The following is a 144,179-nucleotide window of genomic DNA, read 5'->3' as shown; positions in this document are numbered from 1 at the left end:
TGTGTTCCAGATAGTTTTTCTCAGTTTATGTGTGCTTGATGTGTTGTGTGCAGATGAGACAATATGCATTTTATCCTTGTTCACCTTGTTGTTCACCCGATATCTTTTCTAAACAGACTTACTATTATAATGAGCATTCCTAGAGATCTGATTTTCATAGCTGAATCGTTTAGGTGACCAACTTCGTGAATCATTTGAACTCGAGTGACTATATCCAATTCCATACCTCTTAGCCTTGTTCTTATTGTCAATCGTTTGTTCAACTGGTTTACTTGGCTCTAATTGTTTATGTACCATAAATGATTTTACAAAGGGATATACTTCTCTTTGCACATGTTCAGTTCTGGCTTGGTGCCACTGATTGAAGATTCATTTTGGCTATTAAAGCCTAAACCAGTTTTGTCAATAACTACTTTTTTTAAACCTTGCATTTCAGCAGTTTTGTCAATAACTGATTTTTTTAAACCTTGCATTTCAGCAGTTTTGTCAATAACTGATTTTTTTAAACCTTGCATTTCAGTCAATGCAACGGATGACTTATTCCAAGTTTGAATCATATCAGTTTGTCTTGAATTTTCAAGTTTCAGCTGCTGAAGCATAGATTGGTTTTCACTCATTCTAGTTTTAGCTCAGAAATCTCTCATTTTTAGACTCAACAGTTCAACTAATTCATCAGTTTCAATTTTATTATCTTGGGGATCATTTTGCTTTGCTTGACCTTCTCAAATGAGAGAAAAAGTTTCTGATACTCATTAACCATGTCATATAATGTGGAAATGAGTTTTTCTCGTGTAAAGTCGGTTGAACTGAAATCAAATATCTGATCCCTGCTTTATTCCAGTTCTGTATTATCAGCCATTAGGAACTTTACTTCTTCATCGCTGGAGATGCCCAAGCTTTAAGATTCTGATGCATCACTATCAGTTTCTGCCCACTTGGACTTGCTTTCTTCGGCTAATAGAGCTTCATGCTTCTTTTTGAATGATATCTTATCATCCTTAGCTCTTCTTTGTGGTTCAAATGATTTCTTTTCTTTTTTAGTTGAGCATCGACTGTTATTCTTTGGCTTAGAACATTCAGCAATAGAGTGTCCAGTCTTGCCACAGTTGTAACAAGCATTTGGTTCTTCTAAGGAGATATTTTTATGAGAGCATCTTTGGAAGGATCCCTGGTTCTTTCTCATAAATCTTCCAAATTTCTTGATGAAAAATGACATGGCATTAGTTCTCAGCTATTCTATAGATTTTTCAGCTGAACCATTTGGTTCAAGTTTTAAGGCGTTGAGTGCAGTTGTAACTGTTGGAGTTGATGTTCTCGTTCTCTCGTCTGTAGTTCAAACTCGTAAGCTTTAAGATCAGCAAATAAATCATGTAGTTATACTTTGTTAAGGTCTTTGGATTATCGCATTGCCAATGTCTTAACGTCCCATACTTTGGGAAGACCACGAACAACCTTCAAAGCAATTTCCTTATTTGTATACACTTTCTCCAGTGCATTCAATTCATTGATAATGCTGCTCACTTGTTCATCAAACTCATTCATTGATTCTTTATCTTGATATCATCAAACTTTTGTACTGCAACTGAGAGTTTGTTTTCCTGTGTTTGCTCGTTGACCTCACACAATTGAGTCAGATTTCCCGTGTTTGCTCGTTGACCTCGCACAATTGAGTCAGTTTTCCCCAAGTTTTTTTTGGCTATTTTGCACATCTTGATTTTGCTGAATGTAATTTTGTTCCGTGTTTCGTACATAAAATCTTTCGCTACATTGTCCAAATTTTATTTCCTCTTGTCTTCAGTTGTCCATTCTTCTCGTGGATTTTCAATACGGTGAGGTGCTCCATAACTTATATAGCAATAGCCGTGCTAGCTTTCATGATCTTCATAGGTCCATCAGTTACGACGTACCACATATCATCATCTTGTGCAGTTAAATGAGCATGCATTCTAATTTTCCAATCATCAAATTCCTCTCTTGAGAACATATGGATTTTGTTGAATGAAAACATGATGAATATGTGTGTGGACAGAATACATCAGAAGTATTCATAGACAAGATTGAAACATCTATGATACTTGTTAGGATCAGTTTGATGGGTCAAAGTGTTTAAGAGAGGAAGGGGGGGGGGGGGGGGGGGGGGGTTTGAATAAAAACTTATAGATTTTTGACTCTTTTCGAAATGATGAATCAGTTTAGTGATAAACTAAATTTAAGAATCTTCTTGTCGATATCAGTCAGTTAATTGGTAGTGCGGAAATAAACTAACTAATAGATTGAATACTTAAAGAATAAATAAAATGCTGAACACAAAATTTTTTATGGATGTTCAGAGACTTCAATCGCTCCTACGTCACCCCTTCTATCACAAGGATATGTGTAGCGCCCTTACCCGACCCACTACTAAACAGACTAATAAACATGCAACATTAAACTTAAGACCAACAATTAAACAGCGGAAATCAAATACTTAATCATCTTACAACCCAAACGAAAACAAAACAATAACAACAGTCTTAAACATTAATACAACCATAACAAATACATGATTCTGAAAGAGAAAACGATAAATCACAGAAAACCTCCACTGGATAACCACCGAAAACCAACTGCTCTAGCCACTGCCCTAGTCGCCCAAACCGTCCAACCTAAGACCTGCCCCGTTGAATGGGGTGTCCAAGATGAAAACAAGGACGTGAGAGACAATCCCCCAATACGAGAATGTACGAGTATACAAACTGATATGATGCATGCGAAATGCAATATGCTCGGATATCAAGGATCAAGTCAATAATCTCATGCTCAGTCTAGAGGCGCCTGAGTGTGTTGTCTCTGATATGCCCTAGGCATGTTTTGGCTCCCACACTCATCATCAAGACGTGGAACTGCAATGTCCAGGTCATCAGAGCCCGTGCGTCCCGTCGGACACTGTAGCTCTCGATGCCCCATCGTCCACAATACAGAATAGGGCTGATCGACCCCAACAAACGAGGTATATCTCAAAAGATATCAGGCTCAACATGATATGTCATGCATAATATGCCAAAGCAGTAAAACATGTATCATGCAACAGATAAATATGCAACATATAAGTGTGTATACTACGCTTGGATATCTCAGTCAGTAATCACGTACCTCACTAAAACAATCTGACAGAAAGCTCTGAACCTAGACAATACCAACATAATGAAATCACTAACAAACCAGATCAAACATGCTACGAGTTCTCCCTAATGATCCTTAAATCAATATCTAAGGATTTAGGATAATACCTGCGTCCGTCGTCAGCCCGCTGATGATGTCTCGATCTCAGTTCACCGACCCCTTCCCGAGTCGATACTAGCTCCGAAACTTCCCGACACCAAAGTGCCCTAGAAACTGGCTAGAAAACATAAGGTACAACTAGAACTCTCTCTGAAGAATGCGGTGAAGGAAACAAAAGAATCGGCTTCCATTTATAGGCTGCATCCGTACTATTTCAAAAAATCCGAACCAATCTTATCTGCCACGTGTCAGAATCTCATTGGTATAGCTGGATTTCTCGAGATAATGTAATCCGAAGTAGGTCGGGTTATCCATTTAAAATTCGGTGGATACCAACAGCTTAATCTCGAATTATCAATTCCTTAATAATACTTAATTAACAACTCATTAATTATGTCTTAATTAATACTTCATTCAAAACAAATATTCGGGTCATTACATCCTCCCCTCCTTACAAAGATTTCGTCCTCGAAATCAAAACTGAAGTACAATACAACTGAATAAAATACAACTCAAAACAAATGAGGATACTCTGAGCGCATACGACTCTCTAACTCCCAAGTCGCTTCTGCAGTACCTCGGCGTTGCCATTGCACTAGAACAAGTGGAATGGTCTTGTTTCTGAGCCTTTTCTCTTTCCTACCCAGGATTAAAAGCGGCTGTTTGACATAAGTCAAGTCTTCTTCAAGTTGAACATCTGTCGGACTAAGAACGTGCGATTCATCTGCTTCATACCGTCGTAGCAACGATACATGAAAGACATTATGAATGCTGGACAGATACGGCGGTAAAGCCAATCGATACGCCAAATTCCCAACACATTCCAAGATCTCAAAAGGTCCGATGAGTCTTGGGGCTAATTTTCCCTTGAGTCCAAATCTCATCACCCTGCGGAACGGTGAAACTTTAAGAAAAACTTTTTCCCCTGACTGAAACTGTAGAGGTCTACGCTTGGTATTCGCGTAACTCGATTGACGATCTTGTGCAGTTTTAATTCTCTTCTTAATCAATTCCACTACATCAATCGCTTGTTGCACTAATTCAGGTCCTTGCACTTGTCGTTCTCCTACTTCGTCCCAAAACAAAGGAGTACGACAACGTCTACCATACAATGCTTCGAACGAAGCCATACCAATGCTACTGTGGTAGCTATTGTTATATGCAAACTCCACAAGCAGCAGATGATCATGCCATGCTGGTCCAAAATCCAAAGCACAAGCACGCAACATGTCCTCAAGCGTCTGAATAGTTCTCTCAGACTGACCATCGGTCTCTGAAATGATAGGCAGTACTCAGACTCAATGTCGTTCCCAACGCTTTTTGAAAAATTCCCCAAAACCTTGAGGTAAAGCGTGGATCTCTATCACTGACTATACTTGTTGGCACACCATGATATTTAAGAATCTCTTGGATGTATAGTCTTGCCATGCGATCAAAACTATATTCCCGACTATACGGAATGAAATGTGCTGACTTAGTCAGTCGGTCCACAACAACCCAAATTGCATCACAATTCTTAGAAGACAGCGGCAAGTGGGTGACAAAATCCATCGTTACATGCTCCCACTTCCACTCAGGGATAGGAAGATTCGGAAGTAATCCTCCTGGTCGTCGATGTTCAGCTTTCACTTGCTGACAAACCAAACACTTGGCTACAAACTGGTAAACACTTCTCTTCATACCTTTCCACCAAAACCTGGTCTTCAAATCCTTATACACTTTCATGCTTCTAGGGTGGATACTCAACTTACTCCTATGAGCTTGAGATAAAATATCGTCCCTTAATTTAGAATCTTCTGGAACTACGATTCTTCCTGACAGACACAAGGTTCCATCTGTTTGGAACGCAAAGCCAGATGTGTTGTCTCCGTTAGCTAACCTTGCTAACTTTTTCACCTTCGGATCAAAAAACTGAGCTTCTCTGATTTTGGCATACAACATCGGTTCAGATAAAATGCTCGTTACTCGAATGTGTTACATTCCTTTCTTATGACAGAAGTGAAATCCCAGAGAACAACAATCTTGGATTACACTTGATATGAAACTTGTCTGAAGTGCAGATAATATCACCTTGCGACTAAGAGCATCAGCTGTAAGATTCGCTGATCTTGGATGATACTTGATTTCGCAATCATAATCCTTTAACAAATCCATCCATCTTCTTTGACGCATATTCAACTCTGCTTGAGTGAAGATATACTTCAAACTCTTGTGATCCGTAAAAATCTCAAATCTCTCTCCGTAGAGATAATGTCGCCAAATCTTCAAAGCAAACACAATCGCTGCCAATTCCAGATCATGAACTAGATAATTCTCTTCATGCTTCTTCAACTGTCTGGATGCATATGCAATCACATGACCATTCTGGGTTAAAACGCACCCAAGTCCTTGAAGTGATGCATCAGTGTACACAATGTACCCTCCTGATCCAGATGGCAGAGCTAAAACTGGTGCAGTTGTCAAACGTTGACGCAGTTCATTGAAACTATTTTCACAATCATGAGTCCATTCGAACTGCACATTCTTACAGGTCAGTTGAGTCAATGGTTTGGCAATCTGAGAAAATCTTGAGATGAGTCTCCGGTAATAACCTGCCAAACCTAGAAAACTTCTTATCTCTTGAGCTGATTCCGGTCGTGCCCAACTCAACACTGCTTCGATCTCCTGACATCTGAAAGGAAACTAAAATCAACTTCTAAATCCTCAAAACAGAATTACTAATGTCCCAAAAATCTTTGCATGCTCTGATACCACCAAATGTAGCGCCCTTACCCGAGCCACTACTAAACAGACTAATAAACATGCAACATTAAACTTAATACCAACAATTAAACAGCGGAAACCAAATACTTAATCATCTTACAACCCAAACGAAAACAAAACAATAACAACAATCTTAAACATTAATACAACCATAACAAATACATGATTCTGAACGAGAAAACGATAAACCACAGAAAACCTCCACTGGATCACCACCGAAAACCCAACTGCTCTAGCCACTGCCCTAGTCGCCCGAACCGTCCAACCTAAGACCTGCCCCGTGGAATGGGGTGTCCAAGATGAAAACAAGGACGTGAGCGACAATCGCCCAATACGAGAATGTACGAGTATACAAACTGATATGATGCATGCAAAATACAATATGCTCGGATATCAAGGATCAAGTCAAGAATCTCATGCTCAGTCTAGAGGCGCCTGAGTGTGTAGTCTCTGATCTGCCCTAGGCATGTTTTGGCTCCCACACTCATCATCAAGACGTGGACCTGCAATGTCCAGGTCATCAGAGCCCGCAGGTCTCGTCGGACACTGTAGCTCTCGATGCCCCATCGTCCACAATACAGAATAGGGCTGAGCGGCCCCAACAAACGAGGTATATCTCAAAAGATATCAGGCTCAACATGATATGTTATGCATAATATGCCAAAGCAGTAAAACATGTATCATGCAACAGATAAATATGCAACATATAAGTGTGTATACTACGCTTGGATATCTCAGTTAGTACATCACGTACCTCACTAAAACAATCTGACAGAAAGCTCTGAACCTAGACAATACCAACATAATGAAATCACTAACAAACCAGATCAAACATGCTACAAGTTCTCCCTAATGATCCTTAAATCAATATCTAAGGATTTAGGATTATACCTGCGTCCGTCGTCAGCCCGCTGATGATGTCTCGATCTCAATTCACCGACCCATTCTCGAGTCGATACTAGCTCCGAAACTTCCCGACACCAAAGTGCCCTAGAAACTGGTTAGAAAACATAAGGTACAACTAGAACTCTCTCTGAAGAATGCGGTGAAGGAAACAAAAGAATCGGCTTCCATTTATAGGCTGCATCCGTACTATTTCAAAAAATCCGAACCAATCTTATCTGCCACGTGTCAGAATCTCATTGGTCTAGTTGGATTTCTCGAGATAATGTAATCCAAAGTAGGTCGGGTTATCCATTTAAAATTCGGTGGATACCAACAGCTTAATCTCGAATTATAAATTCTTTAATAATACTTAATTAACAACTCATTAATTATGTTTTAATTAATACTTCATTCAAAATAAATATTCGGGTCATTACAATATGTTACCACCAAAAGACTTTGATTGTTTCAAAAGCTATAATAACCTACTTCAGTTTGGACTTAAACACTACCAAACTGAAACTCTTAGTTTCTTACAATTTATCAGTACCCAAACTGATTTTCTTTCATAGCACAACTGATCTCAAAAGATCAAATACAATAAATTAATGTGCTTGTATTTTAGCTCGAATGATAGCCTAAATGCTATGAATATATCTATGAAGTGTGACTTTTTCCGTATTATCGCAACTGATCATGTATAACTGAATCTTTCAAATTTCCTCAAATTTGGAAATCAACAAATTGTTTCTCACTGAAATTCTCATCTATTTATAGGCTTTTCTTCCAATGGTAACATTGAATAAATTAATTAATACTTCTCCGTTGATTTGTCCTTTCTGAATGTGTCAACATTCTTCTGACAATAGTACAATGTTGTGGTCTGCTAATGAGGAGCTCCTTCTGTTAGTTGCAGTCTGGTGCATACGATTTGTCGATTGATAGCTGAACTAACTGATGACGTGTCAAACAGATCAGCAGTTTGACTATTTGACTAATTAGTTGAACTGACTATATGACTGATCAGTTAAATTGACTTAGGGCATCTTCTTCAGTTCAAACTGAAAGTTCAGTTGACTTTGTTTAGTTCGATTGCATCCAATCATTAACTCAGTAATCTTCAGTTAGGATGACCTTAGTTTGAACAGCTTTAGTTCAGTTAGTTTCTGTCCAGTGGTTTTAGTGGAGCTAATCAGTTCTGCAAACTTCGATACTCTATTTGTCAAACTTTAAAACTTTTAATTCTAACACCCATTCATCTTTATCTATCTTGATTGATGAACTCATAGGGGTAAAAATTCAATTTTCCATTTCAAAATTCTTTAATAAATCCTTGGTTTATTTTTCCTGGTTGATGAAAACGCTTGTTTATAGCTACTTGAACTGCAAACCGAGAAAGAATGTGACTTCTCCCATAATGCTCATTTCAAACTTTTCCTGCACTAACTTTGATAATTTCTCACAAAGCTTTGGATTTGTGGAACAAAAAATTATGCCATCAACATAGATTTTCAAAAGTAAGGTATGATCATACTTAATAAATTTAAACAATGTTTTATTGACGGTTTTAATTACAAAGTTATACTCAAGCATAAACTTAGAAAATGTCTCATGTCATGTATGAGGATCTTGTTTTAAATTATATAATGCTTTATCAAATTTAGAAACATAAATAAGACGAATGTGACTGACAAAATCGGTAGGTTGTTTAACATACACTTGTTCATTAAGTAGACCATTAAGAAATGCTAACTTAACATTCATCTGATAAACTTTAAAGTCCTTGTATGCAACAACTGAAAAAAAAATATTATGATGACCTCAAGTCTAGCTACAAATGATTCATCAAAATCTATGTATTCGTCATATCTACATCTTTGAGCTAAAATTCTAGCTTTGTTTTTTTACTACTGATCCACATTCATACATTTTATTCCTACACCCCCATCTTATTCCAATAACATGATTAGATGGTCTGGGAACTAGGTGCCAAACATTACTTGTCTCAAAATGGTTGAGTTATTCATGTGTTGCATCTATCATGTTTGAATCTCCTAAGGTTTCATAAACTTTTTAGGTTAAAATTGAGGGAAAAATTGTAGTATGCATGAACTCATCTATCATTTGATTTCCAGTTTTAAGAGGAGCGGTTGAGTTACTGATTACCAGCTTGAGTGGATGATTTTATTCCAATGTAGACTTGGTCCAAATGGATTTGAATCTTGTTGTTGGATCTCTAGATCTTCATTTGTATCTACGACAACATTCTCTTGAGATATTTGTGGCTGATGGTCAATCATCGGCTCAACTTCTTCAACGACTTGATTTCGTGCGTTGAGAAAGGGCAGATGTATAGAACCTTTCAGTTTCATCATGGACAGCTGAACTTGATTCAGTAATGATTCCAATCGTTCTTCTTAAATCTATCTCATGATCATTACTAGAATCAAGGTTATTAGTATCTAGTCTATTCCTTAAATCATGTATATTACTGTTATTATTTTCATGAAAAAATGGACGATTCATCGAAGACAGTATACACAAATTCTTCAATAGTTAGAGTTCTATGATTGTAAACCACATATGCTTTATTAACAGAAAAATGGCCTAGAAAAATTCCATTATTAGACTTTGAAGAACCTAAAGGGGGGGTGAATAGGTTCTTTTAGGCCCTTTAGCGTTTTTAAAACGAGTTTGCAGAAATTGCAAGCGGAAGACTTGAGGGACAATCACAAATGAATGCGTAAAGTAAGTGCGTAAAATAAATGCGTAGTAAAGTAAATGCGTAAAGTAAAGAGGGATAGAGATGTTTATGGAAGTTCGACGAAGAATCGTCTACGTCTCCCCTTCTCGATGAGGATCGAGGTATCACTATATCGACTTGGCTTTAGGAGCTCCAAGCTAGCTTTTACAACCACGCCTCGATGCGTCTACTTGGCCTTGAGGGCTCCAAGGATAGCCACGAACTTTACAACCCACTCGAGAGTATTACTTTCACTCTTTTTCTACAACTCTTTTGATATTACAACTCTTTTAATCAACGCACACAAGAGATAGTAGAAAGCTTTGTAAGAGACAAGAGAGAGTGGAGTGGGATGATTGAAAATGCATCCTCAAAGGCCTATTTATACTAGTCTTGGACGCCAAGGTTCGGATCTTCTGTTTATGATTCGGAACGTCCGATGTGATTGAAATCAATTTGCGTAATTCTGGAATGACTTCGGATCGTCCGTTCTTGACTTCGTAGGGTCCGAACATATGCTTCGGAGGGACCGATCCAGCTTCGTTTCTTCCGAACGGTTCTTTCAGACAGTGTATGACCAGCTTCGGAAGGTCCGAACTCAAGTTCGTACCGTCCGAACATTCCCGCGTTTCCAGAGATTTGAAATCTTCAACACTTCGTAGCGTCCGATCATGTCCTTCGTAGCGTCCGAAATCTTACTCAATCAACAGTCAGATCAATTTGTCTCCGCATTCAAGTGATTTGATTGCTTGTGTTCGGAACGTCCGATCACGTCTTCGGACCGTCCGAACTGGCTCCTCGCAGCTTCCGAACAGCTTCCACTTTGCTTCTGATCGGCACCTTTTCGGAACGTCCGAACCAACTTCGGATCTTCCGAACTTAACTTTGTTCTTAGTTTCCTGCATGCCTCAATATAAAACATTAGTACATTTTTAAGCCAAGTTTTGGTATCATCAAAACAAAAACTTTGGGATATGTTACAGCATTAAAAACATTAATCTCATCCTCGAGATTTGTATGCGTTTAAGGCGTAACAATCTCCCCCTTTTTGATGATCACAAAACTTGGTTAAAAATTGAGAAACAATAATCAACATAATCTAAATTATTATTAAATAACTCCCCCTTAATCAAATAACAAGTCTAAGAGGTTGAATTAAGGCGAATTTATTTAATAACCATTTAATAGCAATTTTAACCAAATAAATTCTCCCCCTTTTTGTGATAAGCAAAAAGACATAAGCATAAAGAGAGACAAATAAACAGGTAAAATATCCTCTAATAAATGCAAGTCTTTTATACAATGATGCATAAAGATAAAATAAACAAAAATAACAAAAACATAATCTAAGAATCCGCATCCCGCGACTCTCTATGTCTCCTCATCTCAGCCTCGATGGAATCAAGACGCGAGGAAGTCTCAGTATGATGACGCTCTAAGGTAGACTCCAAAAGGGAGAAACGAGTGTCGAAACGAGTCTCCAATCGCTCGAGATACTCGAAAATCCGATCGTAGGGTCCAGAGGGAGCAGGCGGAGTGAAGCCATGAGGAAGGTCATCCATGGTCATCAAAGGAGTGCTAATAGGGTCGGGAACACGCTGATGGGATGTAGAGGGAATATCAACCGAAGGGGTAGGAGTGGTACCCGTAGTAGGGGGACCAGCGGGAAATCCTCTCGTCTGAACGTGAGGAGGAAGGAGACCGAAGGGAACATGAAAGTGTTCGGTCGGACGATAGGACGCAAAGATGCGATCCTTGTCGATGACCCAAGAGGATAAGACGGGATTCCAAGAGAGTCCCATCTTAACAACAGTATCATGGTCGATAGTCTCGCGGGGAGAAATAGATAAGGATTCTTCATCTGTAAAGTCAATGCCCAGATGGGCTAGAATCCGGTTAATGAACCGGCCAAATGGAAAAGAGACGCGAGTAGAAGAAGCCGCGTACTCCATGGCGTACATAAGAAAACGGGGAAGGTTAAAAGGACGCTGGGAGACTAAATAATAGAGAATGTACAGATCGAGATATTTGCAAGTGGAGAGGTCTCCACTGCGAGGAACAATAGAAGAAGTGATGAGCTTCAGAACAAGCTGAAGCTGAGGAGGAAGGTCCTTCGCATGAGGACGGTCATCGGCAGGAGTAGGCGGACGACCGAAGATGGTGGTCAAGGCAGTGACTCGATCAAAAGTAGGGTCATTCTCAGTCCAAGACTGAGAAAAGAACTCACTCGGTCCGTCTCGAGGAATATCGAACCAAGTGGAGAGGTCGGCGGTAGAAAAAGAAATGAACCGACCCTGAACAATGGTAACAACACGAGTGTCATCACCACCAAGAACTAGGGAAAAGTTCGCATAGAACTGATGTATGAGAGAGGGGTAGATGAGATCGGGTACGGAAGGTAGAAAGAAGTTTCCCCAACGTTGAGACTCAATAAGAGTAATCAACGTAAAGGAATTTGCACGGAGGTATTCGGTGTGAAGGGTACGACCAGGCAGAATGTTACGGGTTTCGAATTCAGGTGGGGTAGGACGAGGATTGGGTGGTTGGGTAAGATCATGATGAAAGGCACCGTGACGAGGGCGAACATTTCGGCCAGCTGCGTTACGGCGCGGAGGCATAGTGAGTAGTGAGTGTTTTGTGTGGGGAAAGAAAGAGGGGAGTGAATGAGCAAGTAAATCAGAGGATCCGAACGCCTATTTATAGGCCATGTTCGGACGGTCCGAACATGAGTTCGGAAGGTCCGGAATTTGAACGGAACGGTTATCTGGCAGTCAGTTCGGACGATCCGATTCGCAATCGGACAATCCGATCATAGAACGGAGGCTACGAAGCGTAAACGGAGGGTCCGAAGTCTGACAATCAGGCATGGGAAGGAGCGAACATTAATTGACATCGGAAGAAGGTTCGGACGATCCGATGTGTGTTCGGATGGTCCGAAGAGGGAATCGGAGGTTCTGGAACCTATGGTCAGGTTCGGACGATCCGAACACGTTCGGTGGATCCGAGGTGAAACGGAGCATCCGAATAGGAGCGGTGATTCCGAAGTAGCCAAGATGAGGAACACCTAAAATTTAAAATATTTAGCACATAAATGAATGTTGAGCCATAATTATGGATAAATACAATTAATTTGTATTATCCGACATTATAATGCTCACATTAATAATACTCCCCCTCAATTTAACAAATATGTACGAGAGTATTCGACTAGTGTTTACAACTCAATCATGCCAAGTTCACCACGCAAACGAGTAAAAGTAGATTCATCTAGTGGTTTTGTAAAAATATCAGCAATTTGATTCTTGGTGTCAACATAGTGAAGTTCAACATCATTTTGCTCAATGTGATCACGAATGAAATGATGTCGAATGTCAATATGTTTAGTACGAGAATGTTGAACTGGATTCTTTGTTAGACATATGGTGCTTGTATTATCACAAAAGATTGGAATTTTTGAAAAAGTAACACCATAGTCGAGTAATTGATACTTCATCCAAAGAATTTGTGCACAACAACTACCGGCAGCCATATACTCGGCCTCGGTCGTTGAAAGTGCAACACAGTTTTGCTTTTTAGAAAACCATGACACCAAGCAATTTCCCAAAAAGAAACAAGTTCCACTAGTGCTCTTTCTATCCACCTTATATCCTCCAAAGTCGGCATCACAGTAAGCTTTTAAATCGAAAAATGAGTTCTTAGAATACCATAATCCGAGATTTGGAGTATTTGAAAGATATTTGAAAATGCGTTTTAAGGCGAATAAGTGTGATTCCTTTGGACATGATTGAAATCGTGCACACAAGCAAACACTAAACATAATGTCAGGTCTACTAGCAGTCGCATAGAGTAGGGAGCCAATCATGCTACGAAATAACTTTTGGTCAACAGGTTTACCTCCCTCATCTTTGTCGAGTCTGACTGTCGTGCTCATAGGTGTGGATGAGGCTTTGGAAGACTCCATCCCAAACTTTTTTAGCATATCCTTGATGTACTTCCCTTGGTTGACAAAGAAACCATCCTTGCATTGCTTGATTTGGAGACCAAGGAAGTAGTTGAGTTCGCCCATCATGCTCATCTCAAAGTGATCCTGCATAAGCTTAGAAAAATCTCTACACAAGTGTTCATTAGTAGCACCAAAAATAATATCATCTACATATATTTGTACTATCAGCAAATCATTATTTTTAGTCAAGGTAAATAAGGTAATATCAACTTTACCCCTACAAAAACCACTAGACAACAAAAAAGTAGATAATTTCTCATACCAAGCTCTAGGAGCTTGTTTCAAACCATACAAAGCCTTATCAAGTTTATACACATAATCAGATAAGTGCACATCTTCAAAACCAACAGGTTGCTCAACATACACTTCTTCTTTCAAATCACCATTAAGAAAAGCACTTTTAACATCCATTTGAAACAATTTAAAGTCTCTAGAGCAAGCAAGTAGCATGCGAATGGATTCTAGTCTAGCAACAGGGGCATAAGTCTCATCATAATCAATTCCCTCTTCTTGACTATATCCTTTAGCTACTAGCCTAGCTTTATTTCTAGTGATTGTACCATGCTCATCTAACTTGTTCCTAAATACCCATTTAGTTCCTATGACAGGTCTATCAGTGGGTCTAGGTACAAGATTCCAAACTTTATTCCTTCTAAATTCATTTAGTTCATCTTGCATAGCAATAATCCAAGAGTCATCAAGTAAAGCTTCTTCTATGTTCTTAGGCTCTATGTGAGAAAGAAAAGCAAGATAATTGCACATATTAGAAGAGCGAGTAGATACTCCCTTCGATGGGCTACCAATGATGAGGTCCATGGGATGATCCTTGTGTGTAGTCCACTCCTTCGGAAGAGGTGCGTCCTCTTGATCTTTAGGAACATCATCTAGGCTTGTGGACTCCAACTTTTCGCCAAGGATATCTATATCATCATCATCAGAAACAACAGTTCTAGGCAAGCAAGGGTTAGTTTCATCAAATATGACATGAATAGATTCTTCAACTAGTAAAGTACGTTTATTAAAGACTCTATATGCTTTGCTAGAAGTAGAGTAACCAAGAAAGATACCTTTGTCCGATTTAGCATCGAACTTACCCAGGTTGTCCTTACCATTGTTGTGGATGAAGCATTTTGATCCAAAAGCGCGGAAGTAAGAAATGTTAGGCTTTCTCCCTCTCCATAGTTCGTATGGAGTTTTCTTGAGAATTGGCCTTATTGATACGCGATTGATGATGTAACAAGCAGAACTCATTGCTTCAGCCCAAAAATATTTTGGTAGAGAATGCTCACATAGCATGGTCCTTGCAATCTCTACTAGGGTCCTATTCTTTCTCTCAACGACACCGTTTTGTTGAGGAGTTCTAGGACAAGAAAAGTTGTGACCAATGCCTTTGCTTTGACAAAAAATTGAAAAATTTTCATTTTGAAATTCCGTTCCGTGGTCACTACGGATTTGTTTGATCAAAAGATTTTTCTCATTTTCAACCTTTTTGACAAAAATTTTGAAATGATCAAAGGCATCATTTTTGTGGGCTAAAAACAATGTCCAAGTAAAACGTGAAAAATCATCTACAATGACAAAAGCATAAGATTTTCCTCCTAGACTAGTTGTCCTCGAGGGACCACATAAATCTAGGTGAAGTAATTCAAGGGGCATAGAAGTGGATACAAAATTTTTATTTTTGAAAGATTCCTTTGTGTGTTTACCAAGTTGACAAGCATCACAAAAAGAATCTAATTTTAAATTCAGCTTTGGCATTCCGGAAACTAGGTCAAGTTTTAAAAGTTTTTCTATGGTGCTCATCCCAACATGACCAAGTCGTCTATGCCAAAGAATGTTGTCATCAACATTTAATGTTACAAGGCTTTTTATTTTTGAAAAAGATGAAATCTTTAAATCGACCTTGTAAACATTTTCACTTCTATAACCTTTGAAACTAATGGTTTTGTCAGTTGTGAGTGATACAGTGCAATCGTGTGGTGTGAATTTGACTTCATAACCCCTATCGCACAATTGACTAATGCTTAGGAGGTTATGTTTAAGCCCTTTCACAAGAAGTACATCATCAATAATAGTAGAGTTAGATATACCTATTGAGCCGATGCCTTCTATGATCCCTTTGCTGTTGTCTCCGAAGGTCACCGATCCCTTTTCTTTTGGTCGAATGGATTGTAGCAGCTTCTTTTCTCCCGTCATGTGTCGAGAGCATCCACTGTCAAGATACCAAGTGCTCGATGACTTGTCTCCCCTTTGTCCCTACAAGGTTGAGATACAGTTTGATAATTGGTACCCGTTTCTTTGGGTCCTTTGGGGTTAGTAGTAGTTGGGGATTTGGGGATCCATTTCCAATAACTATTCTTGTTGTGTTGGTGTCTAAGTTTCTTGCATTTAGGTCTTATGTGGCCTATCTTACAACAGTAAGTGCATGTTGGTGGTGTTCTTGGTTTTGCCTTTGCGATAAGACTAGCGAAGTTGACTGATTTCTTTTCATATCCTAGACCTCCTTTGTCGAAGTTACACCTTTGCATGCTCAAGAGGTTTTCTAGTTTACTGCTACTCACATTGAACTTGTTGAAGGCTTTCTCTAAGTCTCTTAGGTTTGTCTTGAGCTTAGTGTTGTCATGCATCCTAGCTTCTAGTTCAGTTTTAAGTTGCTTATTCTCATTTCTAAGTGACTTAGCCTTATTGTACATACTAGTGTAAGCGAAGAGTAATTCATCGTAAGAGGGTACCTCGTCGTCATCCGAGTCGGTCAGATGATCTTCCTTCGCCATGAAGCATAGGGTAGACTCCTCTTCGTTGTCGCTGTCGCTCCACGTGGCTAGAAGGGCCTTTTTCTTGTCTTTGCCGGCCTTCTTCTTGGAGGGACACTCGTTTGCATAGTGACCCTTTTGTTGACAGTTGTAGCAGGTCACTTCCTTCTCAAACTTTTTGTCTTTCTTGTTGAAGTTGGAACTCCGCATGAATCTTTTGAACTTTCTAGTGAGGAGTGCCATTTCTTCATCGTCGCTATCTTCAAGTTGACTGGTCAAGGCGATCCCTTTCGCCTTTACTTTATCGTCATCTTTCTTTGTCTCCTTCCGGGTAGATACTTCAAGTTCATGGGTCTTTAGGGTCCCATGAAGTTGATCAAGGTCGTAGGATGCCGCATCTCCCTTGTTGGATTCAATGATAGCCGTGCGCTTTGCATCCCATTCCGCCGGTAATGCTCGAAGGGCTCTCCTCCACACTTGTTTAGTTGGGTAGTTCTCACCAAGTTGGGCAAGCTCATTGATGATTTGGGTGAGCCGCCGGAACATGGTGTCGATATCCTCCTTGGGTTCCATCTCAAAGGTCTCGTACTTGAGTTGGAGAAGGTCTATCTTCGTTTCTTTGACTTGATTGGTTCCCTCGTGGCAAATCTCCAATTTGTCCCAAATCTCTTTGGCGGAGGTACAAGCCGAGATTCGGTTGTATTCATTCATATCTAGAGAACAATGAAGAATATTCATAGCTTTAGCATTTTGAGAGATAAGTTTCATATCGTCCTTGGTGAAGTCATCCATTCCCTTAGGAATTTCCTTATTATCCACCGTTTTCATGGGGATATAGGGACCTTTCACCGTTATTTTCCAAAGGTCGTAATCGACGGATTGGATGTATAGAGATATTCTATTTTTCCAATATCCGTAATTAGTACCATTGAAAAGAGGGGGACGATTTGTGGATTGTCCTTGGGCATACTCGCTTGCTAGATTGGCCATTTAAAAGATTTTGAAAAACCCGGCTCTGATACCACTTGAAGAACCTAAAGGGGGGGTGAATAGGTTCTTTTAGGCCCTTTAGCGTTTTTAAAACGAGTTTGCAGAAATTGCAAGCGGAAGACTTGAGGGACAATCACAAATGAATGCGTAAAGTAAGTGCGTAAAATAAATGCGTAGTAAAGTAAATGCGTAAAGTAAAGAGGGATAGAGATGTTTATGGAAGTTCGACGAAGAATCGTCTACGTCTCCCCTTCTCGATGAGGATCGAGGTATCACTATATCGACTTGGCTTTAGGAGCTCCAAGCTAGCTTTTACAACCACGCCTCGATGCGTCTACTTGGCCTTGAGGGCTCCAAGGATAGCCACGAACTTTACAACCCACTCAAGAGTATTACTTTCACTCTTTTTCTACAACTCTTTTGATATTACAACTCTTTTAATCAACGCACACAAGAGATAGTAGAAAGCTTTGTAAGAGACAAGAGAGAGTGGAGTGGGATGATTGAAAATGCATCCTCAAAGGCCTATTTATACTAGTCTTGGACGCCAAGGTTCGGATCTTCTGTTTATGATTCGGAACGTCCGATGTGATTGAAATCAATTTGCGTAATTCTGGAATGACTTCGGATCGTCCGTTCTTGACTTCGTAGGGTCCGAACATATGCTTCGGAGGGACCGATCCAGCTTCGTTTCTTCCGAACGGTTCTTTCAGACAGTGTATGACCAGCTTCGGAAGGTCCGAACTCAAGTTCGTACCGTCCGAACATTCCCGCGTTTCCAGAGATTTGAAATCTTCAACACTTCGTAGCGTCCGATCATGTCCTTCGTAGCGTCCGAAATCTTACTCAATCAACAGTCAGATCAATTTGTCTCCGCATTCAAGTGATTTGATTGCTTGTGTTCGGAACGTCCGATCACGTCTTCGGACCGTCCGAACTGGCTCCTCGCAGCTTCCGAACAGCTTCCACTTTGCTTCTGATCGGCACCTTTTCGGAACGTCCGAACCAACTTCGGATCTTCCGAACTTAACTTTGTTCTTAGTTTCCTGCATGCCTCAATATAAAACATTAGTACATTTTTAAGCCAAGTTTTGGTATCATCAAAACAAAAACTTTGGGATATGTTACAGCATTAAAAACATTAATCTCATCCTCGAGATTTGTATGCGTTTAAGGCGTAACAGACTTAGCATCGAAAACAGTTAAATGAGTTTTAACATTGTTGTGAACGAAACACTTACAACCAAATATGCATAAATATGAGATATCGTGTTGTTTTCCATTCCAGATATCGTATGGGGTCTTCCCATGATTCATGTTAATCACCGATTTGTTCGGTGTATAGCATGGAGTGTTCACGACTTTTGTCCAAAACTTTTGAGAGATTACAGATTCAACTGGCATGGTTCGAGCCTCTTCTTTGAGTGTTTTGTACCTTATCTCAGCAACTCCATTTTGCTGAGGTGATCTTACAAGTGAAAAATCATGTTTGACTCCATTATCATCCAGATAGGTTGATAGGACATTGTTGGTAAATTCAGTTCCTTTATCACTCCTTATCATATCTACCACTGAAATTATCTTATTTTGCAATTTTTTTTAAGATTCTTGATAAGTTGGTCAGCGATCTGATCTTTATAACTCAGAAAGATTATCCATGTAACGTTGAAAAATAATGAATAATCACCAATGTGTATTTATTTTGAAACGTCTACTAGTTTTAAAAGTGCGGAAATATTTTTTTTAAAAGCTCACATTTTCGAAATAACATTTAAAATAATCGTAATTATGTTACCGTAAAAATAGTGCAGTTTAAATTAACCAAACTTATCCAAAATAATATGTAAACATAAACGAGTAAAAGTCTTAAAATCATCAATGTATGAAAATATTCATCTCCTTTCAATCTCATAAATCGTAATGCGGAAAAAATGTGGTCCTCGGGTCGTGTCACCGCACTAGGTCTGCCTACTCAGAGTTCGGCACCTCCAGTCTCCTCATCATTAAGCTCACCTGCATCACACACGCCTAGTGAGTCTAAAGACTCGGCACATCTGTACCAGGAATAAAAAGTACATATATAGGCATACAACAGTGAAAAATATCATACTCAACATATCTTTCATGAACTTTAAAAAAATACTTAATGCCAACATACCTTTCATGAACTTTAAAACAAGAACATAAACGTGTCGTATAAAATCATGTCGTGTCAAATAATGTCATCTCATATCATCATATACGTGTCAAAACATGTCATCTCATTTTATCATATACGTAAAAGTGTCGTGTAAAATCATATCGTATTAAAGCATGTCATGTCATCATATACGTATACATTTTTTTTAATTGAATTCAGTTAATTAGTTGTGACTTTCGTATCAGCTCTATTGTATCATCTCTATCGATGGATCCATCTACGTATAACCACAGTACTGAGCGGCGGGGATACCAGCGACACTCTCACCCGTCAACTGGGCCTTGGCCTATCATATCATCATATCATGTAAATGGAAATACGATCGGTGGGCTCCCTCTGGGGCCTTCTCCCGTAAACGGACTCCCTCTGGAGCCTTTTCGCTCACGATATCTCCAATCATATCATCTTGTCATTGTGTTAGTCACAACTAAATCACTTCCTTCAAAACGTGTCATCATATTCATTACTTAATAAAATCATTCATATACATAAATTTTTTCCTTTAAACCAAGCATGCACCGTATTTATCATAATTGCGTAAAAATCGTAAACATGATGCATAAACATTTAAAACATGATAAAATGTGCTCAGGGTGCTGACAGGACCAAAATCTGACCTGGGTGCAAAATGACCGTTTTGCTCCTGGAAACCCAAAATTATCGTTTTGCCCCTATAAACCCAAATTTCACGTTTTTGACATTTTCTTAATTCTATTGATTCCAAATAATTCTTTAAGCCTACATGAATTTTGCCATATTTTTGTTTGGCTTAAATCTATGACTTTTAAATTAATCTTTAAATATAATGATGTGATCCTGGCAGAATGGGTGAGCTGGGTCAGGTGCTCCACCGGATCAAATCAATAATGTTGTTCAGGAAAATGAGCATAGTAGATGGATCTGTGAGCTATAGCTTCCACTATAACCTGCAGACAAGGAGAGGAACTCGTGAATGGGCGTCAGAGGAGTGTCCGGCGTGGCCACTCCGATGCTTAAGTCAGCAGGTGAAGATGATAACCAGTGTAGCATAAATAAAAGTAAAGGTTACTGGTGTAAATATGTGTGTTAACATGTGTTGGAGAATGAATCTTTCTCCAGAACTAGAGAAGAAGAGGAAGCCAAAGTCCCTCAAATGAATTACATACCTGCTATTTATAGGAAAGAAAATCAAGGATTACCTCGATTTGCGCGTACACCTACCACTCATAGCCTTTGATGTTGACTTCCTATCAAGCCACCCTATTTTCCCATCGTGTCACATCAATAGGATTCTGTCAGGCACGTTTCTCGAGACAATATCTTATCTTTTGAACCACTCGAGTGCGGCACTGTTATCGAGGTGCCCGGGTAGAATGCCTGTCGGGAGATTTATACAAGAGCCCGGGCCTATGACTGCCCGGAGAGTAGAGCATGGGCTTTCACCTGCCCAGCTCCAGAAGAATCCATCTGCAGACTCACTCGGATTTGGGAATCCATTTGATGTTCCGGTTCATCCATGACCCGGGCTCTTATGAGGATATCATCACACATCCCTTAAATAGTCGGGCTAGAGTCATACTCGCTGTCCCGATCAGTCATGCTTGGATTCCCAAAGAGAATCAATCTTGTTCTATAAAAGCATTGGGGGCTTCATGTCTCCCAGAAATGGGATGAAGTACCGGAGTCTCGTTGTCTTATGGAAAGGTTTGAGAACCTTGGGCTTATTAAAAACCAAGGTGCGGAGCCTTGGGCCGGGGAGCATGTCCCGGGACTTGGAAATGGTCGAGGTGTGGAGCCCCGAGCTAGGTTTGAGAACCCTGGGCTTATAAATAACCAAGGTGCGGAGCCTTGGCCGGGGAGCATGTCCCGGGACTTGGGAATGGTTGAGGTGCGGAGCCCCGAGCCAGGTTTGAGAATCCTGGGCTTATAAATAACCAAGGTGAGGAGCCTTGGGCCGAGGAGCATGTCCCGAGACTTGGGAATGGTCGAGGTGCGGAGCCCTGAGCCAGGTTTGAGAACCCTGGCCTTATAAATAACCAAGGTGCGGAGCCTTGGGCCGAGGAGCATGTCCGGGAATGGTCGAGGTGCGGAGCCCCGAGCCAGGTTTGAGAACCCTGGGCTTATAAATAACCAAGGTGCGGAGCCTTGGGCCGAGAAGCATGTCCTGGGACTTGTGAATGGTCGAGGTGCGGAGCCCCGAGCCAGGTTTGAGAACCCTTGGCTTATAAATAACCAAGGTGCGGAGCCTTGGCCTTCATAAATGGTCGAGGTACGGAGCCCCGAGCCAGGTTTGAGAACCCTGGGCTTAATAGATAACCAGGGTGCGGAGCCCTGGCCTTCATAAATGGTCGAGGTACGGACCCCGAGCCAGGTTTGAGAACCCTGGGCTTATAAATAACCAAGGTGCGGAGCCTTGGGCCGGCGAGCATGTCCCGGGACTTGGGAATGGTCGAGATGCGGAGCCCCGAGTCAGGTTTGAGAACCCTGAGCTTATAAATAACCAAGGTGCGGAGCCTTGGGCCGGGGAGCATGTCCTGGGACTTGGGAATGGTCGAGGTGCGGAGCCCCGAGCCAGGTTTGAGAACCCTGGGCTTATAAATAACCAGGGTGCGGAGCCCTGGCCTTCCTAAATGGTCGAGGTACGGAGCCCTGAGCCAGGTTTGAGAACTCTGGGCTCAATAGATAACCAGGGTGCGGAGCCCTGGCCTTCATAAATGGTCGAGGTACGGAGCCCCGAGCCAGGGTACAGATCCCTGGACTTAATAGATAACCAGGGTGCGGAGCCCTGGCCTTCATAAATGGTCGAGGTACGGAGCCCCGAGCCAGGTTATGGATCCCTAGACTTAATAGATAACCAGGGTGCGGAGCCCTGGCCTTCATAAATGGTCGAGGTACGGAGCCCCGAGCCAGGGTACGGATCCCTGGACTTAATAGATAACCAGGGTGCGGGGCCCTGGCCTTCATAAATGGTCGAGGTACGGAGCCCCGAGCCAGGGTACGGAACCCTGGACTTTGGATAATATGACGGGGCCTCGTACCTCCCGGGCTTCAAATATAATGTGTCGGGGCTTCGTACCTCCCGGGCTTCATCTATGTTGTCGAGGTCTCATATCTCTCGGACTTAGAAGAAAGTGTCGGGGCCTCGTATCTCCCGGACTTCAGATAATGTGCAGGGGCCTCGTATCTCCCGGACTTCATATAATTTTGCTATATTTGTTTTATTAAAAACCAAATCACTAACCTGGAAAAACTGAATCCGAATTCATTTTCGGTATAGTGAAACTTCTCTGGCTGAGCTAAATTAGGTGATTAATATAGCTGTATTCTAATGAGTGCATAGAAAATGTTCTTCCATGCCAATCCAGGATAGCTACTGAGCTTTGAGCCCATATCAAACCCACATAAAATCTGAGTGCTGAGCTGGTCGGACTTGTATGTTTGCCAAGCAGAGTTGGGCTCACTGAGGTGCCGAGCAAGGTCGGACTTACTTTTGAATGGAAACCATATCTACGTCTTGAGCTCAAGTTCCCACAGACGGCGCCAATGATGCGATCCTGGAAGAATGGGTGAGCTGGGTCAGGTGCTCCACCGGATCAAACCAATAATGTTGTTCAGGAAAATGAGCATATTAGATGGATCTGTGAGCTATAGCTTCCACTATAACCTGCAGACAAGGAGAGGAACTCGTGAATGGGCGCCGGAGGGATGTCCGGCGTGGCCACTCTGATGCTTAAGTCAGCATGTGAAGATGATAACCAGTGTAGCTTAAATAAAAGTAAATGTTACTGGTGTAAATATGTGTGTTAACATGTGTTGGAGAATGAATCTTTCTCCAGAACTAGAGAAGAAGAGGAAGCCAAAGTCCCTCAAATGAATTACATACCTGCTATTTATAGGAAGGAAAATCAAGGATTACCTCGATTTGCGCGTACACTTACCACTCATAGCCTTTGATGTTGACTTTCTGTCAAGCCACCCTTTTTTCCCATCGTGTCACATCAATAGAATTCTGTCAGGCACGTTTCTCGAGACAAGATCTTATCTTCTGAACCACTCGAGTGCGGCACTGTTATCGAGGTGCCCGGGTAGAATGCCTCTCGGGAGATTTATACAAGATCCCGGGCTTATGACTGCCCGGAGAGTAGAGCATGGGCTTTCACCTGCCCAGCTCCAGAAGAATCCATCTGCAGACTCACTCGGATTTGGGAATCCATTTGATGTTCCGGGTCATCCATGACCCGGGCTCTTATGAGGATATCAATAATATATTAATGCGTTTTAATCCCGAATCAAACCAAACCTTAGCATAAAATTCCCAATTTAAAAAATTAGATTTATGATAATTATTTGAGCTTAAATATAATTTCTCATAATTTTATTAAGCTTAAATCTAAGCGTTTCAATTAATCCTTTAATTAACGTTTCGTGCGGTGTCTAAATCTCGGATAAATCCAGAACTCGTTATTTTGATCTGAAGCTTACTAAACTCCTAAAAATATCCCAAAACATATTTATAAGCATTCCTAGACCTAAACTCGAGCCTATTTCATAACTTAACCAAATTGTTTTAAAACTTGGACCAGTGTCCCGGTTTTAACCCGAATCGACTCGAAACTTAAACGAATTTTCCCAAAGTTTTTACCATACCTAGTACACATCTAAAAGACCCTAAACTCACCAAAATCAGGCCCTCGACCTTCGAATAAATCCCTGAAAGTCTGCTGGGAATTACGGCACTTTCCTATTCTACATATCCTAAATGCACTTCTTTCCATGTTTCGCTCCTAGCCCCAACACCGATGGTTTCAGCTGCGGCTCGAGCCCTCCTAGACCACGGTAGCCCCATACTGGTCCTAATAAACCCATGGAACCATCCACATGCAGCCCGAACGTGCGTACAACCGAGTGGAAGCAAACCTCTCCAAATCTGCGGCCACCCTCTATCAAACCAAGCCCCTCGATTCTTTTTGCAGGATGAGACCAACCGCTCCCAGCCATATCCCAGACCTTCCACGGACCCAAGAGGGTCAGATTCCAGGCTGGGATCAAGCCATGCACATCCGGCTCCCCCTCGAGACTCGATCTAGCCCGTACAACCCTCAAACGCTACAACTCGACCGGATCTGCTCCTCCCTAGGCTAGATCTCGACTCCTACTCGTCTCCAGCACTTAGATCTCGGGTGTCTCATACTCACCAGCCCCTAAACGTCAAACGTTGGCGGCCCCTTGCACATCATAGAGCAAAACGTGAGTAACATTTAAAAGAAATGCATGCCATGGATGAAAACCGAAAAGAACTCTTCCTGCTCATGGACCGATCAGATAATTACATGCATCTTACACACATCAGATATATATTACGTGAATGATGCAGCAAAGGTGATACAAAGCATGCCTTATGATGTTTGGAGAGCAAGAACGAAGCGAAGGAACTCGGGAGAAATTTTTCTTTTGAAAACCAAGAGAGGACCGAAACCTGCAGCTGCTGAATTCTGAAACCGAAGATAATGAATTCTGAATGAGGGTGTCGGCTGTTGGGGGAGGGTGATAATGGGTGTAGGGTGATTTAAAATAGTTAAAAATTATGTTAATGAGTCCTTATTTTAAATTAAAAGGTATTAAAAAAGTTTAGGCCCAATAAACTTAAAAATAGACCCATTAAATCCAAACACACTCCCGAAAAATATTTCGTGTTAGAACGTTTTTTAAAATATTAGTCGAACCTTCAAAAAGTCCCCCGATTCGATAAAATTTGCGTAACGTTAAAAATAAAATCATGCGGGTAAAAATACCCAATAAATCTCAATTCTTGAAAAATACCTTTAAAACATCTTATATTAATTAATAAAAATTTATCGTATAAAAAAATTATTTTCTTGAAAATTTCTCTGTCTCCGCTCCTCGTTCTAGCGTGAAATAAAACTTAAAAATCATATTGCATGAACTTTTAAAATTTCATGAATTAAATTCTACCATGCATGAATTATGCATAAAAATATTTAAACACAAATTAATGAAATAAAAATGCATTTAAAGCTTTAAAACAATTTAATAAAATACCAAAGAAATTTAATAACTTGCATGCATGTGGTTCACGTGGACTTTCAAATTTTCGGGACGTTACATCTTTCCCACAAGATCTATTGATATTAGATCGAAAAGATCCATATGAAGAAATTCTAAACATCGAGTCATTGAGTTGCTTCCTTTGTTCTTGAATATTGATATGACATGTTTAATTAACTGACATAAAGAACAAACCTTATTTTTGGTGAAATCAATGTTGGGAAATTGTGAGAACAATTTATGTTTACTCAAGCTAGCAATAGATTTGAAATTTAAGTGATTGGGCCATTTATAACATCACCAATTTTTATTACCATGCAAAGCAACAAAACATGTGGGAGCATCAAGATTGTTATCATTCTAGCTTATTTTTTTAGGTGCTTTGTTCTCTTAGTCCAGTTAGCATAACATCACCATTTGAAGATTTAAACATGCATGTGTATTTGTGAAACTCAACAGAATAACCATTATTACATAGTTGACTAATGTCAATCAAATTGTAGCAAAGATTTTTTTTTAACTAATATCACATCCTTAATAATTACCTTGACATGGATAGTTTTACCTTTATCCACAACCTTTGAAATTATCACCAACTGTGATGCTTATTAGTCTTTTATAATCAATAAATTTGGATAACTTGATATTACCAGTCATGTGTCTAGAGCAACCACTATCCAGAAACCAAATTGATTATTTGATGATTTTCCTCTTTGAAGCCAACAATCAATCAAACAAACAATTGTTACCCAAAACTAGTCGAGTCCTAAATGGATTAACATTTTCAAAACCCACACTTGAATTAGCCTAACATTCTTTCTCTTGTGTATATACAAATAGTGCGATTTTGTTCATAACTTGGCGAAGTTGTGTGATGTGTTCTTTCTTTTGCCAAATGTTGTTTAGGTGATTCATCTTTCCTATTTAGTCTGTATCTATTTTGAATAGTCTAAAATTGTGGTAATGTCTAGGTTTTTTCTTCATAAAATAGTGACCTATTGGACATTGTTTTCTGCATGACCAATTTGAGTCGGTGGAACCAACATGACTTTGTCTACATTTAAGCCATGTCTGGTCGGACATAGAATTCTCCAGTTCAAAAGCGTCAATTGTTTATTCTCATTATTAGTTAATTGCAATACCATTCACTCATCATCATTCTCAACCGCTAAAAGATTGAGTTTCACCCTCAGACCGTCAATTTCCTTATGCTGCGAGCAGCTAGAGTTGCTTGAATTATCTGTTAGGCTTTTATTTTCTGCTTTGGTTTCTTTGAATGATTGCAAAAGTTTCTTGTACTCATCTACCATGTTATGCAGTGTCGTAATAGGATATTTTCATGTAAATTAATCAGAATCAAAATCAAATACGGATGACAATCTCCAGCATAATATATGTTGTTTATGGCCCAACATCTGCCATAAAAAACCAGACCTTCTCATCATCACTCTCGCTAGTTGAGGTCTCTGAGCTTGATTGATCTGATAGCAACTAGAACCTTCTGATCCTTCTTCTTCTTGTACGATCTTTCTCATTTTTTGGTTGTCTATTCTCAAATGGCTTCTTATCATCTTTCTTTAACCTGTTACAAAATGCAATTAACTTACCTTTCTTTCCATCGTTAAAACAAGATTGATTATCATCAACTTGATATTTTTATGGTAAGAATTAAATTTAGACTGATTCTTTCTCATAAATTTTCCAAACTTTTTAATGAATAAGGACATTGCTTCGTTGCTTATCTGGTCAACAGATTTTCTGCTAGAAGCTTCTTTTTTGGCATTTAGAGTTGAAGTTTTGGCGAATAGAGCTTTGATAGGTTGTGGAATGGATGGCTATTGTTCTGTCTAAATCTCAAGCTCAAACTCCAAGGCTTTAAGATCAACAAAAAAGTCATGTAGCTGGAGTTTTTTAGGTCACTAGACTCCCTCATAGCCATCATCTTTATATCCCATTTTCTGCGCGCCATGCTATCACACTTTTCAATTCAAGTTCACAGTTAGAGTATTATTTACCAAGTGATGCAGGTTCAATAACAATACTTCTTGATCGTTCATCAAAATCATTGATAGTCTCTTTGGAATTAATTTCGGCATTGTTGAACTTATGGATTGCTATTGTTAGTTTGTTTTATTTGGTTTGATAGTTTCTCTCGCAGAGTTGGGTTAGCTTCTCCTAGTTCTCTTTGGCAGTTGAATATGTATTGATTTTGTTGAACATGTTCTTGTCATGGGCTTTGTATAGGATGTCTTTGGCTACACTATTTGAATTTGTTTTCTTCTTGCCTTATGTGATCCATTATGACAGGTATTTCAAGAAAAACCCACTTTAAATCCACTTTTTGGGATTGAATTAAAGTTTAGAAGTGATGAATAAAATCTAATGATATATCTTAAAATCAAACTATCCTTTACATTTTTTAGACTGTTAAGATAAATTCTTGAATGACTAACTTCACTGGACTACTGAATATAGACAAGCGCAGAAACTGTCCGATTTGACTAATGATAAAAATATATATTTGATGCAAGAAATTAGATAATAATAAACAGCTAGATGTTCAAGAAAATAGTGTAATGTGCGTAATGTAAAGAAGAAAAATAATGGATGTTCAGATATAAATACTTATACGCCACCCTTTCTTCTAATTAGGAAAGAATCCACGAAAAGACTTTTGTTTTACAATTTGTAACAACCTACTTCGACTAGGATTTATCAATGCCTAAGTTGAAACACTTACTGATCACTTTACAATTTCTGGTTATTTATAAACTCACAGTTCACCATAAAACAACGGAGTAACCAACGATTAGCTTGAACTGCTTGAGTTGGTAGGGTAACTGTAACGCACCGTACTTTTCATACTCAAAATTTACGGAAAAATTAAAAATTTTCTTGAATGTAAACATTCATACGGTCGTCACTCAACATTCTTAAAAATAGATCTCATAATCATTCGTCGCCAATAAAAATTTTGCTAAAAGAAACTGTCTCAAAATATTTCGCATCCAGATATTTAAAAATCAGAGTATTTTTAAACTTCGCATAAAACGTAAACATTGCGGTCCTCGGGTCTAGCCTGCCACTCAGTCCAAGCCTGCCCCTTGGTCACCACCTCCTGTCTCCTAACATAGTCACCTGCATCGATCAAGTCTAGTGAGTCTAAAGACTCAACACGTATAAACTGGGATAACGAGTACTACGTAATAAAATCGAATACAACTTTAAAATAGGACATACATAACTTGAAACTTGAACTTGCATAATAAACTTGGACATACGTACGTACATAACTAGACGTGCCATCAACATAAACTTTCATAAACATACTGCATACTTGAACATACATAACTTCATCATTTTGCGTAGAGGATATTTCAAAGCAAGTGACTCATACATAATAAACGCCTGATCAGAAAAACCACAGTAATGGGCTGACAGGGAGGTATCCACTGCCAGATACATGAGATCCCCGTTCATAATTTAACGGGCTGGTTGGTCCCCGTTCATAATTTAACGCTTTCCAACCATGATCTAACCCGTTCATAATTTAACGGGGTGGAGAGGTCCTCGGCCACGTTCACCGACTTCCAAACCCATTCATAATTTGGTCACAAGACATTTAGCATACCTCAAAAACTTAAAATATTTTCTTGCACGTCACACATACTTACTTGGCGTTGAGGGATTCGTTGGACTTCGATCGGGGCCGTCGCTGCTGCACATACTAGCTTGAATTTGCATACTTAACTTGCATAACTTAACGTAGAAATCATGCTTACTCTCGAGTTCAATCATTACTTAGGACGCTCTAAAATTTCCCATGACACGACCTTGACAATCCTTGCACTAAACCATGACATCAAACCTCAAAGCATGCTAAAATATTTTTCCCAAAATATGCAAGACACGGACCCCGTGCCCAGGTCCGGCCTCGGGTCCGTGTAGATACTGTAAAATGTGTGGGTAGAAAAGGGAAGACACGGACCCCGTGCTAAGGTCCGTGTAGACTCTGGAAAAAGGCACTCCGGAAGAACAAAGGCATGGACCCCGTGTCGAGGTCCGGGTAAGGGTCCGTGTAGTCTCGGTTTCTTGGCACTAAGGAGGAAACAAGGGCACAGACCCCGTGTGGAGGTCCGGGTAAGGGTCCGTGTACTCTCGGGACAAGAAAACTTCGGAAATCCTAAACAGGTTTATGCTTAACAGTCTAGACTCGCTTGCACGGACCACGAATCGACACCCCAATACTCATCCTTGCATGCCATAACATCAAACCATATTCGTAACAATTCCTAAGACGACGATGTTCACCCTACGACACATACCCTTCAAAACGTACCAATTGACATCAAAAGTTAAATAAATGTATGGGTTATACGTATACTGAATTTGGGCACTACAGTTCCTCCCCCACTTATAAAATTTTCGTCCTCGAAATTAAATCTTACCGAACAACTCCGGGTTAGCGAAGTCTCAAATCTGCTTCGGACTCCCATGTGGCCTCTTCCACTGATTGGTTTAGCCACTGGACTTTGACTAGCTTAGTCACTTTGTTCCGGAGCCTACGCTCTTGCCTGTCAAGGATTTGGACTGGTTTTTGCTCGTAAGACAAGTCTGGAGTCAGCTGTAACGGCTCGTAACTCAGAATGTGCGAAGGATTAGCCAAATATTTCCTCGGCATCGAGACATGGAACACATTGTGCACCCCGGCCAGATTCGGCGGAAGGGCCACACGATAAGCTAGTGTCCCAACTCTGTCAAGAATCTCGAAAGGTCCAATAAACCTCGGACTCAGCTTGCCCCTCTTCCCAAATCTCATAACACCCTTCATAGGTGCTATCTTGACAAATACGTGATCACCAACGGAAAATTCGAGATCTCTCCTCCTCTTATCAGCATAACTCTTCTGACGACTCTGGGCGGTCTTCATTCTATCACGAATCTTGACCACCACGTCTGCTGAACTATCTCTGGACCGAGTTCCGCTCTCTCACCAACCTCATCCCAATGAACTGGTGATCTGCACTTCCTCCCGTACAACGCCTCATAGGGAGCCATACCGATAGATGCTTGGAAGCTGTTGTTGTATGTGAACTCCACTAGAGGTAGTCTAGACTCCCAAGTTCTTTGAAAATCAATCATGCAGGCTCTCAGCAAATCCTCTAAAATCTGAATCACTCGCTCAGACTGACCATCTGTCTGCGGGTGAAAAGCTGTACTGAAAAGCAACTTCGTTCCCATGGCTGCATGTAAGCTCTTCCAGAAGGACGATGTGAATCTCGGGTCCCTGTCGGACACGATTGAATCTGGGAATCCATGCAGACGGACTATCTCCTTGATATAAAGCTCCGCATAATGCGTCATGGAGAAATGCGTCTTCACTGGCAAGAAATGCGCTGACTTGGTGAGTCGGTCCACTATAACCCAAATTGCATTAAAACCTCTGACTGATCTAGGCAATCCAATGACGAAGTCCATCGTAATGTTCTCCCATTTCCACTCTGGGATGGGGAGTGGCTTAACCAATCCTGCTGGTCTATGATGTTCAGCTTTTATTTGCTGACAAGTGAGACATTCTGATACGAATCTACGGATGTCTCGCTTCATTCCTGGCCACCAATACAAAATCTGGAGGTCCTTATACATCTTGGTACCTCCCGGATGGATAGAATACGGAGATGCGTGTGCCTCTGTCAAAATATCATGTCTGATCGATTCACCACTAGGCACCCACATTCTACCTTTGTATCTCACAATCCCATCGAACACTGTATAAAGAACACTGCCCTTGGCCTCATCTTTCAGCCTCCATTTCTGTAACTGCTCATCTAAAGGCTGTCCTGCCCGGATACGATCTAGCAAATCAGATTTGACTGTCAGATTAGACAGCCTAGGAGCTCTGCCCTTACGATAAATCTCTAGACCAAACTTCTGAATCTCATATTGAAGAGGTCTCTGCACTGACAACTGAGCTACAACTGCCACTTTCCTGCTCAATGCATCTGCGACAACATTAGCATTTCCCGGATGGTAGCTAATTTCGCAGTCGTAATCTTTCACAAGTTCTAACCACCGTCTCTGTCTCATATTCAGCTCTTTCTGCGTGAAGAAATATTTGAGACTCTTGTGGTCGGTGAAAATCTGACACTTCTCGCCGTATAGATAGTGTCTCCAAATTTTCAGTGCGAAGACAACGGCGGCTAACTCAAGATCGTGAGTCGGATAGTTCTTCTCGTGCACTTTCAATTGCCTGGAAGCATATGCTATGACTCGACCCTGCTGCATCAATACTGAGCCTAACCCGAGCTTAGATGCATCGGTGTATAGCACGAAATCACCTTGTCCCGTCGGCATGGCTAGCACTGGCGCCGATATGAGGGCTTGCTTCAACGTATCGAAGCTCTTCTGACATTCCGCACTCCACACAAATTTGGCATTTTTCTTTGTCAAGGAAGTGAGTGGCACTGCTATGGATGAAAATCCCTTAATAAACTTACGGTAGTAACCAGCTAAACCCAAAAAGCTACGGATTTCTGATGCATTCTTTGGCTCAACCCAATCCTTAACTGCCGCTACCTTGGCTGGATCCACCTCAATGCCGCTACTAGAAATTATATGACCCAAAAATGCTACATTCTCCAACAAAAATTCACACTTACTAAACTTCGCGAACAACTTGCGGCTCTTCAAGGTCTGTAAAACTGTCCTCAAGTGCTGGCTGTGCTCCTCATGGCTCTTCGAGTATATAAGAATATCGTCAATGAATACTATGACGAACTGGTCGAGGAACGGCTGAAATTCTCGGTTCATGAGGTCCATTAAAATTGCTGGAGCATTAGTCAACCCAATGGCATCACCAAGAACTCGTAATGCCCATACCGGGTCCTGAAAGCTGTTTTGTGGACATCTGCATCCTTCACTTTTAGCTGATGGTACCCTGATCGAAGATCTATCTTAGAGAACACTGTAGCCCCCTGCAATTGATCAAATAAGTCTTCGATTCTAGGCAACGGGTACTTATTCTTGATCGTTACCTTGTTCAGCTCACGGTAATCGGTGCACAGTCTCATGCCTCCGTCTTTCTTTTTCACAAAGAGCACTGGTGCGCCCCACGGTGAGCAACTCGGGCGGATAAACTCGTTGTCTAAGAGCTCCTGAATCTGCTGCTTAAGTTCTAACATCTCTGCTGGAGCTAATCTGTACGGTGCCTTAGAGATTGGCATTGTACCTGGCATGAGATCGATTGTAAACTCCACCTCTCTATCTGGTGGAAGGCCTGCGACGTCGTCTGGAAAGACGTCTGGGAAATCTCTGACTATTGGCACCCATGATATAGAAGGAGTGGGCACGTCCGGTGCCGAGATGATACTAGCCAAGAAAGCCTGACACCCCTTAGAAATTAGTCTCCTCGCTTGCATGCACGAGATCATGCGCGGGAAACTCCTCCATCTGGCTGGCTCAAAAAGAAACTGCTCCATGCCCAATGGTCTGACTAACACCGATCTCTTCCGAAAGTCGATAAGAACTCTGTTCTTAGTCAGCCAGTCCATTCCCAATATAATATCGAACTCTGGCATCGGCAAGACGATCAAGTCGGCATATACGAGGTGGCCGTGCAATTCTAGATCGATATCTCTGACCACGCTGGTAGCTAATAGCTATTCTCCTGATGGGACTGTCACTGAAAAGTTCACGTCTAGGCCAATGGACTTGAGGTCCAAATGATTAGCAAACGTTTTCGATATGAAGGAGTGAGTGGCTCCTGAGTCGATCAATGCAGTTGTGGATAATCTCTTAATAAAGATGTTTCCTGAGATGCGTTAGCACAACACAAAACTTATATCCTCGAAATTACTAACATACCTCAAGCGTAATAGAACTCAATATCCCTAGGCACACAAAACATTACTAGCACCCTATTAATCCCAAGTAAAAATTCCACATGCAAGGCAAAATAATACTGAGCTTAGGTAGAAAAGTATACCAGTCAGCAACGTCGTGTCTGGTTTCGCCTCATGTGCATGCATGGCGAATACTCTCCCTTGGGTGGGCTGCTTCCAGTGTGGGCACTCTTTCAACATGTGGTCCGTAGCTCCACATTTAAAACATTTCCCAGATCCCCATAGGCACTGTCCGGGGTGCTGGCGATTGCACTTCTGGCACACTGGGAAGTTACCGGGCTTTTGAGGCGTCCCTTGCTGCTGGATTGGACCCTTGCCCTTTGGTGGTCCATGATACGGCTTCTTCCCTGGCGTCCCCGGGAACGGCTTCTTAAACGTGGGCCTCTGATGCTGCTGCTGGTGTTGCTGCTGTGGTGGAGCCTGATAGGGCCTCTTGCCCTACATGTCCGTCTCTATATCCCTCAGATCCTGTTCTGCCGCCAATGCTCTAGATACGACGACCGCATAGCGAGTAGGGCCAGCTACCCTCACATCGCGGCGCAGGATCGGCCGCAGACCATTCAGAAAATGCCTCAACTTTTCCTGCACATCATTCGCAATGAGGGGCACGAAGTGACACCCTCTCTCAAACTTCCTCACGAATTCTGCCACGCTACTGTCTCTCTGCCGCAGCGTCATAAACTCGTTGGTGAGTCTGGATCGTACCTCCTCAGTGAAGTACTTGGAGTAAAAGACCTCCTTGAAACCATTCCAATGCAGCACCTGCAAGTTGACTGCCACTGATGCGCTCTCCCACCACAGTCTAGCGTCTCCAGTCAATAAGAAAGTGGCACAACGGACTCTGTCAGCATCTGTCAGCTCCATAAAGTCAAATATTACCTCGATGGACTTGATCCATCCCTCAGCTACCATCGGGTAAGTGGTACTCGCAAACTCCTTTGGGCTCATCCTCCTAAACCGTTCATACACCGCCTCTGGTTGGGGCCTCGCCCCTGCACCTATTGCTGCTGCTTGGTTCCCCGCAAACTGTGCGAAGAACTGCGTCATACCAGCAAGCTAAGCATCTGAGCCTGCATATCTGGAGGTGGTGGTGGTGGAGGATTGGTCCTCTCCTCAACTCGAGGCTCTCTGTCCTCCTCCCTTGCTTCACGGTCGATCATACGTCTAGGAGGCATACTGTTCCAATGAATTACCCAACACGTAAACCCAACATGCATATACATATATCAATACTTTATGATGCACGTAGATCAAACTTAAAACATGCACATACTGAAATCATAACTTGATGCTTATTACATAGCATAATGCAAAACTTTAAACTTACAGACTTGAGGTGTGACTTCGTGAGCTTCTTGCGACTGGCAGTAGGCGTAACCCTTTGCAAGAACACCGCTCTGATACCAACTGTAACGTACCGTACTTTTCATACTCAAAATTTACGGAAAAATTAAAAATTTTCTTGAATGTAAACATTCATACGGTCGTCACTCCACATTCTTAAAAATAGATCTCATAATCATTCGTCACCAATAAAAATTTTGCTAAAAGAAAATGTCTCAAAATATTTCACATCCAGATATTTATAAATCAGAGTATTTTTAAACTTCGTATAAAATGTAAACATTGCGGTCCTCGGGTCTAGCCTGCCACTTAGTCCAAGCCTGCCCCTTGGTCACCACCTCCTGTCTCCTCAACATAGTCACCTGCATCGATCAAGTCTAGTGAGTCTAAAGACTCAACACGTATAAACTGGGATAACGAGTACTATGTAATAAAATCGCATGCAACTTTAAAATAGGACATACATAACTTGAAACTTGAACTTGCATAATAAACTTGGACATACGTACGTACATAACTAGACGTGCCATCAACATAAACTTTCATAAACATACTGCATACTTGAACATACATAACTTCATCATTTTGCGTAGAGGATGTTTCAAAGCAAGTGACTCATACATAATAAACGCCTGATCAGACAAACCACAGTACTGGGCTGACAGGGAGGTATCCACTGCCACATACATGAGATCCCCGTTCATAATTTAACGGACTGGTTTGTCCCCGTTCATAATTTAACGCTTTCCAACCATGATCTAACCCGTTCATAATTTAACGGGGTGGAGAGGTCCTCGGCCACGTTCACCGACTTCCAAACCCATTCATAATTTGGTCACAAGACATTTAGCATACCTCAAAAACTTAAAATATTTTCTTGCACGTCACACATACTTACTTGGCGTTGAGGGATTCATTGGACTTCGATCGGGGCCGTCGCTGCTGCACATACTAGCTTGAATTTGCATACTCAACTTGCATAACTTAACGTAGAAATCATGCTTACTCTCGAGTTCAATCATTACTTAGGACGCTCTAAAATTTCCCATGACACGACCTTGACATTCCTTGCACTAAACCATGACATCAAACCTCGAAGCATGCTAAAATATTTTTCCCACAATATGCAAGACACGGACCCCGTGCCCAGGTCCGGCCTCGGGTCCGTGTAGATACCGTAAAATGTGTGGGTAGAAAAGGGAAGACACGGACCCCGTGCTAAGGTCCGTGTAGACTCTGGAAAAATGCACTCCGGAAGAACAAAGGCACGGACCCCGTGTCGAGGTCCAGGTAAGGGTCCGTGTAGTCTCGGTTTCTTGGCACTAAGGAGGAAACAAGGGCACAGACCCCGTGTGGAGGTCCGGGTAAGGGTCCGTGTACTCTCGGGACAAGAAAACTTCGGATATCCTAAACGGGTTAATGCTTAACAGTCTAGACTCGCTTGCACGGACCACGAATCGACACCTCAATACTCATCCTAGCATGCCATAACATCAAACCATATTCGTAACAATTCCTAAGACGACGATGTTCGCCCTACGACACATACCCTTCAAAACGTAGCAATTGACATCAAAAGTTACCTACGAATTTTCATTAAATCGAGCGCCTATTGACATGACCCGAAGCCTCAACAATGCTCCCATCCTCGTACTAGGCATACCTAAATGCAGCAAAGATCACCCGTCGATCCCCAACGAAGCCTGCAACGAATAAACTTCAAGAACACAAATTTTCGTAAAAGACGCAGTTTGAGCGCAGTCCCACAAAAATCGTCATAACTCACTCAATTTTCGTCCAAAAATCTCGAATTTTATATCAAATCGAAGGCATCGAAAAGTTCTACAATTTTCTAGTGGAAAGTTTCTCAAAAACTTGACCGAAAAATCGCAGTATTTGAAAATACAGCAAAAACGTGAATTTGGTGGTCCAAAAATCGTTTCAAACTTGATCTAAACACGATTGCTCAAACTTCTACGCATCACACATGCATTTTTCGCATGAATAATAACACAACGCATAACATGACAAGATCGATGCATCAAGAACTGAATATACGTGCCTTTTGATAATAAACGTTACCGAACCGGCGATATCGAAGCGGAGATGGAAGCGAGGTTGGCCCGGAACGATCGTGCAATGATTTCTTTGAAGAAACTCGACAAAATACTGCTGGAAATAATCAGAGAAAGGGGCGGCTGCTCTTGGGGAAGGAGAACCCTAGGTTTGTCTTGTAAAAATCTGAAAATAAACTTGTAGGTGTGTGTTGTGTGTTTTAGTGTGTGTAAAAACGTGCAAGTGTGTGTCAGTGTAGAAAACGTGTAAGTGTGTTTTAATTAGGAGAAATTCTAGCTAAATTAACTATTTAAAATACTAATTAAAGGTTAACACCTAATAATTTACTCAAAACTCTCCAATTAAAATGATTACACACCAATTTTAAAAGTTTAAACTCTTAAATCACTCAATACATAAATAATGTTTTAAAATACTAAAACTCTATTATTTATTTAAATTGCCCCATCCTAAATCTTAAAATAAAATACCACATTCTAAATTACCAAAATCGTCACCGGTCTTTTCCTCGATCCCGCCTCGAATAATCGCCTGAAATATGAAACTCGAAAAACATTTTAACGTGCATCACATAAACATAAATAATTTAAAACAATGCATTCAAATAAATCATGCATGGCTTGAAACTCATTTTAAAATTAATTAAATGATTTACTAGTTAAATAAATGCATGGGTTATACGTATACTGAATTTGGGCACTACAGTTCCTCCCCCACTTATAAAAATTTCGTCCTCAAAATTAAATCTTACCGAACAACTCCGGGTAGCGAAGTCTCATATCTGCTTTGGACTCCCATGTGGCCTCTTCCACTGATTGGTTTAGCCACTGGACTTTGACTAGCTTAGTCACTTTGTTCCGGAGCCTACGCTCTTGCCTGTCAAGGATTTGGATTGGTTTTTCCTCGTAAGACAAGTCTGGAGTCAGCTGTAACGGCTCGTAACTCAGAATGTGCGAAGGATTAGCCAAATATTTCCTCGGCATCGAGACATGGAACACATTGTGCACCCCGGCCAGATTCGACGGAAGGGCCACACGATAAGCTAGTGTCCCAACTCTGTCAAGAATCTCGAAAGGTCCAATAAACCTCGGACTCAGCTTGCCCCTCTTCCCAAATCTCATAACACCCTTCATAGGTGCTATCTTGACAAATACGTGATCACCAACGGAAAATTCGAGATCTCTCCTCCTCTTATCAGCATAACTCTTCTGACGACTCTGGGCGGTCTTCATTCTATCACGAATCTTGACCACCACGTCTGCAATCTGCTGAACTATCTCTGGACCGAGTTCCGCTCTCTCACCAACCTCATCCCAATGAGCTGGTGATCTGCACTTCCTCCCGTACAACGCCTCATAGGGAGCCATACCGATAGATGCTTGGAAGCTGTTGTTGTATGTGAACTCCACTAGAGGTAGTCTAGACTCCCAAGTTCCTTGAAAATCAATCATGCAGGCTCTCAGCAAATCCTCTAAAATCTGAATCACTCGCTCAAACTGACCATCTGTCTGCGGGTGAAAAGTTGTACTGAAAAGCAACTTCGTTCCCATGGCTGCATGTAAGCTCTTCCAGAAGGACGATGTGAATCTCGGGTCCCTGTCGGACACGATTGAAACTGGGAATCCATGCAGACGGCCTATCTCCTTGATATAAAGCTCCGCATAATGCGTCATGGAGAAATGCTTCTTCACTGGCAAGAAATGCGCTGACTTGGTGAGTCGGTCCACTATAACCCAAATTGCATTAAAACCTCTGACTGATCTAGGCAATCCAATGACGAAGTCCATCGTAATGTTCTCCCATTTCCACTCTGGGATGGGGAGTGGCTTAACCAATCCTGCTGGTCTATGATGTTCAGCTTTTATTTGCTGACAAGTGAGACATTCTGATACGAATCTACGGATGTCTCGCTTCATTCCTGGCCACCAATACAAAATCTGGAGGTCCTTATACATCTTGGTACCTCCCGGATGGATATAATACGGAGATGCGTGTGCCTCTGTCAAAATATCATGTCTGATCGATTCACCACTAGGAACCCACATTCTACCTCTGTATCTCACAATCCCATCTGACACTGTATAAAGAACACTGCCCTTGGCCTCATCTTTCAGCCTCCATTTCTGTAATTGCTCATCTAAAGGCTGTCCTGCCCGGATACGATCTAGCAAATCAGATTTGACTGTCAGATTAGACAGCCTAGGAGCTCTGCCCTTACGATAAATCTCTAGACCAAACTTCTGAATCTCAGATTGAAGAGGTCTCTGCACTGACAACTGAGCTAAAACTGTCACTTTCCTGCTCGATGCGTCTGCGACAACATTAGCCTTTCCCAGATGGTAGCTAATTTCGCAGTCGTAATCTTTCACAAGTTCTAACCACCGTCTCTGTCTCATATTCAGCTCTTTCTGCGTGAAGAAATATTTGAGACTATTGTGGTCGGTGAAAATCTGACACTTCTCGCCGTATAGATAGTGTCTCCAAATTTTCAGTGCGAAGACAACGGCGGCTAACTCAAGATCGTGAGTCGGATAGTTATTCTCGTGCACTTTCAATTGCCTGGAAGCATATGCTATGACTCGACCCTGCTGCATCAATACTGCGCCTAACCCGAGCTTAGATGCATCAGTGTATAGCACGAAATCACCTTGTCCCGTCGGCCTGGCTAGCACTGGCGCCGATATGAGGGCTTGCTTCAACGTATCGAAGCTCTTCTGACATTCCGCACTCCACACAAATTTGGCATTTTTCTTTGTCAAGGAAGTGAGTGGCACTGCTATGGATGAAAATCCCTTAATAAACTTACGGTAGTAACCAGCTAAACCCAAAAAGCCACGGATTTCTGATGCATTCTTTGGCTCAACCCAATCCTTAACTGCCGCTACCTTGGCTGGATCCACCTCAATGCCGCTACTAGAAATTATATGACCCAAAAATGCTACCTTCTCCAACCAAAATTCACACTTACTAAACTTTGCGAACAACTTGCGGCTCTGCAAGGTCTGTAAAACTGTCCTCAAGTGCTGGCTGTGCTCCTCATGGCTCTTCGAATATATAAGAATATCGTCAATGAATACTATGACGAACTGGTCGAGGAACGGCTGAAATACTCGGTTCATGAGGTCCATGAAAATTGCTGGAGCATTAGTCAACCCAAATGGCATCACCAAGAACTCGTAATGCCCATACCGGGTCCTGAAAGCTGTTTTGTGGACATCTGCATCCTTCACTTTTAGCTGATGGTACCCTGATCGAAGATCTATCTTAGAGAACACTGTAGCCCCCTACAATTGATCAAATAAGTCTTCGATTCTAGGCAACGGGTACTTATTCTTGATCGTTACCTTGTTCAGCTCACGGTAATCGATGCACAGTCTCATGCTTCCGTCTTTCTTTTTCACAAAGAGCACTGGTGCGCCCCACGGTGAGCAACTTGGGCGGATAAACTCCTTGTCTAAGAGCTCCTGAATCTGCTGCTTAAGTTCTAACATCTCTGCTGGAGCTAATCTGTACGGTGCCTTAGAGATTGGCACTGTACCTGGCATGAGATCGATTGTAAACTCCACCTCTCTATCTGGTGGAAGGCCTGTGACGTCGTCTGGAAAGACGTCTGGGAAATCTCTGACTATTGGCACCCATGATATAGAAGGAGTGGGCACGTCCGGTGCCGAGATGATACTAGCCAAGAAAGCCTGACACCCCTTAGAAATTAGTCTCCTCGCTTGCATGGACGAGATCATGCGCGGGAAACTCCTCCATCTGGCTGGCTCAAAAAGAAACTGCTCCATGCCCAATGGTCTGACTAACACTGATCTCTTCTGAAAGTCGATAAGAACTCTGTTCTTAGTCAGCCAGACCATTCCCAATATAATATCGAACTCTGGCATCGGCAAGACGATCAAGTCGTCATATATGAGGTGGCCGTGCAATTCTAGATCGATATCTCTGACCACGCTGGTAGCTAACAGCTCTTCCCCTGATGGGACTGTCACTGAAAAGTTCACGTCTAGGCCAATGGACTTGAGGTCCAAATGATTAGCAAACGTTTCCGATATGAAGGAGTGAGTGGCTCCTGAGTCGATCAGTGCAGTTGTGGATAATCTCTTAATAAAGATGTTTCCTGAGATGCGTTAGCACAACACAAAACTTATATCCTCGAAATTACTAACATACCTCAAGCGTAATAGAACTCAATATCCCTAGGCACACAAAACATTACTAGAACCCTATTAATCCCAAGTAAAAATTCCACATGCAAGGCAAAATAATACTGAGCTTAGGTAGAAAAGTATACCGGTCAGCAACGTCGTGTCTGGATTCGCCTCATGTGCATGCATGGCGAATACTCTCCCTTGGGTGGGCTGCTTCCAGTGTGGGCACTCTTTCAACATGTGGTCCGTAGCTCCACATTTAAAACATTTCCCGGATCCCCATAGGCACTATCCGGGGTGCTGGCGAATGCACTTCTGGCACAATGGGAAGTTACCGGGCTTTTGAGGCCCCTTGCTGCTGGATTGGACCCTTGCCCTTTGGTGGTCCATGATACGGCTTCTTCCCTGGCGGCCCCGGGAATGGCTTCTTAAACGGGGGCCTCTGATGCTGCTGCTGGTGTTGCTGCTGCGGTGGAGCCTGATAGGGCCTCTTGCCCTGCCTGTCCGTCTCTATATCGCTCAGATCCTGTTCTGCCACCAATGCTCTAGATACGGCGACCGCATAGCTAGTAGGGCCAGCTACTCTCACATCGCGGCGCAGGATCGGCCGCAGACCATTCAGAAAATGCATCAACTTTGCCTGCACATCATTCGCAATGAGGGGCACAAAGTGACACCCTCTCTCAAACTTCCTCACGAATTCTGCCACGCTACTGTCTCCCTGCCGCAGCGTCATAAACTCGTTGGTGAGTCTGGATCGTACCTCCTCAGTGAAGTACTTGGAGTAAAAGACCTCCTTGAAACCATTCCAATGCAGCACCTGCAAGTTGACTGCCACTGATGCGCTCTCCCACCACAGTCTAGCGTCTCCAGTCAATAAGAAAGTGGCACAACGGACTCTGTCAGCATCTGTCAGCTCCATAAAGTCAAATATTACCTCGATGGACTTGATCCATCCCTCAGCTACCATCGGGTCAGTGGTACTCGCAAACTCCTTTGGGCTCATCCTCCTAAACCGTTCATACACCGCCTCTGGTTGGGGCCTCGCCCCTGCACCTATTGCTGCTGCTTGGTTCCCCGCAAACTGTGCGAAGAACTGCGTCATACCAGCAAGCTAAGCATCTGAGCCTGCATATCTGGAGGTGGTGGTGGTGGAGGATTGGTCCTCTCCTCAACTCGAGGCTCTCTGTCCTCCTCCCTTGCTTCACGGTCAATCATACGTCTAGGAGGCATACTGTTCCAATGAATTACCCAACACGTAAACCCAACATGCATATACATATATCAATACTTTATGATGCACGTAGATCAAACTTAAAACATGCACATACTGAAATCATAACTTGATGCTTATTACATAGCATAATGCAAAACTTTAAACTTACAGACTTGAGGTGTGACTTCGTGAGCTTCTTGCGACTGGCAGTAGGCGTAACCCTTTGTAAGAACACCGCTCTGATACCAACTGTAACGTACCGTACTTTTCATACTCAAAATTTACGGAAAAATTAAAAATTTTCTTGAATGTAAACATTCATACGGTCGTCACTCCGCATTCTTAAAAATAGATCTCATAATCATTCGTCTCCAATAAAAATTTTGCTAAAAGAAACTGTCTGAAAATATTTCGCATCCAGATATTTAAAAATCAGAGTATTTTTACACTTCGTATAAAACGTAAACATTGCGGTCCTCGGGTCTAGCCTGCCACTCAGTCCAAGCCTGCCCCTTGGTCACCACCTCCTGTCTCCTCAACATAGTCACCTGCATCGATCAAGTCTAGTGAGTCTAAAGACTCAACACGTATAAACTGGGATAACGAGTACTACGTAATAAAATCGCATGCAACTTTAAAATAGGACATACATAACTTGAAATTTGAACTTGCATAATAAACTTGGACATACGTACGTACATAACTAGACGTGCCATCAACATAAACTTTCATAAACATACTGCATACTTGAACATACATAACTTCATCATTTTGCGTAGAGGATGTTTCAAAGCAAGTGACCCATACATAATAAACGCCTGATCAGACAAACCACAGTACTGGGCTGACAGGGAGGTATCCACTGCCAGATACATGAGATCCCCGTTCATAATTTAACGGGCTGGTTGGTCCCCGTTCATAATTTAACGGGCTGGTTGGTCCCCGTTTATAATTTAACGCTTTCCAACCATGATCTAACCCGTTCATAATTTAACGGGGCGGAGAGGTCCTCGGCCACGTTCACCGACTTCCAAACCCATTCATAATTTGGTCACAAGACATTTAGCATACCTCAAAAACTTAAAATATTTTCTTGCACGTCACACATACTTACTTGGCGTTGAGGGATTCATTGGACTTCGATCGGGGCCGTCGCTGCTGCACATACTAGCTTGAATTTGCATACTTAACTTGCATAACTTAACGTAGAAATCATGCTTACTCTCGAGTTCAATCATTACTTAGGACGCTCTCAAATTTCCCATGACACGACCTTGACAATCCTTGCACTAAACCATGACATCAAACCTCAAAGCATGCTAAAATATTTTTCCCAAAATATGCAAGACACGGACCCCGTGCTCAGGTCTGGCCTCGGGTCCGTGTAGATACTGTAAAATGTGTGGGTAGAAAAGGGAAGACACGGACCCCGTGCTAAGGTCCGTGTAGACTCTGGAAAAAGGCACTCCGGAAGAACAAAGGCACGGACCCCGTGTCGAGGTCCGGGTAAGAGTCCGTGTAGTCTTGGTTTCTTGGCACTAAGGAGGAAACAAGGGTACGGACCCCGTGTGGAGGTCCGGGTAAGGGTCCGTGTACTCTCGGGACAAGAAATCTTCGGAAATCCTAAACGGGTTTATGCTTAACAGTCTAGACTCGCTTGCACGGACCACGAATCGACACCCCAATACTCATCCTAGCATGCCAAAACATCAAACAATATTCGTAACAATTCCTAAGGAGACGATGTTCACCCTACGACACATACCCTTCAAAACGTAGCAATTGACATCAAAAGTTACCTACGAATTTTAATTAAATCGAGCGCCTATTGACATGACCCGAATCCTCAACAATGCTCCCATCATCGTACTAGGCATACCTAAATGCAGCAACGATCACCCGTCGATCCCCAACGAAGCCTGCAACGAATAAACTTAAAGAACACAAATTTTCGTAAAAGACGCAGTTTGAGCGCAGTCCCACGAAAATCGTCATAACTCACTCAATTGTCGTCCAAAAATCTCGAATTTTATATCAAATCGAAGGCATCGAAAAGTTCTACAATTTTCTAGTTGAAAGTTTTCTCAAAATCTTGACCGAAAAATCGCAGTATTTGAAAATACAGCAAAAACGTGAATTTGGTGGTCCAAAAATCGTTTCAAACTTGATCTAAACACGATTGCTCAAACTTCTACGCATCACACATGTATTTTTCGCATAAATAACAACACAACGCATAATATGACAAGATCGATGCATCAAGAACAAAATATACGTGCCTTTTGATAATAAACGTTACCGAACCGGCGATATCGAAGCGGAGATGGAAGCGAGGTTGACCCGGAACGACCGTGCAACGATTTCTTTGAAGAAACTCGACAAAATACTGCTGGAAATAATCAGAGAAAGGGGCGGCTACTCTTGGGGAAGGAGAACCCTAGGTTTGTCTTGTAAAAATCTGAAAATAAACTTGTAGGTGTGTGTTGTGTGTTTTAGTGTGTGTAAAAACGTGTAAGTGTGTGTCAGTGTAGAAAACGTGTGTAGTGTGTTTTAATTAAGAGAAATTCTAGCTAAATTAACTATTTAAAATACTAATTAAAGGTTAGCACCTAATAATTTACTCAAAACTCTCCAATTAAAATGATTACACACCAATTTTAAAAGTTTAAACTCTGAAATCACTCAATACATAAATAATGTTTTAAAATACTAAAACTCTATAATTTATTTAAAATGCCCCATCCTAAATCTTAAAATAAAATACCACATTCTAAATTGCCAAAATCGTTACCGGTCTTTTCCTCGATCCCGCCTCGAATAATCGCCTGAAATATGAAACTCGAAAAATATTTTAACGTGCATCACATAAACATAAATAATTTAAAACAATGCATTCAAATAAATCATGCATGGCTTAAAACTCATTTTAAAATTAATTAAATGATTTACTAGTTAAATAAATGTATGAGTTATACGTTTACTGAATTTGGGCACTACAGTAACACAATATGATCCTTGAAGATCAAATCGAATATGATATGCAGCATGTGCTAAGTTGAACAACTTGAAGTATGATTGCTTAAGTATGCTCAAATATCTTGGAATATGCAGATTTTAAAGATGTATGCAAGTTTGTGATCGATGTTTAGCTTATGCAGTCTTGAGTCTACGTATTTACAGTTAAAAAGTTTCAATGGTCGGATATTGCTTTCCAACGATCATCTGTACTAACTCCATACATAATGGCCTTGTCACTTTCATCATTGTACACTGTATTAAAAGTCATATAATTTCGCTTAGATTTTTCTGGCTTTAATTAGCTCTTATAACTTATAAAAAGTTGATTGACTTTAGACATATTAGAAAACATTATGTCATTCGGGATTGGTAGGATACTATGCCATAATTCTTTAACATAAATGACTTGAGTTCAACGTATCCTACTCGATTTGCTCATATCTTACTGGCCGAAGTACGGTTGGAGTTTTACAGTTATACTCGTGTATTAAATTTCTGATTTGGTCTGATCAGAAGACAGATGCTAGCTTGAGTTGATAATATTCCTGGACGGTCTGACTTGATCCAGCACTCGAGAAATCTGTAAATACAAAAGAAAAACGGCTGGTTCTTGAAACATTTTGATGCTATTATTTGGCGACCACAAAAATTAGAATGAATGACAAAAGAAATATTCTTACACCCTTGGCACATGATGCTTGTATACATCTTAAAAAATTTCGTTTTAAATAATATGTGAAAAAATTATACATTTCATTAAAATTAACTAAGAACTTTTAAAATGGTTTTGCAATATTTTTTATGTCATGAGTGATATGATTATTTAAATATTCAAAAATATAGATAAATAAATATTTTATTAAGATATAATAAATATAAGTAAAATATAAATTTACTAAAATAAGTTTTATGATTTTTTATTATATAAAAATAAAGTATTTTTGTAATTTGAAAATATAAGTATTTTTTGTTTATCAAAAAACATATTATGATACCAAATTTAGTTACTCTGTTCTCTTAACTTTAACAATATAATAATAATACACGAATCAGTGCATTTTTGCACACATTACGTGTTTATACCAATATTTTTATAACTGGATCGGTGATCAAATCGATCTACCTTAAAATAATGATCCAAGAATACTGTTATATTATATAAAATAATAATATAATATAGTAAATAATATATTTTAAATTTTAAAAATCTTAAATTTGTAAATAAATAATAATAAAAATATTTTCCAAAAGTTAAAATCTAAATAACAACATACATATATTTAAAATATCAAATTTAATTATGTATATATTTTAAACAAAAAAAATTACAAATAAAATAAATTCAAATACTACTAAAATAATATTTTTAACGAAATTTAAAATCCAAATATTCAAATAATATTTTTTATATTTAAAAGATTTAAGATTTTAAATATAAAAAACAATTATTTCTAAAAATATCTAAAAAAATAGGAAATAATTCTTCATATTTTTGAATTATGAGCGATGTAATGATCTAAAAAATTAAAGATATAGATAAATATAAATTAAATTTTAAACTTTTTTAAGGTCTTAAGATATGTTGGTTACATATAAATTATAAATTTACTAAAATATATTTAAATAATCATTTTTATTAAATTTAATAAAAAATGAGTATTTTTGCGATTGCAATATGATATATCACATATCTTTATTTATAATCTATTTCTATATTTATAATAAAAAATAATCTTTTCATAAATAGTCCAAATAAAATATTTTTCTCATAAAACTGAACCATAAAATATCGATTCATATATATGTGTATATATATGTATATGTATATATATATATGTATATGCATATGCATATCATGGAGAGCGGATAGAAAGGGTCACCATCATCCCCAGTTTCCAAGCAATTTCCTTGTCTACTAACGACAAATATTACTCCGACAATCCTCGTGTATTATGACATCCACACATGACCAAACTTTAGACATTGTACCACAATAAGTGAGTAGTAATTTTAATATATAAAGAATTGTAAAGTTTTATAATATTATAGATCATTATTGAAGAAATATTTCATGAAATAGAGCGAAAAATTATTAATTTTTTAATACATCTCCAATCCTGCGCCAAAATGACGATGAAACGCCATTTTGGCGCAGGGGAGAAGCTCCAATGGTACCGCACCTCCCATTCCCTCTTGGCGCAGGGAAATTTTTTTGTTTTTTTAATTTTTTTTAATTATAAATATTTAAGAATTATAAATATTATTTATCTAATAATATGATATTATTATTTATTAATTTAATAATTAGATATATTTAAATAATATTTTTTTATTATTTTAAAAATTAGATATTTAATAATAAAAATTAAAATATTTAATTATATAAATTTATAAATATATTTTTAAATAATTTTATAATTAAACATCTAACACACAAATTTATTGAATAATATTTAAATATTCAAGTACACAGTTAAAATAAAAATACAAATTCGAATTCATATAATTTAAATGCAAATATAATAAAGGGTAAACAAACTAAATCATCAATAATTTGAAAAATCGGATTCGAAGATATGTAATTATAATCAAGGATAAAAAAAACTAAATCATCAATAATTATAAAATATAATTATAATTATATCACTAAATTTAAAAATTATACATTTAATAACTAATATTAACATTAATTATAATTATATTATTAAATTTATAAATAAATAGTAAACAAACGGAATATTCTAGGAATATACTTTTTAGTGTAAGATTTGAAGTAAATGGATTGGATATGAATGTTATATTTGATGCAGAAACTACACCAAAATAGATTTATGGGTTAAAGATGACCTTAGGATTTGAAATCATTGAGGACGCTAAAAGGGGTATTATTAAGATTTCATTTAAAAATAAGAACAAAATCAGCCATATAAATATATGAGAAAATTACATTATTACGCTCCAAAATAATTACACTTTTAGATAATATAATTTTCAAGTTTTTCACTTTTTATCATGTTATAAGTTAATTTACGGTCTTAGTATGCTACTTACATTTTTTATTGTCGATCTTTGTCAATTTTCATCACAGTACTGCTATGACATAAAACAATGATGACGTAACAATATATATTATTGATATGTCTGATGTCACGTCAACATAAATGAAAAACTATTTTTCATAAAATTTTAATTAGTAGACTAAGACCAATCAGACCAAAAATAAAAAATTGCAAATTATGAAAATAAAAAAACATAATTTTCACTATATATATATTAAAAAAGTTATATAAACTAAAAACACTATATGTATAGTAATATATTAAGATAAATATTATTTATATAAATCTCTTTAAACTTTAAATAATATAGTATAATAATTTACCGAGCATGTATATGTATTTATGCAGATGACTTCCATGAGTGACGCACAACCAAGAAGATCATCCATGGCTTTGAACTTCGAATCCCACCACTTTCTCCTCATTTTCTCCCTCCTAACTCTCTCTTCTTCATCTTCTACTGTCTTATCACCTGAAAACCCACCAGCTCCAGAGCCCACAGTCTACGAAATCCTCCTTCAGCACGGCCTTCCCGGTGGGCTCTTGCCGGATTCCGTCACAAGCTACTCCCTCGCTGAAGACGGGAGTTTTGAGGTCACCCTAAAGAAACCCTGTTATGTGAAGTTCGAATACTTGTTTTATTTCGAGGAAAAGATTACTGGGAATCTCAGTCTTGGTTCTCTAAAAGATTTGGATGGGATTCAGGTGCAAAGATTCGTGTTCCTCTGGTTTGACGTCGATGAGATAAGCGTTGATCTGCCGCCTTCTGATAGTATATATATAACTTTTAGTTTCTTTACTCTGGAGCTTGATGTGAATCAGTTCTTGAATGTTCGTTCTTGCGAAGACGAGGCCTTGGCTTGGACACAGCTTGTTCAGGTACACGAACATTATTATATTAATGTGTGTTTCAGCTGTTCGATGCAATCGATAGTGCCTGATCCAGTAGATCCATTAATAGCTCAAATTCTTTTAGGTTACGTGGGTTCATATATACCTAAATTTTAGCATATAGGCAGTATCACCACATTATATAAAATTTGATTACGTGAGATCCATATATTTTTTTAAACCCACCATCCAAATCAATTTTGGGTCCACATTATATAAAATTTGATTCCGTGAGATCCATATATTTTTTTATGGCAAAAACTTGTGTGAGACGGTTTCGCGGGTCATATTTTGTGCTAAATTTTTTTTTATGCTAAAAGTATTGTTTTTTATTATGAATATAGGTAGGGTTGACGGGTCTCACAGATTAAGATCTGTGAGACGGTCTCACATGAGACCCACTCTTGTTTTAGAACCCACAATCCAAATTAATTTTGGGCCCTTAGATTTCATATTATAGTACTATCTTTATGCTAGCATATATGAACTCAACCCGATGGTTACTTTGTAGAATTATCTTAGTACTTGATTCATGTGCTTTTGTTGGGTTAATGCATTTAGCACTTAGTATGTGTAGCAGCTAAAACAACCGATGGGGAAAAAAGAGATTGTATTTTTAGTTATATGTGTTTTTTTGCGATCTAGACCTTTTATATTGCAATTTTTTCATCTTAGTCCCGTTATCTGTGTTTCTTTGGTGATTTTAATCTTTTTTTGACTTGATGTTGATGTGACACTGACATGTGTAGTACTATATCAGTACTCAAAATGGAAAATTACTAAAAATTAAAATATATAGAACTAAGACTTCTATGACAAAAATTGTGAAAAACTAATATACAGAACCAAAAATGCAATCTTCTTGTAAAGTTTTTTAGTTTTTTTTTTAAACTTCTTCATTTCAAGAACTAAGGCACAATTAATGAAAGGTGTAGAAGTTTGCGATTTTAGTTTGGATTTCTGAGCTCTCTCCCTTACCCTTGGCCCGAATTGATCAATTTGTGGAATCCACTTCGGGGTTTGAATTGCTATGTTTTATGGATGTATATCAAGGATATATACCATCAATTCCCTTTGGCTCGAGACGATCAAGATAAGGTCAGTTTCACAACCTCGGGTGGTACATTTTGTTATACTGTTATGTCATTCGGCTTAAAGAATTCACGGGCCACTTATATGCATCCGATGGATAAGATTTTTGAGAAGCATCTTGAGAGTAATATCAAAGTTTATGTGGATGATATCCTTGTTAAATCTAAGGAGAAGTCTTTTTTATCTCAGATCTCGAAGAAATCTTTTCAACTCTCAAAGAGTATGGAGTAAATTAAACTCACTCAAATGAACATTTAGGGTCAAGAGTGGAAAGTTTTTCGACTTCATCGTCACCTACAAAGGAATTGAGGTTAACCAGGAAAAAACGTGGAGGTCATCTTGGAAATTTCCCTAAGTATGTCAAAGAAGTGCATGTCCCCTTCATATCAAGATCGATACATCGAAGATATCCTTTTTTTCAAATATTGAGAAATGTCCAAATTGAATTTCCGGACTTCAAATAATTAGGCTGAGTATGTGGTCGGAATGAAATCAACTCGGAAGCGGGATCCATTGGGATCAAAATCTACTCATATTCAAAATTAGTTACTCAATAGATGAAGGATTCTCATGAAATCGGGAAGATAGATTGATGAGATTTGAGAGTCATTCAAGAGTTTTTAGAAATCTTTACTGATTAAAGTGTGGAAAAGATTCTGAGAGAAGAGTATACAGAGGCCGATACACTTACTAAAATGACATCCTCTTTATCCATGGTAAATGAGAAGGTGTTATTCACCACATCAAGCTGGTATCTGTGATAGAAGTTGATCCGGTGGCCCCCTAAGAGGACACATGGATAATACCCCTGCTCAATTACATTTTGACATAACATTTACCCAATGACCTTTAACAATTTTGGAAGATTAAGAAACAATATCCTTGATTATTTGTTTATCGATGGGGCGTCGTATTGACGATCATTTCAGGGACCAATTCTCAAGTGTTTGTCCCGGGAGGAAGCAAATTATGTACTAAGAGAAATTCGTGCTGTGGGGACCATCTTGGAAATTTTTGTCATAATCATTTCTCAGTCATGAAGTCTATCCGAGCATCTTTCCCATTTGATCAACATGGTTGGATATTGTAGGACCATTTCCAGTAGTCTGGGCACAAAATAAGTCCCTATTGGTGGCAGTATATTATTTCTCTAAATGGTGGAGGCCGAGCCCCTGGCCAGAATTACAGAAGAAGATGTACTAAACATTTTGTGGAGAAATATAGTTTGTAGGTTTGGGTTACCGAGGAAGTCGATATCTGATAATGACCTGCAGTTTCAAGGACGAAAGTGGCAGCTTGGTGTAGAAAAATGAAGATTGCCCAATCTTTTATTTCAGTCACCTACCCACAAGTTAATGAACATGCTGAAGTCACTAGTCGCACTATCATTCAGGATATAAGAATCAAGCTGCAAAACATTGGGAATGATTGGATAAGGTTAGTGCCAAGTGTCTTATGGGCTTTTTGAACCACTGACATAACTGTTATTGGGAAAATCTTTTCAGTTTGGTGTATGGGTATGAAGCTGTAATACCAGTCGAAATTGGGCAAACATCAGCTCGAATCGAAGCCTTCCCAGAAGGGAATGGTGCATTCCGAGCTTAAGAACTAAAACATGTGGAAGAAAAAAAGAAAAGGATGCCATCCGAATGGAAGACTATTGGAGCCGAGTCATCCGAGCATACAACCAACGAGTCTGATATCGAGATTTTCAAGTCGGTGATCAAGAAATCAAATCCAGGCAGGAAAGTTGGCAAGTTGGAAGCCCAGTGGGAGGGGCTTTACAAAGTCATTTGAAGAGTTATTTCATGAGCATTGAATTTAGAAGATATCCAGAGCCGATCTCTAAGAAGGTCCTGCAATGAATTTCATTTGAAATAGTATTGTGTTTAAGTTTACTGATCATTGGATTATTAAAGAAGTTATTTTTCTACCTCAAAATATGTTTACGATCCTATCAATGCCCAGGAGTTTTGAGACCCAGGAGTTATGAGGTCCCGACTTCCTATTAAAGCTCAGGAGTTTTGAGGCCCTGACAAACTATCGAATCCAAATATTTTTGATTCCTTGAAATTTTATAATATAGTCTCGGGAGGCATGAGGTTCCGGTTTCCTATCAAAGCCCAGGAGTTTTGAGGCCCTGAAATTTTATCTTATAGGTCCGAGAGGCATGAGACCCTTACTTTCTATCAAATCCCAGGAGTTTAAAGTTTCTGACATCTTATCTTATGAACTCGAGAGTTTTGAGATCCTGATATCTTACTACACAGATATCATGAGGTCCTGACACCTTATTTTTATAAATTAAGTCGGCCCGGTTATCTTTGACACTAGGAAAAAATTTCAAGTTGCAAGGTTGATGAAATTTGAAATTAATAATTTATTATATATTAAAACATGTATTTTAAAATTTAAGTTTCATTAAATTATAAAATTATGTTATTTTAGTATTGTTTGTTTATATTTAAATGTCTTACTAAATATGTTTTATTTTCATGTTTCTACATGTTGGTAAAATAAAAATAATGATAACTCAAATTAAAAAATTCAAATTGAGGTGATTCAAAAACGTTTCGAATTTTTGAGGAAGTATCTACAACTTTGCAGAAGACATGAATCCCTACAAAATTCATTAAGATGATAAAATTGTGCAAATATCAAAAAGATGACAAATTTACTTTTACTATGACCAGCTTATAGTAAAAAAATCATAATTATTTCAATATTTAATCAAATGAGGTGAATCAAAATGCCAAATTCATCTACAAACAATTCCCTACATGTTTGTTATTTTAAGCAAAGTCAAATTTGGAAATTAAAGTCGTGGATCATAGCATTCAAAGAAGGGTCGTGGAATTAAAGTTTGTAGGAGACAAAAACTACTATTACAACCACATGGCAATAATAAAATTTTTGACATTTTCTCTCATTTGGCCTATAAATAGAGGTCTTGTGTTAGCTTGAGGAGTATCCTATTCCATTGTAAAATAAAGTGTGTGTATTCGTGTGGAAATAAAAGTTTTAAGTTCCAATATATTTTCTTTCACTTTCCTAACTATGAGTGATGATTTTAGTGTTGATCAAAAATAAGTTCATGACAAGCTAAATCTAATATGTCAAGGTGAAGATAATGCATTTTTCGTGAAGTAACATTGTTTATATTTTGTATATTATTTCTGTTTTTTTTACATTTATCTAACTTCTTCTTATTATAAGTATAAAAATGAATTATTTGTTTTTTATCAATTTACATCAAGTGCTGGGTACCATTGTATTGATAATCTTGCTTTGTTGTTTAATTTTGATATAATAAATATTTCATCAATTATATTATTATTATTATTATTATTATTATTAAAACATATATTTCATTTAGACGATAGCATGGCTCTGCCGGTTGTTCTAAATACAATATTATGATTTAATACTAACATCTAACATTTACTTTATTGCTACTAAATACAATATTATGATTTAGTACTAGATACAATAATGTAAATGTTAGTTGCAATAAGGTAAATGTTAGTATTATATCATAATATTGCATTTAGAACAACCGACAGAGTCACACTATCGTCTAAATGAAATATATGATATAGATATATTTATATATATATATATATTATTTGTTGTTATCAGTTTATATTAATGATTTGATACCATTGAAGTAGTTATCTTGATTTGTTGTTTAACCACTTCAATAGTACCAAGCATTTAATGTAAATTAATAACAACTTATAATTCATTTTTATATCTGCAATAAAAAGAAGTTAGCTAAATGAAAAGAAATATAGAAAGAATATACAAATATAAACAATCTTACTTCAAAAAAAAAATCATCATCTTCACCTTAGCATACTAGATTTAGCTTGACATGAACTTACTTTTGATCAACACTAAAATCATCACTCATAGTTGGGAAAGTGAAAGAAAATTTATTGGAACTTAAAATTTTTATTTCCACACTAAAACACACACACACAATTTATTTTAGAATGAGATATGATACTCCTCAAGCTAACACAAGGCCTCTATTTATAGGCCAAATGAGAGATAAGGTCAAAAAATTTATTATTTTCATGTTGTTATAATAGTAGTTTTTGTCTCCTCCAATTAAAATTTCATGGCTCATTTTTGAATGCTATGATCAATAACTTTAATATCCAAATTTGGCCCAAAACAACAAACATGTAGGGAATTTTCTGTAGATGAATTTGGCCTTTTGATTCACCTCATTTGGTTAAATATTGAATTAGTTATAATTTTTTAACAATAAGTTGGTCACAATAAAAGTAAATATGTCATCCTTTTGATATTTGCACAATTTGATCATTATTATTGATTTTTTTAGACATTCATGTCTTTTGCAAGGTTGTAGATACTTTCTCAAGAATTGCAAACATGTTTGAATCGCCTCAATTTAAATTTTGCAGCTTGAGTTATCATTATTTTGTCAATATGTAGAAAACTTGAAAATAACACATATTTAGTAAGACATTAAATTTAAACAAACAACACTAAATAACATAATTTTATAATTTTAATGAAACTTAAATTTTAAAATACATGTTTTAACATATAATAAATTATTATTTTTTAAGTTTCCTCACACCCCACACTATCTTATTATTAGTTCCTTAGTAATAAAATGAAATTTATCAGAAAATCACAAGCTAGATCTTTATTCCTTTTATATATTTAAATATACAAACATATTCATTTATAAACAAAATTATATATATATATATATATATATATATATATATATATATATATATTAATTTCTAAATTTTTTATAATAAAATAGAGAGAATGATAATTCACGCCATCCACAATAACATTTATAATATCAAAAATATTATTGTAAAAGCCTCAACTGCATATTCTTTCAGGCCAAAATAATTAATGAATAGCTTATTTCACTCATGGAGTTGGACTGATTATTAACTCTCATTGAAAAAGACTAAATTAAAGCAGACAATTAAATAAACTAATATTGAAAACAAAATACAAAACTTTACAAACAATAAAATCCCATGTTTTTTTTTTAAAATAACATGACTGCAAAATTTTACAATTACATAAAAAAAATTTATCTAAACGTTCTACCTTATATATATATATATATATATATATATATATATATATATATATATATATATATATAAAAGATTTGTTTGTGTTGGATAAGTTTCAAAGTTAGTCGGATGTATCCGTAATATAAATGTTTATATATTACGGATACATCCTACTAACTTTGAAACTTATCCAACAAAAACAAATCTTTTATATTTTTTTTAATATAATATGAACAAAATATTTTGCAGCCCGTTATTTATTTATTTTTTTAAAATATATATTTTCTAGGAGAATTATATTATTGTAATTAACTATTTTTTAATAATCAATAAAATTTTGTTTTCTCATTTCTCACCACTTACTCACAAAAGATGTGTGAGTATATATTATACTTTTACAAAAAGAATTCTTTCAATTATACATATTAACAACCATACAAACCATATCTTTTAACTATATTCTCATAAAAAAAATTGAATTTATTTTATTTGAAAACATACATAGTAAGAATAGATCTAGTTCATTAATAAATCATTGCAATAAATCAATAAGTTCACCTTCACTTGTAGCAGAAACTAACATCCTTCGTGAAGCTAATGAAATAAATCTTTGTTCCACAACATCATCCAGAAAAAATAACAGTTTATGTTAGAATCGATTAGGGGGATCATCGTTGATCTATGATAGCTCGATTTTTGAAATATTGTATACCGTTAAATTAAATCGAGTTTGGTTTTTAAACCAAGCAGAAGACACTTAAAATAATTCTTCGTAGAAACTGATTAAACATTTTTGTAAAACATTTTAGATATATGCAAGTTGAATGAGTAAAAATATTTTGGTTGAAGCATTTTATCAAACACTTGGTATATAATATTTTGGTATTTGATGAACACATAAAATCTTTCCACAATGCATCTTTAAAAACAGTGGAAATGATAAGTAAATGCAATAAATAAATAGACACGTATTTGTTTATGGATGTTTGTAGATTAACAACTCCTACGACGTCACTCCTTCTTCCTTTTGGAAAGATCCATTAGAAGACTTTGATATATACAACACCTCGTACAAACCCATTTCAACTTAAGATTTATCTCTTGCCTAATTGAAACTCTTAGCACACTTTAGATTGTAGGTCGCAACTTCAGAATTCGCATAATGTTTAATGTCTCTTATGCAAAGACTACAAACACAAAATTTAATGTCTTTGTGTGAAGACTCACTCAACTAAACTTTGAATTTCAACTCTCTTGTATATGTGTCAGTGATCATGTGTGAGATATTTATCAGTTACAGTGTACATCTCAATGTATCCTCATACAAGGGTTTGTGCTCTCAAATAGCAGATTTCTTCATGCTGGTTGCCAATGCTTTGAATCCCCTCCAAAATCTCTAGTTTGATCTTCAAGATGATATATTTATAGGCCCAAACAATGATATATACGTTAGACACACAGTTTTTGTACTATTTCTAAAATTGCAACGGTCAAATTCGGCTAACTAGACATTTTCCCGAACCTAAACTGGTCGTTCAGTGGTTGAACTTTTCAGCGGTTGAAACTTCTTAGCGGTTAAAAACAGGTCAGCAGCTCAATCTGGTGTGCTGAAATCAACCTTGCTGATTTCAGTTTGTGCACAACCAGTAGCTTCATCGTCATTTATCAGCATCTTAAGTTTCGATTCAGACTTTGACTTCTGACGATGATTTGTATATCATCGTCTTGTCATTCCAACACATACTGAATCGCTTCATTTCAACAACCGAACTGAGAGATATGGCCAAAATACCGCAACTGCTCATACCCAACTTATTTTTTGTTTTCGTGCAATCAGTTTGGTCCTTCAGCAACCGATTTGACCTAGATACTATTCGATTTTGCCCAACTGACGTGAAATATAACTTGTTCCAAATTGAGTTTTCTGATCGGTCAAGTTGGAAGATTTCCATTTGAATCATTCATTTGAGAGGTATCATCAACATTCCGAAGCTCGCCAGAAATTCAATTTGGCTAAAGTCAGTTTCAGTTTCAATTTCCTTCTTGTGTTAATAACTTCATGTAGTAGCCCGAATTCCAAATTGGGTAATTAACGGATTATTGGTGATTAATCATGATCGGAAGGTCCGAAGATGGTTCGGAAGCACCGAAGAGTTCGGAAGGTCCGAAGTGAGTTCGGTGGATCCGATCATTAGGTGTCAAGAGTTGGTCGACACGTGGGAGTTCGGACGTTCCGAAGTGTAGGTTCGGTGGATCCGATCATGAGGTGTCAAGAGCAGCTGGACACGTGCATGTTCGGACGGTCCGAAGTGTATGATCGGAGGATCCGATCATGAGCTGTCAAGAGCCAATGGACACGTAGCGTTCGGACGTTCCGAAGTGGTGTTCGGAGGATCCGAACATGGCCTATAAATAGTGCCCGGATTTCTCATTTGTGACTTGCCATTCCTTGAGTTAAGTCTCCTCTTTGAGAGTTTTGGAAGGATTCTAGGGTTAGTTGTTGTTCGAGCGATAGCCAAGAGCTACCGGGATTGGTAGCATAGCAGCGCCGGAGTTTCGAGGCAATCGACATCAAAGGGCTGTCGACGGACGAAGGTAAACCCTAAACCTTTGGTAGTACTAGGGAGTACTGGTTTTGCTAGCCGAGCATGGTAGTATTGTTCATTGGGTATGCTCTTGATGAATAGGCTTGGATTAGACCTGTTGTCTGGTTGTTCCAGTGGATTAGGATTGCTGTGATAGAGGTACGAAAGTACTATCCGAGATATCCTGGTTGAGTATACATTCTTATATGTGTTGCATGATTATGTGGTGCATTGATATATGTCATATGATGCATGCTATTATGTCACGTTTATTACTGCACGTTGCATTTCATGTTGAGCCGTACCTCCTTCGAGATAGCCTTTACTGTTGAGCTGTATCTCTTTCGAGATAAGCTATATCTTGGGGCCGCTCAGCCCTGTCTTGTGGACGCATGGACACCGAGAGTACACAGTGGCCGACGGGTCGGGAGGGCTTCGGTGGTCCGGGACATTTTAGGTCCACGTCTGTCTTGTAGTGGATGCAGTGACCCAGAGGTGTACCGCGCGGCACTATCCACTTGGCGCCTCTAGACTGAGCATTTTGAGATCCTTTGTGATTCCTGTTTCTTGACTACCCCGGTATCATGATCATAGCATGTGCATTTCATATAGGTCTGTATACTCATACTTTTGTACTGGGCGTTCTTATCGCTCACGTCCTCGGTTTTGTTTATTCGTGGACACCCCATTCCCACGGGGCAGGCCTCAGGTTGGACAGCTCAGGAGGAGCAGGAGGAGGACGTTGAGTAGCTGGTTGGTTGTATAATCGGTATCATTTGTTGGTATTTTCCGCTGTTATCTCTGATTATTGTTATTAGGTTAATTGCATGCTTAGTTCTTGCCTAGTAGGTGATTCTGGAACGGGTCACTACATTTATGGTATCAGAGCATGCAAAGATTTTTGGGACATTAGTAATTCTGTTTTGAGGATTTAGGAGTTGATTTTAGTTTCCTTTCAGATGTCAGGAGATGGAAGCAGTCACGGTAGTGTGGGACATGGCCGTTATGGCGAAGATGAGGCTGGCCGAGAACATCGTCGTAGAGATCGTGACGGAGGACGTCACCGAGATCATGATGAAAGGAAACGTAGGAACCGTGTCAACATTATAGATTTAATGAAGATTGGCACCAACAGAGATAAAAGAGTTGAAACAACAGTTAGCAAGGTTAGCTAACGGAGACCACACATCTGGTTTTGCAATCCAAACAGATGGAACCTTGTGTCTGTCAGGAAGAATCGTAGTTCCAGAAGATTCTAAATTGAGAGACGAGATTTTATCTCAAGCTCATAGGAGTAAGTTGAGTATCCACCCTGGAAGCATGGAAATGTATAAGGATTTGAAAACCAAGTTTTGGTGGAAAGGTATGAAGAGAAGTGTTTACCAGTTTGTAGCCAAGTGTTTGGTGTGTCTGAGATGTAATAACAATGATTGTTATTCATTTTGTTCATTCTCTAAGCCTGATTTCGAGGACGAAATCGTTTTTAAGGGGGGGAGAATGTAGTAGCCCGAATTCCAAATTGGGTAATTAACGGATTATTGGTGATTAATCATGATCGGAAGGTCCGAAGATGGTTCGGAAGCACCGAAGAGTTCGGAAGGTCCGAAGTGAGTTCGGTGGATCCGATCATTAGGTGTCAAGAGTTGGTCGACACGTGGGAGTTCGGACGTTCCGAAGTGTAGGTTCGGTGGATCCGATCATGAGGTGTCAAGAGCAGCTGGACACGTGCATGTTCGGACGGTCCGAAGTGTATGATCGGAGGATCCGATCATGAGCTGTCAAGAGCCAATGAACACGTAGCGTTCGGACGTTCCGAAGTGGTGTTCGGAGGATCCGAACATGGCCTATAAATAGTGCCCGGATTTCTCATTTGTGACTTGCCATTCCTTGAGTTAAGTCTCCTCTTTGAGAGTTTTGGAAGGATTCTAGGGTTAGTTGTTGTTCGAGCGATAGCCAAGAGCTGCCGGGATTGGTAGCATAGCAGCGCCGGAGTTTCGAGGCAATCGACATCAAAGGGCTGTCGACGGACGAAGGTAAACCCTAAACCTTTGGTAGTACTAGGGAGTACTGGTTTTGCTAGCCGAGCATGGTAGTATTGTTCATTGGGTATGCTCTTGATGAATAGGCTTGGATTAGACCTGTTGTCTGGTTGTTCCAGTGGATTAGGATTGCTGTGATAGAGGTACGAAAGTACTATCCGAGATATCCTGGTTGAGTATACATTCTTATATGTGTTGCATGATTATGTGGTGCATTGATATATGTCATATGATGCATGCTATTATGTCACGTTTATTACTGCACGTTGCATTTCATGTTGAGCCGTACCTCCTTCGAGATAGCCTTTACTGTTGAGCTGTATCTCTTTCGAGATAAGCTATATCTTGGGGCCGCTCAGCCCTGTCTTGTGGACGCATGGACACCGAGAGTACACAGTGGCCGACGGGTCGGGAGGGCTTCGGTGGTCCGGGACATTTTAGGTCCACGTCTGTCTTGTAGTGGATGCAGTGACCCAGAGGTGTACCGCGCGGCACTATCCACTTGGCGCCTCTAGACTGAGCATTTTGAGATCCTTTGTGATTCCTGTTTCTTGACTACCCCGGTATCATGATCATAGCATGTGCATTTCATATAGGTCTGTATACTCATACTTTTGTACTGGGCGTTCTTATCGCTCACGTCCTCGGTTTTGTTTATTCGTGGACACCCCATTCCCACGGGGCAGGCCTCAGGTTGGACAGCTCAGGAGGAGCAGGAGGAGGACGTTGAGTAGCTGGTTGGTTGTATAATCGGTATCATTTGTTGGTATTTTCCGCTGTTATCTCTGATTATTGTTATTAGGTTAATTGCATGCTTAGTTCTTGCCTAGTAGGTGATTCTGGAACGGGTCACTACACTTCACACTTGAGTAAATATGTTAGAAACACAATAAAAAGTTTTGTTAACATCAAAATCAGGATTGCGAACATGAAATGCTCCACAATCTCCTTCTTTTTTATGATCACAAAACTTGTATAAACAATCGATTCAACTAACATATTTCTTTCCTTTTTTGTGTGAATAAAAAAAATCATATTTTCAAAACATTTTTAGCACAAAATTTTCTCCCCTTCAATATTTATAAATAATCTCTCCATCAAAATTATAATGAGTTCTCCCCCTATATTTGTGAAAGTTTAAAATTTAAAAAAGTAGAGGAGTGACTAACCAATTTTCTCCATGGATCATTTTTTGCTGCAGCACATATGCTCTTCCTTCAAGGAATAAACCGCCTTTTCTCGTGCATATAAATGCTGCAAATTTTATACCGCTATAAACCTCTACGAGTCTAGTTTTCAACACAAAAAGCGGTTCTTTATTTAGACATTCGAGCAAGGAGATGTCATTTTTCCTACGATCGCTGCAAACTGCACGAAAATTCAGTTTTGCATATATATGTTTAAAAAATCTGAAATTTTAGAATTTTAAACATCAAAATCAGTTTCAATGTTCTTTCAAAAACAACCTACTCTGATACAACTTGTTAGAATTGATTAAGGAGATCATCGTTGAGCTACAATAGCTCGGTTATTGAAATATTGAACATCGATGAATTAAATCGAGTTTGGTTTTTAAACCAATAAGAAGTCACTCAAAATAATCTTTGGTAGAAACTGAATAAACATTTTTTGTAAATCATTTAAGATATATGCAAGTTGAATGAGTAAAAATATTTTGGTTGAAGCATTTTATCAAACATTTGGTATGCAATATTTTGATTTTGAATAAACATAAAATGCTTCAACAATGCATCTTTAAAAATAATGGAAATAATAGTAAATGCAATAAATAAATAGACACGAATTTGTTTATGGATGTTCGTAAATTAGCAACTCCTACGTCACTTCTTTTTCCTCTTGGGAGGATCCACTAGAGGACTTTGATTTATACAATACCTTGTACAAACCCATTTCAACTTAGGATTTATCTATTGCCTAATTGAAACTCCTAGCATACTCTAGATTGTAGGTCGCAAACTCCCAATTAGCATAATGTTTAACGTCTCTTATGCCAAGACTACAAACACAATCTTTAATGTGTTTATGTGAATCTTTATTTTTAACATCTACTTATTCATAAATTAAATTTTTTCCTACACTAGATCCAAAAAATACAAAATATTTTTGATTTTACTTACCGTGGATGTTAACTTGTTGAGAAATATGTTTTCCCTAATTGTTAGATAACATCATATTAATTTATAAGCGTAACATGCCAAAAGTCAATATTTGAACAGGAAATTATTATTAAAAGAAAATAAAAATGACATAAAATTAAAACACACATATATAGCGTAGTTGTAATTGTGACTCACATCTTCCTCTGAAGTTCATTTTGATATTCTTCATGTTGAAATTGCCATCATAATTTAAAAAGTTCATTTTGCACGTACCCACTATAATGCATATCAAAAACCTATAGAAAGTTATCTAAAGGCTCTTTACTCAATCCATTTTTAATGAATAAAATTTTATCTTCTCTATTCATTGATGTCATTTCAACATTTTTTCATTTCTCCTTACAATTTCACCTTGCACATTTATGAAATCTACCTATACGTTTATCTCTTTACTTTTTGGCATATGTACTTTTACCAAATCCTGGCATATGTCTTATTATTATTCACTTGCTTCCCCAACCAATCGGACTTTTGTTTCAATTATCAAACGGACATCATTCGATTTGCCATATGAAATCATCAACCTTAGTTGTTGATGTGAAAACTCAAATTTTTGGGCATGTAATTATTTGCTTATATATAGACATGTATAAGAATTTATTTTCGAGTTATGATATTATTGTAAAAATAATAAATTAAAAAATATTAAATAATATATGGTATTTGAAATTCCAAGCTGATAAATACATGGAATTCGAAGTCCAATGGAAGATACACGATAAATTAAGGCTGGATATCCACCTAATTGGAAGGAAATATTACATACAGGACAGTTTTTTTCAACAAGGAAGCATCTCAATATTTATGGAAGGATTATCTCGAAATTATGGAAGGATCATCTCCAAATTAGGGAAGGATATCAATCGAATTATAGTAAGATTTTTATCACGTCTCTATAAATAGAAGAAGGTCTCATTTAGAATTTGCACTGAAATTTCGAGTTTCATCTCTGATTTTCGAAATTTCCACCCAAAAATTCTGTACAAGTCACCAAATTATTTCCAAGTTCATATGTTTTGAATAACATATCCAAATTTCAATCAAATCCAATGGTTAGTTTTTCATTTATAGCCTTCGCAAGAAACCTACTCAGATTCTATGCAGGAACAGCTTACCTACGGTTTTTCGTTCATGAACAGGTAAAAAGACTTTCAACCCCGATCTCCACCATTCATAATTTATTTGATGTACTTATGAACATACTGTAACATTTTAAGGCCGATCCATCGGCTCAATAAAGAGAAAGAAAATTTATAAAGCGACCGATTTTTCGGTAGATTTGCTATTGCGTTTTTGAAATTTCGGTTGCATTATTATTCTATGGTTTCCGACTTCTCCATGTTTTATTCCAGTCTAATGTAAGTGGACTTGTTTTAAAATACATTGTGAATATATTATATCATTTTTGAAAGTTTTGGTCGAGCCCCTTTATTCTGTTTCTACCCCTTCTTGATACGATTATCGTATATTTTATGTTTCGGCACTGTGATGATTCAACTAGATATGAATTAAAATCCAAATATGAGATATATTTATGGCCCTTTCATGGTGGGATTGTAGCCGTTATATGGTATCGCCCCCTTAGAAGAGTAAAAACTAGGGACTTATATCAGTAAACCATAGAAAGTAGAGGAATCTCAGTGCCTTGGACAAAATTACGTTTATGGTTATGATGATGGCATGTTATGAGAATCATGTTATACATGATATGATATGTGGTTTTTGAAATTAATGTGTATTTGTTATATATGTGCTCGAACGGCTCCCGTTTACTGAGTGAGGACCATATCACTCACCCTTTATTGTAACCTCCCCAAATAAATCAGAAGAGAAAATCGAGGAAGACGAACAAGACTAATTTTGAGGTTGATAATAAGAAGAATCTTGAAATTTATTTTAGTTTTCGCTTAGTAATTTATAAACACTTCCGCAGATTTTTATCGTTTTAAAAATCTACGTTGTAAAGACATTCTTATGATTGATTATGAGTAATAAACTAGTTTTTGGTTTATACTACACTACGAGGCTTGTTGTTTTCAATTGTATAGTTGTAAAACAACGTCGGTGTCAACTAACTCCGGTATCGGGATGTGACAACTGACATCTAGCTTTATAAATTTTTTTCAACGCATTATCAGGTAAACAAGCAAAATATTTATGAAGATTCACAATACAAACATCCATATTATTATTATTATTATTATTTTATTATTATTATTATTATTATTATTATTATTATAATAATAATAATAATAATAATAATAATAATAATAATAATAATTTTTTCAAAACATTTATTATAGATTATATTTCTATTCTTGAAAGAAATTATAAACTTTCTTCAGGACAGATTCAAAAATCTGTTTATCCTCCTCAACAATCTTTTATTATAGAAAAGAATAATAAAATTTTAAATTTTACTGCTTTTTCAAAATTATTTGAAAATGATATGTTACAAATTACTGTTAAACATATAAATCAGATAATTGAAAAACAGAATTATACAAATTTATATCTTACGATTATAGGAGAAGAGATTAATTCTCTTAAAGATCGTATTGATAAAATTATTTTAGCTATCAATAAAATAAAATCAGATGTTCATATAGAAGAACCAGAAAAGAATATAGTTTCTGTTGCTACTTCTTCTATACAATCACCTCCTGATATTAAGGATTTTAAATTTAAATCTTCTATTTCTGATATAGAAAAATTTTTAGAAGAAAAATTTAGAAATCTTAATTTAAATACTCTTAATGAAGAGTTTGAAGAATTAGAGAAAATTAATAATCATTCTGAGGAAGAAATTAATAAAATTAAATGGGCTGATAGACCTACTACATCCAAATATTATATAATAAACCCACTCCTATGGATGTCCTTATTGAAGAAAATGAATATATTTTCGCTAATAGTTATAATGGGAAAAACATTTATGAATGGAATATAGATGGTTTTAGTGATAGGCAAATCTATAATACTGCTCACAGAATGCTTATGTATAGTACTGTATGTAAATCATCAGGTAATACTGACAAAAATATTGCTAAAATGATAACAGCAGGATTTACTGGCCAACTTAAAGGTTGGTGGGATAATTATTTACATTATTCACAAAAAGATGAAATCTTTAATTCCATAAAAATGGAAAATAATATTCAATCAGAAAATGTAGTATATACATTAATACTAACTATGATTGAACATTTCACAGGAAAATTCACTGATAATAGTGAACAAATTAGAACTTTATTAAGTAATCTAAAATGTAAAACACTTACTGATTTTAGATGGTATAAAGATACTTTCTTATCTCGTATTTATGATTCCAGACTGTAATAATAGTCTTTGGAAAGCTAAATTCATAGATGGCTTACCTTTCTTATTTGCTGAAAGGGTTAGAAAAGTATTAAGAAAGGATGATATAAATATCTCTTATGATAATTATACTTACGGTAATTTAATAAATACCTGTATTCAAGAGGGTTTAGCTCTCTGTAATGAATTAAAATTAAATAATCAAATTAAAAGACAGAATTTACTAGAGAAAAAACAGCTAGGTAAATTTTGTGATCAATTTGGTATGGACTTACCTAATAAAGGTAAGAAGAAAATTAAAGATAAGGATGATAAGATTTATAAGAAAAGACATTTGTCTGAAAGACAAAACGAAAGAAAGAAGAAAAGAAAAGAAATTCGTGAATCAGCTAAAGCTGATAGGAAAAAAGATAAATACAAAAACAAATTAATAATTTGTAGAAAATGTAAAAAGCCAGGACATTATGCTAATCAATGTTGGGCTAAAAACAAAATTAATAATTTAGATATAGATGATAATCTAAAAGAAACATTATTTAAAATAATAATGGATTCTAATAATAATTCTGATAGTGAAACTGAGAATTCTTCAGAATCTTACAATTCAGAAGAAATTTGGGATAATGAATCAGACATTTCTGATTTAGAAGAATGCAATAATTGTATACAAGGAAAATCTTGTATTAATCCTATAGAGGATAATAATAAAAATGATGAGTTTTATAAACTTATGTCTCAATTTCAAGATTTAAATATTAATGTTTTAACTAACAATAATATTTTAGAATTCCTTAAAATGATTAAGGATCCAATATTAAAATCTACTATCATAGATCAAATGGAGAATACTGCTTCAACAAGTAACAATGATAATAACATTTTTGTTAAACAAGAACAAGCTTATTCTATGAAAGAAGTTAAAAATCTTTTACAGAAGAAATATAGCCAACAAAATCCAGTTACTATACAGGATTTAGTTAAAGAGATTGATAATCTTAAACAACAAGTAAAATTTTTACATGATAACAATAATAGTTAAAATTATCGTATTTCAGTTATTGAAAATAATAATAATTCAATTTCTGAAAGTTTTGAAAATATTCAAAATATTTCATTTCCTGATAATAATCAGAAACATTTATCTATTTTGAGAGAATTATCAATTAATAAAGTAATATTAGTATACCATTTTTGAGATATTATCATACTCAAAACAGATAAATGTTTCTGATTATTATCAGGAAATGAAATATTTTGAATATTTTCAAAACTTTCAGAAATTGAATTATTATTATTTTCAATAACTGAAATACGATAATTTAAACTATTATTGTTATCATGTAAAAATTTTACTTGTTGTTTAAGATTATCAATCTCTTTAACTAAATCCTGTATAGTAACTGGATTTTGTTGGCTATATTTCTTCTGTAAAAGATTTTTAACTTCTTTCATAGAATAAGCTTGTTCTTGTTTAACAAGAATGTTATTATCATTGTTACTTGTTGAAGCAGTATTCTCCATTTGATCTATGATAGTAGATTTTAATATTGGATCCTTAATCATTTTAAGGAATTCTAAAATATTATTGTTAGTTAAAACATTAATATTTAAATCTTGAAATTGAGACATAAGTTTATAAAACTCATCATTTTTATTATTATCCTCTATAGGATTAATACAAGATTTTCCTTGTATACAATTATTGCATTCTTCTAAATCAGAAATGTCTGATTCATTATCCCAAATTTATTCTGAATTGTAAGATTCTGAAGAATTCTCAGTTTCACTATCAGAATTATTATTAGAATCCATTATTATTTTAAATAATGTTTCTTTTAGATTATCATCTATATCTAAATTATTAATTATGTTTTTAGCCCAACATTGATTAGCATAATGTCCTGGCTTTTTACATTTTCTACAAATTATTAATTTGTTTTTGTATTTATCTTTTTTCCTATCAGCTTTAGCTGATTCACGAATTTCTTTTCTTTTCTTCTTTCTTTCTTTTTGTCTTTCAGACAAATGTCTTTTCCTATAAATCTTATCATCCTTATCTTTAATTTTCTTCTTACCTTTATTAGGTAAGTCCATACCAAATTGATCACAAAATTTACCTAGCTGTTTTTTCTCTAGTAAATTCTGTCTTTTAATTTGATTATTTAATTTTAATTCATTACAGAGAGCTAAACCCTCTTGAATACAGGTATTTATTAAATTACCGTAAGTATAATTATCATAAGAGATATTTATATCATCCTTTCTTAATACTTTTCTAACCCTTTCAGCAAATAAGAAAGGTAAGCCATCTATGAATTTAACTTTCAAAGACTATTATTACAGTCTGGAATCTCATAAATACGAGATAAGAAAGAATCTTTATACCATCTAAAATCAGTAAGTGTTTTACATTTTAGATTACTTAATAAAGTTCTAATTTGTTCACTATTATCAGTGAATTTTCCTGTGAAATGTTCAATCATAGTTAGTATTAATGTATATACTACATTTTCTGATTGAATATTATTTTCCATTTTTATGGAATTAAAGATTTCATCTTTTTGTGAATAATGTAAATAATTATCCCACCAACCTTTAAGTTGGCCAGTAAATCCTGCTAGTTATCATTTTAGCAATATTTTTGTCAGTATTACCCTGATGATTTACACACAGTACTATACATAAGCATTCTGTAAGCAGTATTATAGATTTGCCTATCACTAAAACCATCTATATTCCATTCATAAATGTTTTTCCCATTATAACTATTAGCGAAAATATATTCATTTTCTTCAATAAGGACATCCATAGGAGTGGGTTTATTATAATAATATTTGGATGTAGTAGGTCTATCAGCCCATTTAATTTTATTAATTTCTTCCTCAGAATGATTATTAATTTTCTCTAATTCTTCAAACTCTTCATTAAGAGTATTTAAATTAAGATTTCTAAATTTTTCTTCTAATAATTTTTCTATATCAGAAATAGAAGATTTAAATTTAAAATCCTTAATATCAGGAGGTGATTGTATAGAAGAAGTAGCAACAGAAACTATATTCTTTTCTGGTTCTTCTATATGAACATCTGGTTTTATTTTATTGATAGCTAAAATAATTTTATCAATACGATCTTTAAGAGAATTAATCTCTTCTCCTATAATCGTAAGATATAAATTTGTATAATTCTGTTTTTCAATTATCTGATTTATATGTTTAACAGTAATTTGTAACATATCATTTTCAAATAATTTTGAAAAAGCAGTAAAATTTAAAATTTTATTATTCTTTTCTATAATAAAAGATTGTTGAGTAGGATAAACAGATTTTTGAATCTGTCCTGAAGAAAGTTTATAATTTCTTTCAAGAATAGAAATATAATCTATAATAAATGTTTTGAAAAACCAAGGAACAAAATGTATTAATTTATTCTGGTTTTCACAATATTTATAAAATGTTGAAACAATATATTCAAATTCTTCTTCAGAAAAACTTTTAAAGTACCAATCTCTGAAAGATTCCCATTTGGGTAAATAAAATTCTGCATTGATCTTTGCTCTAGCAGAAGATCCTTTAGTAAAATCAATTTTAGCTTTATTATCCATTAAATACTAAAATTCATTTCTGAAACAGTATCAGTTTCTCTAACTTTTTGAAAGTTACTTTTATGAACTATATTATTCTGATTTATAATTAAATCATCTACTGTATTAGTAGATTCTAATTCTTCTCTAACTTGAGAAGTAGATGCTCTAGAAGTTTGTGGTATATCTACCATATAATCTAGAGGAGAAATAAAAGAATGACTAGATCTTGATCTAGCATAAATAGAAGATGGTAATAATCTTCTTTGTTCATTATTAAATTGTATTTGAACAGATCCTTCATTATTTTGAATAACTTGTTGTAAATCTCTATTTATTATAGGATTTCTAGGAACAGCTTGTTCAATTATCCAGTTTTTCGGAAATTCTATTTCTTCCCATTTTATAGATCTACGGGTTGTAATATTAGATCTATTGAAATTAGTTTCTATTAGAATAGTTTCATTTAATTTTTTATCTATTCTTTTACACATCGGATTCAGTGTAAATAATGGTTTATAATAAATACGATAACAGATACATATTACTTCTGTTCCAATAGTATAATTATAACCATGAGTTTTAACATTTAATGTTAAAGAATTTAATATATTAATATCAGACAAAGATAAAGATAAATTTGGATAAACATCAAAATAAACTGGACCATGAGCCAGACTAGATTGAATTATTCCCATTAGGGATTGTTTCCAATTCAAATTTCTACCATCTCTTAAAGCTGCTATAAAACTTTCTGGTAAACCTTCTAAAGTTAAAGGTCTAAAAGCAATTTGAATTAATCCTATATGAATAAATTTATAATTTTTCATATAAGGCATAATATCCTTATTATTTAACAATCTAATTACCATTTCTTCATTATGAAGAGGTACTGATGATTCTGTAGTTTTAACTACTTGTTTAAAACCAATTTTTTCAAAGGTTCCTAACTTATAGATCATTTTAGAATCTATCTTAGGAATAGCCCATTTATTCAATAAATCTAAATTTTCAGGTAAATCATATTCTTCATTTAAGCTGTTATGAACAGTTTCTTTTAAACTGAAAATATTCATTTGAATAAAAAGTGTTAAATTATTAACCAGACTATATCCATGGCTCTGATACCATCTGTGGCTTGGAATCAAAGAGGAATCTGATACGTGGCATTGTTTTACCAAACTTTTCCATAGTGGCTTTCGCACACATGGAGATTATTGGTTTCCAGCCTATATACCATCTTCAACTCAAATTGAGCTAAGAAAAGGAGAAATTTAAACTCCAGAATAATCATGAATATAAGATTCTTGCTTGGAATTTTACAAAACATAAAAGGATTTACGAAAGATATACCAGAGAAATTAAACAACAGAGGATTTATCGAGGGCCCAAAGAATCATAAATTCATAAAAAATCACCCATAAACGCCTTAAACGCCATTTCTCGGCTAAGAAGGCTAAAGGGCTACAACATGAATTTATTTTTCTCGGATAAACTCGAACCTTGTGTTTACTATTTCCTGGTTCATCTTCTTACCTTATGTTCTAACCAAAGACTCTTATATTACATTAAATTACAGAAATTTAAATAAATCTTTTATTATATCAATCTGATTCCAAGTTACAAATAAATATAGATCATGTCATAGTAAGAAAAATAATTTAACACAAATGCTTTAGCCTGTCATTCAGGCTAATCTCTGAAATATAAAATTAAAAACAAAAATTAAAACAAAATAAAAAAAAACACAGTAAACTTACAAAGTTATAAGCAGAACTTCAAACTTTTATTGATATACTTCAGAAGGGTTGTATACAAGAGAGAGTAGAGAGGGGAGCAAACTCAACCGTATCCTCCTAAGAACACAGAAGTAATCTATATATAGATAGAAGAGCCGGACATCAAACCCCGGATTCCATCTTAAAATAAAAATAGTACAATACTTTATTAAAGTAAATAGTACAAGCTTTATTAAAGCAAATAGTAACATGCTATAAATTCAAAAAGTCTATAGTGTTATGACACCCACTTTTTGTCATGATATGCCATGATGAGATGTGATATTCCACCATCTTCAGATTCTTCATCTGACAATTTTAATCTTCTTTAATATTTTCTTTCAAAGAATTCTTCAAATTCTCAAAAATATTATTTATTTGAGAAAATTGAGGAATATCATCCTCAAGGTCTTGAGCATCCTGCATATTCATTAAATGAATGAATTGATTTGCACTTGATTCAGAAGCCATTGATTTGTCTGATTTTGAATCGGAACATCCAATGTTGGAATATAAATCCTTTTTCATTTCTTCAATGTATACTTCAATCATCTTTTCTTTAGAATAGATATCAGAATATTTCTGAGTCAAGATCTTGAAGGGACTCATAGAGTCTTTCTCTTTTTTCCTGTTGATTAAGAAATTCTTTCTGATATAAAGAAATTTTTTCCTCCATAGTGAGAAGAGTTTCATGACCATGAAGTTTTCCAGTTGCTGGATCTTAGCGTAACATTTTATCCCAGAATTTAGTATAACTGACTCTTTTTAAGCAAGGGATACCTTCCTCAGTATAATCACATTCTGGTTGCCATCTCCAGATCCATGGAATTCCAAATTCCATGAAGAATAGACATAAAGTCTTGCCATCAATCCAATGATCAGAAAAAGATTTCTTTATGCATGGAGCCACGTTTAACCATGTATTCATAGGTTTTATAAAAATCTCTGGCAAAATTTTTGCAGATGGACCAAATATTTTCCACCATATATAAAACCAATTTGGAATAGGATGGTGAAAAATGTTTTCACAAATTTTCAGAAACCAAGTATGTTTCTTCTTTTCATTTTCATAAAATAGAGTTTTATTAAATCTCTCAACATAGTCCCAAAAATTGAATTTGAAACTCATTTTATGAGGTTCAGAATAAAATTCTTTTTCAACTAATGGAGATATACCCCATTCCTCAATAGATATAATCTTTTTGATAATGAATTTTGAGAAGTTATAACTTCCTTTCTGTTGAGTATTACTAAAAAAGTGAGTTATATCAACACTTTTGTAGAAATGAGAAGATTTTCATAAAATCCTCTTTGCTTATAAGCACCATATACATATGATGTATTGGTAAAGTATCTGTCCATGATAGTCCATGGAGTCTTTTCCCATTGGAGATCTTTTTCTTCTATAAGAAGAATTAATTCACGATGTTTAGTCTCTGTATAAAGAGCTGAATCATTATCATCTTCTTTGATGATATTAGCATATGATGCTTAAGACTGAGAATCTAAATTATTCTTCTGCTTTTGTTTCAAGAATTCTTGAAATTCATTGTATAACTCATTCTGCTCAGTATTACTGGCTGATGAACTTGATAAGTTTTGGGCTATTAGCCTCTGTTTGCCATGCTGTGCTATTATATTAGGGGTTTTCCCCTGCCACCTCGCCCTCTATAAGAGGACTCTCCTCTACCTCGAGAGTACATATATGTAAATGAAAACATTAAGATAAATATTCTCGAGTTAAAAAATCTGGTAAGTGATTATCTTCACCTTTTTTATAAATGATCTCAAAATCAAAAGGAGCTAAATGAGCCTGCCATCTAGCAAACATTTGCTTAGACACATCATGTTTAAAATCTTTATTAAACATAAATTTTGCAGATTTGCAGTCAGTTTTTATAATAAACTTTTGATTGTATAAATCATCTTGAAATTTTAAAATGCATCTAACAATAGCTAAGATTTCTTTTGCTATTGTGGAGTAATTTTTCTGGGCATTATTCTATTTCCCAGAATAAAATCTTATAAGATATTCTTGTTTAGTTTGGGGATCTTTTTGTTTCAAAATTCCACCAAAACCTATATCAGAAGCATCTGTTTCTACAATCTTATCCCATAAGGGATTTGCCAGCATAAGACAAGGAAGATTTTTAACTTTATCTTTAATAATCTGAACAGCTCTAGTATGCTTATCTGTCCAAGGTAAAGGATTTTTCTTTAGTCTATCATATAAGATAGCAGAATCTTTAGTAAGATTTTGAATATAAGGAGAAATATAATTTAAACTTCCTAAAAATCTTTGCAACTGAGTTTTATCAGTTATTATATCAGGAAATTTTGATCCAAACTCAATACTTCTTTGAATAGGAATTATTTTTCCTTTTTCAATCATATGACCAAGAAAACGAATATTAGTTTGAAATAAAATCATTTTAGATTTTGAAATAACTAATCCATTTTGAATAACAATATTTTTAAACATTTCTAAATGTTTAAAATGTGTTTCAATATCATTAGAAAATACTAAGATATCATCTATATAAACAATTATAAAATTGCTATAGTTATAAAAAATATCATTCATTATTTGTTGAAATTCTGAAGGGGCATTTTTAAGGCCAAATGGCATTACTGTCCATTCATAATGTCCTATAGGAACATTAAAAGCAGTTTTATATCTATCAGATTCTTTTACTTGAATCTGCCAAAATCCTGATTTTAAATCAAATTTTGAGAATATAATTGCATGAACTAATCTGTCTAATAAATCTTTTTTATTAGGAATAGGATGCCTAATCCATTTCAAAACCTTATTCAAAGGTTTATAATTTATAACCAATCTTGGAACACCTCTTTCTTGTTCAGAATGTTTATTAACATAGAAAGCAGTACATGACCAAGGAGATTGAGAAGGTTTTATTAAACCTTTATCTAACAAAGAATGAATTTCATTCTTGCATAATTCTAAATATTCAGAATTCATTTGACAAGGACGAGCCTTGGTTGGAATATTTTTTTCCTCAAAATTCTCTTCATATGGAAGAGATATAATATGCTTTTTTCTATTCCAAAAAGCATTTGGAAGATCATTACCTATTTCTAATGAAAATTTATTATAAATGATTTTTATTTTTTCCTGTAATTTAGGATTCTGTAATTTATCATCTATTGTAAGAAATTTTATTTCTTCTTTTAAAGAATTTATTTGAAAGGTTTTTCTTTCAATCTGTTCTTGTAATTCATTTAAAATTTATTATTATTATTATTATTATTTTGGGAAAATTGAAGAAACCGACTTAGACTGTCACGAAGTACCGTTATCTGCCACTTAATCGATAAATGAACTAGAATCTGCAGAAACAAAATGAAAATATCAAACAACTATTGTGAATTATATAAAGGCATAAACTCATTCTTAGGAATTTCATTTCCTATAAAAGGCTTAAGTCCATTAACTTTAAACAAATCATTATTTTTAAGATTTTCAATATCAACAGCACTATGAGGATAAACAAATTTAACTATAAATGGTCCTGACCATCTCGATCTTTGTTTTCCTGGAAATAAATGCAAATGAGAATTATAAAGTAAAACTTTTTGTCCAATTTCAAATGATTTTCATAATATTTTTATCATGAAGCTTTAGTTTTATCTTTATAAATCTTTGAATTTTCATATGCATCATTTTTTAATTCTTCAAGTTCATTTAATTGCAATTTTCTTAATTTAGATGCATAATCTAAATTAATATTAAATGTTTTAATTTCCCAATAAGCTTTATGTTCAAGTTCAACCGGAATGACAATGCTTAACAAAAACTAACATATATGGTGACATCCCTAATAATATTTTAAATGCAGTTATATATGCCCATGATGCATCATATCAGTTAATCTTAAAGACCAATCTTTTCGATTTGGATTAACTGTTTTTTCTAAAATTTGTTTTATTTCTCATTTTTAAGTTCAACTTGATCATTACTTTGAGGATGATATGGGGTATAAATTTTGTGTGTAATGCCATATTTTCTTAACAAAAAAATGATTAATTTATAAAATGACTTTTCTCTTCACTAATTATTTCTCTAGGTATTCAAAACCAGCTAAAATATTTTCTTTTAAAATTTTATCACAACTTTAGGATCATTAGTCTACATGCAATTGCTTCAATCCATTTTGAAACTTAATCAATAACGACTAAAATGTTGGTAAATACAAAATATAATGAAAATGGACTCATAAATATATCCCCCAACTACCAACTATTTCAATAATTATGATTGAATTTATAGGCATCATATTTCGTTTTGAAATTGATCTCATCTTCTGACAGTTTTCACAAGATTAACAAAATAAATACGTATCTTTGAATAAATACGACCAATAAAATTCACATTGTAATATTTTTATTGTTGTTTAACTGGATGAAAATTGACATCCACATGCCTCAGACAGACAAAATTTAATAACGTTACTTACTTCATTGTCGTGTAAGAATCGTCGAAAAATTTGGTCATAACAATATTTAAACAAGTAAGGATCATCCCAATAAATTTTATTATCTCTTTCAAGAATTTATTCTTATATTGTGAATTCCAATGAGAAGGTATTTTATTTGTCACAAGAAAATTTATAATGTTAGCAAACCATGGTTTGTGTTAGTGCCTTCGAAGACATCTCGCACTCGACAATCTCCCATGAGCTTCAATAGCTCGTGTTCTAAGAATATTAACACCGATGAATTAAATCGAGTTTGGTTAAAACCAAGCGGAAGAAACTCGAAGTAATCTTTCGTGAAGAATACTGTTATATTAGAAAACATTTTATCTTATGTAAACTGACTAACTGAAGGAGACTAGATTAGTTTTTGCATTCTTCAGTTCAGTTACGGTGACAACTGAATTGACAAATACTCCAACTGATCAAAACAGTTTTAAAGCAGTAGCTAATCAGTTAAGTACACAAGATATGTTTATGGATGTTCGGAGACTTCAACTGCTCCTACATCACCCCTTCTATCTCCACGGATAGGATCCACTAGAAGACTTTGATTTATACAACTACTTGTACAAACCCACTCAGCTAAGACTTAACCACTGCCTAAACTGAACTCCTAGCTAAAACTGAAGTGAACATCTTCCAGTCAACAATTCTTTAACATCTATGTGTCAAAGACTACATACACAAGTTTAACGTCTTTGTGCAAGACTGTTTTTGGGTGATGAGAGTGTTTTTGTGTGTGAGAATTGAACAAGATTGTTCTCACACACTGAGGGAAATATGATTCTAATAGAAGCTGATATATCTGTGAAGAGATCCCTCGACTGGGCTGAATGCTTCTCTCAAGCTGATATAACTTTGAAGCGTGCCCTTCTCTCTTTTTCTTGGGTTATCTTCTCATTATGTTCTCTTTGAGTCTTCACTGATCTTCCTTATATAGGCGGGAAAAATGATCGTACAGTGAGACTCAAATATTTTATCCGTTGCATTTGAATCGGCTTCTTGGACTTTGTGTCTTGACTTTTTGAATGCCCTTCTGAAGCGTTTTGTCTTTAATGCTCTGATGCAACGTCCATTATTGTCCTTTAATTGTATAATGGCTTTGTACATTCACGTACAGCTGGAATCCACTTGAAAGAGTTGTCTTCATCCAAAACTGAAGGATTATAGCTATAATATATTTTAAACAACATCGATATCAGTTGGTTTCTGTGACAGAACTGGATATACCATCAGCTTGTTGTCTTGATAGCTTGAACTGCTGCATCAGTTGTGAGTTCCATTTGCTAGAGAAACGAGTTAAACTGCTTCTGACTTGTCCTCTGTGCTCACCCAACTGGTCGAGCAGAATTTGACTAGGCTCACGTGTAGTTCAGCTGATGATTAAATCAACCAACAACCCAACATAGATGAGTTTCGTCTGAAGAACAACTGAATTTGTAGGTTTGCGACTGATTTCTTGTTCAGTGAGCAATTTAGCTGTGCATCTTTGCATATGTTCCTCAGTCCCCTGCAGCCTTGTTGGAAACTAAATTCTGGAGTTTGACAAAAACATAAATCAATCGATTAAATCATCTAATACGCGAAAGCAAATTCGGCAGCTGATTCGGCAGCTGGACTTATCAACTGAAATCAGTTAACACAAACTGATCAGTTGAGAACTGATCAGTTAAAACATTCAGCCGAAAATATTAAAATCTCTCAACTGAAGATACCTCGGGAAATATCATATCAGCAACTGAATATGGAAAGTCGCACCTCGATCACTACAACATAGAACAATGTGTTTCGACTATTGCATTTAAGACGCCATATCACAATCAATGAAGAGAACATTGCCCAAAGGAATATTGAAGAAGCAATCAACAGATACATAAATTCAAAGTTACCGTTGAAAGAAAAGTCTATAAATATGACAAAAGAGCAGTTGAAGAACAACAACGATCTATCAATTTCAAACTTGCTATTACTTTGTCAAAATCTCAGTTCACTCTTATTAGACTTATTCGTAGCAATCAAGGCTACAAGTTGAGCAAACTAGCACTCTGTAATATTGATAATTCAACAAGTGCTAAAGTTCAGTTACTTACAGAGATCATTGTATTATACTAAGAGTTTCAGTTTAGGCAATAGATAAGTCCTAACTGAAGTGGGTCTGTACAAGTGTTGTACTCGATCAAAGTCTTTTAGTGAATATCCTATCCTTGAGATAGAAGGGGTGACGTAGGAGTTATTCAAATCTCCGAACATCCAGAAACATATTGTGTTGTCTTTATTGCAGCCTTTCATTTTCAGTTAGATATTCTATCTTTCAATCAGTTTATTTTCCGCAACTGTTTATTCAGTTTAACTGATTGTTATTGACCGACGGGATATTTAGTTCAGTTTGTAATAAAACTGAACTATCTTTTTCAAAGAACTTTTAAATTCATAGAAGTGTTTATTCAACCCCCCTTCTAAACACTCCTTAGTCAATAACCGATCCTATCAAGTGGTATCAGAGCAAGGCATATCCTATCAAAGACTATCTATACTCAATCTGATCACTATGTCCTCATTCTATAAGATTCCTATGTTCTCCAGAGAAGATTTCGATGATTGGAAAATAAGAATGCAGGCTCATCTAGCTGCACAAGACGATGACATGTGGTACGTTATAACCGACGGACCCATGAAGATTTTGAAAGCAAACACAGCTGTTGCTATTACTAAAGGGGCACCTCACCGAATTGAAAAGCCCAGAGATGAGTGGACTACTGAGGACAAGAGAAAGGCAAATCTAGACAATGTTGCAAAAGACATATTGTATAAGACACTGGACAAAGTAACGTTCAGTAAAATCAAAATGTGAAAAACCGCCAAAGAAATTTGGGAGAAGTTAATTCAACTTTGCGAAGGCAATGAACAAACCAAGGAAAACAAACTTTCAGTTGCTGTGCAGAAGTTCGACAACATCAGAATGAAGATTAGAGAAACAATGCACGAATATGATGAAAGAACCAGCTGTATCATCAACGAACTGAATGCACTTGGAAAAGTGTATACAAATAAAGAAGTAGCGTTGAAGTAATCAGAGGACTTCCCAAAGAATGGGATGTCAAAACTATGGCAATGAGGGAATCAAAAGATCTGAACAAAATTGAACTTCATGATTTATTTGCTGACCTGAAAGCATATGAGTTTGAACTTCAAACTCGAGAAGGGGAACCATCTACTCCAGCAGCAACTACTGCCTTGACTGCTGTTAGAAGTGAACCAACTGGTTCAGTTGAGAAAGCTGCTGATCAACTGAGCAATGATGCTATGTCCCTATTCATTAAGAAATTTGGAAGATTCATGAGGAAAAATCAAGGAAATTTTCAGAAGAATTATCAAAGAAACAACTCTAGAGAAGAGTCTAATGTATGTTACAATTGTGGCAAATCTGGTCACTTTATTGCTAACTGTCTCAAGCTGAAAAAGGACAATCAAGTCTCAACTGAAAGAAAGAAGAAAGTGTATGAGCATAAGAAGAGATCTAAGGACGACAAGAAGCCTTACAGAAAGAAACATGAAGTACTCCTAGCTGAAGATAGCAAAGCCAAATGGGCAGAACTGACAGCGAAGAGTCAGAACTAGAAAGTTCTTACAGTTCTAGTGAGGATGAAGAAGAAGTAAAATGTCTGATGGCTGATAACATAGAAGTTCAATCAAACTATCAGCATGTATTTGATTTTAGTTCAACTGATTTTACAAGAGAAGAACTCATATCAACTCTTCATGACATGGTCAGTGAGTATCAAAAGCTTGCCTTATCATTTGAAAAAATCAGAGCAAAGCAAGATGATCCCAAAGACAATAAGACAAAAACTGATGAATCAGTTGATATGTTGAGTCTGAAAAGGGAGATTGCTGAACTCAGAAATGAAAGAAGCAGGGATCAATTAATGATTCAAAAATTGTTGCTTGAAAATTCAAAGCACAATGAGCTTATTCAGGCTTGGAACAAATCATCTAAAGCTTTAACTAATATACAGAATTCTCATAAATCAGTTGAAGATAAAACTGGTTTAGGATTCTGTAGTAAAGATGATTCGTCTTCCCAAGATACTCAACCAAAACTGAATATGAACAAAGGGAAATATATTCACTTTGTAAAATCAGTTATGGTACAAGAACAAGCAGAGTCGAGTAAACTGATTGTACAGCCATCTCAGAATATGAATAAAGGAAAGAGATGTGGGATTGGGTATAATCCAAAAAGTAAGACTGACTCATGGAGTCAGCAACTAAAAACTCTTAGCAGAAAATATTCAAATGGCTACTCAAACTACTACAACAGTAAGCCAGTTCAGAAAAGATATCGGTTGAACAATCAGTTGAAAAAGGGCAAAATACATGTTGTATCATCCACACACCATACACCAAGCACAAACAGACAAGGAAGGATCATATGGAATACATCAACAGGACGGTCAGTTAGACTGATTCAAGTCTGGATTCCTAAAGGACTAATCAACTTTGGACCCAAATAAAAAAAAGGGTACCAAAATCTTATTTTGTGTATAATTGCAGAAAATAGGTACAAGCATTGGATCAATATGGTATTTGGACAGTGGATGTTCACGACATATGACAGGAGATTCAAATTTATTATCTCAACTGGTCAAATACACTGGTCCAAACATCAGTTTTGGGGATAACTCCAAAGGTAAAACTGTGGGTAAGGGTAAGCTTATCCATGGTAACTTCACCATTAATGATGTTTTACTAGTCGAGAATCTCAAGTATAATCTGATAAGTATTAGTTAGTTATGCGATAATGGATTCTCAGTTCAGTTTGACAAACACTCCTGTTCAGTCAAAAACTCAACTGAAGAGATTATTCTAACTGGCAAAAGGTGTGGAAACACTTACAAAGTCAGCTGGAATGATCAACCTTATACACCAGTATGCTTTATTGCATCTAAATCATCTCAAAACTGGTTGTGGCATAAAAGGTTAAATCATTTAAATTTTAAATCCCTTGCCTATCTGAGTAAGCATGAACTTGTAACTGGTTTGTCCAAAATAAATTTTTCAAAAGAAAAACTTTGCTCAGCATGTCAGTATGGAAAACAAGTACGATCCTCTTTCAAAAACAAAGGCTGTAAATCTTCATCCCGATGCTTAGAATTATTGCACATGGATCTCTTTGGTCCAATACCAGTCATGAGCTTAGGGGGAATGAAATACACCTTGGTGGTCGTAGATGACTTTTCAAGATTTACTTGGGTTATATTTCTCAAATCCAAAGACCATACGACTGCACAACTGATTAAACTCTTCAAAAGACTTTTAAATGAAAAATCAGTTGGAATTGATCGAATCAGATCTGATCGAGGAACTGAATTCATCAATCAAACACTTTCAAGCTTTTTAGAAAATACTGGAATCAAGCATGAGCTCTCAGCAGCAAGAACACCTCAGCAAAACGGTGTAGCTGAGAGAAGAAATCGGACTCTTAAAGAAGCTGCTAGAACAATGCTTGCTGATTCTGGTATTTCTCAAAGATTTTGGGCAGAAGCAGTAAACACTGCATGCTATACTCAGAACAGATCGATGATTGATAAGAACCACATGAAAACACCAATAGAGATCTGGCATGGAAGAAAAAGCATAATCACTTACTTCAAAATATTTGGCTATAAATGCTTCATTCATGATAATGGTAAAAATTATTTAAAGGCTTTTGATGCAAGATCTGCAGAAGGAATTTTCCTTGGATATTAATCAGTTAGCATAGCTTACAGAGTATTTAATAAGAAAACCTTAAATGTTGAAGAATCTGCACATGTTGATTTTGATGAAACGGCACTAATTGATAAGCCAACTGATAGTTGAGCTAGCTGATCAATTTACAGATATCAGTCTGGAAGATGATGACTCAGACGAAAGTCGTAATAATCAAAATATCCTTCATACATCTGAACCTGAGATATTGGATCAACCAGCTGAATTAGAAGCAAATCTTGACAATCATTTAGTGGAGCAAACTAATGTGAATCAGTTAACAACTGAATTAGCTCCAACTGAAACTGAGAACATTCAGTTACCTAACGAAGAATTTGCTGACAGTGTAGCAACAAATGCTGAACTTAGATGGAAGAAATCACACCCTCCAGAACTGGTAATAGGTAACCCATCTGATCCAATAAGAACAAGAAATCAGATGCTCAATCTATTTACTCATTCAGCTTTTGTATCTCAATTAGAACCAACAAAAACTGACGAAGCTCTTGCTGATCCAAATTGGATTAATGCAATGCAAGAAGAGCTAAATCAGTTCGTTCATAACAATGTCTGGAACTTAGTTCCAAGACCAGCTTTTAAAACTGTTATAGGAACAAAATGGGTGTACAGAAACAAACTGAATGAAGATGGTTCAGTTGTGCGCAACAAAGCAAGGCTAGTGGCACAAGGATATAAACAAGAAGAAGGAATTGATTATGATGAAACATATGCATCAGTTGCAAGACTGGAGGCAATCAGAATATTTCTTGCCTATGCATCCTTCAAGAACTTTAAAGTCTATCAAATGGATGTGAAAAGTGCATTCCTAAATGGCCAATTGCAGGAAGAAGTCTACGTTGAACAACCTCCAGGTTTTGTCGATCATAACTATCCTGATCATGTCTATTATTTGAACAAAGCGTTATATGGTCTCAAACAAGCTCCAAGAGCTTGGTATGAAACCCTTTCAAAATTCCTAACTGATCATGATTTTTCTGTTGGATCAGTTGATAAGACTTTGTTTAAATTTTCGAAAAATGATCATATCTTACTTGTTCAAATTTACGTTGACGACATTATTTTTGGGTCAACTAACCCCAAATTGTGTAAGAAATTTTCCAAGTTGATGCAGGATAAGTTCGAGATGAGCATGATGGGTGAGCTGACATTCTTTCTTGGTTTACAAGTGAAGCAACTGGATTCAGGAACATTTATCACTCAAACCAAATATACCAAGGAATTGCTGAAGAAATTTGGCATGGAATCTTGTTCAGCAGCAAGCACTCCAATGAGCTCATCAGTTAAATTAGACACTGATCAAGGGGGAATATCAGTTGAGACGACACTATACAGAGGTTTAATAGGTTCATTATTGTACCTAACTGCTAGTCGCCCTGATATTATGTTTGCTGTATGCATATGTGCAAGATTTCAAGCTAATCCTAAGCAATCACACTTTTCTGCTGCCAAACGTATCTTGAAATATCTTAAAGGCACGGAAAATGTTGGATTATGGTACTCTAAAGACTCATCTTTCAATTTAGTTGGCTATTCAGATGCAGATTATGCAGGATGCAAGCTTGATCGGAAAAGTACAAGTGGATCATGTCAGTTTCTTGGAGACAGACTGATATCTTGGTTTAGTAAAAAGCAAACATCCATAGCAACTTCCACAACTGAAGCAGAATATCTTGCTGCTGGAAGCTGCTGTGCCCAATTACTTTGGATTCAGCAACAATTGAAAGATTATGGTGTTGATGCAAAGGAATCACCAATATTCTGTGACAACACGAGTACAATTGCTATTACATACAATCCAGTTCTTCACTCCAGGACTAAGCATATAGATGTCAGACATCGTTTCATCAGAGATCATGCACTGAAGAAGAACATCAGATTAGAATATGTCTCAACGGAACAACAAGCAGCAGACATCTTCACAAAACCATTACCAGAGGCTAGGTTTTCTTATTTCCGAAATATTCTTGGTTTAATTGATCTATCTTAAGATATTATTAGTAATATAATTTCACTAACAAAATTAAGTGCAAAAAAAAAAAAAAAATAAGAACACAACAAATTGAAAATAATATTTCACTAAGAATACCAACGTTCCCAATGTACAGAAGAAATCATAGATCCAACTGTATCTAGCCATGTCCTAACCCAATCATTTAACTCATAAATTCGAACTCCAGCAAATGCCCTTGACTTTGAGATCTTATCAACAACATGCCACTCCTTCCATAGCATTGCTTCTAAAAGACATTTGTCTTCAACCAAATCATTAACATGCCTAACCTCAAAACGAGCAAGGTATTTCAGTGCTCTTGCCTCCTGAGCACGAGTAGGAATGACACCACTATCACTCACCATCTTCAGTTCATAAATCTTTTCCCAGGTTGTCAATACCTTTTGAAAAACATATCTTTCCATTTTTCTTTTGATCTCAGTTAAGCGAGGGGCTGACTGATCAGTCACATGAACGTGAGTGCTACTGCATGCATCAGAATCAGACATGTTGAAATACTTTTGAACTGATGTGGATTCACATTTTTATCACTATCATCTCATTTATAAGAAAAAGGTGTTGAAGAAGTTGAAGAATCACAAGTCAATTAAAGCGTCTCTCACATTTACCGAGGACATTTAAGATATCAGTTGATCATTGTCAACTGATAACAGTTTGAATTTTATTAGTTGTTTCATTATCAATTTATGAAAATAAGTTTTTTTTTTTTCAGTTCATTTGTTTACTTATCAAAACTGATGACTGTTAGCATTTCATTAGATCATATAACAAATAATTGTGTGAAGAAATAAAACAAAACGATGCAATAAATATTTTATTCATCCATAAATATTTGAAAGGATTACATTATCATAAGTTTCCTTCACACTAGCTATCCACATATTCATCCAAACAGCTAGTGCTGAGGACGAAGTTTTGCAGAAACTATGTGAAGAAGCAATGCTGTTAAGAGTCTCCAACTCCTTGCGCAGCATCAGCTCATAGAGATGGCCTTCCTTGAAGGCATCCACCTCTGCAGAAATCTTTAAGTGCTCTCGCACTTCTCTCAGTTGGGCCATCCGCCTGAACGAAGTAACCCTTCCTGAGTTATACAGGAGCTCGAGCTCCAGTAATTCTTCCCAGTAGGGAAGACTAGCATAGAAAACTTTGTCTTCCATAGCAGCTTTCTGTGCTTCCAGCGAAAAAGGATCAACGTTTGAACTACTTGCTCCTGCCATCTTTGAGTATTTTCTGCTGATGCTTGTGACTAACTTCTCTACTCTTATTTATAGGCCAAGTCAAAGAAGATGAAAGGATACTCCTTTAAAAGACGATTAAAAGCCTTGGGATTTCCTTAATCAAGATTATTTTATTTAATGCATCTATTTAGGGGGAATGAAGGTTTAAGAAGTTAACTGAGAAGACAGTTGTTAGTGAATTCTCAACTGAAAGGAATTAGTTTTCCCTAACTGGTCGTTCAGTTTATTATTCAACTAATCTTCTCATCAAAGTTAAATAATTAAACCTATTATATTCCACATCAAATGACATGACTGTCTGCTAATTCATGATGAATTTCAGTTTATAACGTGTACACATTTTTAACCACTCATTATTTTACACACAAAATTACAATACACGTACACATATTTTTACTCAACATTTTACTGGACTGACACGTGTCCGAGAATTCAAACAGTCATAAACATTAGTACTATTTCCCGCTTCATCTCAGTTTTCCTTTACGAGAATTTTATCTTTCTAAAGAACTCTCACTTCTCCTAATTTTTATCTTGAGAAATATCAGAATTTCTAACACTTTCAAATGGCAAACCAGATTCCAGCACATCTTTTGAACGCCATGGCTATCAACTTCAACTCAATTATGACCATTACAGACGCTGATGTAAAGAAAGTATTTCAGCAACTGGAATCAGCAGGCTTAAAACCCTTTCTGGGTCTCTACGCTCAGGAAATTTATCCCAAAGAGCTTCACGACTTCTATTCAACAGGATTCATCAATTCTGATGAAAACATTGCTGCTACCATCAATAACAAACTAATGATCATCTCTGAAGATTATTTTGGAAATTTGTTTTCACTGCCTTCTGATGGGCTAGCACAAATTTCTGAGATCCAGGCATCGGAAATCGAAGAGATGCAAACTTTACTCTCTGCAAATGGAAGGAAAATCAAAGTTTCCGATCCAAAGAAGGAGTTAAAGCACGAAGTGCAACTGCTGGCAGACATTGTAGCCAAAGGGCTTTTGGCGAAGGCTGGGTCGTTTGCTGCTCTGACTCTGGAAAAGTTTCAACTCATCACCGTAATCATGACTGGACGACGAATCAACTGGAAGCATCTTCTATTCACTATTTTGAAGAACATGTTCTCTTCTGCTAAGCAATCCAAAGGTTTTGCTGTCCAGCTCAGTTATCTGCTGAAAAACCAAGGGTTAATTGCTGATGATTCTGACAGATTAACAAGATTCAAGGTATTCCATGCTAAAACATTCTACCATCCAAAACCAAATTAGATCTTTCCCCTGAGAAATTCATCAAGATCAAAAAGCAAATTGGGATGGAGCAGGCTGCTCCCAAATCAGTCAAAGTTGCCAAGAACTTGACAAAGAAGAAAGAGTTAAAACGCAAACTGACTCTCAGTGATTCTGATAGTCAGAAGACTCTACCTCTTCAAATTGTCAAGAAACCAAGGACACTGAAGACCAAATCAATTGATCATGTTAAACCCACATCCACTGATCAGGTAATGGATACAGGAACTCAACAGCCAATCCAGGATGTTTTCTCAAAGGAAGTTTCAGTTGCATCCTTAACTGAGGATCAGTTACCGTTATCCTCATTACTGCCAAACATCACTGCATCCAGCAAATCATCAAAACTTCTAGGGGTCAAAGCACCACTGATTAGTATCTCACCTTACTCTTCTTTACTATTTGCCAGACCCACCGGAATAATAATCAGAGAAAATATTGACGCAACTACATCAGGATTAACTATTCCACACATTTTAAGTGACTCTAAGGGCAAGAGTAAACTTCAAGAAGAACCCAGGCCCTCAAATGCAATTCAGACTCATATTGACCTTATCTGGCAAGAAGTCAATACATTTGCAGCAGAGAAGCACCAAGTTTTTGAGAAATGGGTCAATTTCAGAGTTAATGTTTTTGCTAAGGAACTGCGCAATAAATCAAAGTTGAAAAGATTTATTGATCTAGAACGATTAGTGCTCACAACAGTTAAGGCCTCCTCTATTCAGCAAGCTTTGCAAAGGAATAAATATTTCTTTAACTTACATCGGGAACAAAAGTTGCAGCAAATAGTTGCTGAACTCAGGCAAAAATTTAATCCCCTTAGTCCAACTGCATTCAACGACAAAGCAGTCTATGCTCAATTGGAAACAGATCTGATAACACTACAAGAAGAAATTAAAGACTGAGAAATGGGTCAAGAGCTGATCATCCCAGAGATGTCTCAAAAAATTGCTGAAGAAGCTCCAGCTGATCATTCAGTTGGAAACCCAGTCACGGATCTTGCTGATTCTTCATCTCAACCAAAAGGTATTTCATCAATTGCTCCATCTTCATCCGACACAGCACCTACAACTAATATTCCTAAGATGTATTCTGAGGCTGAGCTGAAATTGGGAAACATTGATGAAGTTATTCAGTCAGTTGTTCAGGAATTTTCCACAGTTGATCACTCTGCTGATCAAATCAATCCGGAGGTCACTATTGAATCTGTACAACCTGATCTATCTACTGATCCGGTTCACCCCACTAATGAGCCAGACACTTTAATCAATCATCCTGAAGAGGCACCAACTTCAGTGCTTTTATCATCTGCTGAACAGAACCCTTCTTCATCACCTCAGGATTTAGATGAAATCACTGCTGATGATATTCCAGTTCAAGGAGAAATAACTGAAACTGATATTTCAGTTCAAAATGTTATTGAATCAGTCTCAACTGATCAAACTTTGGTCATTTTTGAGCACATCTCTAAAGAACCAGGAACATCTTATCAGTCTCCTCCTTCATCTTCTTCAGATGTTGCACTTATCTTGGAAGAAGTTCAGCACCTACAGAATAATATGGAGCAAATGATCTCTACCATCTCCAAAATTCAGAAAACACAACTATCTCACACTCTAAAGCTGGACCATTCACATGCATCCAACTTAGAGAAAATGAATAAACTTCAAGCCAATATGGACTCTCTTATCCAAACTGTAATAGATATGAAGAAGGGACTCATCACTTCTTTCTCTACAAATCAGGATGTAAACAGTCAAAGAATTGGGCGACTGGAAACCTCTGTTTCAAAGAAGATAGAATTACTGCAGACTTCTTTCACCACTATGGCCACAAGTATCTCCTCAGATGTAAAACTTCTATCCATCGATGTTAGAAAGCTCTCAGACAGAATGGAGGTATTTGACAAAAAGGGGGAAAGCAGCTGAAGCAACTGATATCATTTGTCCAGTTATTTTATGATTCAGTTGTGCTGAAGAATTAGTTGAAGAATTAATCAGATTATTATTATCAACTGATATCATTTTCTCAAACTTTATATTATCTACAAGGAACCCAGCTATTCTATGATTCAGTTGCGTAATCTATTATCAACAAAGAGCTGAGTTAAATCTCTTGGTTTTGTCAAACACCATAAAGGGGGAAATTGTTGGAAACTAAATTCTGGAGTTTGACAAAAACATAAATCAATCGATTAAATCATCTAATACGCGAAATCAAATTCGGCAGCTGATTCGGCAGCTGGACTTATCAACTGAAATCAGTTAACACAAACTGATCAGTTGAGAACTGATCAGTTAAAACATTCAGCCGAAAATATTAAAATCTCTCAACTGAAGATACCTCGGGAAAGATCATATCAGCAACTGAATATGGAAAGTCGCACCTCGATCACTACAACATAGAACAATGTGTTTCGGCTATTGCATTTAAGACGCCGTATCACAATCAATGAAGAGAACATTGCCCAAAGGAATATTGAAGAAGCAATCAACGGGTACATAAATTCAAAGTTACCGTTGAAAGACAAGTCTATAAATATGACAAAAGAGCAGTTGAAGAACAACAACGATCTATCAATTTCAAACTTTCTATTACTCTGTCAAAATCTCAGTTCACTCTTATTAGACTTATTCGTAGCAATCAAGGCTACAAGTTGAGCAAACTAGCACTCTGTAATATTGATAATTCAACAAGTGCTAAAGTTCAGTTACTTACAGAGATCATTGTATTATACTAAGAGTTTCAGTTTAGGCAATAGATAAGTCCTAACTGAAGTGGGTCTGTACAAGTGTTGTACTATATCAAAGTCTTTTAATGAATATCCTATCCTTGAGATAGAAGGGGTGACGTAGGAGTTATTCAAATCTCCGAACATCCAGAAACATATTGTGTTGTCTTTATTGCAGCCTTTCATTTTCAGTTAGATATTCTATCTTTCAATCAGTTTATTTTCCGCAACTGCTTATTCAGTTTAACTGATTGTTATTGACCGACGGGATATTTAGTTCAGTTTGTAATAAAACTGAACTATCTTTTTCAAAGAACTTTTAAATTCATAGAAGTGTTTATTCAACTCCCCTTCTAAACACTCCTTAGTCAATAACCGATCCTATCAAGCCTGATTAAAAACCCTGAGTAAAGAGTCTAAAGAAGTGGCCATAACGAATATTGCAGAACCAATCCTCTTAACTCTTTACCAAAGAGCGACATATAAATATTTTCAAATGGTTTTGAAAATTGTATAAAACATTTTTAATAGCTTTTAACACTATTTTAAGGTAACAAATTTTAAAACACAGTTTTCTTCAAATGTTCTTCTTAGAACAAACCGCTCTGATACCAACTGAAGGATCATTTGTGTTAGTGCCTTCGAAGACATCTCGCACTCGACAATCTCCAATGAGCTTCAATAGCTCGTGTTCTACGAATATTAACACCGATGAATTAAATCGAGTTTGGTTAAAACCAAGCGGAAGAAACTCGAAGTAATCCTTCGTGAAGAATACTGTTATATTATAAAACAATTTATCTTATGTAAACTGACTAACTGAAGGAGAGTAGATTAGTTTTTGCATTCTTCAGTTCAGTTACGGTGACAACTGAACTGAAAAATACTCCAACTGATCAAAACAGTTTGAAAGCAGTATTAATCAGTTAAGTACACAAAATATGTTTGTGGATGTTCGGAGACTTCAAATTCTCCTACGTGACCCCTTCTATCTCCATGGATAGGATCCACTAGAAGACTTTGATTTATACAACAACTTGTACAAACCCACTCAGCTAGGACTTACCCACTGCCTAACCTGAACTCCTAGCTACAACTGAAGACATCACCTTCCAGCCAACACTTCTTTAACGTCTACGTGTCAAAGACTACATACACAAGTTTAACGTCTTTGTGAAAGATTGTTTTTGGGTGATGAAAGTGTTTGTGTGTGTGAGAACTGAACAAGGTTGTTCTCACACACTGAGGGAAATATGCTTCTAATCTAAGCTGATATATCTGTGAAGAGATCCCTCGACTGGGCTGAATGCTTCTCTCAAGCTGATATAAATTTGAAGCGTGCCCTTCTCTCTTTTTCTTGGGTTATCTTCTCGTTGTGTTCTCTTTGAGTCTTCAATGATCTCTTCCTTATATAGGGGGGAAAATGATCGTCCAGTGAGACTCAATTATTGTATCCGTTGCATTTGAATCGGCTTCTTGGGCTTTGTGTCTCGACTTTTTGATTGCCCTTTTGAAGCATTTTGTCTTTAATGCTCTGATGCAACGTCCATTATTGCCTTTTGACTGTATAATGACTTTGTACCTTCACGTACAGTTGAAATCCAATTGAAAGATTTTGTCTTCATCCATAACTGAAGGATTCTAACTGATGCTTCGAACTGGTCAGTTGAACTGATATTTCGGTTTGGCAGGTGAAATCAGTTGACTCGTCAGTTGAACTGATTTCACACTTCGTTCAGTTGAACTGATCAGCTGTGTTTCTTCATCACTTGAACACTCCTTCAGCTGGCCAGGCTTCTGAGGTTATCCTGTTGAATCACCTATCAACTGGACAATCAGCTGGACTGCTCAATTGACGTAACCAGTTAGACTGATTCATTTTGTGCGATCAGTTGGGTCTTCAGTTTTGCGATGTAAACATCTCGTGAGTGATCCTAGATGCTGCACACTAAGGTAGATCATTAGCAACACAATTAACAAGTTTTTTTGTCATCAAAATCAAGATTGCGAACTTGAAAAGTTCCAACACCGTGGCATAATAGTAGCATAAAACAACTGATTATCTGGAAAATTTTCATTTATTGGTATTTTATTATAAGATGATTCAGTCATTATTCTAGATAAATTCTCAGCTACGACATTTTTTTTTTCCTTTTTATCTTTATTATAATATCAAATTCTTGTAACAATAAGATCCACTATATTAATCTTGGCTTAACATCTTGTTTATTTGATAAATATTTTACGGCAGAATGATCAATGTAAACTGATGGGATCGGTTCTAGGCACCTACAAGGGTGCTCCAAGAATAATATTCTCAATGAGTTGCAATAGCTCGTGTTCTAAGAATGTAAACACCGATGAATTAAATCGAGTTTGGTTTTAAACAAAACGAAAAATACTCTAATTAATCCTTCGTTAAGAAAGCTGATCAGTTTAAAGCTTTTAGCTTGTGTCAACTGATTAACTGAAATAAGGGGGATCGGTTCTTGCTTGTATCAGTTCAGTTATGGCAAAAACTGAAATGATATCAGCTCGAACTGATCAAATCAGTTTTAAAAAAAAATTAAACTGTTAAATACACAAGATATGTTTATAAATGTTCGGAGATTTCAACTGATCCTACGTCACCCCTTCTACCACCTCGGGTAGGATCCACTAGAACACTTTGATTTATATAACACCTTGTACAAACCAACTCAACTTAGAACTTACGCTACTGCCTAATTGAACTTCTACTCTAGACGGAAGGCAGCATCTTTCCAGCCAACACTTGTTTAATGTCTATGTGTCAAAGACTACATACACAAGTTTAATGTCTATTGCAAGACTCACTCAACTTTTCAATATGCTCGATTCTCTGTGTATATGTGAGTGATGGTGTGTGCGTGTGTGAGAACTGATCTATTAATACAACATGAAAGTGTTCTCATACACCATCACTCACATATACACAGAGAATCGAGCATATTTAAAAGTTGAGTGAGTCTTGCACAAAGACATTAAACTTGTGTGTGTAGTCTTAGAACAGATCTATTAATACAACATGAAAGTGTTCTAACACAATGAGGGAATTGTGCTTCTAATTTAAGCTGATAACACGATGAAGTGTTCCCTCAAATCTGGGCTGGCTTCTTATTGTAATCTGATATGAATTGAGTGTGCCCTATTTTCCTTTCTCTATTGTTCACACACTTTTTGTTGATAGTCTTGATCTTGTATTTATAGAGGTAATGTGACCGTACATCAAAACTCATCAAATGTGTTCGTTGCAGTTTGAATTCGTTTCTCGAAATTTGTGTCTTGTCTTTTCATACAGCCATTCTGGAATGTCTCAACTTTAAGCTCTGCTGCAACGTTATTATTGTCCTTTGATTGGACAATTTCTTTCCTTAACACGCACAATTGGATTCCACTTAGATAAGCTTGTCTTGTTCTGCAAACTGGTCATCTCCTAACTGATGATCTGAACTGGTCTTGAACTGATGTGGTGAAATCAGTCGGCTCATCAGCTGAACTGATTTTACCGATTCAGTTGAGCTGGTCATTTGGGCTCTTCATCAGTTGAACTCTTTATCAGCTGGTCGGGCTTCTGAAGGTCTTCTGCTGAATTACCTATCAACTGAACTGTTCTTTGATATTTCAGTTGGACTGGTTCAGTTTGGGCAATCAGTTCGTACTTACAGTTTGCGTCTTAATAGCTACAGTTTTGGCTCAGTAATTGATAAGTTTGAAGCCTGATCAGTTTCAGTAGTTCTGCGCACTTATGTAAATTTGTTAGTAACAAAACTTGTTAACATCAAAATCAAGATTCTGCGCTACTTTTTCTAGAATTTTATCTAAAAATGGTAGTGGCAAATGATCTTTTTTAGTTGCATCATTTAATGTTTTATACATAAACGCCAACTAGATTGAATCCTAGCTTGTAATAACTCTCCCTTTTCATTTTTTATAATAGTGATGTCTGACTTTTTAGGTACTACTTGTGTTGGACTTACCCATTTACTATCTGAGGTCTGATAGATAATTCCAGCATCTAATAATTTTAATACTTCATTCTTAACAACTTCCTTTACATGTGAATTTAACTTTCTTTGTTGTTATTGATATCCAATTGCATTTTTAAATTTTTTAAGTAATTTAATTAAATCTTCTTCCTGATTTGGTAGAAGAGTTGAAGAAATTACAACAGAGAATGTTTTATTTTCACCAAAAAATACATATTTCAATTTTAAAGGTAAAATTTTTAATTCAACTTTTGTATTATCATCTTCATTAAAATTATTTTCAAACTCAAAACTTTCCATTAAAAAAAACTTCAGATTGATTCCAAAATTGTTTCTATTTCATTATCATATTCATTTTTCATTAATACTTGGTTGTTTACATAAATTGAATGCATTAACTTCTAGAGTCATATTTCCAAAAGACAATTTCATTATTCCATTTCGAAAATTAATTAAAACATTTTGAAGTTTCTAGAAATAGTCGTCCCAATATTATTTGAATTTCATTATTTACTTCTATTGGTTGAATATCTAAAACAATAAAATTTATAGGATATATGAATTTATCGACTTGAACCAACACATCTTCTACAATACCTCTAGATATTGATTGAAATATCAGCCAGTAAGAGAGTAACTGAACTGAGTTTTTTCTCATAAAATAATTTTTTCATAAATTGAATAAGGAAGTAAATTCACACTTGCTCTCAAATCTAACAAATATTTTTAATTTTATTTTCTCCAATAATACATGAAATTGTTGGACACCGGGATCTTTATATTTTAAACTAGAATTATTTTGAAGACTATAACTTACTTGTTCACCCAAGAATGCTTTTTTCTTCACGTGCAATTCTCTTCACAGTACATAAATTTTTTTGCATAGGAAGGTACTTGTTTAATAGCATCTAATAATGTAATATTTATCTTTACTTGTTTAAAAACTTCATAGATATCAGAATCATTCTTTTGTTTTTTTATGATTTGTTAATGCATGATGAAACGAGGGATGCTTATTTGACTCAATTACTAGTCCAGATGATTTATCATTCACCATCTTATTCTTAGAATTTAAGATATCATCATTCTCACAGGTATCTGGATCATCATCCTTACTCTTTGAATTTAAATGATCCTTGTTTTTATTGCTATATGAATCATTAACTATTTTACCATTTCTAAGAGTAATAATAGATTTTATTTGATCAATTTTATTATTATTTAACTCTTGATTTTAGTTTTTAGGAATAGGTTGAGGTTGAGATGGAAATTTTCCTTTTTAATGAATATTAAGTACAGATGCAAATTTTGCAAGAGTTTCTTTCAAATAACTCATAGATTGACTGTTTTGAATATTGATAGACTCTTGTTTTTGGATAAATGCATGAATTACGTCTTCAAAGTTTTTTCTTAGAGGTGTAACATAAGGATTATAACCGATGATTTTAGTTATTTTGAAAATGTTGTTGTGAAGGTTGTGCATTATTATTATTCCTCCAACTAAAAGTAGGATGATTTTTCTATCCAGAATTATATGATTGTGAAAAAAGGATCTAATAATTGTTTTTTATAATTGTTAACATAATTTTCTTGTTCATGGAGACATTATTTAATGAAGGTAATGTTGGACAATCTTTTTTAGAATTGTCATGTGTATCACATATATGACAAACAATTTCTTGAATACTTTTTAATTGACGACTCTTTTTCATTCTGAAGATACAAGTTTAGCTTGAATATCTATATCATCTTTAAGATTATAGATATCACCCCCATTTTTTGAATTATTGATTTTATTTGTTGATTGTTCTATTGTGCCTATATTATCCCATTTTTGAGCATTTTATACTAATGAATCCAAATACTTCAAGCTTCATTTGAGTATTTATCTTCAAAAGTTCCATTAATATGAATTCTATCATTTGTCTATCTTTAGGTATTGGACCTTCATAAAAGTGAGAAACTATTCTCTATTTTTCAAAACCATGATGTGGAAATGTATTAAGTAATTCTTTATATCTATCTCAACATTGATAAAATGCTTCTCCTTGTTTTTGGGAAAAACTTGTAATTTGTCTTTTTAAAGAGTTTGTTTTATGGGAAGGGAAAAACTTTTTGAGAAATGGTTTTTGCATTTCTTCCCACAAGGAAAATTTCAGCTTTTCCACAAGTTATTGGCTCCAGACGTAGGGTTTTTCATATTTGTACGCCATGGGGAGCTTAGGTTGAGCATGAAACTAGATAGAAATCCTATTGGACATTTGGGAGGGGAAGGGAGATCCATAAAAAAGAACATCATGTCATCCTTTCAGGGAAGAAGGAATATCATCAAGGAAACTTTTATTAATTCGGGCAGTGAGAGAAGGCATTCTCATTAAATCGAAAAAGAAAATAGTACTGGGTTGATAAAGAGATTGTTTAATTTGAAGAACAGGTTGGCTGAGGTCATGATGTGAAAGGAGTTGGGGTGTAGCTTGTTTATAGGGACCTCGAGAAATTGGGCCACCTCAGTATAGGAAGGAGGGACGGTGAAGCGTAGGCTACTACAAAACCTGGTCCCAAAAAAAAGTGTAAAGCCCTTAGGATGACGGCCAGCCCGATCCGAGGGACCATGAATAAGAATGGACTGGGAGGAGGGGATATACCCGAGGATTCTGAGGTCCTCGTTGGCCCACGGGCGAAGAGTGCTCACCATGGTAGAGAACCAAGGAGCACTTGGGCCTTCCACCTTACCAGATTTTATCGGGGCTCGAGCTTTACCCTTGCCATTCTCTTGGGCTCGAGAAGTTCCAACAGACTGGCGGGTAGCTGTGGGTTTTTTAGATTTGGTGGGGGCAAGAGAAGGTTCTTGGGATATGCAGAGGAGTGAAGAGGAGGGGAAGTTGGGACAGGATCAGAATGCAACGCTGCAGACTCATACCCAGATGAGCCACACACATTTTCTCCTGAGGTAGAAGAATTTTTGTTTGACGTGATGAATGAAAGAAAGATAACTTACTGGTGAAGCGGTGATGAGACTAATCGAGGAAAAAGTGAGAATTCATAGAAGAAGAAGCATTGGACATCGGAAGTGTGGAATAGAAGAACAAAATGCAAGAACACAAAAGTTTGAAATAGGGTGAAGCGCTCGATATTTGTATGAGAGGAATATGATCTCAACTGTTGATCTCAAGAGTAAATGGACGGATAAGATACGCCCAGGAAGTTGTGCCGAGTATTCGAAAAGATGGGTTCGGAGTATGAAGTGATGCTTGTTGGACACCCTTCCTTTTGGCAGCTAGGACTTGCGCCATGTTATCATCAACCTTAGCATGCTCAGAACTTATAATGCAAATTAATTTCCCTCACATATCGAATTCCACTGTAGTGACCCGTTCCAGAATCACCTACTAATTGAAAACTAAGCATGCAATTAACTTAATAATTACTAATAAGAGATAATAGCGGAAACAACTAACAAATGATAGTTATACAACCCAAACGAACTCTAGAACAACTCAAAATAAGGTAAAGAATATCTGGTACAACCATATCGAATCAAAACAATACCGATAAACTAAACCAACCAGCTACTCAACGTCCTCCTCCTGCTCCTCCTGAGCTGTCCAACCTGAGGCCTGCCCCGAGGGAATGGGGTGTCCAAGAATAAACAAAACCGAGGACGTGAGCGATAAGAACGCCCAGTACAAAAGTATGAGTATACAGACCTATATGAAATGCACATGCTATGATCATGATACCGGGGTAGTCAAGAAACAGGAATCACAAAGGATCTCAACAATGCTCAGTCTAGAGGCGCCAAGTGGATAGTGCCGCGCGGTCCAACCTCTGGGTCACTGCATCCACTACAAGACAGACGTGGACCTAAAATGTCCCGGACCACCGAAGCCCTCCCGACCCGTCGGCCACTGTGTACTCTCGGTGTCCATGCGTCCACAAGACAGGGCTGAGCGGCCCCAAGATATAGCTTATCTCGAAAGAGATACAGCTCAACAGTAAAGGCTATCTCGAAGGAGAATACGGCTCAACATGAAATGCAACGTGCAGTAATAAACGTGACATAATAGCATGCATCATATGACATATATCAATGCACCACATAATCATGCAACACATATATGAATGTATACTCAACCAGGATATCTCGGATAGTACTTTCGTACCTCTATCACAGCAATCCTAATCCACTGGAACAACCAGACAACAGGTCTAATCCAAGCCTATTCATCAAAAGCATACCCAATGAACAATACTACCATGCTCGGCTAGCAAAACCAGTACTCCCTAGTACTACCAAAGGTTTAGGGTTTACCTTCGTCCGTCGACAGCCCTTTGATGTCGATTGCATCGTAACTCAGGCGTCGCTACGCTACCAATCCTGGCAGCTCTTGGCTATCGCTCGAACAACAACTAGCCCTAGAATCCTTCCAAAACTCTCAAAGAGGAGACTTAACTCAAGGAATGGCAAGTCACAAATGAGAAATCCGAGCACTATTTATAGGCCATGTTCGGATCCTCCGAACACCACTTCGGAACGTCCGAACGCTACGTGTCCATTGGCTCTTGACAGCTCATGATCGGATCCTCCGATCATACACTTCGGACCGTCCGAACATGCACGTGTCCAGCTTCTCTTGACACCTCATGTTCGGATCCACCGAACCTACACTTCGGAACGTCCGAACTCCCACGTGTCGATCAACTCTTGACACCTAATGATCGGATCCACCGAACCCACTTCGGACCTTCCGAACTCTTCGGTGCTTCTGAACCATCTTCGGTCCGTCCGATCATGACTCGGTCAAAATTACACATTAAACCTTCTTAATCACCAATAATCCGTTAATTACCCAATTTGGGATTCGGGCTACTACATTCTCCCCCTCTTAAAAAGATTTCGTCCTCGAAATCAAGGCAAGAGAATGAACAAAACGAAAATAACAACATCATTACCCTCCAAATCTAAGGGACAACCCATCACTAGACGCTTGGCTAAAACCGAATGACCCATCGGAGTAGAAACAGAAAGAATGACGTCTAGAGAAACATGCGGTAACTTATGACGCTTAACAGATCGTCCTGGTCACCCCAACGACCTACACTTCCCTGACTACTCTCATCACCAAAGTGGTCAGCCATTGCTACAACAATAGAATGGGGAAACTAGTAAACGGAAATCCCAAAACAGAATCTATATCCCAAAATCGCATGCATGCTCTGATACCATAAATGTAGTGACCCGTTCCAGAATCACCTACTAATTGAAAACTAAGCATGCAATTAACTTAATAATTACTAATCAGAGATAATAGCGGAAACAACTAACAAATGATAGTTATACAACCCAAACGAACTCTAGAACAACTCAAAATAAGGTAAAGAATATCTGGTACAACCATATCGAATCAAAACAATACCGATAAACTAAACCAACCAGCTACTCAACGTCCTCCTCCTGCTCCTCCTGAGCTGTCCAACCTGAGGCCTGCCCCGAGGGAATGGGGTGTCCAAGAATAAACAAAACCGAGGACGTGAGCGATAAGAACGCCCAGTACAAAAGTATGAGTATACAGACCTATATGAAATGCACATGCTATGATCATGATACCGGGGTAGTCAAGAAACAGGAATCACAAAGGATCTCAACAATGCTCAGTCTAGAGGCGCCAAGTGGATAGTGCCGCGCGGTCCAACCTCTGGGTCACTGCATCCACTACAAGACAGACGTGGACCTAAAATGTCCCGGACCACCGAAGCCCTCCCGACCCGTCGGCCACTGTGTACTCTCGGTGTCCATGCGTCCACAAGACAGGGCTGAGCGGCCCCAAGATATAGCTTATCTCGAAAGAGATACAGCTCAACAGTAAAGGCTATCTCGAAGGAGAATACGGCTCAACATGAAATGCAACGTGCAGTAATAAACGTGACATAATAGCATGCATCATATGACATATATCAATGCACCACATAATCATGCAACACATATATGAATGTATACTCAACCAGGATATCTCGGATAGTACTTTCGTACCTCTATCACAGCAATCCTAATCCACTGGAACAACCAGACAACAGGTCTAATCCAAGCCTATTCATCAAAAGCATACCCAATGAACAATACTACCATGCTCGGCTAGCAAAACCAGTACTCCCTAGTACTACCAAAGGTTTAGGGTTTACCTTCGTCCGTCGACAGCCCTTTGATGTCGATTGCATCGTAACTCAGGCGTCGCTACGCTACCAATCCTGGCAGCTCTTGGCTATCGCTCGAACAACAACTAGCCCTAGAATCCTTCCAAAACTCTCAAAGAGGAGACTTAACTCAAGGAATGGCAAGTCACAAATGAGAAATCCGAGCACTATTTATAGGCCATGTTCGGATCCTCCGAACACCACTTCGGAACGTCCGAACGCTACGTGTCCATTGGCTCTTGACAGCTCATGATCGGATCCTCCGATCATACACTTCGGACCGTCCGAACATGCACGTGTCCAGCTTCTCTTGACACCTCATGTTCGGATCCACCGAACCTACACTTCGGAACGTCCGAACTCCCACGTGTCGATCAACTCTTGACACCTAATGATCGGATCCACCGAACCCACTTCGGACCTTCCGAACTCTTCGGTGCTTCTGAACCATCTTCGGTCCGTCCGATCATGACTCGGTCAAAATTACACATTAAACCTTCTTAATCACCAATAATCCGTTAATTACCCAATTTGGGATTCGGGCTACTACATCCACCGCTCGGGACAACGAGTAAAACTCTAGCCCGGCTATTTAAGGAGGGAGTGGTCATACCTCGGGAAGTATCCAGGTCATCCTATAACTTGGGCTGGGGAGGGGTCGCAACCCAGGTCATCCCATAACTAAAAACCGAGATAAGAGCTAGTTCGGGTACTATTCTCTGAACTGCAAACACTAGGGTAGATAATCATACCAATATACGTCGCAGTGAGACTAGGCTCTCAGTCTAGCCGGGGCAATGTAACAAGATTTAGGAGATTAAGTGTCATGTCCTCATTATTGCACCACGATCATCTTCCCGAACACTTCAGTACAGGCATCGCTTCCCAGTCTACATATATGGGGTACCATAATTAGGAATAATTGGCCTCTCATTCAGCACACATAGAGATTATGTGAATAATCTAGAGGCAATGTGGATTGTCAGATTTTGTTAATTGTAAAGCATTCAATTTACTTACTATTTTCCCATAAATGATCAATATACATTTTCTGTATTATATCGCCTTTACGAACAAACATTTGATTGACTTGAGCGTTGGAGTAGTCATGTTAGAGAACGTCTGATGCCCTACCAACGTTTTTTACTCTTTAAATGTGCAAAATCTACAGTCCGTGTACTCTCCACCCGATCTCCAGTGCACCCGAGAAGAAATCCACCCGACCCAGTATATTCACCCATTAAGCTCTACCAGATTTATCCGGTTGATTTCAATCATAGTAATATTTTAGTTAAAATTTAATGTTATGGAAAAAAAACAGATTAATATAATATATTAATATAAATTTTAGCATTTGTACGTATGTTGTGTGGTATACATTTATTGAAAATTCAGAAATTTGGAAAATTTATTAATAAATGTGCGTTTTCAAAAAGTTAAATAATTTTTTTGTCTTGAAAATATATTCTAGTGTGTTGGAACATTTCATGTTCACAATTTTAATTTTGATGATAACAAAACTTGTTATGTTTTTTCTAATGATTTACCTAAGTGCGCAGGAAGTTGGAACTGATCAGGCTTCGAACTGATCAGTTAAACGAGCTAAAATTGAAGCTAACAGATGAGAACCGAAATTGCCAGCTGATTGCCCAAATTGAATCAGCTTACCTGATGTATCAAAGAACAGTTCAACTGATTGTCCAGCTGATAGGCAGTTCAAGAGAAGACCTTCAAAAGCCCGGTCAGCTAATGAAGTACTCAAATGATGGAGAGCCAAGTTGACCAGTTCAACTGAAAGAGTGAAATCAGTTCAACTGACGAGTCAACTGATTTCACCAGTCCAACTGAAAATCAGTTCAGATGACCAGTTAGGTGCATCAGTTAATATTCAATCATTTGCAGATCAAGACAAGCTTACCTAAGTGGATTCTAGCTATACACAACGATAAAAAAGCTATTGTACGATCAAGGTACAATAATGGATGTTGCACTAACACTAAAAGACAAAAGTTCCAGCATAGATGTCGGAAAATTCGAGACATGAATCTCAAGGAACACATTCAAGCTGAAACAGATACAATTATTGAGTCTTACTGTACGATCATTTCCCGCCTATAAATAGAAGATCAGTGAAGACCAATATACAACAAGTGTGTGAAGATACAGAGAAAAAGGGGCACTCATATTGCATATCATCTTACAAGAAGCAATCAGCACAGAGGGACCACTTCATCGTGCTATCAGCTTAGATTAGAAGCACAATTATTTTAGTGTGTGAGAACACTTTCATGTTATAATCAGAGATCAGATCTCTCTCACACACACAACACCGCTCAAATATAGTCTTGCACAAAGACAATAAGTGTATGTAGTCTTTGACACACAGATGTTAAACAAATATTGACTGGAATGTGCTGCCTTCAGTCTAGTTTAGGAGTTCAGTTAGGCAATTAGGTAATTTTAAGCTGAGGTTGTTTGTACAAATCAATTGTATAAATCAAATTCTTCTAGTGGATCCTACCCGTGGTGGTAGAAGGGGTGACGTAGGAGCAGTTGAAGTGTCAGAACATCCATAAAAATATCTTGTGTATTTAATTGTTTAACTACTATTTTCAAACTGATTTGATCAGCTAGACCATCCGTCAGTTCATTTTTCATCATAATGAACAGATATATGTCACAGGATATAAAATATATCAGCGTTTCTTAACGAATGATTACTTCGAGTGTTTTCTGTTTGATTTAATATCAAATTTAATTTAATTCATCGGTGTAAACATTCTTAGAACACGAGCTTTTGCAGCTCTTGGAGAATATTGTATTTGAAACACCTCAAGGTGCCCAACACACGAACCTTCATAGTGTTTTTCATGGAAAAAACCTACAAAAATATAAGTTTTTTTTAAAACAATTGTTATAAAGTTTTATTTATATATAATAAAAGTATTAGCAAAACGAATGTATTATATTGGAGATACGTGGATATTTATAATCTTTATATTTCTAGTACTTTTTTATTTTCAATAATTTTTTTATTTTCGACCCCTAGACTTTATTAAATATCATAAATTAGTGTTTACCGTTATATTTAACAACAAAACTAACCGTGAGACTAATTATGTAATATTTTTAAAGTTTAGTGACTAAAATGTTGGATTTTTAAGGACTAACATTTTTTTAGTATGAAACTATGAGGATTAATAATGTACTTTTCTCTTAGGATATTTCTTTTACCCTGAGTTTTGGTGATTGACATAATAACAACATCGAGCTGTTACATGAAACCAGTCGCTATATATTTTTTTCCCAGATTTTCAACCGTTGATGCAAAGTGCAGCTGCTTCAGTGCTTTATTCTTCACCGGCTGCAGATCATCCAATTTCTGACCGTCCTGCATTGAATAAGCACCATTATTATCTAACCGCTGATCAGAAATGTGCACAGCAAAGTGGATACTCTATTTCCTACCGTTCTGAAATTTTCAGTTATAGTATAAGAAACAATATTCCACCAACTCCTGATATGACTGAAAATTTCGTCAAATCAACTTTTCAGAAATTAGGAGCTATAAATTTTAAAGAAAAGAAGAATTAAATGAGCATTTAATGAAATGTACCTCGCTGAAATCGACAATTCTATTCTGCTCATAACCGATACAAGTGATCGTTGAAAATCTTCGTCCAACCGTTGAAGCTTTTCAACTATATATAGATTTATATTCATTATCAAAAAGAAGAACGTATAATTCTTGCGCATCATTCAAATATGCAATACCAAAAATGTTTGAACACTCCTACAAGAAATACTTCAAGTTTACCCAACCAGCACATGCTTATCTGATTACATCATATCTTCTAAATATCATTTTGTGCTACTTCACCAACTCAAATCATTACAAGCTAACCTTTGTTATTAATTTAGTTTTCTGGTGAACCGAAAGTTCTTAAACAACCGGATTTGTAAAGTAATCACTAAAAGTTTCGACTTAGGCATTCAATGATATTTGTTTTAATAATCTAAAAACTGTTAAGACAACTCGTTTTAAAAAAAAAAAATTTAAATAGTATATTCACATTCCTTCTAAACTCTATTCCGATCGCAACATTTTATCTATTTTATTCAATCATGCATATTTTTCTATTTACTTTTTCTTTTTAAAAAAACAAATTCACGTATTTACTTATTTTTTTCTATTAATGAATATGTTCTCAAATTTTCATTCAAATGTTTTAGAATAATTAAATTAATGCAAATTAAACTCTCTGAAAATGATTGAGACAACACGATACAATAGCTAATTCGAGATTGCTAGCCTCTTCGATAATGAAAATCGAAAGAAGAGAAGAACAAGAACAAGAGTTCATAGAGAAATTTTTTTTATGATTACAATTGAATTAATACCGATACAAGTAGTTCATAGAGTCCCAATGACAAGTTTTTTGGAGGTTCTACTGGGATAAATTTTTTCCTTATTTGTGTTCTTCGTTCCTAGACAACCTAGTTTAGGGGTGAATTCCACAAGCATTTGTTTCAAATATTGGGACTCAGTCGTTAAAGAATTCTTTTTGATAATTTAATTGAGGGTACCATTGACATCAATTTTGTGTTGCTTTTCATGCCTACGATGATTCATATAATTTGATAATCAGAGCAAAGGTTCTCGAGATGTTGGAAAATATAATTTTCCAAGTTTGACAAACCAATCAGTAACCGAATTGAAGACCCGAACTGTAAGGTCCAAAACACGATGACGTAATCCAACTGCATTCAAATTTAGAGAAAATATAAAATAACTAATTAAATGATTGTAGTTTCATGAATTAATTATGATATGCATGATTACGTGTTTAAAATATGCTTTTCTACATGAATACATAAAATTGTGTTTTAAAAGTTATTCGAGGCGCGATCGAGGAACAGAGATCGAAGACCGTATAAGGGAAAATATTTATTAAATGATTATTTTTAGTTGTTTAATGTGTGGTGTATTTTAAATGGAATTTTCGAAAATGGGGTGTTTCGAGGTGTTTTTATACGCTGAGTCGTATTTTAAACCAACGATAGATTTTTGATAAAAACAGGGACTTTTCGAGAACTCGGCTATTATTTTCACAAACTTTCTAAAAAAAATATTTAAAATACTTATTAATGGGCTTAATGGAGCTATTATATTAGGTTAATCGGCCTAAACTTATATCATGTATTATATATCAGACTTTAAACTAATAAACCCTAACCTAAAGCACAAAACCCACGCAAATACTATGACCCTTTTCTCCATGAGCAACACACACTATACGAGGGTTTGAGAAGAAAGTCGCGAAATTTTGAATGAAAAATTAGAAAAGATCTATCTCCGCCAACGTTCCTTGCATCGCAAGTTGATTTTCAAGCGTAGTATACGCAAAGACACACTTTAATCTTCTTTTTTTCATCTATCACACCACACTATTTGTTTGATGCATGTCTGCATGAAAAATATGATACACTATGTTGGAACATTTCATGTTCGCAATCTTGATTTTGATGATAATAAAACTTGTTATTTTGTTTCTAATGATTTACCTAAGTGCGCAGGAAGCTAGAACTAATCATACTTCGAACTGATCAGTTAAACAAGCCAAAATTGAAGCTAACAGATGCAAAATGAAAGTGCCATCTGATTTCCCAAACTGAATCAACTCAATTGATATATCAAAAAACACTTCAACTGATTGTCCAACTGATATGCAGTTCATCAGAAGACCTTCAAAAGCCCGGCCAGCTGATGAAGTGCTCAACTGATGAGTGCCCAGCTGACCAGTTCAACTGAAAGTGTGAAATCAGTTCAACTGAAGAATCGACTAATTTCACCCGCCCAACTGAATATTAGTACAGATGACCAATTAGGTGCATCAGTTAGGATTCAATCGGTTGCAGATCAAGAGAAGCTTATCTAAGTGGATTCCAGCTACGCACAACGATGAAAAAGCTATTGTACGATCAAGGTACAATAATGGACATTGCAGCAACACTTAAAGACAAAAGTTCTCCCATAGATGTCGGAAAAGTCGAGACACGAATCTTAAGGAACGTATTCAAGCTGCAACTGATACAATTATCGAGTCTCAGTTTACGATCAGTTTCCAACCTATAAATAGAAGATCAGTGAAGACCAATATACAACAAGTGTATGAAGATACAGAGAAAAATGGTGCATACTGCATATCATCTTACAAGAAGCAATCAGTCCAGAGGGAACACTTCATCGTGTTATCAGCTTAGATTAGAAGCACAATTTCCTCAGTGTGTGAGAACACTTTCGTGTTGTAATCAAAGATCAGTTCTCATACATACACACCACCACTCAAATATAGTTTTGCACAAAGACAATAAACTTGTGTATGTAGTCTTTAACACATAGATGTTAAACAAGTGTTGACTGGAAAGTGCTGCCTTCAGTCTAGTCTAGGAGTTCAGTTAGGAAGTTGAGTAAGTCCTAAGTTGAGTGAGTTTGTACAAATCAATTGTATAAAAATTGTTTTCAAATTGATTTGATCAGTTAGAGCATCCGTCAGTTCAGTTTTCACCATAACTGAACTGATATATGCCATAACTGATCCTGTTTATTTTCAGTTATTCAGTTACACATGATATAAAATATATCAGTATTTCTTAACGAAAGATTATTTCGAGTGTTTTCCGCTTGATTTAAAACCAAAAGCAATCTAATTCATTGGTGTTTACATTCTCAGAACACGAGCTATTGTAGCTCTTGGAGAATACTGTGTTTGAAGCACCTCAACGTGCCCAACACACGATCCTTCACACTACTTTGTATTTTCGTTTTTATTAATTATTATGCATAAAAGTAAAGTTTTCATCTTTTAAAACTATTTTTAATGATGCACAAAGGGGCTGCCATAGTAGGGGACCTTGAAGGTTGTTTTTCCACATATTTAAGGACCCTTAGAAGCATGTTTGAAGGCTGAATAAGGAGGGCCACTATGTTGAACGAAAATTTGGACTTTTGGTGGAATATGGTTTCGACTAGGAGTCCTTGGAAGCACAGCACTTAGCTGCTGTTAGTGTGCGTTCATGGGTTCTATTAGGGTCTAGTCATGGTCCTAGATGGATCAAGCCAGCTAGGGAGGAACCGCGCCAGAGGGGAGGCATGCTTGGCTTTTGTCACGGGTTAAAGGGCTGGGTGTGTTTGGTCTTGTAGGGTCGGTCCATTGGCTTGCTATGGAAACAGTCAGGGTCCTGGGAGGGTGGTCTAGGGTCTGGTCGTGGTGTACAAGGGCTAGGGTCGAAGCTTGCATGGATAGGATGATTAGGGTTTCGAATATAAAGGGAAGAAATTCAGTAGGCTTTCATGGCGATTCCAAAGGTTTTAGGTGGATTGATTCGGGATGAAAAATGTTAGTTAGGCATTAGGAAGCTATGGTCCAACTTTGGTTAGTTTTAGTTATGTTTCGAGTCAATACGAGTCAAAACTGAGATGTATGTCTAAGTTTAAAAACGAATGGAGGAAATTATCGAAAAGCTAAATTTTAAGCCTAAGGAATATGTAAGGGAATGTTTTAAGGTAGGAGGTTAAGTTTGGGATGATTTGGGAAGTCGTTACAAGGTCTAGGGATAATTATAGAAAATTATAAGTCTAGAGGTAAAACGGTCATTTTACACAAAAAATTGTTAGACGTTCTAGCTGTGCTCTGAATGCTGTAATAAATGTTAAAATATTTATTTTAAATGTTTATGAAATTTTATGATGAAATGTTAATGCAAAAAGACATGTTGCATGCTTGGTTTAAAGGAAAAACGATTTATACGTGCATGAATTTTTATAAGTGATAGAAATATGGAAATTTGAAGGAGGTGAATTGATTGTGACTAATACGGTGATATGTTGATATGATAATACGATGATATGTAAGGCCAAGGCTCACTTAACGTATGAGATTCGCTGATGTCCCTACCGTCCGATACCGTGATAATACGTAGATAGATTCATCGACCTTCAGCTAATACGAAAGTTACAATTAAAGATTCGAATTCAATATAAAGTGAAACAGATACTTATATGTTGAAAAGAAATGTGATATGATATGTTGAAAGAAAAATGTTAAAGTATATATTCATGAAAAGCTATTTTAAGTAAAAGTATTTTCATTATTGCTTGTGAATGTACATGTATAACTTGTTATCATGATTAAGGTTTGTTGAGTCAATAGAACCACTAGGTGTGATCGATGCAAAATAGGTTGGTTGACGTTTCACGACTTTATGGTTTGAATACTTTCTTTTGGGTTTTCAAATAATATTTGGTTAGTTTATTTTTAAATGGTGCAAAATATTCATATTTTAAATGAATAGTGTTTCGGACGAATGAATTAGAAAGAAAAAAATATTTATAGTACTTTTTAAGAAAAACGAGTAGTGGACATTTCAGTTGGTATCAGAGCAATGTTCCTATAAAGGGTTGTGCCACCGCTAGTTCCGGAAAGCTCAATCGTCAAGCCTCAAGTCTGTAAGTTTAATTGCTTTTACATTATTTTTATGATGATACATGAATGTTTACATGGTTTAAACGTTTACTTTATATGTTTAAAAGATTTTTGAGATTAAATGTTATATATACTTAAGGTTGCTCAAAAATGGATTAGTATATGCTGCATGATTAGAAACTTAGATTTAAATGCATTTTGGTTACGTTTAGAATTTGGAAAACGTTCAGATATAATGCCTCCTAGACGCGCACCTAATACCGATATGCAAGTTGAGACTAATGGGAATCGTCAATGAAATGCACCCCCGCTTCCTAATGGGGATGCTGCTACTCGCGCACTAGAAGGCATGGCACGCTTCTTTGAGCGGCATTTTTAGCAGGCTTCCAGGACACAACTCGATGTTTATGACCATTTCCGGAGGCTAGGTCCGAAGGAATTTTCTGCCACCAACGACACGTTTGCTACCGAGGGTTGGATTCGATCATTTTTGGTGCACTTTCATTATCTAAATATTGGAGACGCTGACCGAGTTAGGTGTGTTACTTATATGCTTCGAGATGGTTCTTCTATTTGGTGGGAAGGAGCTAAACATGGTGTCAATCTTGCCACCCTCACTTGGGAGCAATTCAAGAACATATTTATGAGAATTATTTTACTGTCGACGTCTGAGGACGCCTTAAAAGGGAATTCATGACTCTCCGTCGGGAGACACGACTGTGGCTGAGTTTGTTAGGAGATTTGATAGGGGTTGTCACTTTGTATCTCTTATTGCTAGGGATGCTGCTGAGAAATTAAGGCACTTTATGGACGGCCTTCGACCTACCATAAACTTTGATGTGATGATGATGCGACCGGCGGATTATGCAGCTATCATTGTTTGTGCCTTCCAAGCTAAGCAAGATTTGAAAGATATTGATTTTGAGATACAGCACAAGGGGCAGAATCACCAACAAAGCTCTCAGCCAGTCAAGAGGCAATTTCCGGTACCTCCGAAATCTCAAGGGAAACAAAAGCCCCAAGTACAATGGAAGAAGTTGGGACAATAAAAGACACTTATGCAAAGAATGCAATCGCTTACACTATGGCAAGTGCATGTGAGGATCATATAGGTGATTCATATGCAAGGAAGAGGGAAATAAAGTTGTTGATTGCCCGAAGAAGAGAGGACCCAATGTGGGCAGAGCTTATGTGATGAATGCTGAAGAAGAGGAGCCAGACACGACTATGATAACCGGTAACCTAGTTATTTAACGTTTTCATATTGATTTTATTGCATGAAATGTTAAATTGGTTGATAATTGATTGAAATAATGAGGAACCTAGAAGAAATTAGGTTGCATGCTCTATTATCATTAGATTTAAGAAATGTATTAAATCTAAATAATAATTTAAAGATTTAAAAATTGAGAAAAATCGAGAATAAAGGCATGCATTGTATTTTCGAAAATCTATGCGGTCGAAATGAAAATTCGAATTTAAGGGGATTAATTGCACATAACCGAAATTTTTAGGGGCTAATCCGAATTTTTGAAAGGTCCAAGGACTGAAATTGAGATAAATAAAAAATTCTAGGATGAATATGGAACTTTGGAATCCTGAGGGTTAAAACAATAAATTCAGAAAGTTTAGGGCCTAATTTATGGAATTCGAAATTTATGGGTATAAGATGTGAATTTTCGATAATTTAAGGGGTTAAAATACAAATTTTCGAGAAATACTAAGGTCCAAGCATTTAATTTGGGAAATAATGGTAGAAATTCCTTAAGCTTTAACATGAATAGATTTAACGATATATTCGTCGCAGGAAGGATATTCATTCTAAGTGTAACTACCTACGCATTGCTGGATTCGGGAGCTACACACTCATTCATATCCGAGACATTCGTCAAGCGACTAAATATTATACCTGAGGATATGGGATTGATCTTAAAAATTTATATTCCTTCCGGTGATAAAATGATCACTTCGAGCATTGTGAACAATTTGGATCTTCGTTTACAAAATGACGCGGTTCGGACAGATCTTATAGTACTCCCAATGACTGAATTCGACATCATACTTGGCATGGATTGGCTATCATTGAATGGAGCTTCGATAGATTTTTGGTAGAAGTCCGTGTCTATTCGACCACACAGCGATAAATCTTTTATCTTTGAGGCGGCGAGAAACAAGCAAATGCCACGCATCATCTCCTGCATCAGTGCGAGGAAACTTATGAGACGAGGATGCCAAGCTTTTCTAGCATGTGTTATGTCATCACCCATTCCTGACAGTTAGAAGCTAGAGTATATTGAGGTCTTCAAAGACTTCTCTATTGTCTTTCTTGAGGACGTTTCCGGCATTCCACCGGACGGAGAGATGGAATTTGCTATTGAATTGATGCCGAGCACTGTGCCAATTTATAAGGCACCCTATCGTCTAGCATCCGCCGAAATGAAACAGCTAAAGGATCGAATTCAAGAATTGTTGGACAAGGGTTTTATTCGCCCTATTTGTTGGTATTATTTGTGAAGAAAAAGGATTGTAGTATGCGACTCTGCATTGATTATCGAGAGCTGAATAGAGTCACTATCAAGAATAAGTATCTCTAGGCTAGAATAGAAAACTTATTTGATCAATTGTCAGGAGCATCGATTTTCTCGAAGATAAATCTTCGTTCGGATACAATCAGTTGAAAGTCAAAGAGTTTAATGTTCATAAGACGACTTTTAGGACTCGATATGAGCACTACGAGTTTATGGTCATGCCATTTGGGTTGAACAATGCGCCAGCGATATTCATGGATTTCATGAATTGCGTATTTCAGCCATATCTGGATCAATTCATCATAGTCTTCATTGATGATATTCTGATTTATTCGAAGAGCCGAGAGGAGCATAGTCAGCACTTGAAAATGACTCTACAAATTTCGCAAGATCGAAAGTTATTCGCTAAGTTTAGAAAGTGCGAGTTTTGGCTCGAGAAAGTGGCGTTCTTAGGCCACATCATTTCTAGAGAAGGAGCTTAGGTGGATCCAAACAAAGTTGAGGCAGTTAAAGAATGGCCAGTACCAAAGTGCATAACCCAGATCCGTAGTTTCTTGAGCCTAGCTGGCTACTACCTAAAGTTCATTCAAGGATTCTCATCTATTTTGGTACCCTTGATCGCTTCGACGAAGAAGAATGCAATGGTTATATGGGGATCCGAATGCCGAGAAAGTTTTGACAAGTTGAATCAGGCTTTGATTTCATCGCCGGTATTATCGATACCATCGGGGCAGCGAGAGTATGTATGGACGCTTCGAAACTTGGTTTTGGCGTAGTTCTGAAGCAAAATGACCGAGTTATAGCTTATGCGTCTAGACATTTGAAGGTTCATGAGAAGAATTATCTGACTCATTACCTTGAGCTTGCAGCGGTAGTATTTGCATTAAAGATTTGGAGACATTGTTTGTATGGGAGGAGTGCAAGATTTTCACCGACCATAAAAGTTTGAAATACTTCTTCACCCAAAAAAGAGTTGAATATGAAGCAATGAAGATGGCTAGAATTTGTAAAGGACTATGACTGCGATATTAACTACCATCCGAGAAAAGCTAATGTAGTAGCGGACACATTTAATATAAATACAGCAGTTATTACTCAATTATCACTTCAGAGACCATTACAGTCCGAAATTTGAGCTTGCAGTATATGATAGGGGCGAGGCCGTTAATGTAAACTAAATTGATGAATATCATCTAATTGGAATTTTATCCACCAAGAATGTTTTCTTTGAGAATTCTCATAAATAAGGGTTGTATCCCAAGCCATGATATAATCATGATAATTAAACATATTAGGCATTGCCTGAAAAGTGTTTAGTTGTCTGGCTTGACCAAGAGGTAAACCCCAATTATTAGTTGGGATTATTTTCTTTATAATCATTTTAGAGAATGCAAAATCACGATTACGGTCCATATGTTGTATTTCAACTGAATCGTTTTCTACTAGGATTGTTTCAAAATAGTCTCTAGTTTTCCTACCCAATATGAGTTGTAAATCTTTAATTAAATAGCTTTGAGCTATATGGATTGGTGATAGACTTTTTAAGTCTTTGTCAACAGGACAACAATTAAGACATCCTGATATCAAATATGGATATTTTAATTCTTCTTTTGAACCCTTTAGTGCAAATATTGCATTATGATAGTATTGAATTTCATAGGCAGTATCATCGTCTGCAAATTATTTAATTGGGTCAAATTTTTCTTCTTCTGCCATAGCCATATTAGGCTGAGAAACATTTGCACCTCTTTTAAAAGGTGGCTTATTCATGGGCTTTTTCCCTGTGGCTGGCTTTTTGAGGACTGTCTTCCAAGGTGGATCCCTGCAAAAATTCTCTCGTTAGAAATTCTGGCAAAGAATTAGATTTTCCAGATATATGTTCAATATAAAAATCAAAACATGCTAATATAGATTGCCATCTAGCAAATATTTGTTTTGATGCTATTACTTTAACATCTTTTAAAAGAATATCTTTGGCAGATTTACAATCAACTCTTAATAAAAACTTTCTTGTTTAAAAGATCACTTTCAAATTTTGTAATACATTTAACAATAGAAAGAATTTCTTTCTTTATTGTAGAATAATTCTTTTGAGTATTATTCCAAGTTCCAGAAGTATATCTGACAAGAATTTCTTTAGATGAATTATCTATTTTTTGTTTAAGTATTCCTCCATATCCAATATCAGAGGCATCTGTTTCAACTATTTTAAATGCTTCAGGATTAGCAATAGATAAACAAGGGAGTTCTTTAACTCTTTCTTTTATTTTTTGTACTGCCAAGGTATGACTATTAGTCCATGGTTGAGGATTTTTCTTCAATATTTGAAATAATAATTTACAATCTTGTGCGAGATCTTTATAAAAATCTCCTTTATAATTAAGACTTTCAAGAAATCTTTGTAATTGATTTGTATCAGTGATTTTATCTGGAAATTTATCAGCAAAAAAAAATTGCTCTTTCAATAGGAATCATTATTCCATTTTCAATATAATATCCTAAAAATTTTATTTTAGTCTGGAAAAGTTTTACTTTTTCCTGATTTACTGCTAATCCAGCTTTTTTAGTAGCTTGGATAAATATATTAAGATGTTTAAAATGCTGATCTATAGTATCAGAATAAATAAGTACAGCATCAATGTAAACTATGATATAATCAATATATGAACTATAAATTTTGTTAATTATATTTTGGAATTCCATTGGAGCATTTTTTAATCCAAATGGCATTACATTCCATTTATAATGTCCAAATGGTACAGTGAAAGCAGTTTTATATTTATCTTCTTCTTTTATAAGAATTTGATAAAATCCTGATTTTAAATCGAATGAAGAAAATATTTTTCTTTTAAATAATCTATTTAATAGATCTCTTTTATTTGGTAAAGGACGCTTTATCCATTTTAATACTTTGTTGAGTGGTTTATAATTAATAACAAGTCTAGGAGCTCGTCTTTCTATTTCAGCTGCATTTTCTACATAAAAAGCTGGAAAACTCCAAGAGCTATTACTTGGTCTAATTAAACCTTTTTTAAGAAGACTATCAATTTCTTCTTTGTAATAATTTAAAAGTTTAGGCCCCATAGCAATAGGCCTTGTTTTTGTAGGAATTTTATCTTCATTAAATTCATCTGTATAAGGAAGACTAACCTGATGTTTTTTCCTATTACAAAATGCATTAGGAACATCAGCACATATCTCTTTAGATATGGTTTCTGAAAAATTTTATTTTTTCTTGAATTTTCTCAGAATTTATCTTTTCTTTAATATTTTTTAAAAAATTCATCTTTTAATGAAGTAACAAAATTTTCTTTATTATTTACTATTTTTTGTAAAATATTAATGGATTTTGAAACTGATATTGTTGTGAATGAAAAAATAAATCATTACCTTTAATGTTGGTATATAAACCCTTTTCATTAATTTTATTAATAGGAAATAACATTTGGAAAAATAAGGTTCCTAAAATAACAGGAGTAAATATATTTTTAATAAGAATAAAAGTAGTATTTAGACAAACTCCAGAATTACATATTACCACATCGGACAATTTGTAATTAACTATGAGAGGTTGCTTATTAGCAGCTGTTATAAACTGAGTAGTCTTTTTGTAATATTTAGAAGTAACAATTCCTTCATTGATGCAATTTACATCAGCTCCTGTATCTAATAATGATTCAATTGTAATTTTAAATTTTTTTATTAATAATTAATGTATCTTTTGAATACCATTTTTGAGAAATAATCTGATCAATTTTATTGATCCAAACTGTTGAGGATCGAAGTTGAGTTTAGAGGGGGGGTGAATAAACTCTACTCGTTTTTCGTTCTGATGAGGTACTAAAATCCTGTTAAGGATAGTAGTTGATCTTGTGCGAATACTTTCACCTGATTACAATAAAACGTGCGGAAACAATCTGATGAAGTAGTTGAAAAATAATAAAACAGTAGGCAGCAGTTGTTTATGGAAGTTCGAAGATAAACTCTTCTACGTCTCCCCTTCTTCTGTTTCCAGAAGGTATAACTAAAAGACTTTGGATATTACAGTACAACTCTTGTACACACCCACTTCAGAAGGACTTACACCTCAGCCTACTGAAACTCTTAGTTTCTCAACTCACAAAAATGCGAAACACAAAGTTCTGAAAAGACTCTTTTCAGATTACAGACTCTTCTGACAAAGTATAAATGATGTAAAGATCGTGAAGAGTGGAAGAATCAGTAGCACAAGATGATCTTCAAAAGATCAGATATAAGCTATGAAGCGTGTGCTACTTTTCTTTGTGTTGAACTTTAAATGCTCAAGGAATTTTGATATTCGTCTGATAAGAGAGAAGCTTTGTTCCTTGAAGAATGATAATAAGCGAAGTGTCGTGTCGAACAAGGATTTGATCCAAGTATATATAATCGACTGAGTTCAACGTTCACAATCAGAGTATGTCTTCAGATAACTGATACAACCAGCTTTATTACCGAAAGAAGTTCCTGCAGAAAAGCTATAAAACAATCAGTCTTGTTTTATACTTAATTGGGTAAAGTGCATTAAATGACTCCGTATAGTATTTAATGCTGCAATTAATACTAGTACTAGGAACTCTTTAACGGTAACAATTAAGATAGCAACGTTAGAAAACGTTCTCTACTGGTTTTGTATTGTTATCCCTTTCTACTGGTTTAGTTATAGTAGATCAGCAGCTACTGATAAGTTATACTATTGTTCTGGTCTGCTGGTCTACTGGTCTTAGTTATCATCGCCACAATAAAATTCATGTCTAACACAAACCATTTGATTTATTTCATTATCATTATCATCTTTAGGTAAAATTTCTTCTTCTTCTTCATCAGAAGTAGAATCTTTTTCCCAAATATGATTATTATTAATACTAAAAGTATTTACTCTTTCTTTTAAATATTTAATCTAAGATTTTATCTGATCTATTTCTCCTTTTAATTCGGAAATAGTAGGTTCTCTTTCTTTTTGTTTAGCTTATTCTAATATTTTTTTATAAGAATATAATTCATGTTCTTGTACAATATTTTGTATAAGTTTAGTTGGCTTATGATTTGCCATAATTAAATAATGTTCTATAGCCTTTCTTTTTTCTATAGGGTTTTTTATTTGATCTATAAGATCTAAAATGAAAGTTTCTTCATTTGATATTACATTTATTTCTAATCCCATAAAATTTATGAGACATGTATCATAATTACAATCTGGGTCACGGATTTTACTTTCTGATATTTCAGAATCATTGTCTGAACTACTATTAGAATATTCAGAGAATTCATTATCAATAATATTGATATAAAAATTTTTTTGTTTTAAATTTTCTTTTTTATTAAGAAGAATATTTATCAATGACTCTTCTAACTCATTGTTTATATTAAGATTATTAATTTTTTTCTTGACATAACACTTATTAGCCTTATGTCCAATCTTTCCACATTTTCAGCATAATGGAACCTTAGTAGAATCATTTTTTATAGGTTTTTTAAACATTTTCTTAGAATATTTTTTAGATTTTTCTTTATCTTTTAGATAATGTTTTTTCTTTTTGAAAAGAAATCTTTTTCTTTTTTTATCCCTTTTAGGATATTGTATTGGTTGAAAATCTATTTGCTCGCAAAAATCACCAATAATATTTCTATTTTCTTCTTTTTGCATATCAAGTTGTCTTTTTTAACTTGATATCATTGCAAAGAATAATTCCTTCTACAGTTATTTATGCAGATAAATCTCCATAAGTAAGAATATTCCAATCTATAGAGTTTGTTGGAGATTTAGATTTTAATCTATTTTTAACTCTTTCAGCAAAAAGCACTGGAAGTCCAGAAATAAATTTTTCTTTCCAGAAATTTGCATTGCAATCATTTCTGGTTAAAACTTTTGTCATAAACACATCTTTATACCATCTGAATTCAGATAGTGTTGGACATCTTAAATTCATTAATTGTTATTGAGATCTATCTAATTGAACTCATTTGCTCCAATAAAATTAGATAGAATAGTATAAATAAGTGTATTTACCGCATCAAACTCTTCTCTTCCATTTAAATCAATTATAGAATAGTTAAGAATTTTATTCTTTGCATCTTTTGAAAGATAGAAATCCCACCAACCTTGAAGTTGGCCAGTAAAACCAGTAATAATAGCTTGAGCAATTTGCCTATCATTATTACCTTTTATTTTTGCGACAGAAGAGTATATTAACATTTGTTTAATAACAGTTTTAATCTGATATTCAGACTTTCCATCAATGTTCCATCCAGTAATGGCTTCATCATTAAACTGAACGTAATCTTTCTTTTCTTCAATTTGAAGATCTATTGGTGTCGCCTTTTTATAAAAAGGTTTTACAATTGAAACTTTATGCATTTTATTAATCTGCATTTCATCTTCAGAAGAACTTGAAGAATTTTCAAGTTGTTCATCTTTGGTAATAACTGAAATAGAACCTTTTTCTTTTATATTTATTTTTTGTAATCGGTCAATCAGACCTTCCATAAAATCTTTATCCTTTTTGAAGCTTAAAAGAAATTTTTCTTGCTTAAGATTAGGGGGAGGTTTGATCATCAAAGCTTTCGAACTTTCTCCTCTAGAAATTTCTTGTTTAGGTTTAGAAAGAATTTCTTCTATCCTAGTGGTTTGATTTCTTAAAGAATGTAAAGTGAGATTAGTAAAATTATTTTGCTGAATTATATGGTCAAAATTACCATGTCCTATTTCAGATTTTATGGGAGTAGCATAAATCTCTTTATTACCCTTTTTAATTTGTAAAGTAGTAAAAGGGGGATGAATTTCAAAAGATTCTTCGCCAGTTTCATGAACATATAATTTATATGTTGATTCAAGAGTATTTATAAAAGACTCATCGGTAAAATTTGGAAATATTTTATTTCTTACCGGAAAATATAAATTTTCTAACCATTTGAAAAAATTTATATTTAATTTAGTTTATTCAATCCATTCTTTATATCTTAATGAATACAAAGCTTGTTGCTTTGAATTTAAACAACTTAAAAACCATTTTTTCTTATCTAAATTTTTAACTTTTTCTATACTTTTTTGAATAGGATTATTATGATTAATAACCATAACATTATAACCCATATCAGAAAAAGTAGGAGAATCTGATTTTCTGTTATTAACAGAATAACTTCTTTGAAAACGAGAAGTGCTAGATTCGGGAAGATCAACCTTATATTCTGGTTGAGATATATTATCCTTAGTCTTTTGAAGACCGGATATACTAATTTTTTCAAAATCAGATATAGAAGAAGTAGAATTTCTACTTTCTTCTGAGAGTTTAATTCGTAAATGTCTTTGAGATGAGAATTTTATTTCAACATCCCCATCTACATATTGAACTATACTTTATAGTTTTCTAGATTCTTTTTTGATAGTAGGAGCAATATTCTCCATCTTCCAGATTTCTGGTAAAGTAACTTGATTCCAATTTCTTGTTTTGGTAATCATAATATTACTTTTATTAATATCGGTAATAAAAAGAGTAGTTTCACCTTTTTTAGAACTAATTTGATTAGTATTAATTCTAAAGTTAGAGATCGTAGAATTCATAACTTTATAACAAATCCTATATAATAGAACAAAATTTTCTGTACCATCTATCATATCGAAGCTCAGTTTTTATATTTAATGTGAGGGCTTTCATGATATTTGGATCAGAAAGAGAAATTGGGAAATTAGGAAAACAGCTAAAATGTATTGGTCCTTCACATAATGAGGACTCTACTATTCCTAATAAGGAATCTTCAAATTTGTTATGCCTTTGGTCTCGTACTAAGATTAAGGCAGAAGTATTTAAACCTAATCTGGTAAGAGGTTTTAAACCTACTTGAATCATACCCAGATGCATAAATATATAAGATTTCATATGAATATTTATAAGATTTTGAGATAATAAACTGAAAGAGTCATAACCTCTTTTTAGGGGAATAGCTTCTTCTATGGTTTTTATAATATAATCAGATTTTAAATTAAATCCTTTGGATCTATATATCTTTGTATTAGAAGATACTGGTAATTTCCAGTTTTGAATATTTTTCTAGAAATTTTCAGAAATAATTAATTCTTTATTTTTAGTTTTACTACTTGAAGATTTATTCTTGTTAAAAGATCGTATTATTTTATCCATTCAAGAATTTAGTAGATACGGTCAAGGATTTACCCCTACCTTACCCTTTGGATTTACAGGATTTATGGAACCCGACTTGTAGAGCTACTGCCTTCTTTAATAAGATAAAAGAATATGATATATTACAAGAATAAAACTTTATTGAAGTTTAGTTTTCTTCAAGATTGATGGCTCTGATACCACTAATAAACGCCTATAAAGCTTTTACAATCAACAACTGTTGGAAACCAAATTTCGGAGTTTGACAAACTGAAGAAACTAACTGAATTATGAGACAACTGAATATTTAACAACTGAAACCAGCTGAACAAATGAAGAAAACTGATCAGTTGGAAACCGATCAGTTAATATACTCAGCCGCATAAGTTTCAGTCAAAACATATCTCAACTGAATGCTTCTCGGGAAAGAACATTCAACCGACAAAAGGACATAGTAAACAGCAAATGAATATGGAAAGCCACACCTCAATCATTACAGCATAGAACAAAGTATTTCGGCTACTGCAATTAAGACGCCGTATGACAATCAATGAAGAGAACATTGCCCAACAAATGATGAAGTGGCAATCAACGGATACAAGAATTCAAATACATCTCAAAGATACCGTTGAAAGAGAAGTATAAATACGACTGAAGAACAACAGAAGAACAAGAGACAATCACTCAATCTTAAGCTTGCTGTTACTCTGTCAAAATCTTAGCTCACTTTCATTTGAATTACTCGTAGCAATCAAGGCTACAATCTGAACTTATTAGCACTCTCTAAAAGTTGTTAGATTCAATCGTGCTAATATCAGTTACGTACTGAGAATATTGTGTAGAACTAAGAGTTTCAGTTTTGGCAATTGTAAGTCCAAACTGGAGTGGGTCTGTACAAGTGTTGTACTTGATCAAAGTCTTTTAGTGAATATCCTATCCTTGTGATAGAAGGGGTGACGTAGGAGTAATTAAATTCTCCGAACATCCAGAAACAACTCTTGCATATTTCTTTCAGTTTCGTATTCTATCTTTCAGTCAGTTACTTTCGACAACTACTCTAGTTTAATTGATTGTTATTGACCAACAAGATTCCGAGATTCAGTTTGTCACTAAACAGAACTCAAATATGGTTAAAGAACAATTTTAAGTGTGAGTGTTTATTCAACCCCCCTCCTTCTAAACACTCTTGTTACGACAACCGATCCTTTCAAGTGGTATCAGAGCAGTTGAATCTTTTTCTTGAATACTTATGATTTATAAATCTGCTAGCATGACTTCATTCAATAAAATTCCAATGTTCCCAAGAGAAGATTTCGATGACTGGAAAATCATAATGCAGGCTCACTTAGCTGCACAAGATGATGATATGTGGTATGTCATAACAAACGGACCCATGAAGATTCTAAAAGCAAACACAACAATTGCTATAACTGAAGGGGCACCACAGAGAATTCAAAAGCCCAGAGAAGAGTGGACAATCGAAGACAAAAGGAAAGCTAATCTTGACAATGTGGCCAAAGATACTCTATACAAAACACTGGACAAAGCAACCTTCAACAAAATAAAGATGTGCAAAACAGCAAAAGAAATTTGGGAGAAGTTGATTCAGTTATATGAAGGAAATTACCAAACAAAAGAAAATAAACTCTCAGTTGTTGTCCAGAAATTTGACAATATCAAAATGAAGGTTGGAGAATCAATGAACGAGTATGATGAAAGGGTGAGCAGTATTGTGAATGAATTAAATGCACTCGGAAAAGTGTATACCAACAAAGAGGTTACACTAAAAGTGATGAGAGGTCTTCCAAAGGAATGGGATGTCAAAACTATGGCTATGAGAGAATCTAAAGACTTGAACCAGATCGAACTTCATGAACTATTTGCTGATTTAAAAGCTTATGAATTTGAATTGCAAAACAGAGAAGGAGAACCATCTACTCCTACAACTACAACTGCTTTAGCAGCTGTCAGAACTGAACCGACTAGTTCAGTTGAGAAATCTGCTGATCAGTTAAGCAATGATGCTATGTCATTATTCATCAAAAAGTTTGGGAGGTTCATGAGACTGTCCTAAACCTAAAAAGGACAGCCAAGGATCAACTGACAGAAGAAAGAAACCATATGAGCATAAGAGAAGACCCAGAGATGATAAGAAAACCTGCAGAAAGAAACACGAAGTTCTACTAGCTGAAGAGAACCAATCCAAACGGGCAGAAACTGATAGTGACGAATCAGAACCAGAAAGCTCATATAGCTCAAGTGATGAAGAGGAAGTCAAATGTCTAATGGCAAATGACACTGAAGCAGAATCTACAAGTCAACATGTATTTGATTTTAGTTCAACTGATTTTACATGAGAAGAACTCATTTTAACATTGCATGAAATGGTAAATGAGTACCAGAAACTTGCATCATCATTTGAGGAAATAAAGTCAAAGCAAAATGATCCCATGGACAACAAAACCAAAACTGATGAATCAGTTGATAGGTTGAGTCTAAAAAGGGAAATTGCTGAGCTAAAAGCAGAGAGAAAGAAAGATCAGTCACTGATCCAGAAATTGATCCTTGAAAATTCAAAACAGACTGAACTCACTCAATCTTGGAATAAGTCGTCTACTGCATTGAATGAAATGCATAATTCACAAAAATCAATTTCTGATAAAACTGGTTTAGGGTTCAGTAATCAAGGAGAAACGTTTTCAAATGATACTCAACCAAAGCTGACAATGAACAAAGGGAAGTACATTCAATTTGTCAGATCAACAGTAGAACAAGAGAAATTTGAGCCCAGCAAACTGAATGAAAAACCTATTAAGAATAAGTATAAGGCCAGAAGACATGGAGTTGGTTACAGTCCAAAAATCTCTATTGACTCAGAAAATCACTCATCAAAAAGATTTAGCAAGAAATATTCAAATTATTATAACTGCAAACCAGTCCAGAAAAGATACAGACTAAACAATCAGTTGAACCAAGCTAAAATACATACCGTATCATCTGTACACCATTCACCAAGCACACAAAAACCGAGAAAAACCATTTGGAATACAGCTACTGGAAAGTCAGTTAGACTAATCCAAGTATGGGTTCTAAAGGGACTAATAAGCTTTGGACCCAAATAGATATGGGTACCAAATCAAATTATGTGTGTGCTTGCAGGTAACAGGTACAAATAAAAATTCAATATGGTATTTGGACAGCAGTTGTTCACGACATATGATAGGAGATGCAAGTATGCTATCTCAACTGATCAAATATAGTGGTCCAAACATCAGTTTCGGAGATAATTCCAAAGAGAAAACCGTGGGTAAGGGTAAGATTATCCATGGTAACTTTATTATTAAAGATGTTTTATTAGTAGAGAATCTGAAGTATAACTTGATTAGTATCAGTCAGTTAAGCGACAATGGATTCTCGGTACAATTTGATAAAAACTCATGCTTAATTAAAACATCAACTGATGAAATCATACTAACTGGCAAACGATGTGGAAACACATATAAAGTCAGTTGGAATGAACATCCTCATGCACCAGTCTGCTTCATTGCTTCAAAATCATCTCAAAACTGGTTGTGCCATAAAAGGTTAAATCATTTAAACTTTAAATCCATTGCTTATCTGAGTAAACTTGAACTTGTAGCTGGTTTGCCCAAAATAAATTTTTCAAAAGAAAAACTTTGCTCAGCATGTCAGTATGGAAAACAAGTACGATCTTCATTAAAAAACAAGGGCTGTAAATCTTCATCCCGATGCTTAGACCTATTGCACATGGATCTCTTCGGTCCAATACCAGTCATGAGCTTAGGGAGAATGAAATACACCTTGGTGGTTGTAGATGATTTTTCAAGATTTACTTGGGTTATATTTCTCAAATCCAAAGACCATACGGCTGCACAACTGATTAAACTCTTCAAAAGACTTTTAAACGAAAAATCAGTTGGGATAGATCGAATCAGATCTGATCGAGGAACTGAATTCATCAATCAAACACTTTCAAGTTTTCTAGAAAATGCTGAAATCAAGCATGAGCTCTCAGCAGAAAGAACTCCTCAGCAAAACGGTGTAGCTGAGAGAAGAAATCGGACCCTTAAAGAAGCTGCTAGAACAATGCTTGTTGATTCTGGCATTTCTCGAAGATTTTGGACAGAGGCAGTAAACACTGCATGTTATACTCAGAACAGATCAATGATTAATAAGAATCATATGAAAACACCATATGAGATCTGGCATGGAAGAAAAAGTATAATCACTTATTTCAAAATATTCGGCTGTAGATGCTTTATTCATGATAATGATAAAAATTACTTAAAAGCATTTGATACCAAATATGTAGAAGGAATATTCCTTGGATATTCATCAGTTAGTATAGCTTATAGAGTCTTTAATAAGAAAACTTTAAATGTTGAAGAATCTGCGCATGTTGATTTTGATGAAACTGTACTAACTGATAAGCCAACTGATCAAGTTGAGCTAGCTGATCGATTTACAGATATCAGTTTGGAAGATGATGAAAAAGAAGAAAGTCATAACAATCAAGACATCTTTCAAACACCAGAACCAGAAATATTGGATCAATTAAATGAGCAGGAAGTCATTGATGACAATCAGTTATTAAAGCAAATTGATAACATTCAAATATCAGCTGACGAGGCATCAACTGAAGCTGAAAATTGCACTCAGTTACCAACTGAAGCAGTTGCTGATGAAACAAATGCAGAGTACAGATGGAGAAAATCACATCCACCACATCTGGTAATAGGAAATCCATCTGATCCAGTAAGAACTCGCAATCAGATGTTAAACTTATTTATTCATTCAGCCTTTGTTTCACAACTGGAACCAAAGAAAACTGATGAAGCTCTTGCTGATCCTAACTGGGTAAATGCTATGCAAGAAGAGCTGAATCAGTTCACTCACAATAACGTCTGGAACTTAGTTCCAAGACCAACTTAAAAAACCGTTATAGGTACAAAATGGGTGTACAGGAATAAACTAAACGAGGACGGTTCAGTTATACGCAACAAAGCAAGACTAGTAGCACAAGGATATAGGCAAGAAGAAGGAATTGACTACGATTAGACGTATGCTCCAGTTGCAAGATTGGAAGCAATCAGAATATTTCTTGCTTATGCATCTCACAATAACTTCAAAGTTTACCAGATGGATGTGAAGAGTGCATTCCTAAATGGTCAGTTACAAGAAGAAGTATATGTTGAACAACCTCCAGGCTTTATAAACCACAAACTTCCTGATCATGTATACTATTTGAACAAAGCATTATATGGTCTTAAACAAGCTCCCAGGGCTTGGTATGAAAGTCTTTCAAAATTCCTAACCGATCATGACTTTACAGTCGGATCAGTTGATAAGACCTTGTTTAAATTTACTAAAAATAATCATATTCTACTAGTTCAAATTTATGTTGATGATATAATTTTTGGGTCAACTAACCCTAAATTGTGCGAAAAGTTTGCTAAGTTAATGCAGGATAAGTTTGAAATGAGCATGATGGATGAACTGACATTCTTTCTTGGACTGCAAGTGAAGCAACTGGAAACTGGTATATTCATTAGTCAAACAAAATATACAAAGGAGTTGCTAAAGAAATTTGGTATGGAATCATGTTCAGCTGCAACAACTCCCATGAGCTCATCAGTTAAACTAGATACTGACGAAGGGGAATATCAGTGGAGGCGACATTTTATAGAGGGTTAATAGGTTCATTGTGATAACTAACAGCCAGTCGTCCTGATATTGTTTTTGCTGTCTGTATGTGTGCCAGATTTCAAGCAAACCCTAAGCAATCACATTTCTCAGCTGCTAAAAGAATTCTGAGATATCTTAAGGACACGCAAAATGTTGGGCTATGGTATTCCAAAGACTCCACCTTCAATTTAGTTGGATACTCAGATGCAGATTATGCAGGATGTAAGCTTGATCGCAAAAGTACAATTGGATCTTGTCATTTCTTAGGAGACAGACTGATCTCTTGGTTCAGCAAGAAGCAGACATCCACAGCTACCTCAACAACAGAAGCAGAATATCTTGCTGCTGGTAGCTGTTGTGCACAATTGATCTGGATTCAGCAACAACTGAAGGATTATGGAGTAACATCAACTGAATCACCCATATTCTGTGATAATACCAGCACAATTGCTATCACTTACAATCCAGTTCTTCACTCAAGGACCAAGCATATAGATGTCAGGCATCACTTCATCAGGGATCATGCGTTAAAGAAAGATATTCAACTAGAATATATTTCAATTGAACAGCAAACAGCTGACATCTTCACAAAACCATTACCCGAGGCTAAGTTTTCTTATTTTAGAAATATTCTTGGTTTAATTGATTTATCTTAGGAATTATTAGTAATATTGCTTCACTAACAGAATTATATGAAGAAAATAAGAATACAACAAATTGAAAATAACACTTCATTAAGAATACCAACGTTCTCATTTTACAGAAGATATCATGGAATCAACTGAATCTAGCCACGCTCTAACCCAATCATTTAACTCATAAATTCGAACTCTAGCAAATGCCCTAGATTTCGAAATCTTATCAACAACATGCCACTCCTTCCATAGTATCGTCTCCAAAAGACATTTGTCTTCAACCAAATCCCTAACATGTCTAACTTCAAAACGTTCAAGATACTTCAGTGCTCTTGCCTCCTGAGCACGAGTAGGAATAGCACCACTGTCACTCACCCTCTTCAACTCATGAATCTTTCCCAAGTTGAAATCACCTTCTGAAAGACATATCTCTCCATCTTTCTCTTGATGATTGTTAAACGAGGGGCTGACTGCTCAGAAACATGAACATGAGTGCTGCTGCATGCATCAGAATCAGACATATTGAAATATTTTTGAACTGATATTGCATCACATTTTTATCACTATCATCTTATTTATTGGAAAATGACGTTGGAGAAGCTGAAGAGTCTCACTACATTTAATGCGTCTTTCACATTTACCAAGGACTTTAAGTTGTCAGTTGTTAATAGTCAACTGACACCAGTTTGAATTCTGTTAATAATTGTTTAAATATTCCCAGTTCATGATCAACAAATGACAGTTAGTTTCTCATCAGTTTATGTCACAACTGATGAAACATATCACTTGCAGAAAAACAGAGTTAAAATCAGATAAATATTTCATTACTTATAAATGTTTGTCTGGATTACATCATCATACATATTCTCCACAACAATTATCCAAAATTTCAGCCAAACAGATAAAGAAGAAGGAGCAGTCATGAGAAAGCTGTGAGAATGAGCTATGCGCCTCAGGATCTTCAATTCCTTGCGGAGCATCAGCTGATACATGTGACCATCCTTGAAGACGTCCACCCACATAGCAATATTCAAGTGTTCTCGCACTTGATTCAGTTCTGCCACCAATTCAGGAGTGGTGGCCTACCCAGAATTGTACAAGAGCTCAAGCTCCTGCAATCGCTCCCAATAACGCAGACTTTCATAGAAGACTTTGTCTTCAATCTCAGCCTTCCTGGCCTATACAGAAAAGGGAGAAAGACTTGAGTCACCCGTGTCAGACATTTTTGAATATTTTGAATGATATGTCTAAAACTAACTGAGTTATTTCTATTTATAGGGGAATATCAAGAAAGTTGAAGAGTCGTCAATGGTTCAGCAAGACCAATAAGTTCTCGCACTCTTAAAATTATTTTGTAGCACTAATTTAATTATTTTATGCACCAATTTAGGGGGAATATTAATTTCAAAAGGTTAACTGAGAAGACAGTTGTTTGTAACTTCTCAACTGAAATGAATCAGTTTCCCAACTGATTGTTCAGTTGGATTGTTTACAAATCTTCTCACATACGTTAACTAATTAAAATTTATTATATTCTAAATCAATTGACGTGACTGCAGATTGACGACGTGGCTTACTCTAAAACCGCTAATCTTTATACACACGATTACAGCACACGTACACCTATTTTTTTATTCAAAATTTTCATGGACTGACACGTGTCCAGAATTTGAACAGTCACGCTCAAATGTACTATACCCGCTTCAATTGAGTTCTTCTCCTTCACGTATACAATCAGTTCTAAGAGCATATTAATTTCCAAAGCTTATTTCCTACGAATTTCAGATCATCTTACCTTCCGAAATGTCTAATCAGATCCCTGCTCACGTGATGAATGCCATGGCAATCGATTTTGACTCAGTTTTATCAATTCAAGAAGCTGATATAAAAAATGTCTTTCTGAAGATTGAATCTGCTGGGCTCAGAATGTTCTTGGGACAATCTTCACAAGAAATATACTCGAAGAAAGTGATTGAATTCTATTGAAAGGGTATGTCACTGTTGAAGGAAACATCGGTGTCACTATCAATGATAAGTTGCTGATCTTATCCGAAGAAAACTTTGGAGAAATGTTTTCCTTGCCAAATGATGGATATGTCAGTTTCTCTGAAGTTAAAACATTCGATATTGAGCAAATGCAATCCTCATTATCTGCTGATGGGCGGAAAATCAAAGTCTCCGACCCAAAGAAAGAACTCAAACCAGAAATTCAGTTGTTGGCTGATATTGTAGCAAAGGTAATTTTAGCTAAAGCTGGCTCATATGCAGCTCTCACTCTTGAGAAATTCCAGGTGATGACAATCATCATGGGTGAGAAGAAAGCCAACTGGAAAAAAATTATTTTCAGCATTCTAAAGAATATGCTTCTATCAACAAAACAGTCCAGGGGGTTTGCTATTCCAATCAGTTATATTTTGAAACTCAAAGGACTGGTAGCTAACAATGCCGAAAAATTCTCAAAATTTAAGATATTCACTGCCAAGAATATATTGCCACCAAAAATCAAGATGGATCTCTCGCCTAAACAATTCGTAAAAGTCAAGAAGGAAATTGGGATGCAGCAAGCTGCTCCTAAATCAGTCAAGAAAGCCAGGACGCTGGCCCAACTTAAAGCTACAAAGCGAAAACTGATTCTCAGTGAATCAGATTCTGAGAAAACTCCATCTCCCAAACTTATCAAGAAACCAAGGACACAAAGAACCAAACCAATACCAGCAGTGGAACCAACCATTACTGAGAAAATGTCTCAGTCAGCTGCTGAAAAGCCTATTCAGGCTATTCCATTGCAGATCATCCCTCCTGATGATATAGTTTCAACTGAAAAGTACCCACTAGAGTAAAAGCTCCCTTCACTCGTGTAAATCAACCCACTATATTACCTCAGGCTAGACCAAAAGGCGTCACATTGAAGGAACCAGCGGAGTCTACAAAATCTGGCCTACAAATTCCTCATATTCTAACCACGGAGAAGGGAAAAGGCAAGCTTGAGGAGGAGCCAAGGCCATCTCACTCCATTCAAACTCATATCGATCTAATTTGGGAAGAGGTAAATACATTTGCCACATCAAAACTCACAGCTTTTGACCGTTGGAAAAGCTTCAGGACCGAAATTTTTGCCAAGAAACTGAAGCACAAATCCCAACTGAAGACGTTTATTAAACTAGAAAAGATAGTTTTGAGGGTAGTTAAAGCTGCTACCATTATCCAAGCACTGGAAAGGAGACATTATTTCTTTGATCAAATACGGGATAATCAACTGACTAAGATGGTTAGACAGTTGAAAGAAAACTACAACCCCACAGGGCCAACTGCGTATCAAGATAGAGCTATGTTCACTCAACTGGATGCAGATCTTAGTGGTCTACAGAGGGAAATAAGGTTTTGGGAACAAGATCAAGAACTTGTTCTTCCAGAAAAATCTTCAGGAACATAGGAATACAAATCTTCATCACCTCAGCAGAATGAATCTTCTGAAGAACTCATTGCTGAAAAATCAGTCCAGGAGGTTCCACAAACAACAGCCGGGGATCAACATCTGTACACTGAGACTAAACTTACCTTCGCCAATATCGATGAAATCAGTCAGTCAGTTGCTCAGGAAGCTCAAACTGAAGCACATAATCTTGAATCAGTTGATCCTCTGACTGAACAAACAGCACAAGAAGTTCTGGTTACATCTGTAGACCCAGTTCAAACTTTTATTGCTGGAGAACATGTTCAATTCTCTGATAATGCAGAACAAGCTCAATTTTTTGTTGCTCCAGAAACAGTTCAGCAAGTAACATCTGAAACTGAATAGCAAACTGAAGTGCTCACTCAGAACCAAGAGGAAACACTAACTAAATCTGTGGAGGATCAGTTGCCTAATGTTGGAAATCTCAAACTGAAGAACCCCCCAAGTTTCATCTGTTGATCAAACAGAAGAACAAGCCCATGATTCTCCAACAGCAGTTACCACAGATAACCCTGTTATTCTAGAACAAAGTGTTTCTGATGCTCAGAAGCAACCTTCTTCATCTCAAGGTCTAGAAAAAACAGTTGATCACACTATGATAATCTTCACTCCTCCAGAACAAGTGCCAGATCAGGAAGATATAGGAGTCATGTCTCCTGAAATCTCAATTCAGAAGCATTGTTCGATGAAATCAACACCATCAAGATAAATATGAATCAAATAATGGATGCCATCAAATCCATTCAGTCAATCCAATACTATCATTCTGTAAAGCTGAATGGATCCGAAGAATTTGTTTTTGCAAAGCTGAAGAATATTCGAGAAGTTGTAACTGAACTCTCAGTTGCCATAGAACACAAGCCGAACAAAGCCACAACTGCTGCTCTTTTCGTTGCTCAAGATGTGATCAACCAATGAGTTGAAAAACTAGAAACATCTGTTGCAAACAAAAGAGACTCACTACAAACCTCAGTTCTTACTGCCATCTCCAGTATTTCAGCCGATGTCGGCATCTTATCTACTGAAGTTCGACAATTATCTCTCCACATGGTTCAGTTTGACAAAAATGGGGAAGTTTAGTATGACTCAGAAAAAGCATTGAAGAGCAGTTTGCAGTTTAGCAGTTTATTTTGAGACAGTTTTTGTTAAGAAGCAGTCTATAAAAGTTCAATCCTTCAGTTAATATATGCTTAGTTTTGTCAAACACCAAAAAGGGGGAAAGTGTTGGAAACCAAATTTCGGAGTTTGACAGACTGAAGAAACTAACTGAATTATGAGACAACTGAATATTTAACAACTGAAACCAACTGAACAAATGAAGAAAACTGATCAGTTGGAAACCGATCAGTTAATATACTCAACCGCATAAGTTTCAGTCAAAACATATCTCAACTGAATGCTTCTCGGGAAAGAACATTCAACCGACAAAAGGACATAGTAAACAGCGAATGAATATGGAAAGCCACACCTCAATCATTACAACATAGAACAACGTATTTCGGCTACTGCAATTAAGACGCCGTATGACAATCAATGAAGAGAACATTGCCCAACAAATGATGAAGTGGCAATCAACGGATACAAGAATTCAAATACATCTCAAAGATACCGTTGAAAGAGAAGTATAAATACGACTGAAGAACAGCAGAAGAACAAGAGACAATCACTCAATCTTAAGCTTGCTGTTACTCTGTCAAAATCTTAGCTCACTTTCATTTGAATTACTCGTAGCAATCAAGGCTACAATCTGAGCTTATTAGCACTTTCTAAAAGCTGTTAGATTCAATTGTGCTAATATCAGTTACGTACTGAGAATATTGTGTAGAACTAAGAGTTTCAGTTTTGGCAGTTGTAAGTCCAAACTGGAGTGGGTCTGTACAAGTGTTGTACTTGATCAAAGTCTTTTAGTGAATATCCTATCCTTGTGATAGAAGGGGTGACGTAGGAGTAATTAAATTCTCCGAACATCCAGTAACAACTCTTGCATATTTATTTCAGTTTCGTATTCTATCTTTTAGTCAGTTACTTTCCGCAACTACTCTAGTTTAACTGATTGTTATTGACCAACAAGATTTCGAGATTTAGTTTGTCACTAAACTGAACTCAAATATTGTTAAAGAACAATTTTAAGTGTGAATGTTTATTCAACCCCCCTTTCTAAACACTCTTGTTACGACAACCGATCCTTTCAACAACTAACTTAATAATGGTTTAAACTAAAAATTGATCTTCAAATCTTCTACTTTAAGCAGCAAGTTGTGAACCTTGCTTCTCGTATGCCTTTAAGGTTAACTTGGATCTTTCCAGATGTGGATATACAAACCACTGTTTAAATAAATCCTGTTACTTGAAGCAGCGAGTTATACAAATCTTCACAACTCGTTGCTTAAAGTAGAAGATTTGAAGATCAATTTTTAGTTTAAACCTTTATTAATGTATTTGTTGATAGTAAAAGCCTTATAGGCGTTTATTAGTGGTATCAGAGCCATCAATCTTGAAGAAAACTAAACTTCAATAAAGTTTTATTCTTGTAATATATCATATTCTTTTATCTTATTAAAGAAGGCAGTAGCTCTACAAGTCGGGTTCCATAAATCCTGTAAAGCCAAAGGGTAAGGTAGGGGTAAATCCTTGACCGTATCTACTAAATTCTTGAATGGATAAAATAATACGATCTTTTAACAAGAATAAATCTTCAAGTAGTAAAACTAAAAATAAAGAATTAATTATTTCTGAAAATTTCTAGAAAAATATTCAAAACTGGAAATTACCAGTATCTTCTAATACAAAGATATAGGTCCAAAGGATTTAATTTAAAATCTGATTATATTATAAAAACCATAGAAGAAGCTATTCCCCTAAAAGGAGGTTATGACTCTTTCAGTTTATTATCTCAAAATCTTATAAATATTCATATGAAATCTTATAGATTTATGCATCTAGGTATGATTCAAGTAGGTTTAAAACCTCTTACCAGATTAGGTTTAAATACTTCTGCCTTAATCTTAGTACGAGACCAAAGGCATAACAAATTTGAAGATTCCTTATTAGGAATAGTAGAGTCCTCATTATGTGAAGGACCAATACATTTTAGTTGTTTTCTTAATTTCCCAATTTCTCTTTCTGATCCAAATATCATGAAAGCCCTCACATTAAATATAAAAACTGAATGCTTCGATATGATAGATGGTACATAAAATGTTGTTCTATTATATAGGATTTGTTATACAGTTATGAATTCTACGATCTCTAACTTTAGAATTAATACTAATCAAATTAGTTCTAAAAGAGGTGAAACTACTCTCTTTATTACCGATATTAATAAAAGTAATATTATGATTCCCAAAACAATAAATTGGAATCAAGTTACTTTACCAAAAATCTGAAAGATGGAGAATATTGCTCTTACTATCAAAGAAGAATCTAGAAAACTAGAAAGTATAGATCAATATGTAGATGGGGATGTTGAAATAAAATTCTCATCTCAAAGAAATTTACGAATTAAACTCCCAGAAGAAAGTAGAAATTCTACTTCTTATATATCTGATTTTGAAAAAATCAGTATATCTGGTCTTCAAAAGACTAAGGAGAATATATCTCAACCAGAATATAAGGTTGATCTTCCCGAATCTAGCACTTCTGATATAGGTTATAATGTTATGGTTATTAATCATAATAATCCTATTCAAAAAGTTTAGAAAAAGTTAAAAATTTAGATAAGAAAAAATGGTTTTTAAGTTGTTTAAATTCAAAGCAACAAGCTTTGTATTCATTAAGATATAAAGAATGGATTGAAGAAACTAAATTATATTTAGATTTTTTCAAATGGTTAGAAAATTTATATTTTCCGGCAAGAAATAAAATATTTCCAAATTTTACCGATGAGTCTTTTATAAATACTCTTGAATCAACATATAAATTATATGTTCATGAAACTGGAGAAGAATCTCTTGAAATTCATCCCCCTTTTACTACTTTACAAATTAAAAAGGGTAATAAAGAGATTTAAGATACTCCCATAAAATCTGAAATAGGACATTGTAATTTTGACCATATAATTCAGCAAAATAATTTTACTAATCTCACTTTACATTCTTAAGAAATCAAACCACTAGGATAGAAGAAATTCTTTCTAAACCTAAACAAGAAATTTCTAGAGGAGAAAGTTCGAAAGCTTTGATGATCAAACCTCCCCCTAATCTTAAGCAAAAAAAATTTCTTTTAAGCTCCAAAAAGGATGAAGATTTATGGAAGGTCTGATTGACCGATTACAAAAAATAAATATAAAAGAAAAAGGTTATATTTCAGTTATTACCAAAGAAGAACAACTTGAAAATTTTTTGATAGACATAAATTAATTATGGCGATGAAAATAAAAAACAACAGACCAGCAACACTCTTTAAGAAAATAGTAGACAACAAGAAAATCAGAAGCTATTGGTCTAGTAAAACAAAAGCAGTAGAAAGGATAGAAAAACAGAATCAGTAGAAGATGTTGCCTAACGTGACTACTTTAAATGTTACCGTTAAAGTTACCAAGTACTAGTATTAATTGCAGCATTAAATACTATACGGAGTCATTTAATTCACTTTACCGAGTTTAGTATAAAACAAGACTGATTGTTTTTTAGCTTTTCTGCGGGAACTCCTTTTGGTAATAAAGCTGACTCTATCAGAAATCTGAAAGACATCTTCTGATTATGAACGTTGAACTCAGTCACTTATATATACATGGAACAAACCCTTACACAGACAACTCTCTATGCATAATATCTTTTCAAGGATCAACGCTATTTTCACTCAACGAGACAACCTCGAAATTCCTTGATAACTTTGAGTTCAACACAAAGAAAAGTAGCACATATTTCATAGCAAATATCTGATCTTTTGAAGATCATCTTGTGCTACTGATTCTTACACTCTTCACAATCTTTTACAACACTTATACTTTATCAGGAAGAGCTTGTAATCTGAAAAGAGTCTTTTCAGAACTTTGTGTATCACATTCTTTTTGAGTCGAGTAACTAAGAGTTTCAGTAGGCAAAGGTGTAAGTCCTTCTGAAGTGGGTGTGTACAAGAGTTGTACTGTAATATCCAAAGTCTTTTAGTTATACCTTCTGGAAACAGGAGAAGGGGAGACGTAGAAGATTTCATCTTCAAACTTCCATAAACAACTACTGCATACTGTTATTATTGTCCTTCACTTACTTCATCAGATTGTTTACGCACCTTTAATTGTAATCTAGGTGAAGGTATACGCAACAAGATAAACTACTATCTCTAACAGGATTTTAGTACCTCGTCAAAAGAAAGAAAAAAAGAGCAGAGTTTATTCACCCCCCTCTAAACTCAACTTCGATCCTCAACAATTGGTATCAGAGCAGGTTATTCTTGTTCGTGAAAAACTACAACAGATGGCACACTTTAGCAAGATCCCTATGTTTTCTAAGGAAGATTTTGATGATTGGAAGATTAGAATGCAAACTCATCTTGCAGCACAAGATGATGACATGTGGTATGTCATCACAGATGGTCCATTGAAAATATTAAAGCCTAACACAGCTGTTGCTGTTACTGAGGGTGCACCACAGATGGTTGAAAAATCAAGAAGTGAATGGAGCAGCGAAGATAAGAAGAAGGCCAACCTTGATAATGTTGCAAAGGATATATTATATAAAACTCTTGACAAGAACACCTTTAGCAAGATTAAAATGTGTTCTACTGCAAAAGATATTTGGGAAAAGCTCATCCAGATATGTGAGGGAAATGAGCAAACGAAAGAAAACAAACTGTCTGTAGCAATGCAGAAGTTCTAAAATCTAAAAATGAGAGCTGGTGAAACTCTAAATGAGTTCGATGAAAGATTCAGTAGCTTGGTAAATGAGCTAACAGCTCTGGGTAAAGAGCATAGCAACAGAGAAATAGCTCTCAAGGTGATGAGAGCCTTACCCAGAGAATGAGATGTTAAAACAATGGCTATGAGAGTGTCCAAAGATTTAAGCAAGTTGGAACTGCACGACTTGTTTGCAGATCTGAAAGCATACGAGTTCGAATTGGAGGTAAGAAGTGGAGAAGAGCCTTCAAGTCTACCTACCAAGGCTCTTGCTGCTACTACTGCTGCTGCTGCTACTACCTCCTCTACTGCTGCTACATCTGTACCTCAAGCATTACCCACTGTGATCATTGACAGTACATTGGAGAAGACTGCTGAACAAATCAGTAGTGATGCTATGTCCTTGTTTGTAAAGAAATTCTCCAGGTTCATGAAAAAGAACCATCGAACTTATCAGGGCCCCAATCGCAACTTCAAGAAAGATTCACCATCTGGTGATACGGGATGCTTTAACTGTGGAAAAATAGGTCACTTCATTGCTGATTGTCCTAAACCAAAGAAGGATGACCAGAAGAGAAAGGGTCACAAAAGGAATGACAAAAAGTCCAGAAGAGATCGAAAAGCAATGATTGCTGAAGAAAGCAAATCCAAAAGAGCGGACTCTAGTTCTGAGTCATCTTATTCAGAAAGTCATTCCAGTGACAGTAATGCAGAAAAAGTTAAATGTCTCGTGGCAGACACTGATTCAACCTCGACATTTGGAGAGGTATTTGATTTTGATTCTAACGAATTCACACGAACTGATCTGATTAATGCATTACATGACATGGTAGAAGAGTATTCTAGACTCTCTCAATCATTCGAAGAAGTTAAGATCGAAAATCAGAAGTTGAAGGATCAGAACAGTAAGTTCTTGCTTGCAAGTGGACAACTGTAATGATTTACAAGTTGAGATGAGTAAATTAAAAACGGAGAATGAAAGAGCAAAAGCAGATTGCCAGAAGATGCTTTCTGAAAACCAGAAGTTATCACTACTGGTAAATGCTTGGAACAAGTTCTATTTCATGGAAAAGATACAAGAGTTACAAAAACAATCTGGAGACAGGAGTGGTCTTGGATTTTGTAATAATGAAGGCACCTCTGAAACAAATACTAAGCCAAACTGGATATGTGCAAAGGGAAGTATATTAACTTTGTGAAATCCAGCGTGGTACAGAAACCAGAAGTACCTACTGCTTCAATAGAAAGGAATGTAATCAGATGAACAGAAGAATGCACTATGGTCTGGGATATGTTAAACCTAAGGAAAAAGTTGACCAGAGTTCTAGAATCATGAGAGGATTCAACTCAGGAAGACAACCTCCTATGAAGGTTAAAAACTACCAGTAATACAATTCTAAACCTGTTCAGAAGAGATACAGGCTGGACAACAGAAACAGAAGGGAAGAACAACATACTAGGATGCACAATGTTAAAAACAACAGACCCTTTTTTGCACACTTCCATGGATATCCGAAGTACAAAAATTGTACAACTGTGGGTCCCCAAAGGACTGATAAGGCTTGGACCCAAATAGATTTGGGTACCAGATACTAAAATTTTTGCTTGCAGGAACAGCAGAAGAAAACAGAAATCAGTAACTCTACATGGTATCTGGACAGTGGATGTTCCAGACACATGACTGGGCAGAAAAACCTACTTTCCGAGATAATGAGTTGCACTGGACCAAAGATAACTTTTGGAGACAACTCAAAAGGTAAAACCGTGGGTAAAGGTAAGATTATCCATGGTAACATAACCATTAATGATGTGTTATTAGTTGACAACCTTTGTTACAATCTAATTAGCATTAGTCAACTATGTGATAATGGTTATTCTTTGGCTTTCCAGAAGCACTCGTGTGTAGTTAAAGATTCTGCTGAAACTACTGTATTTACTGGAAAGAGAGAAGGCAACACCTACAGAGTCTCTTGGAACTCAAATCATGTCAACACTCCTACATGCTTAGTTGCCTCTCTTAGTAATAAACACTGGCTATGGCACAAGAAATTGAATCATCTGAATTTCAAGTCAATCAATCATCTCAAAAAGCAGAATATAGTTGATGGCTTACCTGATATTAATTTTGTTAAAAATCATGTTTGTTCTGCTTGTCAGCTTGGGAAACAGATAAGATCTAGTTCCAAGAAAAAAAATAGCAAGTCAACTTCAAGATGTCTGGAATTACTGCATATGGATCTATTTGGTCCAATCCCCATCATGAGCTTAGGGGGAATGAAATATAGTCTTGTTGTTATTGATGATTTTTCTAGATTCACTGAGTAATATTTCCCGCAGGAAAAGATCAAACCAGTAGCCTCCTGATCAAGCTTCTGAAAAGGATTCAAAATGAAAAATCTTCTTCCATCATTAAAATCAGAAGTGATCGGGGTACTGAGTTCACTAACAAAAATCTTAAGTTATATTTGGATGAACAGGGGATTCATCATGAATATTCAGCTGCCAGAACACCTCAACAAAACGGAGTTGCTGAGAGGAGAAATAGAACTCTAAAAGAAGCAGCTAGAACAATGCTAGCGGATGCAGACATCTCTCAGCGCTTCTGGGCTGAAGCTATTAACACTGCTTGTTACACGCAAAACAGAACTATGGTTGACAGAAGGCACAATCAAACTCCGTATGAAATATGGAAAGGGAATAAACCCAACCTATCTTATTTTCATGTGTTTGGTTGCAAATGTTTTTTACTAAATAATGGCAAAAATCATTTAACTGTATTTGACTCAAAATCAGATGCTGGACTATTTCTTGGTTACTCTGCTGTAAGCAAAGCCTTTAGAATTTTCAACAATAGAACTCTTAATGTTGAAGATTCGATTCATGTTGTCTTCGATGAAGACAGCAGTGCTCCTGAAATATCTAACACGTCATATTTAAGTAATAGGTTAGACATGATCCACTTGGAACTAGACAGCGAAGATGATGTAGAAGCAAACATCAAGGATCTTCAAAATCCAGAACCAGACATTCCGATAGTGGAACCAGAAGTACAGACATTAGATCTGCCAATACCAGCAGAAGACACTCAAGAACCTACTACTGGTTCCGTCGAGAACAATCTCAACATATCAAATCAGGAAGATATCCTTTTAAATCCTTTTATTTGGAGAAAATCTCATCCTCCATCATTGGTTATTGGTAATCCAGCAGCGCCTTTGAGGACCAGAAGGCAAATATCTAATGAATACATGCATGCTGCTTTATCTCTCATGACGAACCAAAGAAAATTGAAGAAGCTCTTCTGGATCCTAGTTGGATTGAAGCTATGCAAGAAGAGCTGAATCAATTCAAACGAAACGAAGTTTGGTTTCTAGTACCTAGACCATCTCACCAAGCTATCATTGGAACTCAGTGGGTATTCAGAAACAAACTCAATGAAGAAGGCACAATGATCAGAAATAAAGAAAGACTGGTAGCTCAAGGTTTCAGACAAGAAGAAGGAATAGACTATGATGAAACCTTTGCACCAGTAGCTAGGTTCGAAGCTAACAGAATATTTTGGGAAAAGCTCATCCAGATATGTGAGGGAAATGAGCAAACGAAAGAAAACAAACTGTCTGTAGCAATGCAGAAGTTCTAAAATCTAAAAATGAGAGCTGGTGAAACTCTAAATGAGTTCGATGAAAGATTCAGTAGCTTGGTAAATGAGCTAACAGCTCTGGGTAAAGAGCATAGCAACAGAGAAATAGCTCTCAAGGTGATGAGAGCCTTACCCAGAGAATGAGATGTTAAAACAATGGCTATGAGAGTGTCCAAAGATTTAAACAAGTTGGAACTGCACGACTTGTTTGCAGATCTGAAAGCATACGATTTCGAATTGGAGGTAAGAAGTGGAGAAGAGCCTTCAAGTCTACCTACCAAGGCTCTTGCTGCTACTACTGCTGCTGCTGCTACTACCTCCTCTACTGCTGCTACATCTGTACCTCAAGCATTACCCACTGTGATCATTGACAGTACATTGGAGAAGACTGCTGAACAAATCAGTAGTGATGCTATGTTCTTGTTTGTAAAGAAATTCTCCAGGTTCATGAAAAAGAACCATCGAACTTATCAGGGTCCCAATCGCAACTTCAAGAAAGATTCACCATCTGGTGATACGGGATGCTTTAACTGTGGAAAAATAGGTCACTTCATTGCTGATTGTCCTAAACCAAAAAAGGATGACCAGAAGAGAAAGGATCACAAAAGGAATGACAAAAAGTCCAGAAGAGATCGAAAAGCAATGATTGCTGAAGAAAGCAAATCCAAAAGAGCGGACTCTAGTTCTGAGTCATCTTATTCAGAAAGTTATTCCAGTGACAGTGATGCAGAAGAAGTTAAATGTCTCATGGCAGACAATGATTCAACCTCGACATTTGGAGAGGTATTTGATTTTGATTCTAACGAATTCACACGAACTGATCTGATTAATGCATTACATGACATGGTAGAAGAGTATTCTAGACTCTCTCAATCATTCTAAGAAGTTAAGATCGAAAATCAGAACTTGAAGGATCAGAACAGTAAGTTAACTTGCTTGCAAGTGGACAGCTGTAATGATTTACAAGTTGAGATGAGTAAATTAAAAACGGAGAATGAAAGAGCAAAAGCAGATTGCCAGAAGATGCTTTCTGAAAACCAGAAGTTATCACTACTGGTAAATGCTTGGAACAAGTCTTCTATTTCATGGAAAAGATACAAGAGTTACAAAAACAATCTGGAGACAGGAGTGGTCTTGGATTTTGTAATAATGAAGGCACCTCTGAAACAAATACTAAGCCAAACTGGATATGTGCAAAGGGAAGTATATTAACTTTGTGAAATCCAGCGTGGTACAGAAACCAGAAGTACCTACTGCTTCAATAGAAAGGAATGTAATCAGATGAACAGAAGAATGCACTTTGGTCTGGGATATGTTAAACCTAAGGAAAAAGTTGATCAGAGTTCTGGAATCATGAGAGGATTCAACTCAGGAAGACAACCTCCTATGAAGGTTAAAAACTACCAGTAATACAATTCTAAACCTGTTCAGAAGAGATACAGGCTGGACAACAGAAACAGAAGGGAAGAACAACATACTAGGATGCACAATGTTAAAAACAACAGACCCTTTGTTGCACACTTCCATGGATACCCGAAGTACAAAAATTGTACAACTGTGGGTCCCCAAAGGACTGATAAGGCTTGGACCCAAATAGATTTGGGTACCAGATACTAAAATTTTTGCTTGCAGGAACAACAGAAGAAAACAGAAATCAGTAACTCTACATGGTATCTGGACAGTGGATGTTCCAGACACATGACTGGGCAGAAAAACCTACTTTCCGAGATAATGAGTTGCACTGGACCAAAGATAACTTTTGGAGACAACTCAAAAGGTAAAACCGTGGGTAAAAGTAAGATTATCCATGGTAACATAACCATTAATGATGTGTTATTAGTTGACAACCTTTGTTACAATCTAATTAGCATTAGTCAACTATGTGATAATGGTTATTCTTTGGCTTTCCAGAAGCACTCGTGTGTAGTTAAAGATTATGCTGAACTACTGTATTTACTGGAAAGAGAGAAGGCAACACCTACAGAGTCTCTTGGAACTCAAATCATGTCAACACTCCTACATGCTTAGTTGCCTCTCTTAGTAATAAAAACTGGCTATGGCACAAGAAATTGAATCATCTGAATTTCAAGTCAATCAATCATCTCAAAAAGCAGAATATAGTTGATAGCTTACCTGATATTAATTTTGTTAAAAATCATGTTTGTTTTGCTTGTCAGCTTGGGAAACAGATAAGATCTAGTTCCAAGAACAAAGATAGCAAGTCAACTTCAAGATGTCTGGAATTACTGCATATGGATCTATTTGGTCCAATCCCCATCATGAGCTTAGGGGGAATGAAATATAGTCTTGTTGTTATTGATGATTTTTCTACATTCACTGAGTAATATTTCTCGCAGGAAAATATCAAACCAGTAGCCTCCTGATCAAGCTTCTGAAAAGGATTCAAAATGAAAAATCTTCTTCCATCATTAAAATCAGAAGTGATCGGGGTACTGAGTTCACTAACAAAAATCTTGAGTTATATTTGGATGAACAGGGGATTCATCATGAATATTCAGCTGCCAGAACACCTCAACAAAACGGAATAGCTGAGAGGAGAAATAGAACTCTAAAAGAAGCAGCTAGAACAATGCTAGCAGATGCAGACATCTCTCAGCGCTTCTGGGCTGAAGCTATTAACACTGCTTGTTACACGCAAAATAGAACTATGGTTAACAGAAGGCACAATCAAACTCCGTATGAAATATGGAAAGGGAATAAACCCAACCTATCTTATTTTCATGTGTTTGGTTGCAAATGTTTTGTACTAAATAATTGCAAAAATCATTTAACTGCATTTGACTCAAAATCAGATGCTGGACTATTTCTTGGTTACTCTGTTGTAAGCAAAGCCTTTAGAATTTTCAACAATAGAACTCTTAATGTTGAAGATTCGATTCATGTTGTCTTCGATGAAGACAAAAGTGCTCCTGAAATATCTAACACGTCATATTTAAGTAATAGGTTAGACATGATCCACTTGGAACTAGACAGTGAAGATGATGTAGAAGCAAACATCAAGGATCTTCAAAATCCAGAACCAGACATTCCGATAGTGGAACCAAAAGTACAGACATTAGATCTGCCAATACCAGCAGAAGACACTCAAGAACCTACTACTGGTTCCGTCGAGAACAATCTCAACATATCAACTCAGGAAGATATCCTTTTAAATCCTTTTATTTGGAGAAAATCTCATCCTCCATCAATGGTTATTGGTAATCCAGCAGCGCCTTTGAGAACCAGAAGGCAAATGATTAATGAATACATGCATGCTGCTTTTATCTCTCATGACGAACCAAAGAAAATTGAAGAAGCTCTTCTGGATCCTAGTTGGATTGAAGCTATGCAAGAAGAGCTGAATCAATTCAAACGAAACGAAGTTTGGTTTCTAGTACCTAGACCATCTCACCAAGCTGTCATTGGAACTAGGTGGGTATTCAGAAAAAAAATCAATGAAGAAGGCACAGTGATCAGAAATAAAGAAAGACTGGTAGCTCAAGGTTTCAGACAAGAAGAAGGAATAGACTATGATGAAACCTTTGCACCAGTAGCTAGGTTCGAAGCTATCAGAATATTTTTTGCCTTTGCTGCTTTCAAAAATTTCAAAGTATATCAAATGGATGTGAAGAGTGCTTTTCTGAATGGTCTCTTACAAGAAGAAGTCTACGTCGAACAACCTGCCGGTTTTATCGATCATTTCTCACGTCATCATGTATTCAAATTACACAAAGCATTATATGGTCTAAAACAGGCACCTAGAGCGTGGTATGACACCTTATCGCAATTTTTTATTAATCATGACTTTACAATTGGAGCAGGAGACAAAACTCTGTTTACTTTAGTCAAGAATAAGCATATACTTTTAGTACAGATCTATGTTGATGATATTATCTTTGGGTCAACTAACCCAAATTGTGTGCAAAGTTTGGAAAATTGATGCAGGATAAATTCGAAATGAGCATGATGAGAGAATTAACATTCTTCTTAGGATTACATATTAAACAACTTGATACTGTAATTTTTATAAATCAAGCCAAGTACACCAAAGAGCTTCTGAAAAAGTTCAGTATGGAAGCATGCTCTGCTGCTTCTACTCCAATGAGCTCATCTATTAAACTTGATAAATATGAAAGTGGAATTCCAGTAGAGGTAACTTAGTATCGTGATTTGATTGGTTCACTGTTATACCTTACTGCCAGTAGACCAGATATCATGTTTGTTGTTTGTATTTGTGCGAGATTTCAATCAAACCCTAAACAATCACATTATATTGCTGCTAAACGCATTTTAAAATATCTTAAGGGTACTCAAAATGTAGGCCTCTGGTATCCCAAGGACTCGTTGTTTAATCTTATTGGATACTCAGATGCTGATTATGCAGGATGTAAACTGGATAGGAAAAGCACAAGTGGTTTTTGTCAATTTCTTGGTGACAGGTTGATCTCCTGGTTTAGCAAAAAGCAAACCTCCAAAGCCACGTCTACTGCAGAAGCAGAATATCTAGCTGCTGGAAGCTGCTGCTCTCAAATATTATGGATTCAGCAACAGTTAAAAGACTATGGAATTCAAGCCTTCGAATCACCTATTTTCTGTGACAATACCAGTGCCATTGCAATCACACAAAATCCAGTACTTCATTCCAGAACGAAGCATATAGACATCAGACATCATTTCATCAGAGATCATGTGCAGAAGAAGAACATCCGTCTGGAATATGTTTCTACTGATCAACAAACAGCAGATATCTTTACAAAACCTTTGCCTGAGAATAAGTTTTCTTACTTTCGAAATAAACTTGGATTGATAGATTTAACTTGATTATTTATCATCATCTGATATTTTGGCTTAACTTTTCATCTGTGATTATTCAGTTTTTAATTTTGTAGAAGGTAAAAGTTGAACAATAGAGACAATCAGTAGACATAATATTTCATTAAAGATAATAGAAACGGGGGCGTACATTTCTTACTTCTGTTTTAACGTAAGCTCTCCAGGATGCCAACCAAGCAGTCAGCTCTCCAGTAGAGGTACGTAGAAACTCATCTGAAAAAACAATCCTTTTCAGAGTCTTTAGCTCTTTTAAGAGCATAAGAAGGTAGACGCCATCATCAGAGACAACGTCAGCACTACCAGCACTATGGAGACGTCGATAATTCTTCGACATCATTATAAACTCCTTGGTGGAAGATGTTCGCCCACTCTCAAAGGAAGAATGGAGCTCCTGGATCTTAGTCCAGGTGGAAAGTGTCTTTTCCAGCACTTTGTCTTCGATCATTTGTTTCCGTGCAGCGATCGCCTCCTTCATGAACTCCTCGGCTAGATAAGAACTATTCTCTTTTGACATTTTGTTTTGTGACTATTTGGCTTAACCCGTTGCTCTTATTTATAGATGTCAAAAGGCACCAAAAATCGAGATAATCATACCTGTAGTAAAGGATACTGAAACGTCCTATGTCTGGCTATTGACAGTTCATTTATCAGAATTATCATTAATTTAGAAAGAACATTTTTCTGATTATCTGAGATTTCTGTCAGATGCAGAAAGTAATTTGTTTCATTAACAAAACAGGGCTTTTCTTATCTTCCAGTAGAAGCTATCAAGACGACCTCTCCTCTTTTGAATTTAATTCATTATTCATCAGTTATTTATCTTATTTAGCTAACAGTAAGTTTTTTGCAGGAAAGCAGAAGGGAATATCAAGTACTTAAACTGAAACTTTATTAGAAACAATTCCAGTACATTAAACGATGCAAAAGTAAAAGCAGTAGATCTACAAATGCTCTTTAACCAGAAGCTTTACATTAAACTTTTCGCATTCAGTAATATCAGCAGATCGTAGTATCTTCAGCAGGAAAAGGATGGTCTTCTTTAAAGAGATTCCAGCAAGCTTGGGTCTAGTAAGAATCTAGCAAGCTTGGGTCTTGTTAGCACCAATGTATGATAAGATACTTTACAGGGCATCAGCATCATCGATCAACCAGCACTCTTTTATTGCATTAGCAAGCCTCTGGAGTAGATCGATGCTACATTTCAGACTAAATGGAAGCAACAAATCTTTTTGATTGTTGATATTACAACTCCAGGAGTTTGATTCAAGGATCATTACGTAAAGAATGACATCTTCAAACTTCTTTCTGAGCATTTTTGCTTCGGCTCCTGGATCAGACTCTAAATCTTCTTTAACTTGAGATTTCATTTTAGATTATGAATGTTTAACTTCGTTTAAGTTGTGCAGGCATTTATAGTAATCCTCGGAAGAAACAAAGACTCTTGTGACTGTTCATTTTCAACGGTTCAGATTAAGAGATTGCCAAGAGTCGCTCGGTGTTTAATATCCACTTATGAGTTGCATTTACCGAGGGGGAACAGTATCTTAGCCAGACTAAGATTTTTATACCTTTTTCAGAAAACAGATAGAGTATTTTTCTTTTAGATAAAACAACGAGTCTGCTGGTTTTATCAAAGTGCTCAAATATTTCAGCACTCTGAAACTTCCAGCAGACGTTATCATAAAACGACAAATCTTCTTCTGATTATTTTTAATAACCGTCTGGACAGCCCGCCTATTTCCAATTTTTGAAATCATTCGCGTCTCTGACAAACTCTGCAAGTCTTTTCAAACATTCAACCATAAACATACTGACACGTGTCCTTATGTCTACTTGATGGCTGTAAATTTATTTTAAAATATCATCTTTTCACTTTTCACTTTTACCGTTTCAAAACTGTTGTTACTCAGCTACTGCTTTCTCTTCATCATTTTCTATCTACTGCAAATTTTATCTGATCCTTTCATCGTACAGAAATGGCCGGAGCATACACTCTTAATGCATATCAAGTCAAATTTGCTTCAGTTCTCAATGTCAAAGATGAGAACCTTGTTAAAATGTTTCAACTCCTTGAGAAATCAGGACTTCGAAACTTCTTGGAAGCACCAGCTGTGATATACAAAAATGCTCTTCTGGATATCTACGCTAAGGCAACTGTGCATGAAGGAAAGATCGTTCACTCTCAAGGAGATGCATCCATATCCATTGATGCCGCACTATTGGGAGCAACTTTCCTCC

At 36.3% G+C, this 144,179-nt stretch overlaps 1 protein-coding gene across 8 annotated transcripts; it reads left to right on the top strand.

Annotated features, from left to right (window-relative positions):
* Positions 1 to 48,729: 48,729 nt before the first annotated feature.
* On the top strand, positions 48,730 to 102,276 carry LOC140823105 (uncharacterized). 8 transcript variants are annotated; one of them, XM_073184250.1, is made up of 3 exons: positions 48,730 to 49,287; positions 50,353 to 50,397; positions 50,581 to 52,938. In XM_073184250.1, the coding sequence occupies exons 1-3, from the start codon at positions 48,751 to 48,753 to the stop codon at positions 50,620 to 50,622; spliced, it is 624 nt and encodes a 207-aa protein (XP_073040351.1). In that variant the 5' UTR covers positions 48,730 to 48,750; the 3' UTR covers positions 50,623 to 52,938. The 8 variants fall into 8 exon arrangements, with proteins under 8 accessions (XP_073040351.1, XP_073040352.1, XP_073040355.1 ...); XM_073184254.1 differs by lacking the exons at positions 50,353 to 50,397; positions 50,581 to 52,938 and adding exons at positions 60,780 to 60,846; positions 63,413 to 64,289 and having other exon boundaries at positions 48,732 to 49,287; XM_073184251.1 differs by lacking the exons at positions 50,353 to 50,397; positions 50,581 to 52,938 and adding an exon at positions 63,345 to 64,289 and having other exon boundaries at positions 48,731 to 49,287.
* The last annotated feature ends 41,903 nt before the right edge of the window (positions 102,277 to 144,179 follow it).

This window comes from Primulina eburnea, chromosome 2, assembly GCF_022965805.1.
Source record: "Primulina eburnea isolate SZY01 chromosome 2, ASM2296580v1, whole genome shotgun sequence".
Taxonomy (NCBI): Eukaryota; Viridiplantae; Streptophyta; class Magnoliopsida; order Lamiales; family Gesneriaceae; genus Primulina; species Primulina eburnea.
Note: the sequence above shows the minus strand (reverse complement) of the source record. Positions and strands in the feature narration are given on the sequence as shown.

Coding starts and splice junctions, on each gene's coding strand:
- LOC140823105 (XM_073184250.1), top strand. CDS start 48,751: ATGCAGATGACTTCCATGAGTGACGCACAACCAAGAAGATCATCCATG. Junction 49,288..50,352: donor CTTGGACACAGCTTGTTCAG/GTACACGAACAT, acceptor ATGTATATCAAG/GATATATACCATCAATTCCC. Junction 50,398..50,580: donor CTCGAGACGATCAAGATAAG/GTCAGTTTCACA, acceptor TTTTTATCTCAG/ATCTCGAAGAAATCTTTTCA.